At 42.3% G+C, this 109674-nt stretch overlaps 1 protein-coding gene and 1 long non-coding RNA gene across 3 annotated transcripts; one reads left to right on the top strand and one right to left on the bottom strand.

The window, feature by feature from the left end:
- Positions 1 to 21190: 21190 nt before the first annotated feature.
- On the bottom strand, positions 21191 to 36707 carry LOC101905851 (uncharacterized). The gene is made up of 3 exons (XR_003037864.2): positions 35682 to 36707; positions 35371 to 35462; positions 21191 to 31988 (listed from the first exon to the last, which is right to left on the bottom strand). It is a non-coding gene; the product is annotated as an uncharacterized lncRNA (long non-coding RNA).
- Positions 36693 to 94467, top strand: CSNK2A1 (casein kinase 2 alpha 1). 2 transcript variants are annotated; one of them, NM_174635.2, is given in 13 exon segments: positions 36693 to 36811; positions 69312 to 69523; positions 71784 to 71895; positions 76039 to 76140; positions 76655 to 76705; positions 77890 to 77949; positions 79413 to 79496; positions 84094 to 84204; positions 84942 to 85043; positions 88797 to 88897; positions 89635 to 89783; positions 90979 to 91065; positions 93079 to 94110. In NM_174635.2, coding segments are annotated over 12 exon segments (1176 nt in total). In that variant the 5' UTR covers positions 36693 to 36811; positions 69312 to 69422; the 3' UTR covers positions 93195 to 94110.
- Positions 94468 to 109674: the final 15207 nt, after the last annotated feature.

Here is a 109674-nt window from a genome sequence, read left to right on the forward strand (position 1 = left end):
CTCTCATTAAGTAATCATTTAAATAAAAACTTTGACACGTGTTCATTTTATGTTTGAACAAGGAGCATGATTTTTCTTCTGAAAAATTTATTTTTAATATATATAAATAAGCTCGCTTGTTAAATATTTGTATAATGAATGCTGGAATGAAACGTGATTGTGCTCTCATAGCATTCTGTACTTGTTTAGCCACTAAGTCGTGTTTGACTCTTTTGCGACCCCGTGGACTGCAGCTTGCCAGCCTCCTCTGTCCATGGCAAGAAAACTGCAGTGGGTTACCATTTCCTTCTCCAGGGGATCTTCCCAACCAAGGATCGAACCCATGTCTCCTGCACTGGCAGAAGGATTCTTTACCACTGAGCCACCAGGGAAGCCACTGTACTGATTTAATAATCTAATTAACTTTGTAGCACTGATTTAATAATTTAATAATTGTAGTTATTTGTGTATTCATTTGTGTATTATCTGTCTCTCCTCACTGTACACTCCATGGGGCAAGGACTTCAACTTGTTCACCACTGTGTTCCCCAGAGACTAGCAGAGTGGCTAGCACCGACAGAGTAGATGATTATATACACACATATACATATGCATGTGTCTGTGTATATGTATATATACACTTGCATAAGAGATAGTTAGATAGATAGATAGATAGAATGGGGTTATGTGCTTCCCAGTTTAGAATAGACCTGGAGTCTTTAAAGCTCCCAGTACAAGATGGAATCCTTCCAAATTTCTGAGATAAACTGAATAAATAAAAGGGTAAAGGAAGGAAGGAAAGGAGGGAGGGAGAGCAGGAGGGAGGTAAGGAGGGAGGGAGGAAACCAGTGCTGGTTCTCTGATAGGAACAGGACAGGCTAGTGGCATTCAAGATGCACCTCATGCCCCCCACTTAAATTCAGGCACCATCTGGCCTCACTGATAAGGTAGCAGAAGCCAAGATGCTCTGTGGACTGCTGAGCATGTTATTGCAGAAGATCTGTGATTACTGCACGGTCCCTTCTGCCTCCAACTCTGCCTCCTCCTTCCAAGATCTTCTCTGCCCCTTCACCCAATCCAGTCCTCCCGTAAGTCACCTTCCTGAGTCCCTCCACTATTGCTGGCTTCCTCCCAGATGCCCAGCCTGAACTGTAGTCCTCTCCATTTGATTATCAGCAGGCAAAAGCCCTCTAACCCACTTGTTCTGATTCTATCATATCATCAAAACTCTATCCGAGGTCTGAGAGAGCTTCCTTCTTAAGTCTGAGCTAGAAGCTGCCAGGGATATCAGGGTGATGTAACATAGCCTCCTGCCCCTTGGGGACCCTGCAGTCTAGTGGGAGAGACCATATCTGTCCCTACCAGAGTCTTCACACCATGAAGAATACTGGTGCTCACACAAAGGGTCCTCATTTGTGACAGAGACCACTGCTGGCCCTCATACCCATATTCCCCTTCTTGTACAGAAATAAAAGCTCTGATCTTTAGCTGGACACCTAGCCACACAAAATAGACTCTATTTCCCAGCTTCTCCCTTGCAGCTAGTTCTAGCCATGTGACTAAATTCTGACCAATGGTACACAGAGTACCCTGCATGTCTTCCAAGTCATGACTGCCCCTTTCCTTCCCCCAACCCCACCCCTGCTGGCTGGCCATGGTGTAGACACGGAGGAGCTATCTGAGACCATAAGGAGCCAGGCAACACCTTAGGGATGGCAGAGCTACAAACTAAGAGAAGCCTGGGTCCCCAACTTTATCAAGCTAGTCCTGCGTTATTATGTCCAGGCCTGAAACAAAGAAAATACTTTCTTCTTTATGCTATCATTACTTAGGATTTGCGTTAGAACAACCGAGTGTATATGCTTTATATTCTAATTGGTCACCAATTTTCTTTGCAAAAGAATTCAATCAAGGACTTCCCTCATGGCCCAATGGTTAAGAATCTGCCTGCCAAGGCAAGGGGCATGGGTTCAATCCCTGGTCCAGGAAGATTCCACATGCCACAGGGCAGCTAAGCCCATGTACCACAACTACTGAAGCCTGAACGCTCTAGAGCCTGAGCCCTGCAGCAAGAGAATAGCCCTTACTCGCCGTAACTAGAGAAAAGCGCACGGGCAGCAGCAAAGACCCAGTGCAGCCAAAAACAAATAAATAAAATTTTAAAAGATAAAGACTGACCTTGTCCTAAGCTATCAGTCACATTTAAAAAAATAATAATAACAAAATTTTTTAAGAATTCAAGCAAAAACAAATATTTATTATCTACTATGTGTCAGACACAGTTTAAAAGTCTGGTGATACAGAGATAATCTCCAATGTGATGGAGCACATGTTTTAGTACATGAGTGACTTTGTCTAAGTCATGTATGATTCTCCTCTTCCCACTGCCCCAACTCCTTCCCTACTCACCCCCGATGCTCAGTGACCAGTACAACCATACACCATGCCTAAAGGACCATGAGAGAGAGGAAGTGGAGTGGGAAAGACATGGAATTTGTAGCCACATGAACTAGATTTAAATCCTAGCATTAACTTCTCTTATTCTTACCCTTGTTCTTAGCCCTGCTTGAACTGAGTCTTTTGTTTTGCACTGAAGATTTGGGTTACATAGAGTCGGAAACAACTGAAGTGACTTAGCAGCAGCAGCAGTGGGGGAAAAAAGGGCCTCTCTGTTGGCTCAGATGGTAAAGAATCCGCATGCAATGTGGGAGACCTGGGTTCGATCACTAGTTTGGGAAGACTCCCCGGAGGAGGGCATGGCAACCCACTCCAGTATTCTTGCCTAGAGAATCCCCGCAGACAGAGGAGCCTGGTGAGCTACAGTTCATATGGTCGCAAAGAGTCTGACATGACTGAGTAACTAAGCAAAGCACATTAACTTCTCTGGAGAAGACTCTTGAGAGTCCCTTGGACTGCAAGGAGATCAAACCAGTCAATCCTAAAGGAAATCAACCTTGAATATTCATCGAAAGAACTGATGCTGAAGTTGAAACTCCAATATTTTGGCTACCTGATACGAAGTGCTGACTCATTGCAAAAGACCCTTATGCTGGGAAAGATTGAAGGCAAAAGGAGAAGGTGAAGGCAGAGGATGAGATGGTTAGATAGCATCACCAACTCAATGGATGTGAATGTGAGCAAACTCCGGGAGACAGTGGAGGACAGGGAAGCCTGGTGTGTTGCAATCCATTGGGTCATAAAGAGTTGGTCATGACTTAGTGACTGAATAACAACAATAAATTAATTCCTCAGAGACTCAGTTTCCTCATCTGTAAAAAGGAAATAAAAGTAGTAACTACTTCTTGGGGTTTCTGAGGTGTGGGGAACAAAATGAGATAATGCATGGAAAGCTTAACACATAGTCTGTGATGAATAAAACATGGCTGTAAGAGTGTAGCAATATTATTAATAATTTCCTGAGTAAAGGTAACAAGGATATACTAGGTGTCTCTTTTCTGATCCATCTTCACCTAAGAAGCTAAAGACTAAATATTTTCACTTCACCTGCTGCCTGTCTCCTTGCCTCCCAAGGCCATTCTTTTCTTCTCATTGTCAAATCCATGCCAGTTCCTAGGGCCTCTGCTGTTACCTCTCCATGAATGGAGAGCTGAGGTCTAAGGAAATCCTCTTCACCATCCAATCCTAAGCAGCCTCTCCCCTGCCTTGACGTGGGTTTTTCTTCACTGACATGTCTGCCCAGATTTGGGAAGTGGAAACGTTAGTCTAGGAGGCTGCAGGCAGTTACAAGTCTCTACTGTGTTGCTCTCAGTAAGGTTGTGTGCTCACTTCCCTGCTTTAGGACTCAGTTTTCCCCCAACAAAAACACCAGCTGAACTTCTACTCACCCTTTAAAACCCAGTTTACTAGCCACCTCTCTTGATAATCCTTCCTTTGTTCCCGCAGAGTTTATGGGCTGTCTTCTCTGTGTTCTCCCCCACAGTGCTTGGTACAATCATTCTGCTATAACAGAAGCTGTCACATTATGTTTAACTACTTCCTAGTTTGTCAGTCTTTCTCTACTAGACTCTGAACTACTTGAGGACAGATTGTAGTTTATTTAGCCTGTATCCCTAGTGTAGATTCCTAGTGTAGATTATCCCTAGGTAACACGGAAAATGAAACATAAATGGATGGATGAAACACAACTGGATAGATGGATACAAATGGATGATAAAATGTTTAGATTAATTGTATGTGGCTTCATAGATGATGATAGATGTGCCTAATAAATGATAGATATTTAGTAAAAGAATGAAGTATGGATAGTAGATGGAAGAGAAACAGATGGAACCTAGATTGGTGACTTGATAATTAACTTGTGAATGATGGATATGAAGAAATGAATGGAGAATATATGCTGAGTGGATACTTGAGGTATGAGAAAGAGTAGAAAGATAAATGACAAGTGGAATAATCAATGGATGGCTGGATGAGGGATAAATAGATGCATAAAGAATGGGTAGATGAGGAACTAATGATTGTATGAAAGATGGTGGATGGCTATTAATGGCTAGTGAATGGTGAGCAGATGAATGATGGTTGGATGAATGATAGATAAATAGATGGAATTATGATGGCTGGCTGGGTGGCTGACTGAATGGAAGTACAGGTGATAAATAGATTGATGAAGGATGGATATAGAATGGATGATAGGTAGATGGATAGTGGGTTGGTGGTGAATATATGATGATGGATAAGGAATAGACGGTGGGTGAAGTCTGAATTGACATTTGGCTAGATGGATGGTGATGAGTGGTAAATGAGTTGTTAGTGTTTGAATGGCTGTATGAAAAATGGATAAATGATAGCTGGGTAGATTGATGGATGATGTGCGAACAGTTCATGTATAGGCATGTGTGTCACCATATATATATATTTTGAGGGTCCTTCTTGCCTTGATTTTGTGTGACTACCTCTTCCCTGGGAGATGAATGAAGCTGATATTTGACATGTTTCCATGAACCAGGCCTCTTCATGGGTACTTGACCTTGTCATCTCCACTAATCATTGCAACAACACTGAAAGGCAGATATTGTTATGCTTACTTTACAAATAAGGAAAATAAGGTCCAGGGGAGGAAGAGATTTTCTCAAGCCTGGTTCCACCTTGTTTCTGTGTATCTTTTCTCCTTCTCCCTCTAGTAGTACCTTATCCCCTCTGCTAACCATTTTGCACATCCCTGCACCATTCATGGCTTGCCTTCCCACATCCCAACCCTCAGGGATCTTTCTGCTTTGCACTTGAGACCTCCTCTTCACCCTGCCCTTTTCTACATTTCACTGGTTCCTACCATGATTGACAGTTCTCATTCATTACAACAGGTTCAATAAATACAACCATTTATTGAGTGCCAACCATTTGCTGGGCATTGAGCTTGGTGCTCTACATACATTACTTCATTTTCTGTCCACGAGAACCCTAAAGGTAGATATTATTATTCTCATTTTAAACATAAGAAAGTTAAAACTCGGAGAAATACTGTGACTTGCCCCAGGTCATCAGCTAGTTAGTGAAGAAGATGGGAGTGAAACTCTGGACTGTTCAGTTCCAAAGCCTGCATCTCAAATGTTGACACCATATTTCCTCTTGGCTACTGTGATGTTTGGCTATCCATGTTCATTTGTTTAAGTGTGTATATATGTGTATCCTCATCTCTTTGTGTCCAATTACTTCATGAATTGGAAGAGAGATACTTTGTCACACATTTCCTAAGCCCTCTTCAACATCAGATATAGAGAAGAGCCACAGAACACTAATGAAGATAGAGCCACCTCCACAAACTGGAGTTCAACTTCTTTATGTTCCCAGTGAGATCACTCCAGGTCAGAGAAGTGATGCAATATGCTCAAGACCACACAGCACACTGAAGGACTGGGCTGGGACCTGAACCTGAGCCTTGGTGCTCAGCCAAAAATGTATTGGGAGGAGGAGGTGGGAAAAAGGAGGAGAAAGAAGAGGACAAGAACAAAGAACAAGGAGGAGAAGAAAGGAGAGGAAAAAGAGAAGAGAAGAGAAGGAGAAGCAGGAGAAGAGAAAGGAGAAGGGGAAGAACAGGGGAGGAGAAGTGAAGCAAATGTAATCCTTAGGCCACTTCCAATGTAAATAGTCTCCATTCCACTAAGTGGCATAAACTTAGTCTTGGTCAATTCTGGGTATCTTGTTTCACTTTCCCTGCTCAGATGACGTGCTCTCTCACCTCCTGGTATGTGCAGAAAGAGTCGTGGTCCAGGGGGCCTGCACACCTTCTCGGACATCTAGGTTCACAGCTTTCTTAGGTTTAACCCAGGACTGAGACTATAAATTCTGCTCTCTGATCCCTTAAGATTACCTGAGGTTTCTGTATTCTTTTCTCAGGGTCACACACCAGTATGTACTCACTTTATAGCTTCCTGTATCCAACCTTCTGTTTTACTTGGGATGTGAATTTATCTAGTGTAACACAGGCCAAACTATGTCCCACATAAGACAGAATGATGCTGAAGCTAAAGCTCCAACACTTTGGCCACCTGGTGCGAAGAACTGACTCACTGGAAAAGACCCTGATGCTGGGTAAGACTGAAGACAGGAGAAGAAGGGGATGACAGAGGATGAGATGGTTGGATGGCATCACTGGCTCAATGGACATGAGTTTGAGCAAGCTCTGGAAGTTGGTGATGGACAGGGAGGCCTGGAATGCTGCAGTCCATGGGGTCACAAACAGTTGGACACGACTGAGCGACTGAACTGAACTGATACAAGACAGAAGTCGATTTCTCTCGCACTAACCAGTAGAGGGTAGGAAGTGCAGTTGATATGGAGTTCCCTGGTGTCAGAGATCTTAGCTCCTTCCATTTTATTGCTCTGATATCCTTCTCACGTGGGTTTCATCTTATGGTCTAAGACAGCCGCTCCAGCTTCTGCCAGGATGTCAAACTCCAGCTGGTAGGAGTAGAAGAGGAGTGATGATAGACCGTCTCATTTTTCTTTAAATAATAACCCAGAAGTTGCACACACCATTGGGTTCACATGTCCTTTATCAGTACCTAGTCATCCGGCCACATCTAATTGCAAAGGGCACTGGGAAATGTAGTCTTCAGCTGTGTGACCATCTGCAGCTACAGAAGGGGAAGTCTGATAATTGCCTGATGACTAAATATCTTTGCTACACTTCCTTTCTCCCCACTTCCCAGATAATCTTTATCTCATTTCCTACAGAGGAAAACCAATTTTGATTCACCTATTCTTCCCACTCTGTTAGTTATAGCATAAATTGTATATGGTCAAATTCTTCAGGGCTTTGACTAAATTTCTATATTTTTTCCAAACCAAAAGCTTGGGACTTTGAGACTCAAAAAAGAATTCCTTCCATTTCTGCCTCACTATTCCCTATCTATGGTGATAGAGGCCACTAACAAACAGGGGAAAGGAAAGGCAAAGTATAAAAGAAATGCAAGTGATGTCTTCAACATTACAAAATGCTTACAACTACAGATACAACCCCGACACCTCCCTTTCCTGACAGCTCTTCTGGTGGCTTCTCTCGACCTTAGATTCTTAGTCTTGGCTTAAATGTTAACTCCTCAAAGAGGTGTTCTCTGCCTACTCTATTTGTTTCCTTCATAACAGACACCATGATATGTAAGTTATAAATATACACACTTTATTTGGCTTGTGAATGACATGAGGGAGAGATCATGTCTGTCTTCTCATCTGTGTATCTTCAATGCCTGGCACAATGCCCAACAATAGATGCTCAACAAATAGACTGAATGATGAATTTGCATACCATGTTTCATGAGGTGCAAACAATGTTCAAATCTTTACTCAGGTGACTAAGAATGGAGTGACTATAACTGTATTTACATTTAGTGTCTCAGGAAGAACTATGTTTCTTTGGCTCTAGAAGTCAAAGTATCAACATGAGTGGAGTTTTTCTCAGTGGATGCCAAGGGGAGGCATGCTGGAGAGCTAGTGGGGCTGGGGCGGGGGGGTTGCTACATCTTGAGAAATACCAGTCATGGACCTCCCCATTCACCCCCAACGAATACAAGATGCTCCCACCCATCCAGGACTTAAATCAATCCAGGAAAAAACGGAAGACAGGGAAAGTTTGACTCACTCAATTTCATTCAAATCTGAAATAGCATTTTTTTTTTTTTGCCTAGATTTGATTGAAGTTTGCATTTTTTGGCATCAGGAAAAATAGGAGCTCAGGAGAAGCAAAATCCTTATAGAAAATGGAGTGTTACATTTTTTTGCATGTCTGAGTACATGGCTGAGAGGTGTGTTTTGGCCACATTAGAATGATGCCATTCTGGAATCACAGATGGATTAACTTATGAAAACTTGTAATCGCAGAGTGAAAGTCACTCAATCTTAGAATCACAGAAGGTTAGAATCATAAACTGTATTCAGAAAGAATGTTAGAGATTGTCTTAGCTTGGATTCCCCTGAGACCAGAACCTGAGACAAGGATTTGAGTGCCAAGTAGCCCAGGAAGCAAGGGGGGAATTTGGGAGACTGAAACAAAGAAGGGAGGAAAAGCAATTAAAAAAAAAAAAAAAAAGGAGTGACTGAGCCAGTTCCCAACATGGGTAAAGGTGCTCTATCTCACCGCTGACATTCTGAGCAGCCGAGGCAAGTCATCTCCAGTGAATAAGAGGCTGAGACAATAATCTACTCACTTCAACCTCCCACCCGCATGAGAGAGGGCTGCCTCTGGAGAGGCTCAGTTGCTCCCAAGTCCTGGCTGGGAGTTCCCAAGGCTTCAGAGAAGCCAAATGACTGACAGGTACTTGAGGTGGGATGCCATCAGTATGCTGGGAAGTGACCACCACAGCTCCAGCCAAAGTCAGCAGTGTGGGATGCCAATAATAACCAGGGACCCAATTTTACCCCAGAACAAGAATTCCCTTCTAAAGTCTAGACTGAGAGTCTGCACACTACGCCAGTCTAGGGGATTCATTTTGTTTCATTTTGTCGTTGTTCAGTCGCTAAGTCATGTCTGACTCTTTGTGACCCCCATGGACTGCACCACGCCAGGCCTCCCTGTCCTTCCCTATCTCCCAGAGTTTGCTCAAACTCATGTCCATTCAGTTGGTGATGCTATCCAACCATCTTATCCTCTGTCATCCCCTTCTCCTCCTGCCCTCAATCTTTTTCAGCATCAGGGTGTTTTCCCATGAGTCAGTCGGCTCTTCACATCAGCTGGCCAAAGTATTGGAGCTTCAGCTTCAGCATCAGTCCTTCTGATGAATATTCAGGGTTGATTTCCTTTAAGATTGATTGGTTTAATCTCCTTGCTGTCTGAGGGACTCTCAAGAGTCTTCTCCAGCACCACAATTCAAAAGCATCAATTCTTCGGTGCTCAGCTTTCTTGATGGTCCAACTCTCACATCCATACATGACTACTGGGAAAACCATAGCTTTAACTATATGGACCTTTGCTGGCAAGTGCTGTCTCTGCTTTTTAATAAATACACTGTCTAGGTTTGTCATATCTTTCCTTCCAAGGAGCAAGCGTCTTTTAATTTCATGGCTACAGTCACTGTCCACAGTGATTTTGGAGCCCAGGAAAATAAAAGCTGTCACTTTTCACCTTCTATTTGCCATGAAGTGATGGGACTGGATGCCACAATCTTAGTTTTTTGAATGTTGAGTTTTAAGCCAGGTTTTTCACTCTCCTATTTCACCCTTATCAAAGGATCCTCATCAAAAGGATCTTTAGTTCCTCTTCACTGTCTGCCATTAGGGTGATATCATCTGCATATCTGAAGTTGTTGATATTTCCGCCAGCAATCTTGATTCCAGCTTGTGATTTATCCAGTCCGGCATTTCCCATGATGTACTCTGCATAGAAGTTAAATAAGCAGGGTGACAAATATACAGCCTTGATATACTCCTTTTCCAATTTTGAACCAGTCTGTTGTTCCATGTCCAGTTCTAATTGCTGCTTCTTGACCTGCATACAGGTTTCTCAGGAGGCAGGTAAAGTGGTCTGGTCTTCCCATCTTTTAAAGCATTTTCCATAGTTTGTTGTGATCCACACAATCAAAGGCTTTAGCCTGGTCAATGAAGCAGAAGTAGATGTTTTCTGGAATTGCCTTGCCTTCTCTATGATCCCACAGATGTTGGCGATTTGATCTGTGGTTCCTCTGCCTTTTCTAAACCCAACTTGTACATCTGAAAGTTCTTGGTTCATGTATTGCTGAAGTCTAGCTTGAAGGATTTTGAATATTTTTTTCATTTGCACCTTGTTAAAATGAAATCAGAATGTACAGGCCGTTAGGAGATGCCCTCAGTCTTCATTTTGCTATATGCTCCACCACTCCCCATTGCCCACATGCTCTCAGACTTTGTTACCTGTCCAGCCTGCAGAGCCATCTGGCCCTAGGCCCCGACACAGCAGCTCCCATCAGCTGCAGGGCCCTTAAGAAGACCTTAGTCTCATATTTGTGTCTCCAGTTCCTTTATGCACAGCCTGGCCCGTGATAGGGCCTAGTAAATCTGCCAGGGAATAGCCCTTCTGCTTGCATTTTTCCCTGCCTGGGAGCTCACTTCTTTCAAGGCTGCCTGTTGTATTGTCTACTACCTGCCCCCACCCCCTCCTGCCCAGGCCCCAGTCATTCCCAGTGGGGACTGGGGGTGAAACTCCCTGCTTGGGGTGAGCAGCAGGTTAATTTCCTCCTGGAGCTTCCCTCGGCAAACAATGAGACAATGGCGAGCCGGAGGTGGCCTGCGTAAGACAGCCGTGGAGGGGAAGTTGTAATCTGTGCGTGAAGCCAGCGGGCGGGCAAAGGGGCGAGAAAAGCAGCCCCGGCCAGACCAGGCCCTCCACCCAGCCGGCCCATGGGACCAACCTGAAGGTCACCTGAGTCGCCCTTGAGGAAAACAGCCACGAACCACCACAACGAGGAGAAAACACGGATGGGTGGGGCACGCCCCCACACCCCTTCCCAGTCCAGATGATCCTAGTTCCTCTCTGCATAACCCCAACTGCCCACCTTCTAAGCCCTGCTGGCTGGGAATCATCCCCAGACAGACACCATCTGAGTCTGGCTGTGCTCCGGCGGTGTGACCTTGGGGTGTGTTACTTAACCTCTCTGTGCTGTTGGTTGCTTATCTGTAAAAAAAGAGAATAATACCACCTCCTTCCTCTGGTTGTCAAGAGGATTCCTCCATCATCCCATAGGCATGTATTGAGCATCTGCTATGTGCAGACACTGTGTTGGATGCTGGGGCTACCGCTGTGAACAAGACCGCATCCCTGACCTCATTAACTATAGTCTTAACGTGGAGATAGTCAATAACCGAATAATCACACAGTGAAATTACAACAGTGATAGGTGTTACCAGAAGAGGAGGTGGCAACCTTAGGACCAAGCAACATGAAACTCAATCTAGTTTGCAGGTCAAGATAGGCTTCCTCTAGGAAGAGGCAGTTAAAAACTGAGCTGAACAGGGCACAGAAGTTTACCTGGCCAAGGGGGATGGGTGTAGGGATCAATGCAAGGTTCGGATGCTGGAACAAAGTTGGCATCAATGAGGAAGAACCAGGAGGCCTGTGCATCCGTGACAGGAGTCTGTTCTTCATCTGGAGGGCAACAGGAAGCCACCGAAAGTTGGAGGAGGGAAGTCGTTTCACTGGCTTTCCGCTGATGCAGGGCAGCACTCAGCACAGTACCTGGGCAGGTGGGGTCCCTTCTCCTCGACAGGGGGTCCTGTCCAGGCACCTCAGGCACAACAAACCACTGCTTTCCTACCCTTCCCATCATTGCGCCAAGCCTGGGTTTTGCTGTGCTCCCTCACAGAGGCTGAAGATCAGGGGAGAGGGAGACCGACTAAGCATACTAATGGGTCTAGCCCGCTCTGGGGCCGAGGGACGAGTCAGAAGGGCATCCCGAGACTGTAGAGGAGGACCCCCAGACTCCTCTGCATCTCAAGGCAGCTCTTTGCCCCTCTTCCCTCACCCTAGTGGCTCTCCTAAATCCAGCTCTGGCCTCAGAAAGGGAAATCAGCTGCAGACAACTCAGGGGTATCCCCATCCAAGGTCATGACCCCACACATCCCTGGGAGTTGAGCAGCCTCATTCAAAGCCACACCCACGCTCACATTCAAAGCCAGCCTTGAGCTCTGCCCAAGCAAGTGGCCTCAGACTCACAGAAAGAGCAGTTACACCCTGGGAAGCTGTCGCTACGCTCCTTATGGTCCTTCTTCTTGGCCATCTGAGTGCTATGAGCCTCCCTTTTACCGAGGAGGAAACTGAGGCTTGAGGGGGAGAGTTCCCTGCCCACACTCAGAGCTGGGAAGCAGCCGCTCCTGGTCTCAAAGCCCGTGCTCTGAGGACGCGTCTCCTGCAGCATCGCCTACGCCACCCTCAACCCCTGTGGGTTATTTTACAGACGTGTCACTGCACATGCCAGAGCCCTTGGTGGTTTCCCATGAACCAAGCCAAGGCCCTTCCTGGGCTACAAGCCCCTACCTCTCTCTCAACATGGGCTTCCCCCTCCTTCCCTCACTTGCACCCACCTCTGAGCCTTAGGAGCCCACCACCTCCTCTGCAGCCTGGCCTGCTTCATTCATGCCTCGGCTCTCGGGTCCCCCAGCAGAGGCTCTCCCCCAACTCTCATACCCTGCTTCACTTTTCCCCATCTCCTCTTGACTGTATGGGGACTTTTGTCTGTGGATTGAGCCTTGGTCTCTTGTGCTCACTGCTGTGCATCAGTGCTTGACACAATGGTAAATGCTCAAAAAGTTATTTGTCTCATGAATGAATGAAGGAGGATGGAGAATCTTCATCCCACTCTTGCTCCAGTGTATCCCCCAAACCTGCCTCCCCAACACCCCCCAAACACCTCACTTGCTTGTGCTGAGCTTTATCCCTTCACTGGACCATCCACAGGCCTTGGCAGGTCCTGGTCACAGGCCCCAGGCTAAGGAGTGAGGAGACCAGAGCCCAGCAAGAACCTGTGGCTTGTCCAAGGTCACAGAGCCCCAAAGGTCACAGAGTCACAGTTGTCTGAAGGGGTGTCTCGTGGCGGCCCAGCATTGCAGCAGTATGCACCTCTTATAGGAGCGCCCAGTGGAATGGAACTCCTGAGGCTCCAGCTCACCCCCTTTTTCCAGAGAAACCAGTTATGTCTGGGGGGCGGGGTGGTGTTCTGCTGCCAGCAGCTTTCCTCCTCCCAGCGCTGGGACTCCAGCTCCGAGTGTTCCAGGAAATCCAGGCCGCATTTCCCTCCAGGAGCCGCCGCCCAAAGGGACCCTCTGGGGAGAGACAGAGCATTTTTGAGGAAAAGGGGGGTGAGGGTTGGGGGTGTGGGAGAAAGAGTCACCAAAAAAAAAAAAAAAAAATTAGTGGCTGGGCCAGGAATGTGCCTGGGTGAATCGGAGCCAAGCCTCCTGTCACATCCCCAGCTGTGCCGGCCAGGGCGGGATGCAGGGCGCAGGCGGGGCCGGGTCACTCTCCGGGCAGGACACCAGCTGCCAACCTGCTCCTGCTGGACTCCCTGCCACCAGCCTGGTGGGGGAGGAGCCGGGCCAGCATCTGGGCCAGGAGTCAGGACCCGGGGCTCTGTCACCCTAGTCCACTCGCCAGCCGGGGTCCTCAGTTTCCACCTCTGTGCAATAATGGGATTTGGAGAAACTCTGACATGGGGTGACTTTTCAATCAGAGATGGGGGTGAATAAAGTGAGGGCAGCCACACTCTGTGGCAGAGGTTCTGGACCTGGGCTCCAGGACTCAGGGACTCTGTGAGCTCAGATAGGAATGAAATAAAAACTGTACAGTCACCAACCTCTAACTGAAATTCAGCATTCCCTTCAAGTATAAATGGGGACCACGTGCCCCAGGAGGGTCGGCAGTGCCCTTGCCACAACAGAAGTTGGAGACACTTGTCTGACATCAGCACAGTGCACGTAGACACCCCCACACACATATTGTTTAAGCTCATCGAGACCCCAAACCTGCCTGCGCACTTTTAACTTAATGTCGTTATAAAGGAGCTCTTCTATTACTACATCGTGAATTCTTGCTGCTGTTGCGGTCATGGCATCTCAGTGTGACTGACTTCCTTTGTAAGTCTATGCACTTTATTTTATGCGGTTAAAAACCATGATTGTGATAAGGGGTCCATCCTATCACCACATGCCAAAGGGGTCCATAGGACAAAAACCTAAAAATCCCTGCTTTACATGCAGCCATTTTGGGTTGTAAGTGGGGAGGTACTCTGTATATTGACTTGGAACAATGTCAAAATACCGTGCTAAGTACAATACAAAAAGCAGGATGCATCAATGTCCGTGTAAAAACAAGCTGGCTACCTACATTAGCTTGATGTGCAAGGAGGCCCAAGCTGGAAACAGTGGTCATCTCCAGGCTCCCAAGGAGATCCATCGCTCAACACCTGGAGTACTGATTTTTTTTCCCTTGTGCATAAAAATTCAGAAAGAGTCAGGCTTCTGGGAAGATGACTGTGACTGTGGTGGAAATGCAGTTTTTGAATCTTTCCAAATCCCCACATCAAAATAGGTGAACCAACTGGTTAGCAAACCAAAACCTCACCGACCAGATTTACATACAAACCAGGTGACAAGGCGTCCCTACAAATCCCCAAATACAAGTGGATGGAGACCAACCTGCACAGGATCAGGGTCTTCATGGGAGAACACTTACACTGTATTTGTCTCCAGGGATACATGACTTTTAATAATAAAGTCTCAGTCCCTGCCCCAGGGCCCAGGATTAGTGGGAGACACAGTTAATCACAGAAAGACATATAAAATTGCAACTGTGGCCAGAGTAATTCTAAGAGTTCCAGATCTTGAAAGTATACAACAGAACCCATTTCAAACAAATCATGGTTGAGAAAAAAGAACAAAGCACAAAAGAAGAAAGAAAGAAAGAGCCCGGTAGACAGACACACAGATAATCCCTTCTTTGCAGACCCAGCTCAGTGGCCAGGAGACAGAGAGGGCAGCTGTCCATCCACGCCTGCTCCAGGGAAACTCCCCAGCCCCCAGCCCTAGCCTCAACACCCACCGCCCAGCGTCTTCCTTCACGATGAATCATGTGTTTGTGGACTGAAGACAAGGTGATCTGGCCAGGAAGTCTGCAGAGTCATTAGCATGGAAGCAGCCCCTCAGAGCGGAAAAAACACAGCCCTCAGAAGCTGGAGACATGGGTTCGAGTCCCAGCTTGGCCACATAATTCACAGTGTGAGCTCACACAGACCTCAGAGGTACAGAAAGCCCGTATCTCGCAGGTCTCACACGCACATCTGAGATGCCTCTAGACTCCCAGGTGGGCTCTTCTGCACCTCAGCTCCTCTGTGTAGAGGGAAATCAGAGGCCCTTGGCAGCCACTGGATTGTCACTCACAGGGATGAGGATGAAGGCCTGTCGTGCCCTCTCGCCTTAGGCTCTCCAGATACTCTGGTGGCACCAACAGAGCCCTGGGGACCCAGCCACACTTCTGTCCACTCTCAAGAGCAACCCCAGGAGGTAGGTGTCCTCATCCCCATTGGACAGATGAGAAAACCGAGGCTCAGAGAAGGGAAGGAGGTGACCTGAGGTCACACAGCCCTATTGTGCTTTGACCCTGGTCACTCGATGGGTGCACCTCACCCCCCTCCCCAGGGACAACAACTCTGTCCTGGCAGCTCTGGCCCCACGCCCAGTCTGGAAGCCCGCTCAGGGGTGCGGCTGTCTCCCTGTGAACAAGACTATTTTTAGTGTCGGCAGCAGGGGCCAGGGGCCAAAGCCAGGAGTGACAATGGGGGGAAGGGGGTGGGGCTGCTGGCGGCCGCCCCCGCACCCAGCAGCCGCCCCATTTCCTCGAGGAACCAGGCTGTGCACAATACAAGGAAAGCCGAGTGGGGAGCGGCTGGGGGCTCCTGTTGGGGGGGCTGACCTGGCCCATCAGGGCAGCTGGGGGACTGGAGGAGGCCTCTGGACCAGGGGGGAAACGGACCGTTAGTCCAGCTGCCTGGCCTGGGCAGAGATGATCTCTCATGCTTTACGCATACACACACACACACACACACACACACACACACACACACACACACACATTCTCTCTCACACACACCTCAATCTGTCTCTCACACTCAGGCTCATTCTGTGTTTCTTTCTCTCACATGTACTCACCCATACACATGTACACACACACACACATATACACACACAAGTCTTTTCCTAACTCCTACAGTCTCACCTCCAGCCTCAGAGGCAGAGAACTGGGGCCCTGGGGACTCAATGAGGTGATTCTCACAAAGGAGCTGATCCTCCCCAACCAGGAACTGATCTGGGGTTCAGGTGAGAAATGCCATCATGAGCACCCCAGACATTCTGCCAGGCTGTGGCTTCTCGGGGAGGGGTGTCCCTGCTGAGGAGGGTCCTAGACTGGGGCTCCCAGTCGAGGGGGAGCCGTATGACAGGAGAGGAAGGTAGCTCCCTCCAGTCTGGCAGCAAGGGCTCCTTCCTTGGCCTCTACACAGGGGGCTCCAGTGCTGCTGGGCAAGGTCCCTGAACCGAATTTGATGTCTGAGGTTGTCACCGGTCCTCCCATGGCTCGGGGCAAGAGACTATGCCTCCGGTTCCCTGCCCCTGCACTGTCATCCATCACACCTCCACATCCTGGCTTATGCCATGCCCCTGCCAGGGGTGCCCTCCTGGTCTCCCCATTCTCCTACCACCATTAAAGCTCTGAGAGCAAAGACAGCAACATTCTTATCTGCCACTATCACCTCTCCAGAACCAAATATGGTGCCAGGCACATAACGGGGGTGCAATACGCACCTGTGGAATAAAATCCTTGCCGCCTGCTGGTGGCCTCCTCTTCCCCAACTAAGGACAGACTTATCTCACTGGACCTTCTCACTGCCCAGTGAGGCAGACACATTCATCCCCACCTCGGGGAGGAGAAAACTGACACTAGGAGGGGAGACAGCTTACTGAAGATCACACGACAGATAGTAGCCTAGGCAGGATTCAGTCTAGACCAGGGACCCCAGGCTGTGTCCTCACAAGCCCACACCTGCCCCCGGCTGTCAGCTCTCAACCTGAAGTTGACGTGGTCTAAGTGCCATCACAGTCCAGCTGCCAGATGAAAGTGACAGTGGGAAAGGGGAGATGGGATGGAGTTCCAGATGTATGTTAGAGATGGGATCAACAGGACAAGAAGCAGGGGTGAGGTGGGAGGAGTCAAGGAGGTCCCTCCTGGTGTTGGGCCTGAGCAGCAGCATGAAGGGTGGCCCTTTACTGACAGAGAGAATTGCAGAAGCAACAGTGGTGGGCACGTTGATGGGCAGATATCAGCATCTAGAGCTCAGGAGAGAGCCTGGATCCACATGTTAGATTTCTTTTTTTTGGCTTTCCCTCACAGTTTGTGGGATCTCAGTTCCCTGAGCAGGGATTTAGCCTATGCCCCCAGCAGTGAAAGCACAGAGTCCTAACCACAGGACCACCAGGGAATTGCCTACATGTTAGATCTACATTTAAGAGTCATTAGGGCATGGGTAGGCTAATGTCATGGGGCTGGGTGACATCACCTGGGAGTGAGTCCACAGAGGAGAGAAGATGGCAGAATTTTACTAAGAGAGTAATCAATGCTGGCATGAGTGAGGTTCCTTTGCCCCAAGATTTCAGGTCTTTGTTCAAATGTCACTTCAGAGAGGCCCTCCCTGACTACCCTCATAAAACAGCTCTTGGGCTTTACAGCCTGACCTGATGTTATTGTACACTGATTTCTTTCCTGTGTTTTGTCTGTCTCCTCGTGGCACTGGGGGCTCCTTGAATTGGAACTTAGTGCCTCCTCAGAGGGACTTAATTTCCCACTAGGAGCCCAGCCTGGCACACGGTGAGCCCTTCATAGGTATTTGTTGAATGAATGAATGAATGCCCTGGACAGTGCCCATCCGGTCACTCAGCTGAGCTCAGACTGTGTGAGCCACTGAGGGCAGGGACTCTGGGCTCACCTTGGTGTCACCAGCATTGCACAGCGCAGGAGTGAAAGGGGCATCTGTTGAGGGTCCCTCCACAGGGCCCATCTGTGGAGTCTGGAGTGGCAGGGGTCCAGAACCCTGGGCCAAGGGCCTGGCCTGTCCCCAGCCCACCCCTTCCACTCTCCCCTGAGACTCCAGACTCTGCTTCCTCCCTTGCAGCTGTATCTTCCGCCTCCCAGCCTCTTCCTTTCCTCCTCATCTGGGCCCCTAGCTACATCTCCTTAGGACTTTATCTTCCCTTCAGCTGCTCTGGAGGGACAGAGGCCCTCCCTACATCCTTTCTTTCCCCTGGCCTGCGCCCTAAAGCCTCTGCCTCAGGCTCAGCGCCCCGGCCATCCTCTCTTCTCCCCTGCAGCCACTTCCAGGGGGTACAGTGGGACAGGACCAGGCAGGAGTGGCCAGAGGATCCTCAGGTCCTTCCAAAGGCCTCCAAGCCTCCAACTTGCTGTGTGGGCTCTCCACTCAAAAGGCCAGCTTGGGAACTCGGCTGTCTGTGCTCCAGTCCCTACTCTGCCACTTCTTATCTGTGTAGTTTTAGGCAAGTCACTTAATCCTCCTGTGCCTCATTCTTCTCAGGTGAAAAATGAGGGTCAAGACACCCACCTACTTCACCTGGAAGAGTAAAAGATAAAGCCTGTCCGGCCTTTAACAGAAGGTTTGACACAGAGAGTTTGTCTTAACACGAGGTCGTGATGCCACTGCGGGGAAATCTTTGTAAACTGCAAAGCCCTAAATGGCCCTTGGCTGGGTATTGTGCCATGTTTCTGACCCAACAAACCCAAAACTCTGAAGGAGGACCTCCTAGTGGCCCCTAATCTATCCCAGATGTTCTCTACCATCATTATCCTTATCAGTACATGATCAATAACCTCCTCAGGCTTTAGAAAGGCCACAGACAAGGGTTGAGGTCCCAGAGAACACCCTAGAATAGCACCACTCCAGCTAAGCCCACTGTCCTCAGAGGCCTCACAATAATCTGAAACAGGGAAGAGTCATTATTATTCCATTTTACAGATCCTGATGCTAGAGCTCAGAGAACTTACAGCTGCCTGACCCCAAAGCCCAGGCTCCATTGCTGTCCCCAGCTGACTGACTGGAGTCCCGGCCCAGCAGTCCACACCTGCGCTCAACTTGGGGACTCCTTTGAGCTCCCCCACAATCCTGCCTAGCAGCTTCTCCCTCCCATTTTCACCAGGTACTTGTCCGTCCTTCCAGGATCTTATGCCAGTCAGCCCGGGAACATGCTTAGAAGCTTCAGTCATGTCCTACTCTTTGCGACCGCATGGACTGTAGCTCACCAGACTCCTCTGTCCGTGGGATTTCCCAGGCAAGAATACTGGAGTGGGTCGTCACTTCCTACTCCAGGGGATCTTTCCGACCCAGGGATAGAACCTGCATTTCTTGCATCTCCTGCATTGGCAGGAGGGTTTTTTATCACTAGGGCCACCTGGGAAGACCAGGAAGAGCCAGCAACAAATCAACTGCTCTTTCCCCCTGGATTCCAGAACAAGAGAAGCTGGTGTCACTGTGAGCCTGGAGGCCCCAGGCCTAGATTTGCCCGTCAGTATTACCAACAGCCCCCACGTGGAAGGGGCTCTTATTCCCATGTTACAGTTTGACTCGGAGAAGTTAGGTGAACAACTTGCCTAAGGTCACTTAGCTAAAGAGGCTGTGAGCCAGAGTTGAAACTCAGGTCTATCGGATTCCAAAAGGATTGCTGCCAAGGCATCAAAGAGTTAAGTGACATCGAGTGACTTCTTTCCCGATTCTAGTCCTTAAATGCAGATAGCAACATGCCGTTTGTTGAGTTGCAAGAATTAAGTGGAAGAGTTTATAAAGTGCCCAGAACAGCACTGCACACATGAGTGTGGTATTGCTGAAGGACAGGGAGCGCTGAGGTCAGGCCAACCTAAGGTCGAGACCCGGCTTCACTTTTGCTCATGGAGACAAATGTTGTATCTCTCTGAGCCGCAACACACTCATCTGGAATACAGGGATGATCAGCCACTCTCATAAAGATGGTCCTCAAAGATTAATTTTTTAAAACTTAAAGACATAACTCTCATACAAATAAAAAGTAAGCGTGTGCCAAGGGGTTCCCTGGTGGTCCAGTGTTTAAGAATTCGTCTTGCACTGCAAGGGTTGTGGATTTGATCCCTGGTCAGGGAATTAAGATCCCACATGCTGGGGGCATCTAAACCCGAGCCCCACACTACTGAACCTGCACACCACTCACTGCTAGAGAGTCGGTGTGCTGCAGTGAGGATCCCGAATGACACAACTGAGACCCTGTGCAGGCAAATAAATAATTTGCTTTTTAAGTGCGTGTCCTCCCTGCTCTCTCTTGGGTTCACATTCTGCCCAACTGTGTCTTGCTCTCAAGAGGCATAAGTCGTCTCCCCCAGCAAGGCCACCCGGGTTGCAGAGGAGGTGGCATGTGGCTCCTCTTTGCTCGGCTCTCAGAGCACATCATGGCCCTGATCATGGCCTGAAATTCAGCTAGCCCTTCCTTATTGGTGCTTTGGGAGAGTAGCTCCATGTTCTGGCATGACTGTAAAACACTTCATAGGTGTAGGAGCTGGTGTCATAGATGAAAAGCACAGAGGAAATGTTGGTGTTGCACTGTTATTTTGGTCAAAAAAAGTTTGAAATCAAAAAGGGTGATAGAACTGCACAGCTCATTTTACCCAGAAATAGAGAAAGTTCAAGTTTTAGATAACACTGAAAGGGGTTCAGGAAGTTTTGGTTCCTGGAAATAATTAAAATTTATGTGAAGAACAGAAAATGAGAAAAGGTACTTTTTCCTTGAAAATAGAGACTTTGCTTAAAAAAAAAAGTAAGCATATGCTAAAATTATCTGTAATTTATTAGCATTTAACCAATCAGCAGGGCTGTTAAGCTGGTTCAAAGAGTGTAAGAAAGTTTATAATCAATGAAAGACAAAATGCTGAAAAATGATTGCAGAGTGAAACTGCCTAAACTCCTACAGGGCAAAACAACTACAACCTTCAGGATGACCTTTTCTACTGGACAAAAATCATAAATAAACCTACAGTGAACACAGAACTTCCCCGTGTTCGGGGCCTAGCAAATGAGTAAATGACAAGTCAGGAAAAGATCTGTTCCCCTAGAGACTTAGATAACCCTTGAGTGGGCCTGTTAAAAGGATGCTCCAGCATGTTTCGGAAAGGACAAGCAGTTCTCCTTTTGCATTATTGCTGAGTGTGGGGTAGTTTTTTTTAACCTGAGGGTGCAATGCAATAACAGAGGTAGAAAGGATTTACAGATTTATTATTTGTGCAGTGTCTCTGCCCACCAAACCCAGAACTCTGGGGGAGTCCCTCTGAGCCGCCCTTATGATACCAAATGAGGTAGACAGTGAGCTAGGAATGCTTGAAAGGCTATAAACTATTTACAAACACCATCTTATTCATCTTTTTTAAAAAATTCATTTATTTGCTTTTGGCTGTGCTGGGCCTTCTCAGGCTTTCTCTAGTTGTGGCAAGTGCGGTGGAGGGGGGCACTCTCAAGCTGTGGTGTGCAGGCTTCTCACTGCTTCTCTTGTAGCACAGCACAGGCTCTAGAGTGCAAGAGCTTCAGTGGTTGTGGTGCACAGGCTTTAGTTGGCCTTCAGTATGTGGACTCTTCATGAACCAGGGGTCAAATCCATGTCCCCTGCATTGGCAGGCAGATTCTTAACCAATGGACCACCAGGTAAGTCCCTTTACTTATCTTTATTTCCTTCCAGATCATTCTGAACGTCAGGGTTGGGACTAGGGTGAGGTGATGCTGAACATCACATGATCCATATCCTTTACATGGAGTCCCTGCTCACCCAGTGGCTCTCTGGTAGGGTCTGGAAAAGTGTTTAGTTCTATTTATTCAATGACTATTTCCTGGGGGGGCCTACATGCTGCCAGCACTGTCCTGGGTACTTGGGATGAAGCAGAAAGCAGTCCCTGCCTTCAAAAGCCTAGAATCTAAACAGGAGACAATCAACCAAGATAAGGTTGCTGGGCTTCTCTGGTAGCTCAGACGGTAAAGAATCCGCCTGCAATGTGGGAGATCTGGGCTCAGTCCCTGGGTGGGGAAGATGCCCTGGAGAAAGAAGGGAATGGCAACCCACTCCAGTATTTTTGCCTAGAAAATCCCATGGACAGGGGAGCTACAGTCCATGCGGTTGCAGAGAGTTGGACACAACTTGAGTGACTAACACACACACAAACACAAGCACTCAAAAGGAAAAGCACAGGGATGAAGAGGAGCAGGGCTGCCAGCTTCTGGGCCAGCAGAGGAAAAGTTTTCCAAATGGGGACATTCAAGTTGGGGCATGAAGAACGAGAGGATGCCAACGAAGGAAAAGATTGTGAGGAAGGCATCACAGGCGAGAGGCACAGCACACGCAAAGGCTGTGATGCAGGAACCAGCTTCAAGGCATGGAGCAAAACAGTGTGGCCATTGCTTAGTGGCAGGAGATGAGGTGAGGAGAGAAACCAGGACTTGTGGTAAGAGTGGAGGTGATTCTGATCAGAGACTTAGATTTAATTCTAAACATGATGGGAAGGTACTGGAGTGTTTTGGTCAGACACCTCTGTTATCCCATCTCTGAAAGGGAGGCGGTCTTGGTTTCTACCTCAGGGCTCCAACCAGGGGTTCTGATGGTGAGGTTCCTGAACTGGCAGCATCAGCATCCCCTGGAACTTGTTAGAAATACAGATTCTTGGGACCAACCCCAAACCTACAGATCAAACACTGAGAGCTGGGTTTTAACAAGCCCTCTGGGTGATTTTGATGACATACAAGTTTGGTAACCACTGCGCTGGAATCAATTTTGTCATTCAGCCACTCAGTCATGTCCGACTCTTTGTGACCCCATGAACTGCAGCACGCCAGGCTTCCCTGTCCTTCACCATCTCCTGGAGTTTGCTCAGACTCACGTCCATTGAGTCGGTGATGCCATCCAACCATCTCATCCTTTGTCGCCCCCTTCTCCTCTTGCCCTCAATCTTTCCCAGCATCAGGGTCTTTTCCAATGAGTTGGCTCTTCGCATCACGTAGCCAAAGTATAGGAGCTTCAGCCTCAGCACCGGTTCTTCCAATGAATATTCAGACTTGAATCAATAACCCACAAGTTAGAAATGCGACCCCAAGTCGCCACCTCGTGTTATGTTATGGGAACTACAGCCTGGATACACATTCCATCACCAGCCAGCTGGGAAAAGGAAGCACATTTTCCACCAAAAGGACACAGACCGTGGTCCTGGACAGGAGGGCGGCTTTAGAGTGTACCTGCCCACTTTTCTCATATGCAAGGAACACAACATAGGAGGGCTTCCTCAGTGAGTAACTTCAAGCTTTCTCCCTGCTACAGTCGGGATAAAGCCCAGATTCCTTGCCAGGTTTGCTCTCTCCCTATCTTCCTGTCCTCATTTCTCTCCTCTCACTCATGTACTCCCTGCCAGCTTACTTCCTTTTTGCTTCTCAAACACACCAAGCATATCAGGGCTTTGGTACTTGCTGTTATGCCTGGAAGGTTCTCCCTGCAGACTTGCATGGCTCATTCCACTTCAGTCAGATCTCATTCCAATGCCACCTCCTTCAGGAAGTCTTAACTATACCCAAGCAGCCCTAGCCCTATTTCTATGACCCTGTCTTCTTTTTCTTCCTCCCTGACATTGTTTTATACGTTTATTTGATTTTTTGTCTATCCTTCTGAGACCATGCGTTCCAATAAGGGAGGGATGTTCATTCTGTTCACGTTATAGTTCCAATACACACAGTTGGTGCTCAACAGATATTTACCAAACAAATAAATATACTGTGAGACAGGTTTACCACCCTCTTTCTGACCAATGGGGAGACTGAGGCTTAGTAAAGTGACATGACATGCCTCACTCAAGCTCATACAATGAGTAAGGGGCTGGGATTCATACGGAAAGGAGGAGTTCTGGAAGCTGAGGTGTGAGCTATGTTGATAGAGGCTGGAGGAACTCCAGTAACCCTGCAGTTCTGGAGGCTAGGGAGACTTTTTTTCTTTTTTGGTTCCTCTAGGTCTTCATTGTTGCGTGTGGGCTTTTTTCTAGTTGCAAGAGAGCTTAGCTGCTCCATGACATATAGGATCTTATTTCTCTGATGAGGGATCGAACCTGTGTCCCCTGCATTAGAAGGCGGATTCTTAACCATTGGACCATCAGGGAAGCCCCTAGGGAGACTTTTCAATCTGGCCATCAAGCCTCCATCACCCAAGGTCAACAAGAGGTACTTATGAGTTTTAAAGGATGTTCTTCAAGGTCAAGGAACAGAGGGCAAGGGTCCAGTGCCAAGATCTCAAATGGGGCAGTGTTGTCAGGGGCGTTGGGCAGCACCACTGATCGGGGTGTGGCCTGGACAAAGAACAGGAGGAAGCAGGAGTGCAGACATTCTGCAATGGATCCCAAGTCAAATGTGGTATTCAAACATTCCATTATTAATTAGCATAGGTGAAAATATTATTTGGAATAATCTGAGCCTGGGACTAAATTCTATTTCACAGAAAACAGTGTGTGTGTTGGGGGGGGGGCGGGGGTTGTTGTTTTTTGTTGTTGCTTTGCTTTTGCTTTTTTGGTGGAGCCATGAGGCTTGTGGGATCTTAGTTCCCCAACCAGATATTGAACCTCAGCCCAGGGATTGAACCTCGGCACTTGGCAGAGGGAACATGGAGTCCTAACCACCGGACTGCCAGGGAATTCTGGGAGGCTTGTTTTGTTTCGTTCATTTTAATAGGCTTTATTTTAGTTTTAGGTTTGCAGAAAATTTGTGCAGAAATTACACCAAGTACCTCCATACTTCTCCCCCCAACAAACCCAGTTTCTCCTATTTTTAACATCTTGCATTAGTGTGATACATTTGTTACAACTGATGAACCCTTACTGACACATCATTATTCACGGAAGTCCATAGTTTACATTAAGATTCACTTTTTTATGTTGCAAGGTTCTGTGGGTTTTGACAAATGCATAGCCCTGTATTCACGTGACAGTATCATAGAGAAGGGTTTCACTGCCCTAAAAATGCCCATGCATCATCTATTCATCCCTCCTGCCCTTCCCCCAAATCCTTGGCACTGATCTTTTTATTGTCTACAATTTTGCCTTTTCCAACACAGTATTTGCTTGGTTTTAATATACAGTGAATCTGCCAAGAAAGCAAATAAGTTGGGACCAGATCAGGCTGCGCTTGGTTCGGAACTTTACCTAGAGCTGGCACTCACATTTTGGACCATCACAGCCATGCAGTTGTGGTGTTTGAGTAGTCGGAGCTCCTGATTCAGCACACAGATTCACAGTGATTCCACTTACAATCGTGCCCTCCCAACTACAAGTCATCCCCTGGAGGAATTGGTTCCAGGACCTCCTGCAGATACCAAAATCCACAGATGCTCAAGTCTGTGGATATATAAAATTATATAAAATGGTGTAGCATTTGCATATACCCTACATACATCCTCCCATATACTTCAAATCATCTCTAGATTACTTATAATACCTAAAACTATGTAAATGTCATGTATTTTGGTGGTGGTGGTGGTGGTGATGGTTGTTGTATTTTTGGCTGCAGTTTGGAGCATGTAGGGTCTTAGCTCCCTTCTGCTGCTGCTGCTGCTAAGTCGCCTCAGTCGTGTCCGACTCTGTTTGACCCCATAGACGGCAGCCCACCAGGCTCCGCCGTCCCTGGGATTCTCCAGGCAAGAACACTGGAGTGGGTTGCCATTGCCTTCTCCAATGCAGGAAAGTGAAAAGTGAAAGTGAAGTCACTCAGTCGTGTCCAGACTCTTAGCGACCCCATGGACTGCAGCCCACCAGGCTCCTCCATCCATGGGATCCTCCAGGGATCAAACCCAAGCCCTCTGCATTGGAAGCAAGGAGTTGACCACTGCACCTCCAGTGAAGTCCCAAAGCCAAGTAAATAGTTGCCAGTGTGTGGCAAATGCACATTTTGCTTTTTAGGTCTTTCTGAAGAAAAAAAAATTTTTTTTTTCCCAAATATTTTCAGTCTGAGGTTGGTTGAATCTTTGGATATGGAGGACTGACTGTACTTTGTGACAATATTGTGCCCAAATATTTATGTGTTGCTTTTTATTCCTATTTAGCTGTTCTGGGTCTTTGTTGCAACACACAGGCTTTCCCTAGTTGTGGTGAGTGAGGCTGGGCTACTTCCTAGTTGAGGTGTGCAGGCTTCTCACCATGGTGGCTTCTCTCGTTGCAGAGTTAGGCTGCCTGGAGTGTGAAGTCAAGTGGCCTTAGGAAGCATCACTATGAACAAAGCTAGTGGAGGTGATGGAATTCCAGCTGAGCTAGTTCAAATCCTAAAAGATGATGCTGTGAAAGGGCTGCACTCAACAGGCAGCAAATTTGGAAAACTCAGCAGTGGCCACAGGACTGGAAAAGGTAATTTTCATTCCAATCCCAAAGAAAGGCAACGCCAAAGAATGCTCAAACTACCGCACAATTGCACTCATTTCCAAGCTAGCAAGGTAATGTTCAAAATCCTTCAGGCTAGGTTTCAGTAGTGCATGAGCTGAGAACTTCCAGACGTAGAAGCTGGATTTAGAAAAGGCAGAGGAACCAGAGATCAAGTTGCCAACATCTGTTGGATCATAGAAAAAATAAGGGAATTACAGAAAAACATCTACTTCTGCTTCACTGACTACATGCTAAAGGCTTTGACCATGTGGATCACAACAAATTTCGGAAAATTCTTCAAGAAATAGGAATACCAGACCACCTTACCTGTCTCCTGAGAAACCTTATGTAGGTGAAGAAGCAACAGTTAGAACTGGACATGGAACAACGAGCTGATTCAAAATTGGGAAAGGAGTACATCAAGGCTGTATATTGTCATCCTGCTTATTTAACTTATATGCAGAGTACATCATGCAAAATGCCAGGCTGGATGAAGCTCCAGCTGGAACCAAGATTACCAGGAGAAATGTCAATAACCTCAGATATGCAGATTACACCACCCTAATGGCAGAAAGCAAAGAAGAACTGAAGAGACTCTTGATAAGGGTGAAAGAGGAGAGTGAAAAAGCTGGCTTAAAACTCAACATTCAAAGAACTAAGATCATGGCATCTGGTCCCATCACTGCATGGCAAATAGATGGGGAAACAATGGAAACAGTGATAAACTTTATTATCTTGGGCTCCAAAATCATTGAGGACAGTAACTGCAGCCATGAGATTCAACGATCCTTGCTCCTTGGAAGAAAAGCTTTGACAAATCTAGACAGCATATTAAAAAGCAGAGACATTACTTTGCCAAAAAGTGTCGGTCTAGTCAAAGCTATGGTTTTTCCAGTAGTCATGTATGGATGTGAGAGTTGCACCATAAAGAAGGCTGCGTGCCGAAGAATTGATGCTTTTGAATTGTGCTGGAGAAGACTCTTGAGAGTCCCTTGGACAGGAGATCAAACCAGTCAATCCTAAAGGAAATCAACCATGAAGGGGTTGGAAGGATTGATGCTGAAGCTGAAGCTCCAATATTTTGGCCACCTGAGAAGAGCCCATGACTGACTGGAAAAGACTCTGATGCTGGGAAAGACTGAGGGCAGGAGCAGAAGAGGATGACAGAAGATGAGATGGTTAGACAGCATCATCAACTCAATGAACATGAATCTGAGCAAATTCCAGGAGATAGTGAAGGACAGGGAAGTCTGGCCTGCTGCTGTCCATGTGGTCACAAAGAGTCAGACACAACTTGGTGACTGAACAACATTTCCTTGTGATTCAGCCATGCACTTTAACAGAAATACCACTGAAAGTATGCTGCATCCCTCTCAGTGCACCATATGAGGGACAGGTCAATCTGCCCCATTACTGGTGATTCTTTACTTCATCACTTGATTGGTTTCTTCACTGTAAAGTTACAATGTTACCCTTTGTGATTAATAAGTACCCTGTGAGGAGATACTCCAGGACTATGCAAATATCCTGTTTCTTGTCAAACTTTAATCCATTATTGCAATATCCATTAATGATTCTCTCCTGAAACAATTACGACTAGAATGGTTGCCAAATGGTAAATTTCTAATTCCTCTTTTTCTACATTTACTAGTTGTCCTTTTACTGTTAAGAGCTTTCCTTTCCCTTATGTGTATATGTATGTATGTATGTATGTTTATACCTTAATCTTATATACACTCTCTTAATCCTACTCCAATCAGACTCTTGCTCCCATTTTTCTATTTATACTCTTTCCTTTCAAAGTAACAATGCCCTCCACTTGGCTAAATCAGTTCTTGATCTTCATCTTCCTGGACCTCTCAGCAGCATTTGACACAGTTCATAAATTCTCCCCGCCTTGAAATGTTTTCCTCACTTGGTTCCCAGGCCATTTTCCTCACTGGCTGCTCTATCTCAGGCTCCATTGTTAGTTCTTTGTCTCTTAATGTTGGGGGCCCCGGGGTCTGAGTCCTTAGCCCTGCCCTCTTCTCTGTCTATGCTCACTCTGTTGGAGATCTCACCCAGCCTCATGGCTTTAAAAACCATTTTCACAATGATGACTCCTGTGTTAATCTACTCGGGCTGCCATAACAAGATACCACAGACTGGGTGGCTTAAAAACAGAATTTTTTTAATTTCTCAGAGTTCTGGAGGTTGAAAGTCCAAGATAAGGGTGCCAGTAGGGCTGGTTTCTGTAAGAACTCTCTTCCTGGTTTGCAACCTTCTTTGTGTGCCTTCCCACAGCCTGTCTTCTGCACACACATACACACACACACACACACACACACACACACACAGAGAAAGACAGAGGAGCCACTCAGATGTCTCTTCGTCTTCTTCTAAGGATTATTGAATTAAGGCCCAACCCTCATGACCTCTTTTAATCTTAATTACCTTCTTAAAAGGCCCTATCTCCAAACATAGTCACATTGGGGTGTTGAGTTTTGACACAAATTCTGGGGAGACACAAGTCAGTCCATAACAACTATCAAAATTATAACTCCAACCTGGACTCAGATTCATAAATGCAACTTCTAACTAGACCTCTTCACTTGGAAATCTGACAGGTGCCTTAAATTTAACAAGTTCCAGATATTAATAGAACTGCTAATTCTCCTCTCCTTTCCCCTGCAAAAAAAAAAGTTCTCCTTCTACAGACTTCTACATCTCAGTTAATGGCAAATTCCTTCTTGCAATTCTTCTGGGCAAAAACCTTGGAGTCATCCTCAATTCCTCTTTCTCAAACACTCCATCATCAATCTGCTCCAAAATGTATATTAATTTCATAATAACCCCATTTATTACCTTCATAATAATCCCAAAGTCAAACTTTGGTTCAAACCATCACCATCTTTTGTTTGGACTGTGGCAGCAGCCTCTTATCTGGTCTCTCTGCTTCAGCTCACTCATATCCCATTTGTTCTACACCCATCAGTTACAGAGATGAGATCCTGTAAAAATGCAAATTAAGTCCTGTCCTTTCTCTGGTCAAAACTCTCCAACATGGTCCACCTCACTCATACCAGAAGCCAAAGTCCTTACAATGACCCACAAAGGTGTGCATGAACTAGTCCCAGGGGAATCTCCCTGACATCATCTTTCCCTTGCTTATTCAGCTCAGCCATCCTGTCTACTGGCTTTTCCTTAAACCCACCAGGCATGAGTCCACTTCACGATCTTTGCCTATTCTCTGCTTGGAACAATCTACTCCCATATACCCCTGCGACTCCCTGCCTCACCTCTTCCGTGTTTCCTTAAGCAAGGCTTCCATCGACTATCTGTTTGAATTTACACTATAGCACTCCCTTCTCCCTTCGCTGCCTTGTTTTCCTTCATAGTGCTCGTCACCATCTGACAGAGTACATATCTCTCTACAAAGCAGGAGACCTGTGAGAACAGGGACTTCTCTGTCCCCAGTGGCACCCCCATAATAATCACTCACGCTGACTTTACTCTTGTTATATGTCAACATATTTTTAAGGGCTTTACTGTACCACTCGGGGGCTTCCCAGGTGGTGCAGTGGTAAAGAATCCACCAGCCGACGCAGGGGATGGAGGTTCGATCCCTGGGTAGGGAAGACTGCCTGGAGATGGAATAGCAATCCACTCCAGTGTTCTTGCCTGGAAAATTCCATGGACAGGAGCCTGGCGGGTGGGCTGCATACAGTTCATGGGGTTGCAGAGTCAGACACAACTGAGTTATTGAGCACACACATGCTGTTATCACTCATTTAATCCTAACAAGGGCCTTCAGAGGTGGGTATAGCATAATAGTAATGCTACATAACAAACCATCCCAAATACCTATGCCTTACGGCAGCAAATGCTAATTTCTCCCTCTTCCACCTGCATTTGGGGTTTGGCTGATCTCAGCTGGGCTCTGCTGGGTTTAACTACTACATGTGTCTCTTATTCTTCTGGATTTGATGTTAGGGATTTGGATAGAAACTATTGCTTTCCTACATTGACACAGAGCATTCTCTTCCTACCTGTTTAGTTTCCTGACATTCAAAAAAGAAAGAGTTCATGGGAAAAAAAATAATACATGCAAAAGAGGAGACTTCCCTGGAGGCTTCCCCGTGGCTAAGACTCTTCTCTCCCAATTCAGGGGGCCCAGGTTTGATCCCTGGTCAGGGAACTAGATCCCACATGCTGCAGCTAAGAGTTCACACGCCACAACAGAAACTGGAGATCCCACATGCAGTGATGAAGACCTGGCACAGCTAAATAAATAAACAAAAATACAACCTAAAATTTGATACTGGGAACTCCCTGGCAGTCCAATGGTTAGGACTCGGCACTCTCACTGCCAGGGGCCCAGGTTCAATCCCTGATCAGGGAACTAAGATTATGCAAGCTGTGTGGCTCAGTCAGCCAAAAATAATAATACAAACAAAACACTAAACTACGAAACTATCCTTATCCTAGACTTTTCTATGGCAACTTTGATTGACACTGTTTCAAAAGATGGAATACACTATTGACAGCCCCATCCTTGTGACAGAGATGGAAATTCCAAGGAGGCAGCTGGAAACATGAGAGATCTCTTAAGGCCTTGGCTGAACGTGCACATTGTCATTTTCATCCACATTCCACTGGCCAAAGCAAACTGCGTGGCCACATCTAATATCAACAGAGAGTATCAATCAGTCCTAACTGGGGGAGAGACTGAGTCATTGAATAGTAATCTAATTTGCTGCAAGATTTGTCATGCTGCACCCCAATGTTCATAGTGGTACTATTTAGCCAAGAAATGGGAAAAACCTAAGTATCAACAGACCAATAGATAAGAAAGATACAGCATACATACATACACATATGTGTTATTTTTCATTTCCACAAATAAGTGATGTCATATAATATTTCTCTTTCTCCAACTTATTTCACTTAGTATGATAATCTCTATGTCCATTCATGTTGCTGCAAATGGCAATATTTCATTCTTTAATGGCAGACTAATATTCCATTGTGTATATATGTGTACTTGTCTCTTCTGTCTTTCATTTGGTTTTTACATTTACTGATTTTTAAAAAAATATGTATTTGGCTGCATCAGGTCTTAGTCGTGCACTCGGGCTCTCTGGTTGTGCCATGCGGGCTCCAGAGTGCATGGGCTTCAGTAGCTGCAGCTAGCGGGCTTTGTTGTTCCATGGCACGTGAGGTCTTAGTTCCCTCCCTGACCAGAGATTGAAACCATGTCCCCTGCATTGCCTTGTGGATTCTCAACCACTGGACCACCAGGGAAGTCCCCGCTTTCCTTTTCTGACCCTACCCCAGCCCAGCCCCTTGTCAATTCTGACCTGAAATTGTGTGACTGTTGCAGGGGCCCCTCCTCTCTCCCTCTCCCACGGGCTCTGCACACGGCTCCTTTCCTGCTCAAGAGTTTTCAGTGGCATTGCATCACCTTCAGAGAAAGTCCAAACATCTTGGTCTCAGATACATGGCATGTGTAACCTTGACTCCAACTTGACTGGATTCCAGCTCTGTCATTTACTAGTAGTAAATCTTGGAGAAGTTATTTGACCTCTCTGAGCCTTAGTTTCCTTATCTGTTAAGAGAGAAAGAGAAGGAAGAAAGAAAGGGGAGAGGATATAGCATGACATATAACTTTTGTATTTGTTTCCTGTTAGGATAATATACTGATTGCCTTTTTTTTTCAGGATTCTTTCTTTTTTTAATGGAAGTATAGTTGATTTACAATATTGTGTTAGTTTCACATGTACAGCAAAGTGATTCAGTTTTATATATATATATATATATATTTTCCAGATTCTTTTCCACTACAGGTTATTGTAAGATATTGAATATAGTTCCCTATGCTACATAATAAATCCTTGTTTATTTTATATATGATAGTGTGCATCTGTTAATCTCAGTTGCTCAGTCATGTCCGACTCTTTGCAACCCCATGGACTGTAGCCTGCCAGGCTTCTCTGAACACGGAATTCTCCAGGCGAGAATTCTAGAGTGGGTTGCCGTGCCCTCCTCCAGAGTACCTTCCCAACCCAGGGATATAACCTGCATCTCTTACGTCTCCTGCAGTGGCAGGCGGGTTCTTTACCACTAGTGCCACCTGGGAAGCCCGTTAATCTCTCACTCCTAATTCATTTCTTCCCCCACTCCCCTTTGGTGACCGTAAGTTTGTTTTTTATGTGTGTGGATATGTTTCCATTTTGCTACATGTAGAAATAAAGTTATCTTTGTTGTACAAAGAAAAAAATCAAACAAAAAATTCACACTGTGCAAAGGGTTTAAAGTAAAAGTTTCCTCCTCTTCCTTTCTCCTGAAATAAGTTCCATTAAGAGTTTATGGTAAATCTTTGCTGAACTATGTCCAAAACCACATAATACTTATACATATACCTGTTTTTAAAAGTTTTTTTAAATGCGTTCTCACCAAACTTTTGTCTCTTGCTTTTTATCACACACTAGTATGGCAAGGCCAGTTTTCTATGTCCAGAAATCACTTTTAACGACTTTGCCACTTACTAGCTGTGGGATCTTGCACACGTGGCTTAACCTGAGACTTGGTGTATTTAATTTGTAGCTGCAGATAAACATGTACCTGTCACACAGAGCCATTATGAGGATTAAATGAGTTAATACACATAAAGCATCTTATACAGTCTGACATATTAAGAGCTCAAAACATATTAGCTCTCCCTATTAATAGCTCCATGTTTAGCTATACCATAATTTACATAACCAGTTCTGTACCCATGGTCATTTAGTGTGCTGTGTTGTTCATAAAGATGGTCACAATGATTCCCCCACCCCACATACTTGACTCTGCAATATGACTCTGTTGTCTTTTCCATCAAGAGACTATTTCTAGTCTTCTTGAATCTGAGTTGGACATGTGATAGGCATTGATCAATAAAATGTAGTGAAGATGATGCTATAGCACTTCAGAGCACTTCAGAACCTAGGCCTCAAGAGGCCTTGTTGCTTTGGTGTTTTACTTTCAGAGGCCATCATGAGGAAGCCTGAGCTAGCTTGTTGAAGCCACGTGGAGAAGAACCTAGGCTCTCAAGCCAGCAGCCCCAGCCATCTGCCAGACTCGTGAATGAGACCATATATGTATGATTAATGAGTTTGCTGACTTGCAAACTGACTGCAATGCAGCAGTAAGCCCAGGCAAAACCATGTACAGCCAAAAAGAGCTGTCCCAGCTGAGACATGTCCAAGTTACCAATCCACACAAATATAAGCAAAAAATTACTGTCATTTTAAATTACTCTGTTTTGGGATGATTTGTTAAGCAAAAATAGAAAGTTGATATGCTGAGGTTCTTATGCAGTGCCTATGGCTCTGGTTGGAATGTAAGCTCCATTTCTTAAGTGATCTTGTGTATGTCCTGCAACCTGACTGAACCTCAGTTTCCACCTCTGTACAGTGGGATACTTTTAGTTCCTACCTCACTAGGCTGATGTGAGTATAAAATGAGATGATGAACATTCAGTGTGTGGCACAGGACAAGTACTGTGAACATTTTAACTAGGGCTGTGGCTATTGTTATTGTTTGAAGAAAGTTTAGTCTGAGAGCTGTACTATGGAGGGACAGGAGGAATTAGTATTAAAGATAACTGTTTTTGGAGGCACCATAACTACTGAACATTGGAGATTGAGGACTTTTTGGAATCAGAGACCTATACCAGGCCGGCCTGGAAGATAGCAGGGGTTGGGTCTCAACTGTGACCTACATGTGTGTGTCTGGGTGAGCCCTCTGAATCATATCACACATGGAGGCTGGAATTGGGTAGAATGAAGAACTGAGGCTATGGGAGCTGCTGAGATTATTGAAAAGGTCTCCTGACGGTTACACCCTGGGACCTACCCCTACTCTTTTCAGATGAAATTCCAGACTCCTAACCATGGCCTGAATGCCCTGGCCACCTTTCCCACCTTATTTCCTACTCTTCTTTCCTTCACTCAGAATGCTTTGGCTGCCCTGGCCTCCTTCCTCGAACTTATCAAGCTCTTTCCTGCCTCAGGACTTTTGTTCTGTCTTTCCCTCAGAGGGACCTTCTGAACCACTCAAGCTAAAGTTCTCCCCTCATACCTACTTATCTTTTTCCTTCATGGCATTTGTTCACTTGTTTACCTGTGCATTATTTGTTATCACTTTACGTGAGTTTTACAAGAACCACATTCTCAGCATCTAGCACACTATCTGTCTCATGGCAAGTGATGAAAGGGTATGAACTGAATAAATGTGAGTAAAGATAGTGAAAAGGAACCAGAGAGTGGAAAGACACCTGAAAAGCTAAATGAAGGCCTCATTTCCTGGAAGATAGCTTCACAGAAACCTAGAATCATCTTGTTTAACCTGTGAAACTAAGACTCATAAAGCAGAAGTAACTAGCTTGAACTCCAATACTTTGGCCACTTGATGCAAACCTACTCATTGGAAAAGACCCTGATGCTGGGAAGGACTGAAGGCGGGAGAAGGGGATGACAGAGGATGAAGTGGTTGGATGGCATCACCGACACAATGGACATGAGTTTGAGTAGGCTCCGGTAGCTGGTGACAGACAGGGAAGCCTGGTGTGCTGCACTCCATGGGGTCGCAAAGAGTTGGACATGACTGAGCAACTGAACTGAACTGAACTAGCATGAGGGCACTCAGAGAGTCATTACCGTGGACTTTCAGTCCACTGAGGTCAAATGCCACAGACCTCTCTGACAGACAGAAAAGGCCCAGAAAAGGTCACAGCCACCTCCCCGAGGCCACCACTGTATGTCTGAAGCTGCCACCACTCCATCCCTGGAGGGGAGGAGACTGTCTCTTTGACAGCAGAGGTGCCAGTCTGCTGAAGAGCTGTGAAAGGAGAACTGGAGAAGGTGGGGAGGCCCACCCCCTGGGTCAAGCAGCTATTCTGAGGCAGCTCAGGGATAAAAACAGGTACCAAAATAACCCAGCCTTCTCACCCTTGTTCCAGACCTCACACCTCTGCTCCACCAAAGGTGAGGCAAACACTTGAATTCCTCTCAGTAACACACACACCAGCTTTCAGCAGGGCCTGCAGGGAACAGAACAGGGTGACCATCAGACTCAGCCCTGTCCACTGGAAGGTCACAGTCTGATGGAAGAAGCAGGCCACAGACGGTGAAGGACAGGGAGGCCTGGTGGGCTGCAGTCCATAGGGTCGCAAAGAGTCGGACACAACTTAGCAACTGAACAACAAAGGGAGGGAAGAACCCCAGAGGAAATGATCCTTGGATTGGTTCAACGGACATACCGAAGTTAGCCGGTCAAGGAGGTGGTAGTACCAGAAGTAATTGCCAGTGCAAAGGGAGGGAGGCAACACAGAAGAAATCCAGGAACAGTCTGCAGTTTTAGTGAGTGGGAGCCTCAGGAAATTCTTATGAGAGCAGCAGAAGTGGCTTGGGGCGGTGGGGGGAGAAAGGATGGCAGTAGTGTCCAAATTATGCAGGAACTCCGATGTTAAGAGAAGAGCTTGGGCTCTTTTTTGGTGCACAAAGGAAAGTCTTGGGAGATGTTCAACCAAGAGGACGTCATAATCAGTTCTGCACAATAGAAAGTGTCCTACACCTGCCTTGGGGCGGTTGCCCGGTAAAGTGGGGTGGAGAGGCAGATCGAAGAGAGAAAATATTTTATTCTGGCTAGGGCAGCTCTGGCTAGGACTCCTGTAAGAGCAGGAACTGGGTCTAAGTCTCCAGAGGGCTAGTACCGTCACTTCTCGACTCCTGCGCCACCCCACTCCTGGGGTCCAACTTTCGTTCACTTGTCCCGGAACTCGAAGTGTGAGCAGAAAAAAATGTGCTGCTGGAACCCCGAGCCTAGACGAGGGACCAGTGTAGGAGACTTCAACTCCCAAAATGCTTCGCTCTCCAGCTCTGCAGGTCGCGCATGCTTCTTTTCACGAAAGGCGGACCGGCTTGCAGACTGTAGGACTTGCCAACTGGATGAAATGCAGGAAACCTAGGGACCGCCATCTTACCTGAGGTCAAACCAATTGTACACTTAGGGGGAGGTTAGTGTTCTCTCTCTCATCAGCTCGTACAGTACTGCAATAAAGTTCGCTTAATTATTGCAAGTCTCCTTATTATGATTTACGATAAGAATGCCTTCCATTTTGCGCCGCAGTTCAGAACTGAACCCCTGGGGATTCAATGAGACATCCCAGCATGGCCGCACTCTGCGAGACTCCGCTGGGGGAGGAGTCGGAAGCGGTCCCTCCCCGCCTCCCGGTCGGAGGGGGGTTTCCGCTTCCGGCAGCGAAGGCTGCAGCCTCGCTCTGGTCCCTGCGGCTGGCGGCCGAGCCGTGTGTCTCCTCCTCCGCCGCCGCCATATTGTCTGTGTGAGGAGAGGGGAGAGCGGCCGCCGCCGCTGCCGCTTCCACCCCAGGTACCGTGGGAGCTGCCAGACGAGGTCGTTGTGGGGTGCGGGTGGGCCCAGACGGGGCAGCGGGGCGCGGCCGCCTCTCACGCCTCCAGCAGTCTCCGGAGCGGCCCTTCGCCTTCCCCTGCCCCCCACCCTCCCCCCCTCACCATCCGAGGCCCCTGCAGCTCATCGGAGAGGCCTGGGGCCACTCCCCAGGGCGGGGAGGGAAGCTTTGGGGGCAGAGGTTGATGTGAGGATGGGAGCTGGCTCTCGAGTCTAGCTTATGGCTGGGGAGAGGGTTGGACTGGGGCGGGGACTAGGGGGCAACTTGGAGAAGGGGGTCGCCAGAGGGGGAAGGGAGCTTGAGGGGTGGGGCCGCAGTGGGGGATGCTGGGGGAGGGTGTCTAGGGGACTGATGCCCTCAGTGTAGGCTCGGGTGGACCTTCCTGTGGAGCAGAGCTGCTGGAGTGGGGGCCTCCTAAGGTCCCTCTGGGCGAGGCAGGGCTTCCCACCTGCACACTGGGGTGCAAGGTGGAGGCGACCCGGGGCGAGGTCATTGAAGATAAAGGGGAAGGGTACCTAGAAGTGGGGCAGAACGGGTGGAGTTGGAGTTAAGGGTTAGTTGGGAGCTTGGGTGGAAGACGAGAGGTACATAGAATGAAAGATTGGCTGAGTTTACATGTTAGTTTGTGACCTTCTGAAGAGTAGGACTTTTATTTTTGTTTTTCGATTGTGTTTTTGTTTTTGCAGCATTGGAACATTTCTTGCCTTGGCAGGTGAAGGGTGGAGCTTATGTAGTTTGTTTTTGGGAAGCAAAGTCGAGGTCAGGAGAAGTTGCTTCTTGGCTCTTGCTATTGTGAGAAGGAAAGAGTTCTGGCAAGGAGGTGGCAAATTAATTGGGGAGGCCTGATTACCTTTTCAACTGCTAAATTCTATGAGAAGTGGGCGTGCAGAGAGGAAATGGAAAGAAAGCTAGAAAGGGAAGATTTTTCTAAGAGTCGGAAGAGTCCATTCCATCTAAGGAGTGGCAGTACATCTCTGGATTCCCAATTAGAAGTGCCACTGCTGTTTGCCTGTGTGACCTAACTTCTCTAAATCTCTGTTTTTCTGTCTGTAAAATGGGGATGATAATATTTCTTAGAGGATAAGTTTGTGGTGAGTGAATAAGATAATTTGTGTCAGGTGCTTACTACAGTGCCTGGCAGGTCGTGAGTGCTCGATAGACCTTACGTGTCGCTTTTCTTAAAGGGCCTACTTGGTATGAGGTTCCTCCAATCTAGGTAAAGTGTGTGGTCAATAATCTGACAGTAGGCAAGGCTTCAGAATATTATATTTGTAGCTGTTGTAGTGTTTTGTTCTAAGTCACTTGGCTTAACTGTCTAGGTGGACCTTGAACTGAAACACCAGGACCAATGCTAGTTCTCCCTCGTGGTTTTTTAAAAGTTCACCTGCAGTTTTACCTAGACAGGTTTGTCCTTCTGTGACTTTGAAATACTTGACTTTCGTTTGCTGTTGGAGGAGGGGGTGTGCCTTGAAGAATGAAAATATTTCAGGTTTGCTTAGATAAGTTTATCAACTGATTACAAAATTAGGTCACCCCGGGGTAACTTTTTTTAAAAAGCAAAACCCAAATATGTCTAGTTATATCCTTTTATATGGAATACAGTAGAGAAGAGAAGCACACGTTTAAGGGAGAGCAAAGGGTGAGTTTCTACCTAGTGTGTTAATTGCATAACTGTTTAGGGATGAAACAAGTATATTTTTAATCTCTTTTGCTTAGCCAGTCTCTTCCAGGATGAGTCCTTGGTTTTACTGTTGTCTCTGTCTCTGAACATATACCTTTACTTCACACACTGTTGGAGAAAGAAATTTTCTTTGGGAACTGAGTTTAAAGCTTTACTTAGGGTTTGGAGTTGTAGTGGGCAGAATGACCACCACTACCACCCTTAAGATGTCCAAACTCTTAATTCCTGGATCTGTAAATATGTTACATGGCAAAAGGCCTTTGCAGATGCTATTAGGGTTAAACATCTTACAACAGGGAGATTATCCTGGATTTGTGGGTAGGCCCAATCTAATCACATGCGCCCTTAAAAGCAGAGAACTTTCTCCAGCTGGGAGTCAAGAGAGATGGGGCAGAAGGGGAAATCAGAGAGAATTGAATCATGAGAGGGACTCCATTTGCAGTTGCTAGAGGGAGTTACATGGAAAGCATGAGAAGGAATGCAGGGAGCCTCTAGTAACAAAGACCAGCCCCGGCTGATAGCCAAGAAGGAAATGGAGACCACAGTCCTACAACCACAAGGAACTGAAGTTGGCCAACAACCTGAATGAGCTTGAAAGTGGATTCTTCCCAATTTCCAACAAGGATAACACCTTGATTTTGACCATATGAAACCCTGAGCAGAAGACCTAGCCAAGCCCACCTAACTTCTGACCTACAGAAACTATGAGATAATAAATTTCTGTTGGTTTAAGCCACCATGTTTGTGGTTTTGTTACGGCAGCAGTAGAACACTGGTATACATTTTTGTACCAGAAATAGGGTACTTTTACCTAAAAACGTTGGAAGTGGCAGTAGAAGAGGCCAGCAGTGTTTTGAGGAGCGTGAGATAGAAAAGGCCTAGAAACAGATTATTAGAGTAATGACTCAAGTGGAAGTGAGGTATACATTGGAAACTGGAGAAAAGAGGATCTTTTTACATAGTGGCAAATGAACTTAGAATTGTGTTCTGAGGTCATGTGGAAAAGAAAACTTAAAAGTGATGAACTTGGATGTTTAGCTGAGGAGATTTCCAAGCGAAGTATTGGTTTATTTGTAGATGTAGGTCTAATGGTGAGCTCCTGTGAAATTCACGTGAAGCCCTCTAAGTTCTTGAGCATTTTATTACTAACAGAATGTCCGCTTGATTGAAAAACATAGAGTAGGAAATTAAAGGGGGGCTCTCAACCACTCCCCTCCCCCAGATTTTTTTTTAACTAGTAAGAAGCAGGCTGGTAAAACTAGAGATATGAACGTGTTTCTTTTCTTTTAAAAAAGGGTGACTTAGAGGCTGGAACCAAGAGCCCAAAGAGGTAGAACTGAAGGTTACAGAAGAGATTTCCCTGGGTTTGAAATGTAATGGAGTTTGCCCACATTTTGAAACTGCTTTAGACCGATGGATCCACTTTCCCTTATGTTTTGCCTGCTTTCTTTAATAGTTATATTCCCTGTTTGAACTGGAATGTTTTTGACTATTGCCTTATGCTTGTCTCACCATTACAGATTGGGAGCAGATAACTAGTTGTCTTTTTTGGTGTTTTTTTTAGAAATTGTGCTCCAGGGTGTTGCACTTAATGTTTTATACCCAGAGCTTCATCCATACCTGCTTTACATGGTGAGATTTGGGAGTTTTGAATTGATGAACTTTAGATGAAATTTATGGACTTTGAGTTGATGCTTTAATGAAATGAGACCTTATGATGAATTGGATGGTTTTTGCATTTGGGAGAGGTATAAGTCTTTGGAGGCCATTAGGGTGGACTCTATTCCAAAGATCCTCTGGAATCTGAGTTTGTTACTGTTTTGTGGCAAAAGGGACTTTTCGGATATAACTGTGGTTTAAGAATTCTAACAAAATGGTTATCCTGGATTTTCTGGGTAGGTAGGTCCAATCTGTTCACATGAAAGCAGACAGCTTTGTCCAGCTAGAGTTAGATTTGAAGCATGAGAGGGACTCAACCTGCCATTCCTGGAGGGGGCCACGTAGTAAGCACAAGAAGGAATGCCATCAATACCAGCTGACAACCAGCAAGGAAATAGGGACCTTAGTCCTGTGCTCAAAAGGAACCTCTTTCAGCCAGCAGTCTGAATGAGCTTGAAAGCAGATTCCCTACCCCAGAATTTCCACCAAGGAACATAGCCCTACAGACACCATGATTTTTGGCCTTGCAGGACCCTAAATAGAGAATCCAGCCAACCCTACCTCACTTCTAGTCTATAGAAACTGTGAGATAATAAATTGTGTTGTTTTATGACGCTTACTCCTTGGAAGGAAAGTTATGACAACTTAGATAGCATATTCAAAAGCAGAGACATTACTTTGCCAACAAAGGTCCGTCTAGTCAAGGCTATGGTTTTTCCAGTGGTCATGTATGGATGTGAGAGTTGGACTGTGAAGAAAGCTGAGCAGCAAAGAATTGATGCTTTTGAACTGTGGTGTTGAAGAAGACTCTTCAGAGTCCCTTGGACTGCAATGAGAGCCATCCAGTCTATTCTAAAGGAGATCAGTCCTGGGTGTTCATTGGAAGGACTGATGCTAAAGCTGAAACTCCAATACTTTGGAGTTGACTCATTGGAAAAGACTGATGCTGGGAGGGATTGGGGGCAGGAGGAGAAGGGGACAACAGAGGGTGACATGGCTGGGTGGCATCACCAACTCGATGGACATGAGTTTGAGTGAACTCCGGGAGTTGGTGATGCACAGGGAGGCCTGGGGTGCTGTGATTCATGGGGTCACAAAGAGTTGGACACGACTGAGCGACTGAACTGAACTGATGTTTGTGGTAGTTTGTTGCAGTGACAATAGGAAACTAATTAGGAATTTTGAAAGAAAACTAATTAGAGGGGTTTTGCTTACTTTATTTAAGAATCTTTCAGGGATTATTTTCTGGAGAACAAAGACAGCAGAGATTATTCTGTAAAGTGGAGATTTGGTCCTGGAAGACCTCACAGAATAATGGTGTTAAGTGGAACCTAGGCTTCTTCCTGGAGAAGGCAATGGCACCCCACTCCAGTACTCTTGCCTGGAAAATCCCATGGATGGAGGAGCCTGGTGGGCTACAGTCCATGGGGTCACTAAGAGTTGGACACGACTGAGCGACTTCACTTTCACTTTTCACTTTCCTGCATTGGAGAAGGAAATGGCGACCCACTCCAGTGTTCTTGCCTGGAGAATCCCAGGGACGGGGGAGCCTGGTGGGCTGCTGTCTATGGGGTCGCACAGAGTCGGACACGACTGAGGCAACTTAGCAGCAGCAGGCTTCTTCCTCGATGTGTAAGCATCTTTACACATCCTTACACACTTCCTAGATGTCATGTGTCATTAGATGAAGTTTGAAGGGGCTAGATGAACAGCTTGGTAAAACATAGATTCTAGAGTTCTAGGCCATTTTGGTAGAATTTCTATAAATTGATGATTCTTCCATGCCTATAATAAGCATCCTGGATAATTCCTTCATCTTTATTAGCTGAATAAAGCATCGAGTTTATTTGACAATCCTTTAAAGACTTTCTGTTTTTTTCGAAGAGCTGAAAATGGGTGATTATTTTTTAGGAATTGATAACCACCTATGTACAGTAGTCTGTTCTTTCACACTTCCTACCCCAACCCAAAATTGTTACAAGGTCTTTTCTCCCTGTCATTGCCCCCCCCCCCTTTTTTTTTTTTTGGCTGAGCTGGACTTTTGTTGCTGCATGGACTTTCTCTAGTTGCGATACACAGGCTTTTCATTGAGGTAGCTTCTCCTGTAGCAGAGGACAGGCTCTAGGGCACAGGCTAGGTTGCCCCACAGCATGTGGAAACTTCCTGGACCAGGGATCGAACCCGTGTCTGCTGCATTGGCAGACAGATTCTCAACCATTGGACCACCAGGGAAGTCCAGTCATTGTCACTGGCCACTTGGGGTTAAGAATAAGATTTGGGGACTTGCCTCGTTGTACAGTATATAGGAATATGCCTGCCAGTAAAGGGGACACGGGTTCCATTCCTGGTCTAGATAGATTCCACATGCCACAGAGCAACTAAGTCTATGCACCATGACTGCTGAGCCTGCATGCTGCAACTACTGGAGTGAGTGCGCCTAGATCCTCTGCTCCCCAACGAGAAAAGACCGCAATGAATAGCCTGCTCTCACGTCTACTAGAGGAAGCCCATGCACAGCAGTGAAGACCTGTAGCAGCCATAAATAAGACTTGGGTATGTGTGTATAACTAAATCACCTTGCTATACACCTGCAACTACTGTAACACCGTAAATCAACTATTAATTTCTAAAAAAGCCAAAACAGTTTAAAAAAAATACGATTTTGGAATCATAATTGCAGAAAAGACTTCTGACTTTTAAGAAAGGCTTTATTGTTGTTTATCCGTATGTTACTGATTAGATACATGAAATGTGGACTCTCAACTTTAGTGAAGGGAACTTCAGAGGATGGAGGAAATAAGACAGTTTCTCTTTGAGTTAGTTACCTGAATAGAAACATGATTACAAAATTAGAGCATTTCAGGATATGAAGGACTTTTGTGATTATCTGTGTGACTTTTAGGTTTAGAGTAAAGGAAATTGGGCCACCTGAAGGTTAAGTGACTAAACCAAGCATCTCAGTCCTACAGCTGGCCTAGAATCCTGGTCCAGGCAGTGGGGATTTGTGGCTTTAAGAATATATTCTCTGTGTACCTCCATCCTGTCCTTTTTCTATATTTTACCTTACATAGGTTATCTCTCTCTGCCTCATTTTCTTCATGCAGTCATTGTGAGGATTGATTGAGGTAACACATAACACATTTAGCATAGCACCTAACACAGTAAGTGCCCAAAAGATGTTAACTGTTATGTTTATGATAATTGTTTTGACAATTGTTTGACATCTTTTGCATAAATATTACAGTACAATTTGTACAAGTTCAGAAACAGAATTACGTGATTTGGCATTGGATTAGGTAAGGGCTTACTGTTTTAAGTAATGCTTGTGATCCTTAATTTAAAATGAGAATTGGATTTGATCCTTGGTCTGTCACAATTAATTCGTTGGGTGACCTGGACCAAGTTTGTTTCATAAGAATGTTAGTGTCTTCATACACCCAAATTTCTTTGAACTCCTAAAATGGATAATTTAAAATGGTACTGTATTATTTAGTTGTTCCTTAATAGAGATCTAAGCCATCTAGCTTTTCAAAGGAAACAATTCCTCTAGAATTATTAAGAAAAAGGAACTGCTGTCATTGTAACAAATATTTACATTGGGTTATAGGCAATTGGTAGTTTCTCCAAGGCAGAGTTCAGCTGACCTACTTGTTGACCAAACTTTTTCTCCTTCACATTATAGAAATCAAGTATTATCTTTTTAAAAGTTTAAGGTGAGAGAATTAATAGTATCATACTAGGAGTGACTTTTCACTGGTTTCTACAAAGCATGTGTCTTTCAGCCTTAGACATAAGAAATGTACTTAGCAACAGTTACTATGGTGGGCAAGCTTTTATTACATTAGTGATGATAGTGTTTTCTTGCATAGAAAGTATGTGTTACCTGAAGTGAGGGTTTTAGGGTTAAATACCGGGGTATACTTAGAATACTGTTTTATAATTTTATATGTGTCATGTCTTAAATGCCTTTATATTGGCCACTTTTTTCTTTTCACACTTTCTGGTCTTGTGGATTTTTTTGACAGATTTTTATTAGCTGAAACTTTTTAATCTACTTGGAAAAGTGAATACTTGCAATTTTTTGAAGTTATGACTAATGCCCTAGTGGGCATTTCTCAATTTAGCTACCTCATTAATGTTCTATAGTTTTTAAGAAAGCAACCTTGTTAAAATGAATGGATAAATTATTTTCCTAAAAATTTAATCATGTCATATCAGAAAGTACAAAATAGCCGTTTGACCTTATTGGATTTATAACCGGTGAAACGATGTTAATTCTTTCAACAAGCCGTGAGTGCCTGGTGTATTTCAGGTAGGTGCTGTGCCTACCTGATCTCTAGATGGTCCTTGACCTCAAACTTAAAATTGAGTGTCATTTTGTCGTAACTTGGCAGCTTTCTGCACTTGATCTTAGCCAAAAGGCAGAGAAGCCATAGCAGCAGCTTTCTGGAGTGTTTTCTTATGAAAACTCATATTGGCTTTGTATTTAGGTATAGTTTCTGAAACAGCTGCAGAAATTTGGTGGGCAGTGGATTCAGGATTTCTGATTCTTAATGAAATTCTTTAAGATTACTGGGGCTCAGCCATAAAAAGGAACACATTTGAGTCAGTTCTGATGAGGTGGATAAACCTAGAACCTATTATACAGAGCGAAGTGAGTCAGAAAGAGAAAGATAAGTATCATATTCTAATGCACATATATGGAGTCTAGAAAAATGGTACTGAAGAATTTATTTACAGGGCAGCAGTGGAGAAGCAGACATAGAGAATAGACTTCTGGACATGGGGAGAGGGGAGGAGAGGGTGAGATATATGGAAAGAATAATATGGAAACTTAACATTACCATATGTAAAATAGATAGCTAACAGGAGTTTGCTGTATGGCTCAGGAAACTAAAACAGGGTATCTGTGTCAACCTGGAGGGGTGGGATGGGGAGGGAGGTTCAGGAGGGGAGGGGGTATATGTATACCTGTGTCTGATTCATGTTGAGATTTGACAGAAAACAACAAAATTCTGTAAAGAGATTGTCCTTCAATAAAAAAAGAAAAAAAGATTACTGGGGGAACTAAGGGAGGGAGCCAGCAGGAGAGTTGGAAAAAGCTTCAGCTTTGGAATGAGACCAAGTTTGGGTTTAGTGACCAAGTTTACTTAACTCTTAAGCCTGGATTTTGTCATCTCTGCAATTGGGATAGCAACTACCTTGGGCAACTTATTTATTAGCCTTTTGTTCCTTCATCTATAAAATGGGCGTCAGTACTTACCTCAGAATATTCTTGTGAAGATTAATAACTAAAGCACCAGCTGGTTATCATAGCCCAGTTGGTAAAGAATCCGCGTGCAATGCAGGAGACCCTGTTTTGATTCCTGGGTCTGGAAGATCTGCTGAAGAAAGGATGGGCTACCCACTCCAGTATTCTTGGCTTCCCTGTGGCTCAAGCTGGTAAAGAATCTGCCTGCAATGCAGGAGACCTGAGTTCGATCCCTGGGTTGGGAAGATCCCCTGGAGAAGGGAATGGCTACCCACTCCAGTATTCTGCCCTGGAGAATTTAGGTCACAAAGAGTCGGACACAACTGAGCGACTTTCACTTCACAACTGAAAATTAAAGGAGATAATTTATAAAATGCCAGGTACCTTTTCCTTCCCTGTCCGTGACAACTGTGTGTTCATTGCCAGTGCCTATACTCTTGATTCTCATTTTCTGCTGCCAGGAGTCCTTATTTTTCAGTGAGGCCTTTCAACCTGTACTTCCTGTTTCCGATGTGGCCTGTTGGATGGGTGAGGTACTGAATTGCTGCTTAGGGGTGGGTCAGTATGTAACTCATGCCCAGTGTAGATTGCCTCAGTTACTCATCTACAGTGAACACGGTCAGGGTGTTATCCAGTCTTGGTGAATCTAGGGTTCTGTTGCTTCTAGATAGAAAAGTGACTTTCCATCTCAGACTTGGGGAAAGTTCAAAGTTTACTCACCTATGGACTTGTGAACCTGAGATCAGAGATCTTATTCCTGATGGTTCTTTGATCACAGTTTGGGAATTAACTTGTGTATTGTGTGTTGGGCATATGTTTGGAGGAGAACTTTTTCCTGCATTAACATCTTCTCTGTGTCTTGCTCACTCAGGTAATCCACTAACTTGCTTTCTTTGCTCTGTGTTCTTAAATCATACACACACACCTTTAGGCATAGCAGAAACCTGTCTTCATCAGTACTTACAGTCCTCTGTATATTCGTGACTCTGTATAGAATGAATACAAATAGCCATCTGCCTTGGGAGTTGTCCCATCTTTTCAAATCTGATTTTTTATACCACTGTGACATTGTGGCCAGCCCGTTCAGGTAAGAGAATAACAAAGACTCCAGATTGTCGAAACTCAAATCTCTCACCCCTCACCTTGCCTCCAAATTTAAAGAAATCCATTTCATTTTAATATTACAAATGATAGGTTGTTGTTGAATCAGTGTGAAGAATTGGGGAAATAGTGTTAAATTAGTAAAACTAATTTCCTGTTTAGGCTTTGAAACGTATTTGACTTGGGTTCAAATCTGGCCTCAGTTACTTAGTAGTCCTGTGATATTTGGCAGGTTATTTATACTCTGAATCCGTGTTTATTTCTAAAATGGGAATCTACATCTAATACCATGTCTGGCTTATAAGAGACACTCAAATGATAGTTATTACATACATATATGGGTTATACTTTAGATTACTGTAGGTCACAACAAATCTTTTGGTTCCAGAGGGTGGTGGCAAGTGGAATAGAGTAGCAGATTGTGACTTTATTTCACTGTGTTGCCTGGTAAAAAGACACAGGTGATAGCTTCTTTGCCCACCATTTATTGTATTTTATATTACTGGAAACAGTATTGTACTTCATGCTTATGTCAAGTGTTTGAGGTAGAACTGTGTTAATTCAGATCAAACTGCTTGGGGATGTTTGATTTAGGTATTATTAAAGTGTGGTTGACTTATAATGTTTCAGATATACAGCAGAATGATTCAGAAATATTTGTATGTGCTAGAGTAGTATAGTGTTAGTCGCTCAGTCATGTCCGATTCTGCGATCTCATGGACTGTAGCCCGCCAGATTCCTCTGCCCATTCTCCAGGGATTCTCCAGGCCAGAATACTGGAGTGGGTAGCCTTTCCCTTCCCCAGGAGATCTTCCCAACCCAGGGATCAAACCCAGGTCTCCCACATTGCAGGCAGATTCTTTACCAGCTGAGCCACAGGAAAGCCCAAGAACACTGGCGTGGGTAGCCTATCCCTTCTCCAGTGGATCTTTCCGACCAAGGAATCAAACTGAGGTCTCCTGCATTACAGACAGGTACTTTACCAACTGAGCTATCAGGGAAGCCCTTGTTAGGATTATATCAGGTGTTATTGTGAAATTTATATTCCAAATTCAGACCCTTAACAGATCTAAAAAAATTTACAGTTAGCTTTGAACCAGGTAGTTTTCTTGCTTTTCAGTGTGCTCTTGGGATCTTGGAATTTGAGGGTTGGAGTGGGTATGGTGAACTGTCAAGGAGCTAAATTGTTAACTTTTTTACCTCTATATTTTTCCCCAGTTGAAAAAATAAAACACCATTACTTATGGCATTAGTTTGATAGATGAGGGAGAATCATTTTAAAATAGAGGAAAGAAGATCGCTTCATTTAATCTTCATTTATTTCCACCATTGACCTGTTTTCTTTTGGCTTATTCTTTCAAGCCATAGGGTTAGGAGGTTTAGGTTGTGTTTATTGTTTTGGTTTTCTTGTGCCAGTGACCTCCGAATGGATGACCTCGCAGAAGAAATGGTAGTATATTAGTGACCTGTACTTGAAAGCTGCGAAAGATGAATTGTGTATCTCTTAAAGGAGCACTATGAAAATAGTTTTCTCAGCCTACTGCATGGATTTTGACAATTCAGCTCATGATCTTTTTAGTTAAATCAGAATTTTTCAGCCAATGGACTATGTCAGGGAGAGTTACAGATATGCTGAGATTCTGGTCCCCTCAGACTTCAGGCCATTTGGGCAGAGTACAGGGCCTCCAAACCAGTGACCTTAAGTCCAAAAGTCTTGATCATTTATCCATTATTACAAATACTATTTTCTCCTTGTGTTTTGAGTTTTTAAAAGGCTACGTGTAAGCACTAGTTGAGAAAGTTCAGTAATTGAGTGTCTTAACAGTTTTAAGGTTCGAGGGGATGCCGATCTGAAAATAGTCTTGATTTTAAGTTTAGAAAAGACCATTTTAAAGTGTATCTTTCTGATCCTCAAGCAGTTTCCTTTCCACATATAATTCAGGGGTTATACTTTAAAATGTGGGACCGAACGATTAGAGTTTGGGCACTTGTGAATAAATTTGAGTTCTTAAATTTGTTTAAGCAATAATGTGAAGCAAAACAAGTTCCCTTGTATAAAATTGGTGTCCTCATCTGACTCTGAATGCCACTGTATCTTTTCTGGGAACTGACACTTTGTTAATCATTCATCAGGCATGGGTCTCCTGCTTTAACATAAATTGAAACCGAGGATACATTGTCTTCCCCTCTTCCTTTCGGCAATAATGGGATATACTTAAAAATTTTAATTGTTTAATATTTATGTAAATTATGAAGTTAGCTCCCCCGCCCCTTTTTGACCATGCTGTGCAGCCTGCAGCCTCTTCCCAACCAGGGATCAAACCTGTACCCTCTGCAGTAGAAGCATGGAGTCCTAACCACTGGACCACCAGGGAGTTCCCATCAAGTTAACTTTTAAAAATTGATATTTTGCAGTGTTAAAAATACACCTCTCCTTTTGTCTAACTTAGCAATTCTTAATTCTGCTGGGGTTTACAGATTTATCTGAGCCTGTAGTGAAAGCTACAGATCTTTATTTCAAAAAATGTACTGTACACGCTACTTTGTATTACTTTAGGGAACTCATGGACTTCCAATCTCATTGATGAATTCCAGTTTGAAATAATTTGTTTACTCCAAATAACAGTTTCCCCTTTTTATTATTTTTAATACAGTAACACTTGTATGATTTATCGTTTTTCACAATTTTTTAAATTGAAATATAGTTAATGTACAGTGTTGTGCCAATCTCTGCTGCACAGCAGAGTGACTCAGTTTTACATATGTGTGCATTCTTTTTTTTTTTAATATTCTTTTCCATTATGGTTTATCCCAGGAGATTGGATATGGTTGCCTGTGCTATATAGTAGGATCTTGTTTATGCATTCTAAATGTTGTAGGTTGCATCTACCAACCCCAGATTCCCAGCCCACCCCTCTTCTTTCCCCCCTCCTCCTTGGCAACCACAAGTCTGATCTCTGTGTCTATGAGGCTTTCTCTGTTTTGTAGATAGGTTCAGTTGTGCCATATTTTGGGTTCCACATACAGCTGATGTCATACGATATTTGTTTTTCTGACTTACTTCATGTAGTTTTAATAATCTTGCATCCATGTGGCTGCATGTGTCATTTTTATGGCTGAATAGTATTCCATTGTGTATACACTACATCTTCTTTATCCCTTCATCTGTTGATCAACATTTAGGTGGTTTCCATGTTTTGGCTATTGTGAATAGTGCTGCTATGAATGTAGGGTTGCATATATCTTTTTGAATTACAGTTTTGTCCAGGTATATGCCAAGGAGTAGGATTGCTAGATCATTCTATTTTTAGTTTTCTGAGAAACCACCATACAGTTTTCCATAATAACTGTATCAAACTTACCTTTGATACTTATGTTTCCACCTATAGGGTAGGAGAGTTCTCTCTTCTTCACACCCTCTCCAGCATTTGTTATTTGTAGACTTTTTAATGATGGCCATTCTGACTAGTGTGAGGTGGTACCTCATTGTAGTTTTGATTTGCATTTCTCTAGTAATTAGTGATGTTGAGCATCTTTTCATGTATCTACTGGCCATCTGTAGGGCTTCCCAGATGGTACTAGTGGTAAAGAACCCACCTGCTAATGCAGGAGACATAGAGATGTAAGTGTGATCCCTGGGTTGAGAAAATTCCTTGGAGGACGGCATGACAACCCACTCCAGTATTCTTTTCTGGAGAATCCCATGGACAGAGGATCCTGGTGGATTACAGTCCATAGGGTCGCAAAGAGTCAGACACAATTAAAGCAACTTAGCATGCACGTACGCTCTAGCCATTAGTATGTCTTCTTTGGAGAAATGTCTGTTAAGGTCTGTTTGTTTTTGCTGTTGTTGAGTTGTATGAACTGTTTGTATATTTTGGAGATTAAGCCCATGTCAATTTGCAAATATTTGCAGATATTTTCTCCCATTCCTTAAATTGTCTTTTCATGTTTTGTTTTGGTTTGGTTTTTCAGTTTCTTTAGTTGTTGTTTTCCTTTGCTGTGCAAAGTCATGTGTTTGATTAGATCCCATTTTTGTTTTTATTTCTTTTGCCTTGGGAGACTGACCTAAGAAAATACTGGTACAATTCATGTCAGAGTATATTTTGCCTTTATTTTCTTCTAGGAGTTTTATAGAGTTGTGTCCTATGTTTACGTCTATAAAGCATTTTGAATTTATTTTTGTGCATAGTGTGAGGGTGTGGTCTAACTTCATTGATTTACTTTCCCAGCACCATTTGCTGAGAAAAAATATTTTATATTCTTGCCAGCTTTGTCAAGGATTAATTGCCTCTAGGTGTATGGCTTTATCTCTGGGCCGTATTCTGTTACATTGATCCATATGGCTGGTTTTGTATCAATACCACACTGTTTTGATTATTGTAGCTTTGTAGTATTGTCTGCTTTCCTGTGGCTCAGACTGCAAAGAATCTGCCTACAGAGCAGGAGACCCGAGTTCAGTCTCTGGGTTGGGAAGATCCCCTAGAGAAGGGAATGGCAAGCCACTCCAGCATTCTTGCCTGGAGAATCCAATGAACAGAGGCAGGCTACAGTCCATGAGGTCACAAAGAGCTGGACACAACTGAGCGACTAACACATACACACACATATACGTACATAGTATTGTCTGCGGTCTGGGAGAATTATACCTCTTGCTTTGTTTTTTATTGCTTAGGTGTCACAGTATCCAACAAATGTTTTCTGCATGGTATTCTGTGTGTCAGCTTCAGTGGTAGACTCCTGAGGATGCAAAGGCAATATTCTCTGCCTTTGAAGCTTTGTTTGGCTAGGGCGACAGATGTGTAAACAGTACAGTGACAGTGCTAAATGGAAGAGATACGCAATATATGCTGTTGGAGTAGAGGGAGGAGGGTCTTGATCACTGAAAATTGTCTATAAATTTAGTCAGTTCTGTATTTTCTAATTGGCTGAAAACATACTGCGAACTACTCCATGATTTTTGTTTTTTAAGCTCTAATTGAACTAGTAATGGAAACTAAATCAAGGAGCAAATGGTCTTAAATTGAGAGCTTAAATGGGCTTATTACTGTTGCATCTGATTATGCTGAACATTTTCTTTGCCTGTATTTTTCCCTAGTTATCTTTTTTAAATAGTTTTATTTATATATTTATAAATTTATATGTTTAGTGAAGGTCAGGGATTGCTAACTGAAATACCTGCAGGAGTCAGGCCAGTAAGATAAATGTGTAGAATTGTCCAGGTTTACCTATGGCATCTTTGACTGCATAATCAGTCAGCAGATCCAAAGTGATGTGGTCAATGCCGGAATGCAGAATCATTGTTAGCAAAAAGACAGACCTACCTATCTTTTCTCATTTCTTCTTATAAGAAACTAAACATTAATTTGGTTTTTAGTGTTGGCAATCAAATCACACTTAAAAATACTAATTATTTATCATGAAAATCTTTAACACATAATTCAATTTAATAGCTGATTGACTTTTTAAAAACACTGTGGAAAATTTGCATAGAATGTTCATAGCAGCATTAGTCATAATGTCCGTAAAGTGAAAACAAATGTCCATCAACTGATGAATGGATGAACAAAATGTGGTATATTCTTACAGTGGATTCAGCTGTAAAAAGGGATGAACTATTATAAAGCTACATCATGAATGAACCTTGAAAACATGCTAAATGGAAGAAGCCAGACACTTAGAGTTAAGTATTGTGTGATTCTGCTTTTATAAAATGTCCAGAATAGGCAAATCTATAAAGACAGAAAGCGGATGAATAGTTGTTAAGACGTGGAGGGGGGGAGTGGAGAGTTATTAGGAGTGACTACTGTGGGATGTTTGTTTTCTTTGGAAGTGAAGGTAATCATATGGTAGTGATGGTTGCATGTTAAAAACATTAGAAAAACCACTGAATTGTGCACTTTAAAATAATAGATGTGATGTTGTGTGGATTTTATCTCAGCTTTAAAAACTGGATGAAAAGAGACTGCATGAGCTAAATAGAGTATATATGTTTGCTGTAAAGCAGAATGAATAGGTTTTGAATCTAGACAGAATATTTTAAAGTCACTTGCCCTCTGTGACATTGTAAAAGTTGTTCAGATTCACCTGTTGTAACATGGGAAAGGTATTACATAGGTCTGGGCTTCCCTGGTGGCCCAGCTGGTAAAGAATCTGTCTGCAGTGCAGGAGACCTGGGTTTGATCCCTGGGTTGGGAAGAACGCCTGGAGGAGGGAATGGCTACCCACTGCAGTATCCTTGCCTGGAGAATTCCATGGACAGGAGCTTAGTAGGCTACAGCCCATGGGGTCACAAAGAGTTGGACACGACTGAGTGACTTTCACTTTCACTGGGCTTGTTATGTTCAGAAGTGATCATTTTAAATCCCAAGAAACAGTATAGGTATAGACATTCACATTTCTTTAGATTTGGAAGCTGGATAGATGATGTTTGCTGTCCTGTTTCCAACCTATTTGTTTTTGGCAAGTCTCCGAAGAATTGATGCTTTTGAACTGTAGTGTTGGAGAAGACTCTTGAGAGTCCCTTGGACTGCAAGGAGATCCATCCAGTCCATTCTAAAGGAGATCAGTCCTGGGTGTTCTTTGGAAGGAATGTTGCTAAAGCTGAAACTCCAGTACTTGGCCACCTCATGCGAAAGAGTTGACTCATTGGAAAAGACTCTGATGCTGGGAAGGATTGGGGGCAGGAGGAGAAGGGGACGACAGAGGATCAGATGGCTGGGTGGCATCACCAACTCGATGGACGTGAGTTTGAGTGAACTCCGTGAGTTGATGATGGACAGGGAGGCCTGGCGTGCTGCAATTCATGGGGTCACAAAGAGTCAGACACAACTGAGCGACTGAACTGAACTGAATTGAGGACAACCCACCCTATTTTTTATTGATTATTGATCATCTGCAAGAAGTATGATTGTCTCCTAGGTAACCTGCCTCCATGATAATAAAGGAGGGAGAGGGAGAGACTGTTACTCCTTATATCCTGCAGTTTCCTCAGTGGAATCAGATAGGTTAAATGACAGTCCCAGAGCCATATTTGGTCTTCATGGCTCAAGTGTTCCTGTTCTTTCTACCACCTCATGAGGCCTTATAAATTCAAGGTTCATGTTTTTCAGTAACAGAGCACTATATTGTTTCTGTAGTTCTATCAAGGATGCTCATCACATGGGTAAATTACATGGCCTCATAAAAGCTCATGGCTCTAAAGAAGCATCTCCCACACATATTGACTAAATTCGTATCTCATTGGGAAGTGATAGTATGACTGTTTTACTTCTGGTGTTAGTGATGTGTGTGATAAAATTTACATGTAAGACCGAAGAGCAACTTTAAAATCAGCTACAGATCAAATACCCACTGTACAGCCAAACTGCTTTTCTCATTGTTGAAGAGGAGCGGATCCATATGCAGACAGGTTTGATTTTTGCCAGTATATTGTCTGTTGCCGTCTTAATATCAGTTCATCAAATATTCATGAAACATATTCAGCATGGCTAGGCACAGTGATAAAAAGTGTTATAGAAATATTAAGCTACGCAGTAGGAAAACTGCATAGCTTAGGATGGAAAGGAGGAGAAGGCAATGGCAACCCACTCCAGTACTCTTGCGTGGAAAATCCCATGGATGGAGGGGCCTGGTGGGCTGCAGTCCATGGGGTCGCTAGGAGTCGGACACGACTGAGCGACTTCACTTTATTTTTTCACTTTCATGCTTTGGAGAAAGAAATGGCAGCCCACTCCAGTGTTCTTGCCTGGAGAATCCCAGGGACGGGAGAGCCTGGTGGGCTGCCGTCTATGGGGTCGCACAGAGTCGGACATGACTGAGGCCACTTAGCAGCAGCAGCAGCAGCAGGATGGAAAGGAGGTTGAAAAGTGATAGCCAATTATCATAGTGATTGAAATGGAAATGGCTAGATATTCAGGATTTTCATTTCTTCTTGTATCAGCTTTGCTAAGTCTTTTTCCTTTCAATATTTCAAATTTGTCCCTCATGTTATCCTATGTTTTAGGATACGGCATATGATAGAATTTTCCCCCTTTTTTAAATTTTATTTTTTTAATTAATATACAGTAAAACTGATTTCCTTTCTGTGTGTTAGTCACTCAGTCGTGTCCAACTCTGCAACTCCATGGGCTGTAGCCTGCCAGGCTCCTCTGTCCATGGAATTCTCCAGGCAAGAATACTGTAGTGGGTGGCCATTCCCTTCTCCAGGAATCTTCCCAACCCAAGGAGCAAACCCAGTCTCCTGCCTTGCAGGCAGATTCTTTACTGTGTGAGCCACCAGGGAAGTAGCCACCATCACAACCAAGACATAGAACAATTCTATCACCTCCCAATATTACCCAGCCTCCCACCCCTATTCTCTGGCAACCACTCTTCTATTCTCAGTTATTATAGTTTTATCTTTTTGAGAATGTTACATAAATTGAATCAGGCAATATATAATATTTTGAAAACTGGCTTATTTATTGCTTTTGAGATTCATTGAAATTATGTATACCAGTGGTCAGTTCCTTTTTATCGTTAAGTAGAATGGCACTGTATGGATGGACAACAGTTTGCTTATCCATTTAAGATTTTTTTGGTGATTATTAGTTGAGCTGCTGTAAATGCACTTGTATAGGCTTTATGAACATGGTAGGGTTGCCAGGTTATATGAAAATTTGTAACTTTCTAAGAAACTGCCAAACTGTTTCCAGAAGGGCTTTGCTATACTAGTTTGCATTCCCACTAGCAGTGTAAGAGAGTATTCAGTTGTTCCATATCTCTCTAGCACGTAGTATTGTCTGTATTTAACTTTTAATTGGAAATAATTTTAAACTTACAGGAGTTGCAAAGATAGAATCCTCACATACCCTTCACCCAACTTCCCCTAAAGTTAACGTATCACATAACCATGACACTTTATTGAACTAAGAAATTAGCACTGATACACTGTTAATTAGCACTTTTAATTAAATTGTGGGCTGTATTTCGATTTTTACCAGTTATGTCCTTTTCTTATATTTTCCCTGACTCAATCCTAGAATCAGCCATTTCTCTGAAGAGCCCTCATTCCTTTTTATTGGAGAAAGGTATTGAGAAACCAAGGTTTGGACGCTACTGATTCCTGTTGCTATTCATTAGCACAGCTTCTAGGTGCTCTCATTGGACGGAGCTAGGAATTTGCAACCAGTAATGTCCACTCTTTGTCGTGGACAGTTCTGTGGGTTTTGAGAATACTTAGAGTAGCAAATTAATAGTAAACAGAACAGTAGCATTTCCATGTGTCAGTCATTCTTGTTCTGTCTTTTTCGGTACGTCTTACTGGAAACATAGAATATCTAGCTTTTTGGATCTGGCTCCTTAAATATATATTTATTCATCCATGTTGTACAAATAAATAACTTATTTTCCATTGTGTAATTATACATATACCATTTGTTTATCCATTCACCTAGACATCTTGGTTGTTTCCCCTTTTTTTTTTTTGGCAATTATGAATAAAGCTTCTGTCTACATTTGTATGCCAGTTTTTGTGTGAACATACATTCACTTGAGTAAATACCTGGGGGGGAATGCTGAGTTTATGATAAGTGTTTATGTAACATTGTAATCAGTGACCAAATTTTTCCAAGGTTCCTGTACCATGTTATAGTCTCATCAGAAGTCAGTCAGTTTCTGTTGTTCTAATTTAGTTTCTGTTACATCCTCACCAGCTTTTGGTGCTGTCTTTTTTTTTTTTTTTTGACTATTTTAATATATAGTGTATCTCACTTCTTTGTGTGGTTGCACTGGCTTTTCATTGCTACACGCGGGCTTTCTCTAGTTGTGTCAGGTGGGGGCTGCTCCTTATTGCCGTGCATAGGCTTCTCATTGCACGGGCTGCTCTTGTTGCAGCGCACAGGCTCCAGGTGCATGGGCTTCAATAGTTGCAGCACGCGAGCTCAGTAGTGGCATTTGGGCTTAGGTGTTCCACAGCATGTGGGATTTTCCCGGAGCAGAGATCGAACCCGTGTCCCCTGCATTGGCAGGTGGATTCTTAACCATCAGGGAAGCCCTGAAATGGGCTATTTTTAAAATATTCTGTTCCCTGCAGATAGTCTGAAGTTTATTTCATTTCTGTAAGGGTGGTCAACGTAGTTGTTTCCTTGAGTTTGAGATCAGAAGTCTGTAGGGTTTTTTTTTGTTGTTGTTAAATGTTCTTTTTCTGCTAGTTCTTACTCTGTTACAAGCTGGATGTTGTATTTGAAAAATTATTTATTTATAAGATTCATTTGAAGCCCATAGCAAGGTTGTTTTCTCCACAGAGAACTTGCTCGTGTCAGGTTATCTGTGGACACAGGTGATCTAGAGGTCACCTTAAAACAGGCTTCACTGAAGATACTCCCTCTGTAGTAGGACTGTAACTCTTCCCTGAATCTTTTACTTTCTGTTCACTTCCACCCTAAGATTGTGACTCTGAAGTCTCAGCTTATTGTGACAAATCGCCTTTCTCCTCCCTCCTTCCCTCCTCCCTTCCATTTATTTACCTGTTTACTAATTATGAATAAATTTTTAATAATAAATATGTATTCATTATTTATTATGACTCCTTACCTTGTCAGAACCCTGGGGCTTTGCTTTCTGTCAGAACAACGTTCTAATTTTAGGGGATCAAACAAAGACCCTTTGTGCTTCCTTGTTTGCTTTCTTCTCTGAGTTCTCATTTTCTCTTCACTTTTGGCTGTATGCTTGTTTGTCAGATGTAAAGAACAGACTTGTGGACTCGGGGAAAGAAGTAGTGGAATGAATTGTGAGAATAGCATGGAAACACGCACATTACCCTATGTAAAATAGATAGCAAGTGGGAATTTGCTGTTTGACACAGGGAGCTCAACCCAGTGCTCTATGACAACCTTGAAGATGGAATGGGGAGGGAGATGAGGGCGTTGTTCAGGAGGGAGGGGATACATGTATACCTATGGCTGATTCATGATGATGTATGGCAGAAACCAACACATTATTATAAAGCAATTATTCTCTAATTAAAAAAAAATTTTTTTTTAAGTGAGACAGATGAGCAGAGGAAGAGGGAAGTGGCGGGGAGGGGGGGTGTTAAAGCCATTATCTTCGTTCCTCAGTAGGAAACTTCACCTAGTCTGCCATTACTGAAAACAGGAGTTACCTGCAAAAACCTTGATTTCTTATTTTTAAAACTGAGAAGGAATCACACTTTTAAGGATCATCTACATACTCTAGCTACTTGCCCTTTCTAGGCATTTTCCTTTGTGACCTCGGCATCTCTACAGTAGAACTGATTTGTTTGAGGAGTAGAAAAGGAAAGAATGAGATCTCGAGTGCCGTGGTTGTGAATTAATCATTATTTCAGGACAGAGGAGAGAGGCACACACAGTAGCAGTGGAGTAGAGTGCACTAAATCAGATATTAAAAGGTTGTTGATCTGATATGCTTCTTATAGAGGACTACAGGGTATGCCAGCTTTTGGTCATTTGGGGATACAAATTACAGTCTTTAAAATTCCTAACTTGCTTAAAGAAGGGCTTTGTGATTTCTTGTTTTGGTGTTTTTCACCTGATAATTCCTGTGCATCCTTCAAAACTGAGTATAGGTGTTATTTCTTCCTTGACTGCCTTTCCCAAACATTGAGGTACTCCACAGATATTTATTGAATGCACGGTAATGGGTTGGTGGGTGACTTGACTTCCCTTCAATTCCTGCAAGAGTACCCTGACTTTATTCTTTCAAGTACTGATTGCTTGTGATTGTAATGGTCTGTTCTCTTTGTTGGAGGGCAGAGTTACTTTCTCTTTATTCTCTAGGGCCTAGAGAAAAGATCCCTTCCTGGCAATCAAGCATGTTTCCTGGTACATAGTAAGTATTAGATAAATGCTTAATGAGTGAACATCTGCTCTTGATGTGAAAGGAGTAGATAATTAGAAATTAAAAGCAACTGTGGACATTTGAAACAAGTAATTTTGTGTAGTGTTAACTACTTAGGCTCTTCTGGTATTCATTTGGCCTTCTAAACAGTGCTGCTTTGAAAGAGGAAAGGACAAGTTTGTATGACTAAATGTTTGCTTTTGCTTCTACAACAAGGCAAAAACATATACATAGTTTGTTCCACAAATCCTCTCACTAATTTATGCTGCTTGGTTGCTGAGAAGAGGTCATTGTCTGCCACTGCTTCAAAGGTGTTTTTTCCTCATACAACTGCTTTTCCTCTAAACGAGAAGACCTAAATCATGTAGTCAATGCAGTATAAGCACATTCCTCATTCTTTACGGTAGAATTCATCTTTGTCCTGTCTGGATGATTATGAGCTGTTGTTTGTTCACCATGGTTGATAGAGGGATGGAAGGGGTAATTTTAATTTTTTTTAAGATGGAGACCATCAGTAAATTTTAGGCTTAAAAGACCTAGAACTGTTTCACGGCTTGGAAATTGTTGAAAGTTTCAGAATAATCTTTTCCAGTTCTCATACTAGAAAATTGATCCATAAAAATATATTTAGCACAAATAACTGATTAGACTTATGCAGTTTTCTGATTTTGGACCATTTACTAAGCCTATAATTTTCTTTTTTAGTTACCAGATTGAAAAACGGAAATCAAATGGAGTAGAAGAGATTAGAGGGAGAGACTGGCTGAAGAGGGCAAAAGGAATTATAATTGAAATTAATTAGTTCTGTTACATTTATGTCAATAAACTTATGATTTTGACAGTATATATTTTAGCCTGATGATTTAATAAGTTTTCCTTGCATTTTATTAAAGAATAGGTCAATCAGAGCCATGTAATTAGCTTTGGTTGCAGTTGTAGTCTGACTTTAGTTGGGAAACTTTTGTTAACAAGATAACTTTTCATAGTTGATTAATTGGCTTTTATTAGGCTAAACTTAACGGACAAAACTTAGCCATGTCTTCAGTTAGTCTGAGGGCTTTTGAAATAGAAGTGATCTGAAATTGTTAACCACAAAAGTTGCATCTATTATGCATTACATGGGGACAGGAAAGACTAAGTAAGGTCATTTAAAATAGAAATTAAAAGGAAAGGTGATGCTTGTTCTATAAGTTATATATTTTTTAAGGTACACTTGATTGTGAGTGGTAGATAGGAGAATTGACCTTCAGAACTCAAGCAGTTTCCCTGACTTTTCAGATAAGCCATTGTAAAAATTGCTAAACTAGATTTCTTAGTATTCTCTTAATTCTAATTGTTGTGTGAAAAAAAGACAAATTTTAACTGTGGCCCTGTTATTTGATAGAAAAAGCTGTATTGGGAAGGGGGAGAGAGTGGAAGGAAGAATTACTCAAGAGCCCTTGAGTTAATCTTTTAGTTTTCCTAGCTCTGTACCAGATGACCTGAAGTGTTTAGGGGTACACTGCCTTTTGGAGGCAACTTCATTTATGTTTCAGTTTTTGGATAAGAAACCAACATTGATTTAATTGATGAATAATATTTACTGAACATCCTACAAAATGCAATGCCTTGGGCTGGGTACTATAATGTAAAAAGATGGATTAGATAGTGAATCTTGACTTCAAGGAGTTAAAGGCATAATAAGGAAATTAAAGTTTGAAGACTACCATATGATGTAGGAAGTGGTAGGTTCGATAGGAATGTAAAGACACCTTGAAGGCCAGTCATCTGGGATTTGAATCCCAGCTCCATCTCTACTGGATGGTCTTGGTAAAGCTGCTGAATTTACTTAGGCTGTTTTCTTACCTGTAGATTAGGAAAAGAAATGCCTGCCACATAGAATACTAGGGGAGAGGTGGGGGGTAGATATTTTAAAGCTGGAAAATTTTTAGCTCCAGACTTGTAATACCTAATTGCCTGTTCAGTTCTCTTTTTAACATGTCAAAGAACCATTCTAACCTTACGTTCAAAAGCTGACTTGTGAGCTGTCTTCCAGAATGTTTTCTATCTCCCTGAACGGCATCAACAGTCTCTTTAGCCAGACATCTGAAAGTCACTTCCACTCCTTACACCATTAATCCAGTCCACCCAGAGCTGTTGATTATACACGATAAATTTTGTTCATCTTAATTAGTTCTTTTATCTCCATTGCTACCACCATAGGTCAGGCTTTCATCATCTCTGTCACATAGGCTACTGTTGATAACTTTCCTGTTTCCCCAAATGTATTCTCTCTGCCTGTCTCACACCAGCCAGAATAAACTTACTCAAAATGTACATACAGGTCACTTGTCTGTGTAAAACTCTTCAATGAATTTCCATTGTCCTTAATCTATAGGTAAAATCTTAAAGGCATGTTCATCTCACCCTTTTCTGCCTTGCTCATTATTATATTCCCACAGCCTAGCACAGTACTTCTTCATAGAAGATGCTCATATAGTTAAAGGGATGAACAAAGGAAGGAATGTCTGAAAGAACCAAATCTGTAGTTGAGAGATTTAGCTCATCCCTGTATTTCCTTCTTGTTAGGCTGCATGTAAATGTAGTTCAGTTGCTAAGTCGTGTCCAATTCTTTGCAACCTCATGAACTGGAGCATGCCAGGCATCCCTGTCCTTCACTGTCTCCTAGAGTTTGCTCATACTCATGTCCATAGAGTTAGTGATGCCATCCAACCATCGTATCCTCTGTTGCCTCTTCTCCTTTTGCCCTCAATTTTTCCCAGTATCAAGGTCTTTTCAATGAGTCCCAGCATCAGGTGGTCAAGGTATTGGAGCTTCAGCATCAGTCCTCCCAGTGAATAATCAAGAGTTGATGTCCTTTAGGATTGACTGGTGGTTTTGTTTGTTTGTTTTAACCCTAAATTAGTTATTTTTATTTATTTTATTTTTGGCTCTGCTGGATCTGTGGTATGGCACACAGGGTTAGTTCCCCACAGAATGTGGGATCTTCCCAGACCAGGGATGGAACCTACATCCACTGCATTGGAAGGCAGATTCTTAACTCCTGTATCACCAGGGAAGTCTTAGGATTGACTGGTTGGATCTCCTTGCTGTACAGGGGACTCTCAGGAGTCTTCTCCACCACCACAGTTCAAAAGCATCAGTTCTTCAGCGCTCATGCTTCTCTGTGGCCCAACTCTCACATCCATACATGACTACGGGAAAAACCATAGCGTTGACTAGACAGACCTTTGTCAGCAAAGTGGTATCTCTGCTTTTTGCTATCTAGGTTTGTCAGAGCTTTTCTTCCAGGGAACAAGGGTCTTTTAATTTCATGACTGCAGTCACCATCCCGAGTGATTTTGGAGCCCAAGAAAATAAAATCTGTAAACAGTTCCTAGTTGTTCCCCATCTATTTGCTGTAAAGTGTTAGGACTAGATGCCATAATCTTAGTTTTTTGTATGTTAAGCCAGCTTTTTCACTTTCTTCTTTCACCTTCATTTAGAGGCTATTTAGTTCTTCTTCACTTTCTGCCATTAGAGTGATATTTTCTGCATATCTGAGGATGCTATTTCTCCTGGCAGTTTTGATTCCAGCTTGGAATTAATTGAGCCCAGCATTTTGCATGATGTACTCTGCATAGAAATTAAATAAGCAGTGTGACAGTATACAGTCTTGACATACTCCTTTCCCAGTTTTCAACCAGTCCGTGGTTCCATGTCTGGTTCTAACCATTGCTTCCTGACCTACATACAGGTTTCTCAGGAGACAAGTAAGGTGGTCTGGTATTCCCATCTCTTGAAGAATTTTTCACACAATCAAAGGCCTTATCGTAGTCAATGAAGCAGAAGTAGATGTTTATCTGGAATTCCCTTGCTTCTTCTGTGATCCAACAGATATTGGCAGTTTGATCTCTTGTTTCTCTGCCCTTTCTAAATCTAGGTTCTACATCTGGAAGTTTTCGGTTCATGTACTGCTGAAGCCTAGCGTGAAGGATTTTGACCATTACCTTACTAGCATGTGAAATGACCACAGTTGTACAGTAGTTTGAACAGTCTTTGGCATTGCCTTTTTTTGGAATTGGAATAAACACTAACCGTTTGCAGTCCTGTGGCCACTACTGAGTTTTCCAAGTTTGCTGACATATAGAGTGCAGTTCTTTAACAGTATCATCTTTTAGGGTTTGAAATAGCTCAGCTGGAATTCCATCACTTCCACTAGCTTTATTCATAATAATGCTTTTTAAGGCTCACTTGACTTCACTCTCCAAGATGCTCGGTTCTGATGAGTGACCACATCATTGTGGTTATCCAGGTCATTAAGACCTTTTTTGTGTAGTTCTTCTGTGTATTTTTGCATGAAATGTTCCCTTGGTATCTCTAAGTTTCTTGAAGAGATCTCTAGTCTTTCCCATTCTGTGTTTTCCTCTAATTCTTTGCACTGTTCACTTAAGAAGGCTCTCTTATCTCTCCTTGCTCTTCTTTGAAACTCTGCATTCAGTTGAATTTATCTTTCCATTTCTCCTTTGCCTTTCACTTCTTTTCTCAGCTATTTGTAAGGCCTCCTCAGACAACCATTTTGCCTTTTTACCTTTCTTTTTCTTTGGGATGGTTTTGGCCACCACCCCCTGTATAGTAATATGGATCTCTGTCCATAGGTCTCCAGGCACTCTGTCTACCAGTTGTAATCTCTTGAATCTGTTCATCCCCTCCACTGTATAATCATAAGAGATTTGACTTAAGTCATAGCTGAATGACTTAGTGGTTTTCCCTGCTTTCTTGAATTTACACCTGAATTTTGCGATAAGGAGTTCATGATATGAGCTACGTCAGCTCCAGGTCTTGTTTTGCTGACTGTATAGAGCATGTGAATATCCATACATATTTATAGAGGTGCAAGTGAAGTAGTATTTCTGAGTTAGAATAATTTTTATCATCTTTTTTCCATCTTCACATCCCCTCTTTACTCCGTTCCATCACCCTCCCTCACCCCTCCTTGTACCATTTTACTTATCTGAAGTTGCTGGGCTATGTAGTTCAGAAATATACACATGCACACACACCCATTTTCTTCTCCCCACATAATTAACGAAGGCCAGCTATTTGAAATTCATGTGAATGACTCTTACTCTAAGCAGATTACTTGGTATGCATGACAATAAAGTAAAGTACTGCTTTGAGTTGCTGCAAAACAACCATTTGTCCTCCCAGTGGAGGATCAAATCCCCCTGTTCATAAATTAGGTCCCTGTTGATGAGGCACAAAGCTGCAAATGTCAGTTAAGCAGGTATTTGAGGATCTCAGGAGTTTCGTTAGTGAATAGTCTTGCTCTGCTCTTTTCAGAGAATACCAAGGCTGTATGAGAGCCGAAGACTTGGTGGTTAGAGTGTGATTGATATTTGGTCTATTAAAGGAGTTCGGGAATATTTTCCACTTGAGTCAGATGATTTCCATGGAGAAATGAGTCTCATTTTGTAATGGCGTGTCCACCCATAAGTTGGCTCTCAGAGGCTGGGAGTTAACCTCAACTCCTATAATTTTTGTAAATGAAGTGAAGAAAACTAAAATTGAAGAGCACAGCCTTTAAAGGCCAGGCTTCTGCTTATTAGTTTCCACAACAATGGTATAGTAAGCATTTAATGTTAATTTACATTGTATTTGGTGTTTCTGAGCCCTTTTTAGAAGAATATCTCACTTGAGTAAGTGCAATTAGACAAGTTTTATAAGTGATGAATCAAAGCTGGAAGAAGCCCAGTAGAGGTCCTGCAGTCAATTAGGGATTTGAACCTAGGACTTGACTACTCATTTCATCACCCTATTGCATCTAATCCCAGTTATTAAATTTGTGCTGATTTTGTAAACTTGTTAAGTTCATAGGGGAAGAGCTTTGAGACCCACAGTTAAAGGTCGTGTTATAGGTATAGAATATCAACAGAAAGAATAAATTTTAAAGCAGTATAGAAACTGAAGAGGAAGATACTGTTGCAGAGAAGAAGGTAAGAATTTAAAAGTATCTAATATCATTATAATTTATAAATTCCCAGGACAGTATTTCTCCTGGCTTAATGCTGTTGTCTCTACTGTTTTGGCTGTTTGTGCATATACACACACCTTTACTCATCTCCCTAGTGTCTTTTGCTGTTTTTAGTGCAGGGATAATAAATCACCAAGAAACCAACAGCCCTAAAGCACAAATGACCTTGTTTCTTTGGGAAAAAGGAAAGTTAAAAGTGTCTGCTTTCTGGTTTTTTGCTTGTTTGGGGTATATGTGTCTGTTTATAATTAATCGATATTAGATAAAGATAAATTAGGTTATTATCACTCAGGTTGTTTTATAAAACCAAAGAAATAATTTGGAAATATTTTAAAGGCAGTTTTGGTCCACTTCTTAATAACTATCTGAACCATGTTGTTGTAATTTCTGGCCATATAAATTGTATACTTAAGGGACAGCAGAGGTCAGCAGAGGTGGTTATATTGGGTTTTATGAATGGGGGAATCCATAAGTAGACAAATGGATCTTTTGGCCTCAGGTATTGTGAGGGGAGTGGGAGTATCACTGTTTGCTACACTTCTGGAGTATATCGTTAACCCTTGCTCTGGTCTCTCATGCTCTTCCTCTAAAGCCTTAAGCCACTGAAACTAGGTATAAGGAGACAACACTGGTTTCTCTTTTGGTGTAATAGCTAAGCTCCAACTTAAATACAAAGTGGAGAGAACATGCAGATTGCTGTAAATGAGTTCTCAAGTAGGCAGAATTCTACACACTTTATTAACTTACTGAATCATCACCACAAACCTGAGAGGTAAATAGTTATCTCTTGATGTGTAGTCTGGTTGAACATTGTCAGCTCCTTCTAACTGTGTGTCCTTTGGCAAGTTACTTTAATCTTTTCTTCACTATTTTCCTCATCCTGTAAATTGGAAATAATAGTAACCTTTCCTTACCATTTCCTCATGTGGTAAGGATTATGAAATATTCACACAAAGCACATAATGAATGCCTGTAGATGTTACCTTTTGTTATCTAACTAGTTTATGATTACTTGGCAAAAACAAGTTACTGTCACAAGAAACAGAAGTTCGGTTTCTGGTCCTTATTCTGCTATTAAGTAGCTATGTGATTGTAGGCAAATTTTCCTCTGAGGTAAATGAGCCTCAGCTTTCTAATACTCGTTGTTTAAAAACTTTTTATTTGGAAGTAACTTCAAATTTACATGAGACCAAAATAAAAATAGTACGGATAGGACATCAAAAGCACAGACAAGACAGAAGAGACAGATTAGACTTCATCAAAATTTGAAAGTTTTGTGCATCAAAGAATACAATCAGCAGCTTACAAACACAAACCGCAGGGCTTCTTTGATGGCTCAGTGGTAAAGAACCCACCTGCAACCCAGGAGATGCAGGTTCGATCCGTGGTCTGGGAAGATCCCACTTGCCACGGAGCTACTAAGCCCATAAGCCACAACCACTGAGCCTGTGCTCTAGAGCCGATGCTCCGCAACAGGAGAAGCCACTGCACTGAGAAACCCGTGGACTGAACTAGAGAGTAGCCCCTGCTCTCCGCAACTAGAGAAAAGCCCACACAGCAACCGGGACCCATCACGGCCAAAAAACAAGTAAATTATTTTTTTTAAAAAGAGACAAATCACAGAACGTGAGAAAATATTTGCAAATAATATATCTGATAAGGGATTAATGTCCAAAATATATAAGGAACTTCTGCAGCTTCAGTTCAGTTCAGTCGCTCAGTCGTGTCCGACTCTTTACGACCCCATGAATCGCAGCACGCCAGGCCTCCCTGTCTATCACCAACTCCCGGAGTTCACTCAGACTCACATCCATCGAGTCAGTGATGCCATCGAGCCACCTCATCCTCTGTCGTCCCCTTCTCCTCCTGCCCCCAATCCCTCCCAGCATCAGAGTCTTCTCCAATGAGTCAGCTCTTCACATGAAGTGGCCAAAGTACTGGAGTTTCAGCTTTAGCATCATTCCTTCCAAAGAAATCCCAGGGCTGATCTCCTTCAGAATGGACTGGTTGGATCTCCTTGGAGTCCAAGGGACTCTCAAGAGTCTTCTCCAACACCACAGTTCAAAAGCATCAATTCGGCACTCAGCTTTCTTCACAGTCCCAACTCTCACATCCATACATGACCACAGGAAAAACCATAGCCTTGACTAGACGGACCTTTGTTGGCAAAGTAATGTCTCTGCTTTTCAATATGCTATCTAGGTTGGTCATAACTTTTCTTCCAGGGAGTAAGCATCTTTTAATTTCATGGCTGCAGTCACCATCTGCAGCTTAACCCCCCCACCCCAACCGCCAAAGAAAAAACAGTTAAAATACTTGCATAGTCATCTCTGAATAAGATAAATGGCCGATAAACACTTGAAAAAGTGCTCAGTATCACTAATCGTTAGGAAAGTACCAGTCAAAATTACAATGAGATACTACTTTATACCTGTTAAGATGGCTGCTATTTTTTTTAAAAAGCTATTACTTGGAGAGGATGTGGAGAAATTGGAATCTTTGTGCATTGCTGTTGGGAATATAAAATGATGCAGCCACTGTGGAAAAGAGTGTGCTGGTTCCTCAAGAAATTAAAGGTAGCATTGCCATATGATCCACAATTCCACCCGGAAGAATTGAAAGCAGAAACTCCAGAAGATATTTGTACATCACTTTTTCTAGCAGCATTATGCACAATAGCCTAAAGGTAGAAACAACTCAGGTGTCTATTGATGAATCAATGGATAGACAAAAATATACGTACAATGGAGATATTCAGCCTTAAAGAGGAAGGAAATTCTGGCATATGCTACAACATGGATGAACTTGCTAAATGAAAAAAATGAGCCAAATGTAAAAGGACAAGTAGTCTACAATTCCAGTTGTATAAGTTACCTAGAGTAGTCAGACCGAGAATAGAATGGTGGTTATTAGGAGCGCGGGGACGAGGGAGTCGGTGTTTAATGAGTATGGAATTTCAGTTTGGCATGGTGAAAATTTCTGAGGATGGATGGATGTGATGATTGGACAAGAATTTGAAAGTACTTAATGCCTTTTAACTGTATGCTTAAAAATGTTTAAGTTGGTAAATTTTATATATATTTTACAATAGTTTTTAAAAATAACATGTTTCAGCAAAATAAAAATAGTACAAAGAACATGTTACCCCATTTGCTTTATCATGTGTAAGTATACTCTTGTACATACCTACTGTCTAAATTCCAGTTTTGTCATTTGACCTGATAGTATTGTTTTTTATAGCATTTCTCCCCCTCTAGTACAGGATACAGTCTAGTCTAGGGTAGGACATTGTATATAGTTGCCATGTCTCTTTCAGTTCAGTTCAGTTCAGTTCAATCTCTCAGTCGTGTCCGACTATTTGTGATCCCATGAATCGCCATGAATCGCAGCACGCCAGGCCTCACCAACTCCTGGAGTTCACTCAGACTCACGTACATTGAGTCAGTGAGTCCAGCCATCTCATCCTCTCTCTTCCCCTTCTCCTCCTGCCCCCAATCCCTCCCAGCATCAGAGTCTTTTCCAGTGAGTCAACTCTTCACATGAGGTGGCCAAAGTACTGGAGCTTCAGCCCCAGCATCATTCCTTCCAAAGAACACCCAGGACCGATCTCCTTTAGAATGGATTGGTTGGATCTCCTTGCAGTCCAAGGGACTCTCAAGAGTCTTCTCCAACACCACAGTTCAAAAGCATCAATTCGACACTCAGCTTTCTTCACAGTCCAACTCTCACATCCATACATGACCACAGGAAAAACCATAGCCTTGACTAGACGTACCTTTGTTGGCAAAGTAATGTATCTGCTTTTGAATATGCTATCTAGGTTCCTTTATCTTTTATAATATTTACATTTTTGGAGAGCACAGTATATTATTCCCCACTCCTGACTTTTCTTAATAGAAGCTTCCTCATTTTCTGTTTGTGTTTTCCTTGTAATTAGATTGAGGTTACACAGTCTAGGCCAAAATATGCACGGCCTAGAGACTCATTACATTTTTTAAAAATATGATTGTGTTTATTCAGATTTATGCATTGGACAGTGTCCCATCAAACAAACAGAGGGGAGTTCCCTCAATACATTTGTAGTTAAATGCAGAGTTAAGGGAATCAAGAAACACTATAGGACTCTTAGAGAATGGAGATAACTGGATTGGAGTGGTTGGTGATGAAGGAGACTTCATTTTTTACTGGTTTGGTAGAAAGCACGTTTCTGAAATTTCACCAGCTTTTCCTGGGTATAAAATTTTGCGTTAGTTCAGCCAATATATATTACCAATTTGTATTAAGCTTGCTCATATATTAAATAAATCAGGAGAAAATTAATGTTTTTTTAATGAAGTGTTTTTCTCAAATGATGATCACCAGCCTATCGATTATTACATAAGGTTCCCCAAATAATAAAATAACATTGAACTTTGATGTATGAGAGCAAGTGTTTATTCCCTTCCTGGTTTCATCAAATATTAGAGTAAGACTAAGGTTTATACTCAACTTTGCCACCATTCTAGAGCCATTTAGCACCCCTCTTTGAGCTGTAGAAAACTGCTGAAAGCTTTTTGTAGAATGTGTAAATAGTAGCAATGGTGATGGGTGTAACCTCAATGCCATTCTTCGCTTTCAGACTGCAAGAGCATCCAAGCTTTTGATGAGGAGGTAACAGGCTACTTTGTAGGATAGGATCAGGGCCAGTATAGGCTTAGATATGTTTCTTAGAGTTCTGTTGTTTTACTTTTTCCCCATGTTTTAGGAAATACTGATTGGCACAGTTGGGATACATTCATTGGTTAACCAGTAGAGAGTCTGAGGTATACTTGAGACCATTACTGTAAGATGACTTTTTTTCTTCCCATATGCTTTTCAAAAATGGTTCCTTGGCATTTATGTGTTTTGTTTCTGCAGTTTTGAAGAAAACAGGTCTGAAACAAGGTCTTACTCCCCAGCTGCCTCTCAACACAGTGACTACCAGCTCTCCAGATACCAAGTCCAGCTTTGTCCGCCAACCTGTCTGACATGTCGGGACCCGTGCCAAGCAGAGCCAGAGTTTACACAGATGTTAATACACACAGACCCCGAGAGTACTGGGATTACGAGTCACATGTGGTGGAATGGGGGTAATAATTTCCATTCACTTCACTGTACTCATCCAAAGGGCTGACTGTGGTGAATTTGTTGAGTAATTTACGTCAGAAATTCCCTGACTGCATTTATAAACCTCAACATTGAACCCAGTTTTTGGTTTCTTCTGCAATAAAGAAACAGGTTATTGGCTTTGGCAAATTAAAGTTTTGATGGGTTATCATTTAAAAATCATTTCAATCTTTTATTATTTTTTTCTCTGATATATATATAAAGCTGGTAACAAAGTTACCTATTAGCTTGCTCAGCTAAAGGCTTTGCAGTTAGATGAGAATTAATACTTGAGAGAGTTTGAAAATACTAGACTCTTACATAAAAGAATTTTTGAGGTCAGAGAATGTTGTCCCATGATGATACTGATGGATAAAACAGTTCTCCAGAAAGGTGTCCTCTTTCTGATGAGAAGCAAAATTAAAATCTTAAAACATTTGCCCTTATCATGAGACTAGCCATGTGTAACATGGAATTCAGCCCCTTTTCCATTCTGAACAGTTTCAGTCTGCCTGAACAGCTATATTTGCCCTTCTAATCCTCTGTGCAGTCTCATCTGGATTTTTGCATATCTTGTCCCAGCATAGTATGTACTTACTAAAACTGATCGGGTTGTATGTTTTGTGATAAAATTATTTTGATATTCAAATACAAAAGATAGCAATTTGAAAACTCAGTAAAGCTGCAGCTCCTATATGTTATATTTTATATTTGTCCACATGTGATTTTCATAGCATGTGAGTGTTTACAGACAGTCTTCAAAAATTATCATAGGTCATTAAAATTATCATTTTAATCCTGATGATGAATATGATGATGGCCGTAATTCTTAACAGTAGGTATATTGCCTCTGCACAAGGAAGCACAGTGTGCTTCAAAGATGCCATCAAGAACTGTGGTACAGTGCCAATAAGTGTTACTGATAATCTTAATTTTCCTTTATATCACATGCTTTGGACTCTAGGAATATCTGAGTTTTACTGCAGAAATTTCAGCCACTGTCTTCAAATTAAGTGCATTGTGCTTAGTTCTGCTTAAATGACACTAAACAACCCTTTTGAGTTTTTGGCTTAGTGCTGTTTGCTTGGTTGCATTGATCTAGGGCCCTCCCACAGGAAAAGAACTCAACCAGAACTAAGCTTCCTTCCTTAGACCTGTGATGATTATTATATTGTCCATTGTCCGTAGTACCTTTTGCCTTCTCTGTTCATTCACTTTCTTTATAGTTGCTTGAGGAAAATGAACGGTGGATTTTTTACATGTTGGATTTTCAAGGGTCTGCAGCAGGAGTAAATAGCATTTAGGCCTTATTGAAAAGGCTGTCATTCTTTAGAGCAAACTCCTCTAAGTTGTAAGCAGAGACAAAGAAAAAGTGTTGGCATTTTCCCTTATTCCTTTTCACCTCAGATGTTGCTTTGTGGTCTTGGAATGTGGGTGAAGGTAGCGGGAGGAGCACCAGACTCTGACTCGTGTTCTGTAATGTGGTTTGCAAACTCCAGTACATGCACTGTCCTCAGAGCCTTGGAGAACAAGTTGGCGGTCAGACCTATATGTTTGAAAGCCGCTTATCTGCAAAGAGACCCATTAAAAGTCAGCAACTCCCAAAGTGTGGCTGAACTTACAGCACATGTTGACTTCTTGCTAGATGCCACCAGTGGGCAAGGCTGTGGGGGGCAGGAATATAATAAAAATTATTTTCCAAGGGGAAAGCTGTCTGTTGTTGGAGATAAACATACATAACAAACCCCAATACAAGCTATCTATGTGTGGTATGTCAGTAGAAATATAAACAGCTTGGGATTTGAAAGAATAACTGAAAGACTTTAATTTTTTAATTCTGGGATTTGGAAGACACATTTTTAATTGGCCAACGTACAAAATACAAAGAAACAATTAAGGAATTATTTGAAATAGTCTTATTTCTTTTACTCTACTGGGTATAGTTTTGTACGGACTTCTCTGGTGGCTCAGATGATAAAGAATCTGCCTGCAACGTGGGAGGCTGGGATTTGATCCCTGGGTGGAGAAGATCCCCTGGAGAAGGGAAGGGCTACCCACTTCAGTATTCTTGTCTGGGAAATCCCATGGAAAGAGGAGCCTATAATCCATGCAGCTGTAATCCATGGGGTCGCAAAGAGTCGTACTCAACTGAGCGACTGACACTTGACAGTTTTGTAAATTGAAATAGTACTTGATAATTTGAACTTTGTAAATCACTGTAACTTTGATTCTTTTTGTTCCCAGAAATCAAGATGACTACCAGCTGGTTAGAAAATTAGGTCGGGGTAAATACAGTGAAGTATTTGAAGCCATCAACATCACAAATAATGAAAAAGTTGTTGTTAAAATTCTCAAGGTAAGTACAAAAAGATTGTAATTCAGAGGTTTTAAGTAGCATTTGAAGGTATTTTTCTAGTGCTTTTAATGCCTTTATTTTACTGTTCCTTTGAAGTTGATAGAAGAGATTATCTTCATTTGCCAAATCAGGAAACTGAAGCAAGAGCAGTTTTTTGACTCAAGTCAGATAGAAGAACACTCTACAGGCCACATTGGCCTGTGGGCTACTGGCGTGCAGATTGCTTTAGTTATAACTGTGCTGTGCACTGCCACATACCAGGAACTCAGCATACGGTCCCTTACCACAGAAGCTCCTCCATAATTGACACGAGAAGCAGAGGGCCCCAGACGTTCTCACATGCCAGGAACTCAGCATACAGTCCCTTACCACAGAAGCACCTCCATAATTGACAGGAGAAGCAGAGGGCCCCAGACGTTCTCAATTTATAGCACCCATATTGCTTCAGTAACTTTGATGATGCCCCTAAGCCAAATGAAACAGGTTTGTTTCTTAAGTGAAGTTCAAATAACTAAAAATAGTATTTCTGTTTCAACTTGGCAGCCTTTTAAAAAACTATACATATGAAGTTAAAGAGAAGAGTAATTTTGTTGTATTCTTCTGTCACCATAATTAATTACTATTGGGATATGTATACCTATTCGTTGCTACACAGCTTCTTATATGGTGGAATCACACTGGACATCGGTAGCCTCATTTCCTGTTCCACACTGGTTTTTGCATAATACTTTTTGTCACAGCAGCTGCTGAAAACCCAGCTTCACAAAGATATGCCATCAAAGAGAATGTAGTGCAGTGTAATTTTGAAGCTGAACTACACCTCAAGCTGTGGTAGTGTGCTCAGTGACTGGCAGACCACAAGTAGTAACTGGTGCTTCCCTCAAAAATTAAAAAGCCCACAGAGCACTTATGAATTTTCTGGGGTGTTTTGGTATACCTTTCTGGAACCAGAGAGTTTAAGTATTTATATCTTATTGTGTGTACAAAGAGAACTAGGCTGAAATCCGGACTTCTAGATTCTAATCCCACTTTAAAAGTGATTAGCCACGGTACTTGTTTTTTTAAGACATGTTTATCTGTGAAAATGAGATAGTCTGGCTTTACCTGTTTTTCTCAGAGTCATTAGGATCAAGCACAAAATTGTATATAGATATATACTTTGGAGACCGAAGTTGTATGTAATTATAAAATGATACTCCTACAGAAAAGTATATGATAGACTGAGGTGATAGATCATTTAGAGTCATATGAAAGGCACAAATAGTGAGTCTTACGGTGTAGAAGACAGTGGTGGTGCTTGGGAAAAGGTCTCTGAAACTGTTTTCAGGGCCTGAGTGAGGAAGATTTGGATTGGTGTGCATGGGAGGGTGGGAGGGAAGCATAATCTAGAATGCACAAGATAAGAGAGGAAGAAATAAGTGAGAGAAATGTTTCATATGGAAGTTTACATAGGAAGTAAACTTGGAAAGGGAGAATAGTGATGACCTGGAAAAGATAACCTCTGCATTCCCTTCCAGCCTAAAAATTACAATTTTTGTCTCTTCTAGGTTGTTGGGAGCCATTAATGGCCTTTAGTGATGGGTGGTTTGGAAAGATTTTTTTATTTAAATCTCCTTCCATTTATTAAGATAAAATTTGCATTGATCACATTAAATTAGGGTTTAAGTGACTTGCCTGGTTTATCACAAACTAGCTTTTGTAAGTTTATAGATTTTAAAGGATTCTATAGGAAAAATGTTTGTAAACCAGGAGCTATTTGCCATCAACCAGCAGTAGGGATATAGCAAGTAGTAGAAAACAGAAAAATTAATGGATTAGTTTCTGGAGAGAGGGGATTCCCTGGTGGCTCAGATGGTACACGTTCTGCCTGCAATGCAGCAGACCCGGATTCAGTCCCTGAGTCAGGAAGATCCCCTGGAGAAGGGAATGGCAACCCACTCTATAGTTTTCTTGCCTGGAAAATGCCATGGATGGAGGAGCCTGGCAGGCTACACTCTATGGGGTTGCAAAGAGTCAGATACAACTGAGCAACTAACACTTTGACTTTCCTGGAGAGGAGAAACATCTCCTAGATACTCTAGCAGATGAGAAAGATATAGTTGAAGCAAAAAGAAAACTTAAAATTAGCTAAGCTTCCCACCCAGTGTACTGAATTCTAATAGAAGCAAGGCTGAGGCCATGGATTGAATTAAAAATGGAATTCACGGTTAGTCTAATAAAATAGCTTTCATTTATTGAATGCCTACTTTGCATTGGACTTTTTTTTTTACTTTTTGTCCACCCAAGGTCCTCATTGGTGTGCATGGACTTTGTCTAATTATGGCAACCGGGGGTTACTCTCTAGTTGTGGTGCAGTGGCTTATCTTGCTGCAGAGCACGGGCTCTAGGGCACACGGGCTTCAGGAGTTGTGACATGCATGCTCAGTAGCTCTGCAGCATGTGGAATCTCCCCAGGCAAGGGATTGAACCTGTGTCCCCTGCATTGGTAGGCGACTTCTCTGCCATTGAACTACCAGAGAAGTCCCCGAATTGGGCCCTTTTCTAGCTGTGGTATTGACATCACAATTCTGCAAGACTGGTGTAAAGTTCAGAAATACTTAAGTATCTTTCCCAAAGCTGCACAGCTACAAAGCCAGGTTTTGAGGACAGTCTGTTTCTAAAACTTTCTCCTTTCTGCTGTACCATGTGATTAGGACTCAAGGTTTAAAAAGTCTGCAGTATTGTTTAGTAGTCCCTAGACCTAAATCATCAACCTGGGAAATGTCTAAAAATAGCTCTCCAGCTCTGTTCTCAAGATTCTGATTAAGTGGGTCTGTACAGTTTGTATGTTAAAAACTCCAGGTTGATCATCAAAGTTTAGTAACCAGTAGTCTTGTTAAAGAAGAGATATTACATGTTTACAATAATTTCTAAGAAGTGTATACTGTGTGTCAGTAGTCTTAGGTGACCAAAACTGATGGGAAAGACTCACATGGTCCATTGTGGCAGACACAGGTCACACTGAGCATTTGAAATATGGCTGATCCAAATTGAGATATGCTGTAAGGATAAAATACAGCAATTTTAAAGGCTTAGTACCAAAAAAGAATATAAAATGGTTCATTAGTAATTTTTTATATTGATTTAAATATTGAAATAAGATTTTGGATATTTTTTTTGTTAGCCCTAAAATATTAAATGTGGGTGCTAGAATATTTTAAATACACATGTGGGAAAATCCCTAGCAGTCCAGTGGTTCAGACTTTGTCCTTTCACTGCCATGACCTCTGAGTTCATTCCCTGGTCAGGAAACTAAGATCCTACAAGTCTCATGGCATGGCCAAAATAGATTGAAAAATAAAAATAAAATACACATGTGGCTTGCATTGTATTTCTTTGGACCAGCACTGTTTTAACTGTTTAGAAAAAAGGCTTTGTAGAGGAGGTGCATTTGGACCACAGCCCTTCTCAGAAAAATGAAAGCAATTTCTGTACTAAAACAGATGTGGAAATGATGGGTGAAGACAAAGAAATATGAAAGATACATTGATTATAAAGCTAAACAGATATTATGTCTCAGCCATATTCTGAGATCTTTTTAGATGTCTCATTTGAGTCTTGCAATAATTTTATAAGTATTCTTATTGATTGTTTTACCTGTAATTGAAAGGTTTAGAAAGGTTATATAACTTGCTCATAAGCACACAGCTAGCAAGTAATGAAAGTAGGAGTCACATTAGGCAATCTGACTCCCAGGCCCACATTTAACCGAAAAGGTTATACTACACAAAGATAGTTTGGCCATCTTTGCTACTGGTCCTGATTTCCTTCATTTCTGTAGGGTGTTTAATAAGACTTAAGAGGAAGGAATGGAAAGAGCCCTGTGTTTCATTCTAATGTTAACACATAAAGAATGATCATCAGAATTAAATGCTAATTCTGCAGAGTTCAGGTGTTTGGAGTACAAATCTTTATTTTCTTTCAATTCAGTATTGCTAAGTAGCTGCAGAGTACCTGGCACAGGACTAGGAGAAGGGGATTCAGAGATGAGTCTGAGACATTTCCTTCCTTCAAGGAGTTCATAAGCAAGCCATTTGTGTATTATACTACCCGTTGAAATATCCTGAAATAATTGTTTTTAATGATGTACTTTTACCCTTTCAGCCAGTAAAGAAGAAGAAAATCAAGCGTGAAATAAAGATTTTGGAGAATTTGCGAGGCGGTCCCAACATCATCACACTGGCAGACATTGTAAAAGACCCTGTGGTGAGTATAGTAGGCACTAGTAAGGCCCACAAGGGCCGAGGTGGTGTTTGACCTTGAGCACAGCTGGCCTCTTTCTGTTCTTCCCTCTGCCATTAAGTCCTGCTTTAAAAGTGCTTAATCAGTTATACCATTTGACTAGTTTGGGTCTTTCTTTCAAAGAGACCTCCACCCACAGACTATTTCTTATTCTTCTAGGCTAAGAGACTGATAGCACTGGAAACTGAAATGTGTTAATCCATTTTGCAAACTCAGGTCCGATGCCGATGGGCGATGGGCGCATTGTCGGGCTGCCTAGAGCCTGGTGAGACTTCAGCTCCATATCTTCTGTTTGAAATCCATCCCCAAAGTGACCTAAGTGTGGTGATAATCAGAGTGGGGAGGGCTTGTAGCAATAGAGGGTTTCCTACTACTGAGGCGAGGACTGCCAAATTCACCACGTAGTGTCCACAAACATTGTGCCCACTAAAGCTGCCAGGTCTATTGCTAATGTGTGTTTTCTTTTTCTTTCCCCTAGTCACGAACTCCCGCCTTGGTTTTTGAACACGTAAACAACACAGACTTCAAGGTATAATGTATAACCAACCATTTCAAGCTGGGTTTTAGGCCACATAAAAAACCTTTTAGGGATGTTACTGTTAGAAGAGCATCCTTCTAACTTACTTTAAAAGAGCTTTTCATCCTGATACTATTAATTTAAAGATAGACATACTCTTGTACAGTGCCCACTTTGCACATCTTGTATTTTGCTCTTTTATTTGTTTAATGCTCTTTAATGACCAGTGTGTAGGTTTGTCACCATTTGACAGTTTACCATTCATTTGATAGGTCCCACTGATGTCAAACTTAATGAAAGCAACAGCTCATGTTTAATCAGGATCTGGCCTTACAGCATTTTGCTTTAAAAATGACAAAGTTCCAGAAGGAATATATTGTATATATGAAAGCCAGGACTGCTTGCTTATAGCTTAGAATTCCTCAGAAACTTTAGGCTCTTGATCTTAAAAAGAGATGGATGGGAAAGAAAGGGTGGTAGTAAATTCTGCTAAAACACAAACTCCTGCAATAGGTATCTCTGACTTTTAGCCAGTTTCAAATAATTCTCAATTCCAGTACAGTAGAAGAATGTGGGCACTCTCTTGGATTTTAACTTGCAGAAATATTTGATTTGCCTTTGCACAAGTCCAGTATCAAGAATGTTGGATGTCAATAAATGATTGAATTCTTATGCTGAGAGGACAAAAACAAGGAAGAAAAGTTTACTTTCAAATTGGGACAGAAATATTCTGTTAAATTGTCCTGATGTGTTTGGCAACAAGCCATCTGCGTACCCACTGGTGATCTGCAGTGGCTATGACTGTGTAGACCAAAGGTGGGTTAATTCCCTACTAAGGAGGTTATGTATTTGCCCACATTCCTTTTATGAGAAGATCTGGAAGTAAATGAAAAACAAAACTAAGCTGAAAATGTGTATCAGCGCATGTTGCAAATATCAATTGGTATGCTTCCAAAAGTAGATTATAGTTTGAACAATATGAGCTTAAGTAGTTTTTCACTTTTACATATAGAGTTGAAACCCCAAAGTATATCTTTAAAGTTAATGTTATGTTGGAGAAGTAGAGACTGGTAAACAGGTCTTAGAACAGTGGTACATGAGCCAAGTCTTGATTTGAATTACTACAAATGAGGATGAGAAGTTGCCTTCCTTTCAGTACTATTTCATGGCTCAAATGTTGCATTTGTCTTTAACAGCAATTGTACCAGACGTTAACAGACTATGATATTCGATTTTACATGTATGAGATTCTAAAGGTAAGGAATTCTTGAATATTAAATATCTTTGGATTGATCTCCCCTTTGTTAAATAATCCAGATGACTGTAGAAAAGCCAGTGGGTTGACTTTGTAAAATATGTTGGGGTGGGGGAGTCTGTTTCTGTAACTACTTAATAAACTAATAGCATCAGAACTCACGCTGACTGAAAGATAGGGTCTAGTAGGAATATAATTTATAATGCTTTGGAAAGGGTATTTAGAAGAGAGATTAAAAGACTCCTTAACAAATATTTGTAATCTCTATCAAAAATAATTCCTGATGTACTGGCTTCTGGTATACTTTATTTCACTTAAAATTGGTCAAATAAAACAGTAAACTTTGACTTAACCCTTAAAGAGCCATTGTCCTAAGGATTGTGTGAATCTCTGCTTAGAAGTTGCTGATTTAGAATGAGCTTTGATTTCTAAAGTGGGATCACCAAATATGTTGCTTCCAGTACTCAAAAGATCAGCTTTATAGGTAAGAAAATTGCTAAGAGTTGACTAGTGCCTTACTAAATGAGGGTTGACGTAAAGCCTACATTTGAACTATAGAAGTACCCCAGAGAAACTATGCCAGCAGAAGTATTTTATCTTTCATTGGCTCATGCAGTCTTGTGCCACACAGGACTTCACAAAGTTAAGGATATGCTTGTCTAACCCTGGGTATCATAGGAACCCAAATTGCCCTTGAGAAAGGACAAAAACTTGGCCAGTGACTTCAGCTGGCTTAAAGGCCTGGATTAGCAAACTCCAGAAGTTATGCCACTCACTAGCTTGAAGTTGGACTTGGTTTTCAAATCGTATTTGGTGTCATAAATCAGGAGTTTGCAAACTTCTTTACAAGGCCAAATGGTTTAAAAATTTTTGGCTTTGTGGGTCACAGGGTCTTGGTCACACTACTCAGCTCTGCTGCTGTAGCATGAAAGCAGCCACAGGCAACATGCAAGCAAATAGTTATGGCCATTAAACAATAAAACCATTTATAAAAACCTTCCAATAAAACATTCACAAAAATAAACAGCAGGTCATATTTGGCCCATGGGAGCGTCGTGGTTTGCCGACCTCTGTTGTAGACTCTTAATGCCAGAGATTTACTATTCTTTGAATAAGAGGTTTGTAGTACAGGTCAGGTTTCTTCCTTTGAGGGGCTCATATTTATTAAAATAATCCAGGCTCTCGGTAAGAGGGAGAAATTAGAAGTGATGTAGTTGGTATACACTTTGAGTCTTTAACAAAAAAGATGTTGAAATACCTCTGCAGAAACAGGTCTTCGGAATTTAAGAGTCTGTGGGTTTGCACAAGTCTCTGAAAAATACCTGTGGAACTGATTGTCCTAACCTTGACTCTCAGGAGTGTTGTGAGGCTTGAAGGAAAGCTGAAAGAGAAAGTAAAAGACTTCAACTAAAAAAATCTCTTATACAAGCTAACTCTTCCCTTTTTTACATGTTCCTCCCACAGGCCCTTGATTACTGCCATAGCATGGGGATTATGCACAGAGATGTCAAGCCCCATAATGTCATGATTGATCATGAGCACAGAAAGGTAAAGTGATAGAAGGCCAAGTCTTCTTTATCAGCACAAGAGAGTTAGCAGCCCATTTTTCAACATTTTATCCCTAGCATCTGTCATAGTCTGTGGTACCTATTAGGCACTTGATAAATGTTTGACAACTGAATGAATGAACAAATCAGTGTGGAATCTAAAATACGGCACAAATGAACTTGTCTGTGAAACAGACTCACAGCCTGGATGCCAGAGTGAAGTTGGGTGGGGAGGGGTGGGCTGGGAGTATGGAATTAGCAGATGCAAAACTATTATATATAGAATGGATGAGCAACAGGGCCCTATTTTAGAGCACAGGGAACTATATTCAATATCCTGTGATAAACCATATGGAGAAGAATATGGAAAAGAATGTATATAAATGTATAACTGAATCACTTTTCTGTACAGCAGAAATTAACACAACATTGTAAATCAACTAGAATAAAACAAATTTTTAAAAAATCACAATGTTTAAAACTTCATTCATATTCCTATCAAAAATAAAAGAGATTAGTGTTGTGGGTAAAACATTAGTTTGAGTTTTAGTCTTATTTATTGAAAAACTACTCTGTTGGGAAATGGTGTTTCTCATCTGCCTCTTTTTTTCTTATAGGGGTATACAAGTAATATTTGTTGTATGTGCCACTAGGCTATTACGAGGATTAGGTGTGTACAGTTGTAAAATGGATGAAATATTCAGAAACTGCTGATGCAGGTGTCATGAGTATTAGTTGCAGTATAACATTTCTGTTTTTTAAGGTGACCCAAGCCCACCTTTTGTATGCAGTGATGGCTCTCTGTTGCAGGCTTTGGAGATAATAGGTGATTTATTCATTCAGTTAATATCCTGTTACACATTTACACACTGTGTGTAATGGGTACTATTCTAGAGGCTGGGGTGTATGTGTAAAACAAAAAATTCTTGTCCATAGAAGCTTGCATTTGAGGGAGACTGGTGGGATACAGAGTTAAAAGTGGTATGGGAGAAAAATAAAACAGGAATGGGGAGTGTCAGAGGGTGTTGCAATTTTAAACAGGCTGACAAGGAAAAGATTTTGTTAGGAAGGTGACATTTTGTAGAACACTTGAAGGGAATTAGCTGTGCAGTTTTGAGAAGAGGGTATAGCAGACGCTAAAACCCTGAGACAAGAATGTGCCTGGCATATTGAAACAGAACAAGGGTAGAGCTGGGGTAGAATGAACTCGGGGAAGAGAAGAAGGAAATGAGATTGAGAGAGATAAATAGAACCGTATCTTGTAAAACCTTGAAGATCACTGTCAGACCTTTTCTCTGAAGATACAGAGGTTTTTGCAGGGTTTGAGCAGAGGGTTGATAAGTTCTCCGTTCTGTATTTAAAAGTTCACTACACATCTATTAGTACAAAGGATTCCAAATATAGACAGGAATGCAGAGTAACTCGATCTCTCATACATTGCCGGTGGGGATGTTAGGTGGCACACTCATTTTGGAGAATGTCAGTCTGTATTGTTTTATAGTTTGTCAGTTTCTTTAAAAGCTAAACATACGCTTACCAGACAACCCAGTAGTGACATTTATCCCAGAAAAACAGACTGAGATCTATACAGAAACTTTCAGTTGGGTAAATGATTCATTAAACTCTGATGTATCTATACCATTGTAGTATTATTACTGATTAGTAAGAACTCTTGGATAAGTCTCATGCTGAGTGAAAAAAGCAATCTCAAAAATTTAAACTGATGGTTCCATTTCTATAATTCTCACGATGACAGAGTTAGAGAACGGAAGGGTTGCCAGGGGTTAGAAAACAAGAGGAAGGAGTAGCATAAAGGATAACTGTTGTGATGCTCTTTTTCTAATCATGGACTAGATAGGAATCTAGCTGTATGAATCTGCATATGTGATAAAATTGTGTGGAACTATACACACGTGTAAAACTGTTGAAAAGAAAGGTCTCTGAATTGTGTCAGTTTCCTGGCTTTAATATTGTACTGTAGTGACGTAAGATGTTACCATCGGGGAAACTGGTTGAAGGGTACACAGAACATCTCCAGATTCCTATGAATTTATAACCATTTTAAAATATTTTTTAAGAGGATCATTTTGGTTCCTGTGTGGAGAATCGAGGGTAAAAGTGAAAGGTAGACCAGTTAAGAAAAGCAGCTGTTGCAGTGAATCAGAGATTGGTGAAAGCATGGACCAGGGTGGTAGCAGTGGATGTGATGATAGGCTCAAAATCTGATAGAGCCATCAGGATATATTGACAGATTAGATGTGGGATAGAAGGGAGAGAAGAGTCCAGGGTGAAAAGTTTTTAACCTGAATGACAGGATAAATGGAATTACATTTAAGGTAACAGGAGGAGGAGGAGGATTCCATGGGAAAACAGGTTTTGCAGTGAATAATCAGAGTTTTAGTTCTGAGATGTCTTTCAGATGATCAAAGAGAGATGGCTGTTGAGAGGTGTGGGCTAAATATAGGTGGGAATATCAGAGATGGTGTGTGTGAAGCCACAGACCAGCAATAGTCACCTGGGAATACTTCCTGATAAGACAGGAAGCTCAGGAATAGCTCTGATATTAAGATGTTGAAGAGAAAGACTATAAAAAAGCTACATTTTCATATTTTTTGTTATATTTCCCTTTGTTTACTAAAAGAAGACACTGAACCTCATAAACTGAAGTTTTGGAGACAGTGCTGGAACAGTCAGGCGTTACTCAGGCCCTTCTGCTCACACTACAGGTTATGGTCGTGCTTTGCATGAAGGTCAAGTAAGGTGGCCTCTTGTCCGTGCTACTATTGGGGTGGCCAAAAAGTGTGTTTATTTCTCCATACGATGACTGTAGTAGCACTGAGCTGTCTTTAACTTCATTGGAAATGATTTTGTTGGATTATATTATTATCAGTGTGCATTTTTTTTAAAAACTTAGCCAAATTGCTGAATTTTTGTGAAGCCATTTTAATGTTGAAGATGGAAGAAAAAAGGCAACATTTTCAGCATATAATGTTTTATTGTTTCAAGAGAGGTGAAAATGCAACTGAAATGCAAAAAAAGATGTGTGCAGTGTGTGGAGAAGGTACTGTGACTGATTGTTTCAGAAGTGGTTTGCAAACTTTTGTACTGGAGACTTCCCACTGGATGATGCTGTTTGGTCAGGTAGACCAATTGAAGTTAATAGCGATCAAATCGAGACATTGATTGAAAAAAATCAATGTTATATACCACGCAAGAGATAGTCAACATACTCAAAATATCCAGATCAAGCGTTGAAAATCCTTTGCACCAGCTTGGTTATGTTAACCACTTTGATGTTTGGGTTCCACATAAGTTAAGTGTAAAAAAACCTTCTTGACCGTATTTCCGCATGTGATTCTCTATACTTAAACGTAACAAAATTGTTCACTTTTAAAACGAATTGTGATGGATGATGAAAGTGGATACTGTACAGTAATGTGGAATGGAAGAGATCTTGGGACAAGTGAAATGAACCACCCATCAACCACCCCAAAAGCCGATCTTCATCCAAAGCTGGTGATGTTGTATGTGTGGTGGGGTTGAAAGAGAGTCCTCTATAGTGAGTTCCTTCTGGAAAACTAAACGATGAATCCCAACAAGTACAGCTCCCGGTTGGACCAACTGAAAGCAGCGCTCCAGAGTTAGTCAACAGAAAATGGGGATAATCCTCCACCAGGATAACACAAGACCGGATGTTTCTTTGATGACCAGGCAAAAACTGTTTAACACCTTGGCTGGAAAGTTCTGATTCATCTGCCAAATTCACCAGACATTGTACCTTTGGATGTCTGTTTATTTTGATCTTTATGAAATTATCTTAGTGGAAAAAACTTCAGTTTCCTGTAAGACTGTAAAGGCACCTGGAACAGTTCTTTACTCAGAAAGAAAAAGTGTTGGGAAAATGGAATTGTGAAATTGCCTGGAAAATGGCAGGATGTAGTAGAACAAAACAGTAATATGTTGTTCAATAAAGATCTTGGTGAAAATGAAAAATGTGTCTTTTATTTTTACTTAAAAAACAGAAGGAACTTTTTGACCAACCCAATACTATTTTGGTAAGAGCTGTATTTTTATTTTTCTCCTGTGTACTGAGCATTGCATTGAATTCTAAAAATTAGCAAAGGTGAATAAAACAGTCCCTATTCTCAAGGACCTTACAGTCCATATTTTGTAAAAAAAAAAAAAAAGTAGAAAGCAAATATTCAGTAAAGAATTGTAGGTTCTATTAAAGAAATTTATCTAAGGTTGGTGGGTGAGGCAGTTCAAAGACAGTAGTTGCTTCTATTTACATAATTAGAAAAGATTTCGTTGAAGGAGTTAACTCAGAAGAGATGTTCACCAGAATAGGAGTCAAGATTGAGTAGTAGAGACATTTTAGTCAAGAGGAGGAGTATAAATTTGGAGAAACACAAAATAATTGTATGTTAAAAAGAGTAGTTTTGGGAATTCTTAACTGCCAAGGGCCCAGGTTCAATCCCTGGTTGGGGAACTAAAAGTCCCACAGACCACACAATGTGGCCAAAAAAAAAAAAGTACTCTAATGGCATTGTGGAGGGTATCTTGAAAGACACATTTATTATCTTTTTTTCTCCCTTCAGCTACGGCTAATAGACTGGGGTTTGGCTGAGTTTTACCATCCTGGCCAAGAATATAATGTCCGAGTTGCTTCCCGATATTTCAAAGGTCCTGAGCTACTTGTAGACTATCAGGTGAGAAGAGAAGGGCAGATAAAATTTTTGTCCTATGTTTGTTTTGCATGTAATTTTCTAAGTGTTATTTTGCGTTTTGAATGGGCCATTTTTGCACATCCGTGACTGTCCCTTTTATAGGAGTGTCAGATACGAATCTCTTCAGTTCGTCTACCACAACTTTTGTGTATATTGTCAAAATGTCTGTAGAATATAAATAAATCTGCATTTGATCCTAACTGAAGAGAAAGACACTTCTAATCAGAAATTCCAGAGCTTGTTTTAGAATTGAAAGAAGTTCAGGCTCTGTCCTAGAAATTTATTTTCTGGTATAGCACTGAATTCAAAGAATTTTTATACATAAAAATATTCTTTAGAGCATTATTTATAATGGTGAAAAACACTATCCTACTATAGGGTACACTAAAGATTAAATTCTGAAACAGTCATGCTATAAAATATGGTACACATTAAAAGGTTTCCATAAACTTTTTGTTTATGGGTGTTCTTATGTAAGTGAAGAAAGTAACTCAAAATAGTATGTACGGGTTTCAAATGAGAGGGTTAGGGAGTATAAGTGGAAATGCATAGAAGAAAAGACTGAAAAGAAATATATAAAGATACTGGTATTTGGAGCTTAAAGTCAATGGAGTAGGATTTATTTGTTTTTCTATTTTTAAAAAATAGCTTTTTAAATTTGAAGTGACAAGATTCATCTTGTCATTTCACATGTGATGACAACATTTTCTTTAATGCAGATGTACGATTATAGTTTGGATATGTGGAGCTTGGGTTGTATGCTGGCAAGTATGATCTTCCGGAAGGAGCCATTTTTCCACGGACATGACAATTATGATCAGGTAATATATGTTGTTCCTATTGAGAAATTTATTGATGTACCCTAGCAATGGCCAGATCTGCTTACTCCTTAGAAACTGCAGTGGATCTTGCTAAAATACAAATGCCTAACCCCTACCTGAGAGCTATTTAGAATCTCTGAGTGTAAGCCCCCAGAATAATTTTCAATTACTGGCTTGTTCAGTTAATGATTCTAGGGCCTTGTGGGAGGTACCGTTGCCTTGTTTGAGCACAGTGATTTAATTTTGAGATAATGTAAATTGTTGTGAAAGTCGCTCAGTTGTGTCCGACTCTTTGTGACCACCTGGACTATACAGTCCATGCGATTCTCCAGGCCAGAGTACTGCAGCAGGTAGTCTTGCCCTTCTCCGGGATCTTCCCAGCCCAGGTCTTCCACGTTGCAGGTGGATTCTTCACCAGCTGAGCCACCAGGGAAGCAAATTCACGTGAAGATACCATAATTAATACAGAGAGATATAGTATCTTTTACCCAATTTCCCCCAAATAGAACTTTTTGCCAGCTATGTACAGGATCACAACCAGGATATTAATATGAGTACAACCAGAATACCAGAACATCTCTGTCACCTCAGGAATCCTTTATATGCCCTTTTGTAGTCCACACCAGCTTCCCCCTGGCCTTCACGCTACTATGTTGTATCTCATTTCTGCAGTTTTATCATTCCAAGAATGTTATGTAAATATGACTTTATGAAGTCATATTTACCTATGACTAACATAGTACAACTCATATGAAAATGACTACTCTTCATATGAGTTGAAGAATATCAGGTAAATTCAGTTAAAAATCAGCAGCTTTTTGTTAGATGTCACGCAGGTTTGAGGAATATAGGAAAAAAATAGCCCTCTGCCCTGCATAAGGTTTTTCACAGTCTTACCTAGTAAGAGAACCAAATGTATAAGAAAATAAGTCATGGTCATAAATGTCGGTAAAAGTGTAGATAAGATATACAAAGGCAGTTATAATGCGAGTGAGTGGTCTGATGAAGTGGAGAACTTTCCAAAGGAAGTAATATCTTCAGCTAGGCTGTTGCAGTGTGGGGCGGAGGGGTGGGGGATGAGACTTCAGAGGGAAGTTCAGTTCAGTTTAGTCACTCAGCCGTGTCCGACTCTTTGCTACCCCATGAATTGCAGCACGCCAGGCCTCCCTGTCCATCACCAACTCCCGGACTCCACCCAAACCCATGTCCATTGAGTCGGTGATGCCATCCAACCATCTCATCCTCTGTCGTCCCCTTCTCCTCTTGCCCTCAATCTTTCCCAGCATCAGAATCTTATCCAGTGAGTCAGCTCTTCGCATCAGGTGGCCAAAGTATTGGAGTTTCAGCTTCAACCTCAGTCCTTCCAATGAACACCCAGGACTGGTCTCCTTTAGGATGGACTGGTTGGATCTCCTTGGAGTCCAAGGGACTTTCAAGAGTCTTCTCCAACACCACAGTTCAAAAGCATCAATTCTTCTGCGCTCAGCTTTCTTTATAGTCCAACTCTCACATCCATACATGACTACTGGAAAAACCATAGCCTTGACTAGATGGACCTTTGTTGGCAGAGTAATGTCTTTGCTTTTTAATATGCTGTCTAGGTTGGTCACAACTTTCCTTCCAAGGAGTAAGCGTCTTTTAATTTCATGGCTGCGGTCACCATCTGCAGTGATATTGGAGCCCAGAAAAATAAAGTCAGCCATTGTTTCCACTGTTTCCCCATCTATTTGCCATGAAGTGATGGGACCAGATGCCATGATCTTAATTTTCTGAATGTTGAGCTTTAAGCCAACTTTTTCACTCTCTTCTTTTACTTTCATCAAGAGGCTCTTTAGTTCTTCTTCACTTTCTGCCATAAGGGTGGTGTCATCTGCATATCTGAGTTTATGGATATTTTTCCTGGCAATCTTGATTCCAGCTTGTGCTTCCTCCAGCCCAGCATTTCTCATGATGTACTCTGCATATAAGTTAAATAAGTAGGGTGACCAATATACAGCCTTGACATAACTCCTTTTCCTGTTTGGAACCAGTCTGTTCCATGTCCAGTTCTAACTGTTGCTTCCTGGCCTGCATACAGATTTCTCAAGAGGCAGGTCAGGTGGTCTGGTATTCCCATCTCTTTCAGAATTTTCCACAGTTTATTATGATCCACACAGTCAAAGGCTTTGGCATAGTCGATAAAGCAGAAATAGATGTTTTTCTGGAACTCTCTTGCTTTTTCGATGATCCAGCAGATGTTGGCAATTTGATCTCTGGTTCCTCTGCCTTTTCTAAATTCAGCTTGAACATCTGGAAGTTCACGGTTCACGTATTGCTGAAGCCTGGCTTGGAGAATTTTAAGCATTACTTTACTAGCGTGTGAGATGAGTGCAATTGTGTGGTAGTTTGAGCATTCTTTGGCATTGCCTTTCTTTGGGATTGGAATGAAAATTGACCTTTTCCAGTCCTGTGGCCACTGCTGAGTTTTCCAAAGTTGCTGGCATATTGAGTGCAGCACTTTCACAGCATCATCTTTCAGGATTTGAAAGAGCTCAACTGGACTTCCATCACCTCCACTAGCTTTGTTCATAGTGATGCTGTCTAAGGCCCACTTGACTTCACATTCCAGGATGTCTGGCTCTAGGTGAGTGATCACACCATTGTGATTATCTGGGTCTTGAAAATCTTTTCTGTATAATTCTTCTGTGTATTCTTGCCACCTCTTCTTAATATCTTCTGCTTCTGTTAGGTCCCTACTATTTCTGTCCTTTATTAAGCCCATCTTTACATAAAATTTATGTTCTCTTGGTATCTCTAATTTTCTTGAAGAGATCTCTAGTCTTTGCCATTGTATTGTTTTCATCTATTTCTTTGCACTGATCTCTGAGGAAGGCTTTCTTATCTCTCCTTGCTATTCTTTGGAACTCTGTGTTCAAATGGGTATATCTTTCCTTTTTCCCTTTGCTTTTCACTTCCCTTTTTTTCACAGCTATTTGTAAGGCCTCCTCAGACAGCCATTTTGCTTTTTTGCATTTCTTTTTCTTGGGGACTGTCTTAATTCCTGTCTCCTGTACAGTGTCACGAACCTCATTCCATAGTTCATCAGGCACTCTGTCTATCAGATCTAGTCCCTTAAATCTATTTCTCACTTCCACTGTATAGTCATAAGGGATTTGATTTAGGTTATACCTGAATGGTCTAGTGGTTTTCTCCACTTTCTTCAATTTAAGTCTGAACTTGGCAATAAGGAGTTCATGATCTGAGCCACAGTCAGCTCCTGGTCTTGTTTTTGCTAACTGTTTAGAGCTTCTCCATCTTTGGCGGCAAATATAATCAGTTTGATTTTGGTGTTGACCATCTGGTGATGTTCTTGTGTAGAGTCTTCTCTTGTGTTGTTGGAAGAGGGTGTTTGCTATGACCAGTGCATTCTCTTGGCAGCACTCTGTTAGCCTTTGCCCTGCTTCATTCTGTACTCCAAGGCCAAATTTGCCTATTACTCCAGGTGTTTCTTGACTTCCTACTTTTGCATTCCAGAGGGAAGGAACCAGGTTATAAAACCGTTTGTTTTTTCTTATTGATATGTTCACACTGGTAGTAATTAGGGAATGTTGTATGGAAATCCATTCATGCTATGCAAAGAGATTTGAAGTAAATGGGTGTAGCGTTCGTACCTGTAGCCATGATGGTCCCATATTGTTAACTTGATCATGGTTAATTGTTGATTTAATCATGTAATATGCTTTTGGTATGGGTTTTGTCTTCTTTCAATCCTAGTTGGTGAGGATAGCCAAGGTTCTGGGGACAGAAGATTTATATGACTATATTGACAAATACAACATTGAATTAGATCCACGTTTCAATGATATCTTGGGCAGGTAAGTCATAAAACAAAATACGTATCTGCACCATAAGCACTTCGGGTGTAAAATGATACTTTGGATTCCCAGAATAGTTAATGTTCTCTTTGCCTGCAAAGTGTCTGTGGTCCACTACTGCAGGATGCTGCATAGGCAAGCCTGTGATGAAAGCTTTGGATTTGAATGGCCATTTTCCCAGATTCACTAATAGGAGTCTGAGTGTGGAGGTTGTAGGCAGAGGATCCCTGACCTTGTAGTCTAATAGAAGGGTTGTAGTTGAGTCAGAAATCAAAATCTAGATTTATCTTGCTTTTGTAGATGACAAAACCCCGTCTAAGAGAAAAAAGTAATCATAAAAAGTGCATGTTTCAGACTAATTTACAGACAATAGACTCTAAAAGTAGTGACTAGACCCAGTACTAATTCATTCACCACTTAATGGGAAGAGGTAGGCTTTCTTGTTACAAAGGCTTTTGGGGGCCAAGCAGTAGAGATGCCAGGAATATGGGTGGGAGTTGGGAGGAGGCTAACCAGCCCAGCCTTCTGTAACCTGAATTATGTTTGTTTCACAAAATTGTTGGGATCCAGATTTCACTTCTGCAACACTGCCATTTCCAGTCTCTCCAGTTAGCTCTTGAGTTTTGACCTCTCTTTATGATTGGCTGGAATGCTAGACACTAAGGAAAATGTAGGACTGAAATGTTGGGCTTCTCTCCCCCTGGGTCCATTTCTCATTCTCCCTTTTGGCTCTGCAGACATTCCCGTAAGCGATGGGAACGCTTTGTCCACAGTGAAAACCAGCACCTTGTCAGTCCTGAGGCCTTGGATTTCCTGGACAAGCTGCTGCGATACGACCACCAATCACGGCTCACTGCAAGAGAGGCCATGGAGCACCCTTATTTCTGTGAGTCCAGCTGTTTAGTCCACAGAGCTTTGCAGGCCTGCCCAGCAGACTGTACAGAGCAAGGGAGAATATATGCTGTGAAGAAAGCTCTGGACCCACAGAACACAATTGGAATCCCAGCCTCCCTTACTTAGCTTGCTGCAAAGTTACTTCTCCCACAGTGAGCCTTGGTCTCTTCAGTGTGGATAGTGATGGCAGTTGTCTTGCAGAATTGTTGAGAGGATTCTTGTCTAACAGAGTACCTGACACATGATCATCCCTAAATAAACTTCTTTTCTTACTGTGTGGGTGACAGTTCTCATGGCTAGTTTGGAGTGGTTGGATTAGAACATACAGCCTTATGTCTGTCCTATTAATCATTCATTGGAGAGAGCCAGAGAGGCTTAAAAATGTAATTATATGAACACCTTGATCTAGGTTTGTGAATATAGCTAACTACTGTCTTGAGTGAAAATGCCACTTAGCTAGCTCCACTGCATCCTCACTGTGATGTTAGCTTTAGTATCGGGTTGTTCCTTGGGGAGTGGTGGGATGATATTTTAGTGAATCAATTATATTATTGCTCAGTCTCCTGTACTTGAAGCAGACTGACAGGCTGTTTGAGATGGAGAGTGAAGTCTGTGGTCATAGTAGTAATTTGATCAAACCTGTGGTTTTGGCCCATTTGGCACCATGCTTGACCAGCTGCAGTAAAACTCATTTCATTCTCATAATATAATACTGATAGGTAGGGTAGATTGTATTGTCTTGTTAAACTATAACAGGATTGTTTTTGTTTTAAATTAGCTGTACTGGGACTTCCCTGGCAATCCAGTGGTTAAGACTCTGTACTTCCACCACAGGGGGCATAGGTTCAATCCTTGGTTGGGGAACTAAGATCTCACATGCCATGCAGCATGGCCAAAAGTAAATACATTTTTGTTGTTGTTGTTTAGAAATTAGCTCTACTATGCTTACTTCATTTTCCTACCGTTTAATAGTTGGCCTTTGTCACAGTTTTAAGCAAAAATAGTTCTATTTTATATTACTTGTTGATTTCATAGTGAAGGTAGTTGACACCTCAGTTCTGTTATTAGGGGAATAATACAGAGTCTAAATAAAATGTGAAGAATCAGGATGGCTGCTATAAGACCCTAGACCATTAGTTCAGTTCTTCAAGCATAACAGAACCTAACATTTTTGTCTCTTTTTCTAGACACTGTTGTGAAGGACCAGGCTCGAATGGGCTCATCTAGCATGCCAGGGGGCAGTACGCCAGTCAGCAGCGCCAATATGATGTCAGGTCAGTGTCATTGGTAAATTTCTTTTTTTTTTTTTAAATGTATATATAGAAGTCAATTGTCATTCTTAATTTTGCTCCTTCTTTGTGGCCTGATTTCTGTGGCTCTCCTCTATAACGATGACTTGTGTGGCTCTCTCCACCAGGTTTCAGGATGCTTTTGAAACCTGTTTTCCCTTAGTAGTTAGAGCAGGGGTCCCCCAACCTCTGGGCCACAGAACAAGTACCTCCTGTCAAATCAGCAGTGGCATTAGGTTAGAAATAAAGCACACGATAAATGTAATGTGTTTGAATCATCGCAAAACCATTCTCCACAACCCCAGTCCGTGGAAAAATTAGCTTCCGTGAAATCAGTTCCGGGTGCCAGAAAGGTTGGGCATCGCTGAGTTAGAGTATCAACAGTCTCTTTGAGGCCAGAATCACAAAAGTTGTTTGGGACTTGAAAGTCTCAACAAGCCATTAAGAATGAAAAGAGATTCTTTCATCTCACAAGTTAGAGTGGCAGTAGGTGATGTGGTCCTCATCACATAAGAAAATGAGGGAGAGTAGAGATGGGGTTTGTACATGGGCACAGATGTGTATAAGCATGGCTCTTTTTTCCAGAGCAGCTATAGGGTACCTAGTAAATTACAGTGGTTTGTGTGCAATTACTTTTTATTGTTGTTGAGTCATTACAATTTAGACTGAGTTTTTACCGGGGAGAAACCACAGTTACCCAAAAGAAACCATAGGCCTATCCCCTAAGAATTATATACATGGGCAGCATCCACGTGGGTGCTCTTGTGAGAGTACTTTTGTGAGAGTACCTACTCCAACACCCTCAACAAATTGCTGTTGTCTCAATTTTTTTTTTTTTTTAAGAACTAGCTGCCTTCTAGAGTTCAACCTCTGGGTATCATGCAAGTGTGCAAAATGATACATACACAAGGTTACTCATTCTAGCCATGTTTCTAGTCAGAGACCATTAAAAACAGCTCCTTGTAGAATAAGGAATTGATAAGATGAATTATGGGGCATCCTTTCAACAGAGTACTGTATACTCAGAAAAGCTTGAGTGTTTCTGTTCTTTTGTAGCCTCAACTCAAAGGTAGTATTGTGAGGTGAAAAGAAGCAAGATGCAGAACCATGCTCAAGACTAGAAATGGGCAAAAACATAGAATCAAGTTCTTATATGTGATTCTTATATGCATGTTTTTATAAAATTCAAGTATACCCATAAAATATTTCTGAAAGGATACACTGCCAAAAATAGTGCTGTAAGTTGGCCAAGTTATAGGATAAGGGAGAATTCTCACTGTATCCTCTTTGCAGTTATTTGAGTCATGGTACCATATTACCTATTCAGGAAATATATATAATATTTTGAAAATTTAAAGAACTAGCTGACTGAAGGCAATGTAACAGGTAATATGATCAAGAAAGTAAATGGAAATAAATCCTAAAACACTGTTTTAACTTAGAGATGAGAGATGATCCTCTCTGCACCGGCTGACTCTAGGCACAGTGGCCACGAGCACATGAACTTTGACTCCAGCCTTCTGCTGTTCCATTTGTAGTGACTAGCCACATGTGGTTATTTAAATTCACTGAAGTCAAATAAAATTGTAAAATCAGTTGCTTAGTTTAGTTACACATTGCAAATGCTCAGTAGTCACATGTGGCTAGTGACTGTCATGTTAATACAGGTTACAGAGCAGGTTTGGTTGGACAGTGTTATCTTAGACAGTCTTGGGTTGGAATCCAAGCATACATAGCTGTACATGCTTAGCTGTGCACCTTGGACAAACTGCTCAGACTCTCCAAACTTAGATTTCCGTCTCTGTCTTCTAAATTTATTGGAACTTAAATTTTAATTTGTGAGGATTTAATTTGAAATTAATTTGTAAAAATTAAGACGAGGCCTTCAATAAAGAGAGTATTTATTATGTCACTTTTGAGATAGGTGCTTTGAAAAACTGGTGACTTAAGAGTTCCGTGATTGGTGCTTCTAGCTCACTGTCAGCTGTTCTCTTTCAGGGATTTCTTCAGTGCCAACCCCTTCACCCCTTGGACCTCTGGCGGGCTCACCAGTGATTGCTGCTGCCAACCCCCTTGGGATGCCTGTTCCAGCTGCCGCCGGCGCTCAGCAGTAATGGCCCCTTCTGTCTCCTGATGCCTGAGCAGAGGTTGGGGAGTCCACTCTCTCCCTTGATGCAGCTTGCGCCTGGTGGGGAGGGGTGAAATACTTCAGAAGCACCGTGTCTGAACCGTTGCTTGTGGATTTATAGTAGTTCAGTCATAAAAAAAAAAATTATAATAGGCTGATTTTCTTTTTTTTTCTTTTTTCTTTCTTTCTTTTTTTTTTTAACTCGAACTTTTCATAACTCAGGGGATTCCCTGAAAAATTATCTGCAGGTGGACTATTTCATGGACAAATTTTTTTTCTCCCCTTCCAAATTCAGTTTCTCATCACTAAAGATCAAAGATAAACCAGCCTCAATTCCAGCTGCTGTGTTTGGGTGGAGATTTCTTCCCATGCTCACCATTGCTCCCCTACCATCCCACACTCTGGGGGGGTTGTACTTCACGCTCTTCTCCAGAGATTACAAAAATGTAGCTTCTTCAAGGGAGGTGGGAAGGAAGGAGGAAGGGAGGACCCAACCTATAAGAGCAGTACACTGTTAGTCACTTACATCACTTTACTCCAAAAGTGCTTCAGTGGGGTTATCCTGGTGAATCTAGTGGAAATATGTCTTAGTTACATTGAGATGCTGAAAATCTACCCAAAATGCAGACAGGTCCTGAAAACTTCTGTGCAGTTTGAATCATGTCTTATTGACCTAACCTAAATCCAGCTCATTTATAATTTAGTTTCAGTTTAGTTTAAAACTTTAATATCATCCCTCCCAGATTCCTTACCTTGGTCCTCTGCCTTTCATCTCCCAACATGCTCTATAGCTGGTAGGAGGGGGAAGGTAAAATCTTTTTCAGTTTTCTTTGACTTGGCCCTTTTGAATTCAGTTAGTTATTGGGCATAACTTATTGCTTTTTACAAAAGGAAAAAAAAAACATTGTCTATGTAGGTTTCATGCTAGCAACTCTTTAAGAGCTAATGAGAGATGTGGCCACTGAAGTTTATTTTCAGCTTTCTACCTTCATTTCCTCCTACCTTCCCCTTCCCTCATATGCCATCCAATGAGAAGACCTGCCCCTCAGGTTTATAAACGTATCTGAGTGGTAGGAGCAGAGCCACTATCTCCAGTGAAACTGAAATGGTAGACCTGTAATTGTGGGAAAACTAAACTCTCTTGTTACAGCCCTGCCACCCCTTGCTGTGTGTATATATATAATACTTTGTCCTTCATATGTGAAAGATCCAGTGTTGGAATTCTTTGGTGTAAATAAACGTTTGGTTTTATTTATCAAGGTTAGATTTAAGTTCCCTGTGTAAAGGTCTCGCTGGGTGGGTGTCTCACGTTCACATCTGAAGGGCCTGCAGCCCTGTACCATGGAGGCTTCCCAAGGCCCCCGTTTTTATACACCCCTCGTTCAACCCATGGTACCGGGCAGGGCAGAGAGGCCTTAAAAAAGCACCACAAGCCAAAGTGTCTCTGGGGATTAAGGATCCTTTGCCATAAAATCATTTTGTGTCTCAGCAGTGCAGGGATTGGGGATGGGAGAAGTCGCCAGTTTTTGTGTGTGTGTTTGTGTGTAAAGTGGATTTTCCACTGTAATCCAACCACCTAAGTTTATCAGGTGCTTCACTGAGGAAGCCTAGTTTTTTAAGCACAATAGCAAAATCATCAGCTCTGTATTTTCTCCTGTTATTCCATTACAGTAGCTGCTTGTGGGGACTAGGAAAAATTCTTCCAACATATTTTAAGACCTGAAGTCTTAGTTCCCCATTCTCCTACCTTTATAGATTTACAAGTCTTTCTCACCCGGGCGGCAGAGATAAACATAATTGTTTGAGGAGTTGAATTTAATGAACTTATCTAACTTTGTAACCCATCTTGGCTTTAGTAACTTTATCAAGGTGATGGCTTTAGTGAATATAATGGTAAACTTTAGAGAAAGCTAAAGCCTTCTTTTATAATGTTTCTCCACCATAGGGAAAACATTCTGACTGTGTGGCAGGGTGATTTTCTTCTTTGTGGCCACGTACAGTGGATATTTATTGTTCTTGATCCTTTTTTGCCCTAGAATGCTGTAGGGGGTTACCATGTTGAATCTGTGCAGAAGCTCAAAGTGCCGAATGTGCCAGAGATGCAGTCTGTGATTTCATTTGCACTGGATTATGATTTGAACAGGACTAATGAATTCTTTCTTCTGAAGTGGGGAGGAGGGTTGTAAATCAAGATTTTACATCACGTCCTTATAGCTCAGAGAACAACCTAGGTGTAGCTGAGGCTGATGTGGGAAGCTGCAAATAGCTGGACCTCCTAACATGCATCAGACCTTGAAGGAAGCTGAAGGTGAATGCAGAGGACTCTGAAATGCTACCCAGGAGCCTTTTAAAAGAAATAGAAGTTTTTAAAATGCTACTTAAGGAGTCACTGCAGAAGCATGAAAAATTTAAAAAAGACCCAATTGGGTGGGTGGGAGGGACAAGGGTTTACAGAGTAACAACTTATGTGTTGTTGTAAATTACCTCATCTGTATACCTTGTATTGGGACACTTCATTTCTCAGCACTACCTGTTTGCATTGATTAGATGGCAGGATCTGGAATGCCAATCTCAGACAGTTGTGTTGGCAGTTACTCTGAAAGTTTTGTTGTTTTTTTTTTTTTAAGTATTTTTTTAACATTGTTTGAAGTGCCCCTCCCCCCACTTTTAAGTTTGAAGTCATAAGTTCCCCCTCCCCACCTCGATGATTTATTGGTTGTAATTGTATTGTTATTGGTATAACGAAAACATAAATTGTGCTGGGAAGAAGTTGTGCCATGAAGGTCTTTAATTTTTTTTTTTTTAAATAAAAAACATTTAAACAAATGAAATGTCCCTGCAGCCTGAGCAGTATGCTTCTCCTGCCGACACCGTGTGTTATAAATGCCTTAGTTCTCATGTGCTTTGAATTTAATACTGGGTTGATGGCAGTGTGAAGCGGGATGGATTAAGGTTGGTGGAGGAGCACTGAAGTCTAGGAATTTTTAACATGGAGATAATAATGAAGAAAGCATGATGTTGCTAAACAGGATTGGTTTCATTCCTGCCCTTGTTACATACTTGGCTACTTGGCAAGTTACTTCTGGATCTGTTTCATCATCCATAAAATGGAGCCACTGCTTCTTTGGATTGAATGAGAGTAAATGTCAAGTGTCTGCCACCTGTTAAACCTAACTCCCCTGGCCCCTTGTATAGAGTATTAGTCCTTGGCCCTGACTTTGCAAGTAATTCACAGTATGACCTCTCTCTCCTCTGGCTCTCTCGGGACCTCTGTGTGTTCAGTCAGGGGGAGACTGGATGAGATTTCTTCTGAGCTTCTTTTCAGCTCTGACACTGAGTTTAGAAAGTTTGAGTTGGTGCATAAAGGCCTGTAGAGACAGTGTGTTAGCAGAAAAGACCAGTGTTAGTTAATGGCAGTAAGCCCTGTGGAAGATCAGTCTTGGAGATACCTCCCAGTGGGAGGCAATTTGCAGTCTTGGGGCCTGGAATGAGCTTATGGTGAGCTTATGAGAACATATTTGGCAGCTTAAATAGAAACTATGAAAAGGCCAGTAAAAGAAGTGAAACAGAGTTGGGTTTTGTTGTTCATTTGGTAAGTCGTGTCCGACTCTTTGTGACCCCATGGACTGCATGCAGCACACTAGGCGTCCGTGTCCCTTGCCATCTCTTGCAGTTTGCCCAAGTTCATGTCCATTGAATTGGTGATGCCATCCAACCATCTCACTCTCTGTCGCCCCCTTTTTCTGCCCTCAGTCTTTCTCAGCATCAGGGTCTTTTCCACCATGTCGGCTCTTTGCATCAGGTGACCAAAGTAGTGGAGCTTCAGCATCAGTCCTTCCAATAAGTATTCAGCGTTGATTTTCCTTTGGATTAACTGGTTTGATCTCCTTGCTGTCCAGGGGACTCTCTCAAGAGTCTTCCCCAGCACCACAATTTGAAAGCATCAGTTCATTGGTGCGCTGCCTTCTTTATGGTCCAGCTGTGACATCTGTACATGACTACTGGAAAGACCATAGCCTTGGCTATATGGACCTTTGTCAGTAAAGTGATGTCTTTGCTTTTAATACACTGTCTAGGTGTGTCATAGCTTTCCTGCCAAGAAGCAAGTGTCTTCTAACTTCATGGCTGCAATCACCATCCAGGTGATTTTAGACGTCACTGCTTCCACCTTTTCCCCTTATATTTGCCATGAAGTGATGGAACCAGGTGCTGTGATCTTAGTTTAATACTGAGTTTTGAGCCAGCTTTTCACCCTCCTCTCTCACCCTCATCAAGAGGCTCTTTATAGTTACTCTTTGCTTTCTGCAATTAAAGTGTTATCATCTGCATATCTGAGATTTGATACTTCTCCTGGCAATCTTGAGTCCAGCGTGTAACTCATCCAGCCTGGCATTTTGCATGATGTGCTGTGCATCATAAGGTAAATAAACAAGGTGACAATAAACAGCTGTGTCGTACTCCTTTCTCAATTTTGAACCAGTGAGCTGTTCCATATAAAGTTCTAACTGTTGATTCTTGACCTGCGTACAGGTTTCTTAGGAGACAGACAAGATGGTCTGGTATTCCCATCTCTTGAAGAGTTTTCCACAGTTTGTTATGATCCACATAGTTGCTTACTGATGTCAAATGAGTATATTCTACAACATTATGTACTTGAATTGCCATTTATTCTTTCTCATTTAAAGAAATAAAGTTGAAATCAGGAGATGCTGTTATCCCAGATTCCTAGTTTTCTTTAAATGTTCAGTGCATCCATATATTATTAATATTGGGAGTTGAGAAACATGGTTTAGATAAAAGGAGCCATTGCATATCATGTATCTGAAATGCCTAGGTTTAACAGATGTTAATTTCTGACATTATCTCTTTCTTATTTTATCCATGAGACAGATAGGAAGATTAAATTGTTAGAGTGAGCCTATTAGAGACAGAGGAATATACTTTGTAAAATTAGAACTTCAGGGTGTGGCTAATGACTGTAATCCTAACATAGTAGAGAACATTGTGGATTGGTTGACAGATTTCAAATTTTTTTTATTTCCTCTCAGTCTTTAAATTTCATCATGTTTCACCTGTTGTCAAGTGTGTTACAAGTATCTCTTGAAAAAATACCTAGTTCTGTCACCATTCCCACTAGCAATTTCTCCCCTGAGTTTAGAATTGGGTTTGAGTAATTGTTTCATCTTTTCAGCCCTTGCCTACTTCTCTGCTGGTAATTTCACCCTCCCTTGTGCTTCAGGTTTGAGAACTGTGGCTGATCGTTAGTGGTGTGCATGCTAGGGAGGCTTCCTTCCTGGGACTTTTTCCTGCTTGACAAATGTTCACCAGAAGTCTTTGAAGTAAAGCAGTCCCCAGTTCTGTCTTCAAAGAAATGGGTCTAAAAACCGTAATCTCCACCATATTTAAAGTCACCTTTGTCTGCTTCCCCCACTGCCATCTCTACCCCTGTGCCCTTTTTCCTAGTAATACCTGAACTTGTTATTTTTGTCTCTCTCCCAACCTGCATGTAAACTCCCTGATGACCTTGTATGTTTTACTAATCTGTGAATCCGTGCATCCTCATTATGAGGCTGTAGTAATATCCCTCAGAATTGAAGATCAGTGGAGTGTCACAGGGAAAATGCTTGGCACCGTGTGTGTGTATACTTAGTGCTGTCCAACTCTTTGTGACCCCATGGACTGTATAGCCTGCAAGGCTCCTTTGTCCATAGAATTTTCCAGGCAAGAATACTGGATTGGGTTGCTGTTTTCTTCTCCAGGGGATCTTCCTGACCTAGGGATTGAACTTGCATCTCTTGCATTGGCAGTCTCCTGCATTGACAGGCAGATTCTTCACCACTAGCACCCCCTGGGAAGCCCTACCAGGTTCCTAGTAGGTGCTCAATAAATAGTAATTCCATCCTACACTCTCAGTTCACCTTCCTCCTCCCTCACATACAATAAGTTAATTGGGAGTATTGTTGAATAAGATCTTAAGATCAGAAGAACCTTGTTCTTAGGTTTGCAGCTGTAATTATAAGCTATAGGCCAGACTGGATTAACATGACAAAATTTTTATTTAATGTTTGCTTCTTTATTTAGTAATATAATGAGCCTTTGGTGAAATCTTAAGTGGCTGAAGGCTGAGCAATGATCCTGACCAATATAGAAGACTTAGATGCCACAATATCCCTGCTTTCCACCATTTGTATATAATAATGTGAAATTCAGGCTGTTCTCCAAGTAGAACAGACATACAGAGGGTGTCACAGGGTAGTCTGATTCTGGAGTCAAACTTAATGTAGACAAGTGCTTTCTAGATTTTATAACCTTACTGTGATTCTGTGGTAAATTTTAACTACTGCAAAGAAGTAACTTAGTTGGACTTCATATGCTCTGGTTCTGCTGAGAGTTAAGTACTACACTACACAAGAGTATAGTTTTAGATCAGTAGTTTAACTTCTTGAATCCTCAGAGATGACTTAAATTATCATTGTAAAACTTTTTAGATGTACCAAGTTGTAAAGAAGGTGTAACATACCCATGAACGCACCCAAGTCTGTATTACCAATACGAATGAAACCCCTTTGCCCCTCTTCTCTTCCTCCCTGCCCCAGAGGTTCTAATATTGTTTTCATATGTAAAATTGGAGTCTTAGTATCTATTTTGGAAAATGGTTATTCAGGTTAGATACACATGCTTGCTACAGTGTCTGGCACATAGTAAAGTTAGGCTGAAGATTCATTTCCACTCTGAATTGTGTGTAACTGTGTAGGTCATGTGCATGTGCAGAAAAAGATGCCGCATAAGCTGTGCAGTGCTGTAGACTTGTGCATTTATTTCTATAATTTTACAGCAGATGGCTGTAAGTATCTGGTTGCAGAAGGAAAAAAACCCACACACTAAATACGACAGGTTTTCAACAGATGCAGGTTGTTTCTAAGTTGCATGAAGGCCAGCATTGGCCTGTTCTCACCCCCATCACTCTTTCCCTCTAAGATCCTACCACTCTTGCCTCTGAATTTTTCTCTACTGAAAGCCAAATATTTTTGCACTACAGCAAATTACAGTCTGGATTTGTCTCCCTGTGGTCATAATCACCAGGGATTCTTAGTGACCTCGATGTAAGAAGCTCTTCCCCAGACACCTCCAGATGGATGACTACAGAATGGCCAATCCCTTTCTTGGAGAAGTTCTTGAGGGGATTGGGTATTTCTGAATCAGCTTCAGTCTTGCATCACCTGCTTTGACAGAATTTTCTTGGCTCCTCTAATGATAAAAAAGGAAAAGTAGCAGCAGCTGGCAAGTGGTCTCCTGATTTCACCCTATGAGTCAGTCTCAGCTATAGATAAACATTTGTAGACTTATCTAGAAAGGTAGCTCTTTGTTTCTCTGTTGAACAGTTTTTGAGAATTCTATGGTAAACTTCCTGTGAAGAAACCTAAATTCTCATAGCTGTTTATTCATTCTGTTCCTTGCTTACCCACTCAACTTCATCCCCTCAGCCCAGAATCAGGGTTACTTATCTACTTATCTTGACTGGTCTTTGCAGAATTCATTTTTTAAATAAAATATGTCCCTCAATAAACATGTGCTGATGTCCATGAGCCTGGTCCCATGCTAAACACTGGAGATTGGGAGAGATGAGATGCACAACCATGGGGAAATGTGTTATTGTCAAATAGAAAAGCAAAAAACAAATTGTTCCCTAGGGGGGAAAAAAATCATACTGCTAGTCAGCATAGTGGATTGCTCTAAAGATAGATACCTACCTCTAAATATGTGAGGGTGCTGATATAACTTAATTTACTTTAAAATAAATAGCCAGTTTCAAAGAAAGAAATGGGAATTTCAAGATAGAAAGGCAGACAGAATTCATCCTGAAGGTAAGTGGGTATTGAAGTCACATTGGGCCCCAGGACATGTGACTTGGCTACAGGTGGGCCTCAGAGGCTAGGGGATAGAGTTTGGATGCCCCAAGGGAGAGAGAAGACAGCCTCAGTGTCTTTGAAAATAAAAACAAAGAATCCTCTGGCACTTGAAAAGGCTGCCTCCGGGAAAAGAGTTTAGAAGAAAACGAAGTTCAGCTGTAGTTGTTTCTGAAGGGTGAGTTTGTGATACGATGTAGAAAAACTCCTCAGGAAGAAAGAAGTCCAGAACTCTCGGAGAGGAGAGAATGATCAAGAAAGCCTTTGCAGAAGAGGGGATACTTGGAGCTGAGTTGAGAGAGGCCCTGCCTTAGTGAGTTCGAGCTGCCAGGGCCCACACTTGGCATCAGAATTCATGTGTCTTGTTTGGTTCTGCTTCCCAGAGTGCCTTTGTATAGCTGTGGTTCCAGGATTGCTGTCCAGGTTTCTAACCAGTCATTAAAGATAAATTTTCTCTTGCTTTTTTTTTGCTCTCTGGTCCTTTCATTATCCTCACACAGATCTCTAGGTCAGCTATAGTTCAACTGATCTAAAGTGGGTTCAGCCAAGCGGCTCAGCTTCAGGTTGAGGATTGATGGGACTGGACTGAGCTCCTGTGTTTGGTTTCAGGCTCCATGTAGTTCCTTCTGGGTCCCATGCAGAAGTTGCAGCAGCTACCCAGGGGATGTTCTTATGGTGGATGGCTTGGGGCACAAGAGGCCAAAGGACAGACACCAAGCCACAGAGAGATCCAAGAAGCTCTAAGAACATGAAACAAATTTATACACACAAAACTAGGCATACCATATTCAAAATGCTAAAAGGACTTCCCTGGTGGTCCAGTGGTTAAGAATCAGCCTGCCAATGGCAGAGGACACAGGTTTGATGCCTGATCTGGGAACTAAGATTCCACATGCCGGCTAAGCTGGTGTGCCACAACTATTGAAGTCTGCATGCTGTAGAGCCCTTGCTCTGCAACAAGAGAAACCACGGCACTGAGAAGCCCATGCACCACGGCTAGAGATTAGCTCCCCACTGGCCACAACAAGAGAAAGCCTACCTACAGCAATGAAGAGGCAGTGCAACCAAAAATAAAATATTCTTTAAATTTTGTTTTAAATATTAAGAAAAAATCTTAAAGGCAGCCCAGAGGGCAAAAAAAAAAATGGGACATGGCATGTAAAGGAAGCTTAAGAATTATCAGAAACCATACAAGCTAGAAGACAATGGAGTGACTTTAGTACTGAAAGAAAAAACTCAATCTAGAATCCTATGCCCACTGAAAATATCTTTCAAAATGAGGGGGGAAATAAAGCCTTTTCTCAGACAAAAACTGAGGAAATATGTTACTGGAAGAAATATTAAAGGAAGTTCTTCAGACAGAAGGAATAGGATACCAGACAGAAACTTGGACCTACACAATGAAAGAGTACTGTAAATGGAATAGATGAAAGTAAATTTTTAAAAGATTTAATTGCCTTAAATCTAAAGTAGGTCAGCAAACTTTCTGTAAAGGAGCAAATAAATAACTTAGGTTTTGCTGATTACATGATCCCTATTGCAACCACTCTGCTGTGGCATGAAGGCAGTCTTAGACAATAGGGAAAGCATGGTGTTTCAGTAAAACTTTATTTATGGATTTAGATTTGCATTTCATGTAAGTTTTATGTGCCGCAAATTATCCTTTTTTTTGCCAATATAAAATTGTAAAAGCCATTCTTAGCTCATGGACTGTACAAAATCAGTCAGTGAGCTGGTTTTGGCATGTATGAGTTACCCTTTGCTAACCCCTAATCTAAAGCAAAAATAATAACAATGAATTGTGTATTTATAGCATGTTAAAGTTTTAAAATGTGAATAAATGAACTGCAATATATGATGAACTACTAAGCAATATAAAGTAATAAATGATATATGCAACAACATGGATCAATCTTAGAATATTATGCTGAGTGAATATTAGACCAAAAAGACTACATACTATATAGTTCCATCCATATAATATTCCAGAAAACGCCAAGCTAATTTAGTGACAGAATGTGTTTAAGCAGTTGTCTGCAAGTGTAGGTTGAGGCAGGGTTGGGGTAGAAGGGAGAGGAAGGAATTTAATAAGCAAAGCAAAGCATATGATAGCAGCATGAAGAACAAAAGGGAGGAAATGGGAATCTTCTGTTGTGAGGTCTTTATACTTTCCATGAAAGTGGGATATTATTTGAAGGCAAATTGGGTAATTAAAGATATGTATTGTAAATCCTATGGCAATCATAAAGTAATCTCCACCTCTTTCCCACTCTCAGCACCAGGGTTTGGGGACTTTCTTGGAAATGCAGAAACAAAGACAATTCAGCTGTATTTCACAGAGTCAGATGTAGGAAGTATGTGAAATCTGGAGCTGCCAGAGTCATGTTATGAACCCAGGGCCTGTGGAAGAATGCAATCAACATGAAGAGATGGGCAGCTGAGAGATAGGAGATGTAGAAGCACAACAACTTTTCATTTACTGTGAACTATTGTATCTTTTTGCCTGAGCTTTTTTTTTGGAGGGGGGGGGGGCAGTGAAATTGTCCATCCCTTGCTCTGTAAGAAAATACCACAAATTGATAAAAGGCCTACAGAAAAATATCCCCTGCTTTGAATGTCTCTAGGGAAGGCCTGCATTTTCTTTTAAATGACTTGCTTGATTACCCAGGTCAATCTTTCAGTTGACTACCGGATCAACTGATCTGAGACCTTCATTACCTCTGCAGAATGCCTTCGTCTTTGCCATATAACATCACTGAATCATGAGACTGAGATCCTATTGTGGTCACAAGTCCTGCCTACACTCAAAGGGAGGGAATTAATCAGGCATGTACACCACAGAGTGGGGATCTTGGGGACCATCTTATAATCCTGCCTACCACACAGACCTAACGGATGCTCCTGTGCCCTTTACTCAATTAGGAGTCTCTTGGTTTCTGGGATTTTCTGTGTTCTCCCGTATTTCTAGGTTGCCCTCTTCTGACCTCTATTCACTTGGCTTTTCAATTGCCTGGTTACTTGTCTCTTTCCCATTAGAAGTTGAACTCAACTCATTCTATGGCCTAGCACTGGGTTCATCCATAAACGTGATTCTTATTGGAGATAAAGATTAAATTAGATGACATCAAAGAACTTATTCAATGCTAAAAAAAAAAAAAAAAAAATCTTTAATTTACCCTGCTGACTCCATCCAGTCCAAACTCTGAATATGGTTGAAGAGATTCTGTCTGGCTTGTCCCTGCACACTTCTCTGCCCTCACTAGTGTCAAAGTTCATTTTGTCTTTCCTGCTGTGCTGTAAGAAAACTAAACCTCTTGTAGTTTCTAGACTACAATTTGCTTCCTCATAGCTTCAAGATAATGCCTGTGCTATTTTCTCCAACTAGAATGCTCTTCCCTACATCAACTGACTTACTGCTACCCTTCACTCTATATAAGTTTAGAAATCACTACCCCAGGAAACTTCCCTTCATCACCCTCTTCTGCCCTTGTGTGTGGTTGATCCCCTTCTTTGGGCTTGCATAACCCTCTAAGTTTCTCCCTTTCCTAAAACTTGTCACACCTTGATAAATCCATCTCCCTTACTAATCTGAGCTTCCTGGAGCACAGAGTAAAGCTTCATTATTTTGACTCCTAGCATGAGCCGGGGGAGGATCATGAATGTTTGTTGGGCAAACAGTAATCTCCATGTTTGTTACTGGGGGTCTTCCAAGATATTGTTTCCCAGGGTCAGTGGCAGACCAACCCAGTGGGTTCTACACCCCGGCCACAGGGCAGTGGGCATGACCAGTGTTCAGATCATAGGCTAGTTTCTATTGACTCAGGAAGGTTTCTTAAAAATTTTCACTTGCCACCTAAATCTCTAAACAAGAGTGGACATGGGAAATTATGAAGCAAAATCACTAGCATCTTGGCTCACCCTCTCATTTAGAACTCCATGGTGATGAACTGCAACTGTAAGTGCTGCTCAGAGCCCATTTTTCCCACATCTCCACCAGCGTTTGACAAATTTTTGCCAGTCAGAGGAGCAAATTATATTTAATCATTTCTTTTTTGTATCTATTATTTACTGCTCTCTGTCAACCTGCTAGGGCAGGGGCTGTCATAAAGGAAGACTCAGTAGATACTGATTGAATGAGTGGAAGAATGAAAAAAAAAAAAAAATTCCCTGGCAGTCCATTGGTTAGGACTCCATGATTTCACCGCTGAGGGCCTAGAGTTCAGTCCCTGCTCAGGAAATTAAGATTCTGCTAGCTTCATGGAGCTGCAAAAAAAAAAAAAAAAAGTGCTGTTCAGAAGATGGGGTACCAGTCTGGGACAGACAGTACTTGGTCCTCTCCCCCTTTTCCTGGTGAGCCAGCCACTTCGTTGTTTTCCAGAGGATGTGAGCTGGCCCAAACCTCACAATAACCACACACTATTTAGCCCTAGCTTATTTAACTTCTATGCAGAGTAGTACATCATGAGAAACGCTGGGCTGGAAGAAGCAAAAGCTGGAATCAAGATTGCCGGGAGAAATATCAATAACCTCAGATATGCAGATGACACCACCCTAATGGCAGAAAGTGAAGAGGAACTAAAAAGCCTCTTGATGAAAGCAAAAGTGGAGAGTGAAAAAGTTGGCTTAAAGCTCAACATTCAGAAACGAAGATCATGGCATCTGGTCCCATCACTTCATGGGAAATAGATGGGGAAACAGTGGAAACAGTGTCAGACTTTATTTTTCTGGGCTCCAAAATCACTGCAGATGGTGATTGCAGCCATGAAATTAAAAGACGCTTACTCCTTGGAAGGAAAGTTATGACCAACCTAAATAGCATATTCAAAAGCAGAGACATTACTTTGCCCACAAAGGTCCGTCTAGTCAAGGCTATGGTTTTTCCTGTGGTCATGTATGGATGTGAGAGTTGGACTGTGAAGAAAGCTGAGCACCGAAGTATTGATGCTTTTGAACTGTGGTGTTGGAGAAGACTCTTGAGAGTCCCTTGGACTCCAAGGAGATCCAACCAGTCCATTCTGAAGGAGATCTGCCCTGGGATTTCTTTGGAAGGAATGATGCTAAAGCTGAAACTCCAGTACTTTGGCCACCTCATGCGAAGAGTTGACTCATTGGAAAAGACTCTGATGCTGGGAGGGATTGGGGGCAGGAGGAGAAGGGGACGACAGAGGATGAGATGGCTGGATGGCATCACTGACTCGATGGACGTGAGTCTGAGTGAACTCCGGGTGTTGGTGATGGACAGGGAGGCCTCGCGTGCTGTGATTCATGGGGTTGCAAAGAATCGGACATGACTGAGCGACTGAACTGAACTGATTGAGCCCTAGAGTTGTGATGGTGGAGAGGGGAGCCAGTAACGTCTCACCACTATTGCAAGCAAGAATCCAGCTGGTTCACTGGCCAGCACAGTAACTGAGAAGGGAAGAAATACCCCAAATTGCTCTAGCATGTTACTCCCAAATTGGGTTGACCTGATTTTTTCTTCAAAGCAATAAACATCTTTTAATCTCAACTATGATTTAAAGATCAGAAATGTTTTAAACTCTCACTGTTAATATTTTTGTGGTACTTTAAAAAGAAAAGTGAATTATTACATTTATAAATGCAGTTTCAAATGTTCAAAGGCAATTAATTGATGAAGTTTTATTAATGGTACCATTACCAAACCAAACTTGGTTCTGCTGGCCCTTGCACAATAAAGCCAACCTACTGACCCAGGGTTGTGGCGAAGAAAAGTGCAGCATTTATTGCAGGGTGTCAACACAGAGTCCACACAGCTGGTGCTTAAAAGACCCAGGTTCCCTGATGGCTTTCAGGGAAAGGTTTTTAAAGACTTGGTGAGGGAAAGGGGTTGTATGGTATGCAATCAGCTCTTGGACATTTTTCTTATTGGTTGGTGGTGAAGTAATCAGGAGTCAACATCACCAACCTTCCGGTTTCAACTGGACTGGGGTCTGCATGCTTGTGGGCAGTATATAGTTAACTTTTTTCTCCTGGTGGGGGTTTCAGGATCTGCAAAACAAGTCAAAGGATATGGTTCCCAGTATATCTACAGCCCTTGAGGAGGAACTAAGGGGCCTTGGCTAAACTATTATTTTTGTCTTGTTTGACTGTTTTCCTTCCTTTCCTTTCCTTCCTTCTGTATTTTTTTCCCCTCACTTCTCTAATTAAATTTATTCTTTGGAACTTGAGGAAGGCCTAGGAAGCTAAAGTTTTTCTACAACAAGACACACACAGAGTACATGGAGGAGGGGTGCAGGGAAGGGCAGCGCAGAGGAGGGGGGCCGGGTCTATCCTCCGAGGGCTCCATAGGGTTTTACAGTACCAAAGAAGTGATTGATAAACTTACTAGATTAATGAATAGAATTGTAAAATGTCAGTTGAAATCAAGGAAAAGCAAGGTTTGAGGATTTCTAATTTTAGTAAATTGAATATTAGTTTAAAAAAATCAGATTAACTTCAGTCTTTCAGTTCAGTTCAGTTCACTTCAATTGCTCAGTCATGTCCGACTCTTTGCAACCCCATGAATCACAGCACGCCAGGCCTCCCTGTCCATCACCAACTCCCGGAGTTCACTCAAACTCATGCGCATCAAGTCGGTGATGTCATCCAGCCATCTCATCCTCTGTCATCCCCTTCTCCTCCTGTCTCCAATTCCTCCCAGCATCAGGGTCTTTTCCAATGAGTTAACTCTTCACATGAGGTGGCCAAAGTATTGGAGTTTCAGCTTCAGCATCAGTCCTTCCAATGAACACCCAGGACTGGTCTCCTTTAGGATGGACTGGTTGGATCTCCTTGGAGTCCAAGGGACTCTCAAGAGTCTTCTCCAACACCACAGTTCAAAAGCATCAATTCTTCGGCGCTCAGCTTTCTTCACAGTCCAACTCTCACATCCATACATGACCACTGGAAAAACCATAGCCTTGACTAGACGGACCTTTGTTGGCAAAGTAATATCTCTGCTTTTCAATATGCTATCTAGGTTGGTCATAACTTTCCTTCCAAGGAGTAAGCGTCTTTTAATTTCATGGCTGCAATCACCATCTGCAGTGATTTTGGAGCCCAGAAAAATAAAGTCTGACACTGTTTCCACTGTTTCCCCATCTATTTCCCATGAAGTGATGGGACCAGATACCATGATCTTCGTTTCTGAATGTTGAGCTTTAAGCCAACTTTTTCACTCTCCACTTTTGCTTTCATCAAGAGGCTTTTTAGTTCCTCTTCACTTTCTGCCATAAGGGTGGTGTCATCTGCATATCTGAGGTTACTGATATTTCTCCTGGCAATCTTGCTTCCAGCTTGTGCTTCTTCCAGCCCAGCGTTTCTTATGATGTACTCTGCATATAAGTTAAATAAGCAGGGTGACAACATACAGCCTTGACGTACTCCTTTTCCTATTTGGAACCAGTCTGTTGTTCCATGTCCAGTTCTAACTGTTGCTTCCTGACCTGCATATAGGTTTCTCAAGAGGCAGGTCAGGTGGTCTGGTATTCCCATCTATCAGAATTTTCCACAGTTTATTGTGATCCACACAGTCAAAGCCTTTGGCATAGTCAATAAAGCAGAAATAGGTGTTTTTCTGGAACTCTCTTGTTTTTCCATGATCCAGCAAATGTTGGCAATTTGGTCTCTGGTTCCTCTGCCTTTTCTAAAACCAGCTTGAACATCTGGAAGTTCGCAGTTCACGTATTGCTGAAGCCTGGCTTGGAGAATTTTGAGCATTACTTTACTAGCGTGTGAGATGAGTGCAATTGTGCAGTAGTTTGCGCATTCTTTGGCATTGCCTTTCTCTGGGATTGGAATGAAAACTGACCTTTTCCAGTCTTGTGGCCACTGCTGAGTATTTAAAAATTTCTGGCATATTGAGTGCAGCACTTTCACAGCATCTTTCAGGATTTGGAATAGCTCAACTGGAATTCCATCACCTCCACTAGCTTTGTTCATAGTGATACTTTCTAAGGCCCACTTGACTTCACATTCCAGGATGTCTGGCTATAGGTGAGTGATCCCACCATCGTGATTATCTTGGTCGTGAAGCTCTTTTTTGTACAGTTCCTCTGTGTATTCTTGCCACCTCTTCCTAATATCTTCTGCTTCTGTTAGGTCCATACCATTCCTGTCCTTTATCAAGCCCATTTTTGCAGGAAATGTTCCCTTGGTATCAATAATTTTCTTGAAGAGATCTCTAGTCTTTCCCATTCTGTTGTTTTCCTCTATTTCTTTGCATTGATCTCTGAGGGAGGCTTTATCTCTCCTTGCTCTTCTTTGGAACTCTGCATTCAGATGCTTATATCTTTCCTTTTCTCCTTTGCTTTTTGCTTCTCTTCTTTTCACAGCTATTTGTAAGGCCTCCTCAGACAGCCATTTTGCTTTTTTACATTTCTTTTCCATGGGGAAAAACTTCAGTCTTTACTGCTCCTGAAACCTACTCAGAGGACCTTTTTAAAAAGGACTTAAAATATGATTGGTGGACCGTGATGCTGGATTGCACAGGATGGACATGACACCCAGGGATCCAACCCGGCTCCTACGTCTCCTGCATTGGCAGGCAGATTCTTTTAC

Source organism: Bos taurus, chromosome 13 (genome assembly GCF_002263795.3).
Source record: "Bos taurus isolate L1 Dominette 01449 registration number 42190680 breed Hereford chromosome 13, ARS-UCD2.0, whole genome shotgun sequence".
Classification (NCBI taxonomy): domain Eukaryota; kingdom Metazoa; phylum Chordata; class Mammalia; order Artiodactyla; family Bovidae; genus Bos; species Bos taurus.

Excerpts from the sequence above, each read along its gene's own strand:
- CSNK2A1 (XM_025000323.2), top strand. Across the intron at positions 79,497-84,093 it reads TTGATCATGAGCACAGAAAG|CTACGGCTAATAGACTGGGG; the intron begins GTAAAGTGATAG and ends TTCTCCCTTCAG. Across the intron at positions 84,205-84,941 it reads AGCTACTTGTAGACTATCAG|ATGTACGATTATAGTTTGGA; the intron begins GTGAGAAGAGAA and ends TCTTTAATGCAG.